Source organism: Sceloporus occidentalis, unplaced genomic scaffold, assembly GCF_023333645.1.
Source record: "Sceloporus occidentalis isolate IW3139 unplaced genomic scaffold, rSceOcc1.0.p SCAF_8, whole genome shotgun sequence".
NCBI lineage: Eukaryota > Metazoa > Chordata > Lepidosauria > Squamata > Phrynosomatidae > Sceloporus > Sceloporus occidentalis.
The window spans coordinates 40,559,278-40,681,173 of NW_028316988.1; the positions used below are offsets into that span (position 1 = coordinate 40,559,278).

The 121,896-nt window shown below is 50.0% G+C and overlaps 5 protein-coding genes across 13 annotated transcripts; 1 reads left to right on the forward strand and 4 right to left on the reverse strand.

Annotated features, from left to right (window-relative positions):
- Positions 1-52,098: 52,098 nt before the first annotated feature.
- On the reverse strand, positions 52,099-70,704 carry LOC149308726 (arrestin-C-like). 3 transcript variants are annotated; one of them, XM_089536366.1, is made up of 16 exons: positions 70,607-70,704; positions 68,523-68,607; positions 68,069-68,099; positions 67,444-67,504; positions 66,335-66,379; positions 64,996-65,195; positions 63,206-63,265; positions 61,304-61,371; positions 60,443-60,578; positions 60,031-60,115; positions 58,481-58,553; positions 57,959-58,096; positions 57,788-57,871; positions 56,758-56,781; positions 56,247-56,299; positions 52,099-52,322 (listed from the first exon to the last, which is right to left on the reverse strand). In XM_089536366.1, the coding sequence occupies exons 2-16, from the start codon at positions 68,537-68,539 to the stop codon at positions 52,198-52,200; spliced, it is 1,200 nt and encodes a 399-aa protein (XP_089392492.1). In that variant the 5' UTR covers positions 68,540-68,607; positions 70,607-70,704; the 3' UTR covers positions 52,099-52,197. The 3 variants fall into 3 exon arrangements, with proteins under 3 accessions (XP_089392492.1, XP_089392490.1, XP_089392491.1); XM_089536364.1 differs by having other exon boundaries at positions 52,254-54,333; XM_089536365.1 differs by lacking the exon at positions 52,099-52,322 and having other exon boundaries at positions 56,239-56,299.
- Positions 70,705-74,811: 4,107 nt separating this feature from the next.
- On the forward strand, positions 74,812-78,333 carry LOC149308727 (P2Y purinoceptor 4-like). Its single transcript, XM_089536362.1, has 2 exons — positions 74,812-75,130; positions 75,486-78,333. Exon 2 carries the CDS (start codon positions 75,581-75,583, stop codon positions 76,721-76,723), a length of 1,143 nt encoding a protein of 380 aa, XP_089392488.1. The 5' UTR covers positions 74,812-75,130; positions 75,486-75,580; the 3' UTR covers positions 76,724-78,333.
- Positions 78,328-84,294, reverse strand: LOC149308728 (diacylglycerol O-acyltransferase 2-like). Its single transcript, XM_089536363.1, has 8 exons — positions 84,231-84,294; positions 82,731-82,865; positions 81,843-81,950; positions 79,682-79,752; positions 79,392-79,596; positions 79,082-79,256; positions 78,701-78,903; positions 78,328-78,482 (listed from the first exon to the last, which is right to left on the reverse strand). Exons 1-8 carry the CDS (start codon positions 84,271-84,273, stop codon positions 78,328-78,330), a joined length of 1,095 nt encoding a protein of 364 aa, XP_089392489.1. The 5' UTR covers positions 84,274-84,294.
- Positions 84,295-85,171: 877 nt separating this feature from the next.
- Positions 85,172-88,254, reverse strand: LOC149308729 (immunoglobulin-binding protein 1-like). 2 transcript variants are annotated; one of them, XM_089536368.1, is made up of 6 exons: positions 88,038-88,254; positions 87,569-87,925; positions 87,267-87,462; positions 86,497-86,579; positions 86,185-86,297; positions 85,172-85,592 (listed from the first exon to the last, which is right to left on the reverse strand). In XM_089536368.1, exons 1-6 carry the CDS (start codon positions 88,229-88,231, stop codon positions 85,453-85,455), a joined length of 1,083 nt encoding a protein of 360 aa, XP_089392494.1. In that variant the 5' UTR covers positions 88,232-88,254; the 3' UTR covers positions 85,172-85,452. The 2 variants fall into 2 exon arrangements, with proteins under 2 accessions (XP_089392494.1, XP_089392493.1); XM_089536367.1 differs by having other exon boundaries at positions 87,569-88,254.
- Positions 88,255-88,383: 129 nt separating this feature from the next.
- Positions 88,384-119,802, reverse strand: LOC149308730 (ectodysplasin-A-like). Of its 6 annotated transcripts, none has more exons than XM_089536371.1 (8): positions 119,071-119,802; positions 107,215-107,320; positions 94,580-94,606; positions 93,420-93,590; positions 92,848-92,882; positions 92,518-92,569; positions 89,011-89,369; positions 88,384-88,951 (listed from the first exon to the last, which is right to left on the reverse strand). In XM_089536371.1, the coding sequence occupies exons 1-8, from the start codon at positions 119,605-119,607 to the stop codon at positions 88,478-88,480; spliced, it is 1,761 nt and encodes a 586-aa protein (XP_089392497.1). In that variant the 5' UTR covers positions 119,608-119,802; the 3' UTR covers positions 88,384-88,477. The 6 variants fall into 6 exon arrangements, with proteins under 6 accessions (XP_089392497.1, XP_089392496.1, XP_089392501.1 ...); XM_089536375.1 differs by lacking the exon at positions 88,384-88,951 and adding an exon at positions 90,515-90,630 and having other exon boundaries at positions 89,032-89,369; XM_089536374.1 differs by lacking the exon at positions 88,384-88,951 and adding an exon at positions 90,509-90,630 and having other exon boundaries at positions 89,032-89,369.
- Between the last annotated feature and the right edge of the window lie 2,094 nt (positions 119,803-121,896).

The window sequence follows — 121,896 nt, forward strand, 5'->3', positions numbered from 1 at the left end:
TTGCCCATAGGAAATAATGGAGATTGCTTGCCCATAGATTATCATTGGAGACTGCTTGCCCTTTGGGAAACATAGTATTTACCTGACCGTAGGGAAACATAACAAATTGCTTGCCCATAGGAAATAATGGTTATTTCTTGCCCATAGAGATTCATGGGAGATTGCTTGCCCTTTGGGAAACATAGTATTTACCTGCCCATAGAGCAAGATAAGAAATTGCTTCCCCATAGGAAATAATGTTGATTGCTTGCCCATAGAGAATCACTGGAGATTGCTTGCCCTTTGGGAAACATAGTATTCACCTGACCATAAGGAAAGGTACGAAATTGCTTGCCCATAGGAAATAATGGTGATTGCTTGCCCATAGAGAATCATTGGAGATTGCTTGCCCTTTGGGAAACATAGTATTCACCTGACCATAAGGAAAGGTACGAAATTGCTTGCCCATAGGAAATAATGGGGATTTCTTGCCCATAGAGATTCATGGGAGATTCGTTGCCATTTGGGAAACATAGTATTTACCTGAGCATAGTGAAAGAGAAGAAATTGCTTGCCCATAGGAAATAATGCGGATTGCTTGCCCATAGAGAATCAGTGGAGATTGCTTGCCCTTTGGGAAACATAGTATTTACCTGAACATAAGGAAAGATAAGAAATTGCTTGCCCATAGGAAATAATAGGGATTGCTTGCCCATAGAGAATCATTGGAGATTGCTTGCCCATAAGAAATAATGGAGATTGCTTGCCCATAGAGAATCATTGGAGATTGCTTGCCCATAGGAAATAATGGAGCTTGCTTGCCCATAGAGAATCATTGGAGATTGCTTGCCCATAGGAAATAATGATGATTCCTTGCCCTTAGAGAATCATTGGAGATTGCTTGACCATAGGAAATAATGGAGATTGCTTGCCCATAGAGATTCATTGGAGATTGCTTGCCCTTTGGGAAACAGAATATTTACCTGACCATAGGGAAACATAAGAAATTGCTTGCCCCTAGGAAATAATGGTTATTTCTTGCCCATAGAGATTCATGGGAGATTGCTTGCCCCTTGGGAAACATAGTATTTACCTGACCATAAGGAAAGATAAGAAATTGCTTGCCCATAGGAAATAATGCAGATGGATTGCCAGTAGAGAATCATTGGAGATTGCTTGCCCATAGGAAATAATGGAGATTGCTTGCCATTAGAGAATCATTGGAGATTGCTTCCCGTTTGGGAAACATAGTATTTACCGGACCTTAGGGAAACATAAGAAATTGCTTGCCCATAGGAAATCATGGTTATTTCTTGCCCATAGAGATTAATGGGAGATTGCTTGCTCTTTGGGAAACATAGTATTTACCTGCCCACAGGGAAAGATAAGAAATTGCTTCCCCATAGGAAATAATGCGGATTGATTGTCCATAGAGAATCATTGGAGATTGCTTGCCCATAGGAAATAATGATGATTGCTTGCCCATAGAGAATCATTGGAGATTGCTTGCCCATAGGAAATAATGGAGATTGCTTGCCCATAGAGAATCATTGGAGACTGCTTCCCCTTTGGGAAACATAGTATTTACCTGACCGTAGGGAAACATAACAAATTGCTTGCCGATAGGAAATAATGGTTATTTCTTGCCCATAGAGATTCATGGGAGATTGCTTGCCCTTTGGGAAACATAGTATTTACCTACCCATAGGGCAAGATAAGAAATTGCTTCCCCATAGGAAATAATGGTGATTGCTTGCCCATAGAGAATCATTGGAGATTGCTTGCCCTTTGGGAAACATAGTATTCAACTGACCATAAGGAAAGGTACGAAATTGCTTGCCCATAGGAAATAATGGGGATTTCTTGCCCATAGAGATTCATGGGAGATTCCTTGCCATTTCGGAAACATAGTATTTACCTGACCATAGTGAAAGAGAAGAAATTGCTTACCCATAGGAAATAATGCTGATTGCTTGCCCATAGAGAATCAGTGGAGATTGCTTGCCCTTTGGGAAACATAGTATTTACCTGAACCTAAGGAAAGATAAGAAATTGCTTGCCCATAGGAAATAATGGGGATTGCTTGCCCATAGAGAATCATTGGAGATTGCTTGCCCATAAGAAATAATGGACATTGCTTGCCCATAGAGAATCATTGGCGATTGCTTGCCCATAGGAAATAATGGAGATTACTTGCCCATAGAGAATCATTGGAGATTGCTTGCCCATAGGAAATAATGGAGATTGCAAACCCTAACCCTAATCCTAACCCTAGCCCTAACCCTAACCCCAAACCTCAAACCCTCACTCTAACCCATATCCCTGGCACTACACCTAAACTTAACCCTAACCCTAATCCGAACCCTAATCCTAATCCTAATCCTAATCCTAACCCTAATCCTAATACTTATCCTAACCTTAATCCTAAACCTAATCCTAATCCTAATCCTAACCCTAATCCTAACCCTAATCCTAATCCTAATACTGACCCTAACCCTAACCCCAAACCCTGACCCTAACCCTAACCCATAGGAAATAATGGAGATTACTTGCCCTTAGAGAATCATTGGAGATTGCTTGCCGAAAGGACATAATGGAGATTGCTTGCCCATAGAGAATCATTGGAGATTGCTTGCCCATAGGGAATAATGGAGATTGCTTGCCCTTAGAGAATCATTGGAGATTGCTTGCCCATAGGGAATAATGGAGATTGCTTGCCCATAGAGAATCATTGGAGATTGCTTGCCCATAGGGAATAATGGAGATTGCTTGCCCATAGAGACTCATTGGAGATTGCTTGCCCATAGAGAATCATTGGAGATTGCTTGCCCATAGGAAATAATGGAGATTGCTTGCCCATAGAGATTCATTGGAGATTGCTTGCCTATAGGAAATAATGGAGATTGCTAACCCTAACCCTAATCCTAACCCTAGCCCTAACCCTAACCCCAAACCTCAAACCCTCACACTAACCCCTATCCCTGGCACTAGACCTAAACTTAACCCTAACCCTAATCCGAACCCTAATCCTAATCCTAATCCTAATCCTACCCCTAATCCTAATACTTATCCTAACCTTAATCCTAACCCTAATCCTAATCCTAATCCTAACCCTAATCCTAACCCTAATCCTAATCCTAATATTGACCCCAACCCTAACCCCAAACCCTGACCCTAACCCTAACCCATAGGAAATAATGGAGATTACTTGCCCTTAGAGAATCATTGGAGATTGCTTGCCGAAAGGACATAATGGAGATTGCTTGCCCATAGAGAATCATTGGAGATTGCTTGCCCATAGGAAATAATGGAGATTACTTGCCCTTAGAGAATCATTGGAGATTGCTTGCCGAAAGGACATAATGGAGATTGCTTGACCTTAGAGAATCATTGGAGATTGCTTGCCCATAGGAAATAATGGAGATTGCTTGCCCATAGAGATTAATGGGAGATTGCTTGCCCTTTGGGAAACATAGTATTTACCTGCCCACAGGGAAAGATAAGAAATTGCTTGCCCATAGGAAATAATGGAGATTGCTTGCCCATAGAGAATCATTGTATATTACTTGCCCATAGGAAATAATGGAGATTGCTTGCCCATAGATTATCATTGGAGACTGCTTGCCCTTTGGGAAACATAGTATTTACCTGACCGTAGGGAAACATAACAAATTGCTTGCCCATAGGAAATAATGGTTATTTCTTGCCCATAGAGATTCATGGGAGATTGCTTGCCCTTTGGGAAACATAGTATTTACCTGCCCATAGGGCAAGATAAGAAATTGCTTCCCCATAGGAAATAATGTTGATTGCTTGCCCATAGAGAATCACTGGAGATTGCTTGCCCTTTGGGAAACATAGTATTCACCTGACCATAAGGAAAGGTACGAAATTGCTTGCCCATAGGAAATAATGGTGATTGCTTGCCCATAGAGAATCATTGGAGATTGCTTGCCCTTTGGGAAACATAGTATTCACCTGACCATAAGGAAAGGTACGAAATTGCTTGCCCATAGGAAATAATGGGGATTTCTTGCCCATAGAGATTCATGGGAGATTCCTTGCCATTTGGGAAACATAGTATTTACCTGAGCATAGTGAAAGAGAAGAAATTGCTTGCCCATAGGAAATAATGCGGATTGCTTGCCCATAGAGAATCAGTGGAGATTGCTTGCCCTTTGGGAAACATAGTATTTACCTGAACATAAGGAAAGATAAGAAATTGCTTGCCCATAGGAAATAATAGGGATTGCTTGCCCATAGAGAATCATTGGAGATTGCTTGCCCATAAGAAATAATGGAGATTGCTTGCCCATAGAGAATCATTGGAGATTGCTTGCCCATAGGAAATAATGGATATTGCTTGCCCATAGAGATTCATTGGAGATTGCTTGCCCTTTGGGAAACATAGTATTTACCTGACCATAGGGAAACATAAGAAATTGCTTGCCCCTAGGAAATAATGGTTATTTCTTGCCCATAGAGATTCATGGGAGATTGCTTGCCCCTTGGGAAACATAGTATTTACCTGACCATAAGGAAAGATAAGAAATTGCTTGCCCATAGGAAATAATGCAGATGGATTGCCAGTAGAGAATCATTGGAGATTGCTTGCCCATAGGAAATAATGGAGATTGCTTGCCATTAGAGAATCATTGGAGATTGCTTCCCGTTTGGGAAACATAGTATTTACCGGACCTTAGGGAAACATAAGAAATTGCTTGCCCATAGGAAATCATGGTTATTTCTTGCCCATAGAGATTAATGGGAGATTGCTTGCTCTTTGGGAAACATAGTATTTACCTGCCCACAGGGAAAGATAAGAAATTGCTTCCCCATAGGAAATAATGCGGATTGATTGTCCATAGAGAATCATTGGAGATTGCTTGCCCATAGGAAATAATGATGATTGCTTGCCCATAGAGAATCATTGGAGATTGCTTGCCCATAGGAAATAATGGAGATTGCTTGCCCATAGAGAATCATTGGAGACTGCTTCCCCTTTGGGAAACATAGTATTTACCTGACCGTAGGGAAACATAACAAATTGCTTGCCGATAGGAAATAATGGTTATTTCTTGCCCATAGAGATTCATGGGAGATTGCTTGCCCTTTGGGAAACATAGTATTTACCTACCCATAGGGCAAGATAAGAAATTGCTTCCCCATAGGAAATAATGGTGATTGCTTGCCCATAGAGAATCATTGGAGATTGCTTGCCCTTTGGGAAACATAGTATTCAACTGACCATAAGGAAAGGTACGAAATTGCTTGCCCATAGGAAATAATGGGGATTTCTTGCCCATAGAGATTCATGGGAGATTCCTTGCCATTTCGGAAACATAGTATTTACCTGACCATAGTGAAAGAGAAGAAATTGCTTACCCATAGGAAATAATGCTGATTGCTTGCCCATAGAGAATCAGTGGAGATTGCTTGCCCTTTGGGAAACATAGTATTTACCTGAACCTAAGGAAAGATAAGAAATTGCTTGCCCATAGGAAATAATTGGGATTGCTTGCCCATAGAGAATCATTGGAGATTGCTTGCCCATAAGAAATAATGGAGATTGCTTGCCCATAGAGAATCATTGGAGATTGCTTGCCCATAAGATATAATGGAGATTGCTTGCCCATAGAGAATCATTGGAGATTGCTTGCCCATAGGAAATAATGGAGATTACTTGCCCATAGAGAATCATTGGAGATTGCTTGCCCATAGAGAATCATTGGAGATTGCTTGCCCATAGGAAATAATAGAGATTGCTTGCCCATAGAGAATCATTGGAGATTGCTTGCCCATAGAGAATCATTGGAGATTGCTTGCCCATAAGAAATAATGGAGATTGCTTGCCCATAGAGAATCATTGGAGATTGCTTGCCCATAGAGAATCATTGTATATTACTTGCCCATAGGAAATAATGGAGATTGCTTGCCCATAGATTATCATTGGAGACTGCTTGCCCTTTGGGAAACATAGTATTTACCTGACCGTAGGGAAACATAACAAATTGCTTGCCCATACGAAATAATAGTTATTTCTTGCCCATAGAGATTCATGGGAGATTGCTTGCCCTTTGGGAAACATAGTATTTACCTGCCCATAGGGCAAGATAAGAAATTGCTTCCCCATAGGAAATAATGTTGATTGCTTGCCCTTAGAGAATCACTGGAGATTGCTTGCCCTTTGGGAAACATAGTATTCACCTGACCATAAGGAAAGGTACGAAATTGCTTGCCCATAGGAAATAATGGTGATTGCTTGCCCATAGAGAATCATTGGAGATTGCTTGCCCTTTGGGAAACATAGTATTCACCTGACCATAAGGAAAAGTACGAAATTGCTTGCCCATAGGAAATAATGGGGATTGCTTGCCCATAGAGAATCATTGGAGATTGCTTGCCCATAAGAAATAATGGAGATTGCTTGCCCATAGAGAATCACTGGAGATTGCTTGCCCATAGAGAATCATTGGAGATTGCTTGCCCATAGGAAATAATGGAGATTGCTTGCCCATAGAGAATCATTGGAGATTGCTTACCCATAGGAAATAATGGAGATTGCTTGCCCATAGAGAATCATTGGAGATTGCTTGCCCATAGGAAATAATGATGATTGCTTGCCCATAGAGAATCATTGGAGATTGCCTGACCATAGGAAATAATGGAGATTGCTTGCCCATAGAGAATCATTGGAGATTGCTTGCCCTTTGGGAAACATAGTATTTACCTGACCGCAGGGAAACATAAGAAATTGCTTGCCCATAGGAAATAATAGTTATTTCTTGCCCATAGAGATTCATGGGAGATTCCTTCCCTTTGGGAAACATAGTATTTACCTGCCCATAGGGGAAGATAAGAAATTGCTTGCCCATAGGAAATAATGGTGATTGCTTGCCCATAGAGAATCATTGGAGATTGCTTGCCCTTTGGGAAACATAGTATTCACCTGACCATAAGGAAAGGTACGAAATTGCTTGCCCATAGGAAATAATGGGGATTTCTTGCCCATAGAGATTCATGGGAGATTCCTTGCCATTTGGGAAACATAGTATTTACCTGAGCATAGTGAAAGAGAAGAAATTGCTTGCCCATAGGAAATAATGCGGATTGCTTGCCCATAGAGAATCAGTGGAGATTGCTTGCCCTTTGGGAAACATAGTATTTACCTGAACATAAGGAAAGATAAGAAATTGCTTGCCCATAGGAAATAATAGGGATTGCTTGCCCATAGAGAATCATTGGAGATTGCTTGCCCATAAGAAATAATGGAGATTGCTTGCCCATAGAGAATCATTGGAGATTGCTTGCCCATAGGAAATAATGGAGCTTGCTTGCCCATAGAGAATCATTGGAGATTGCTTGCCCATAGGAAATAATGATGATTCCTTGCCCTTAGAGAATCATTGGAGATTGCTTGCCCTTTGGGAAACATAGTATTTACCTGAACATAAGGAAAGATAAGAAATTGCTTGCCCATAGGAAATAATAGGGATTGCTTGCCCATAGAGAATCATTGGAGATTGCTTGCCCATAAGAAATAATGGAGATTGCTTGCCCATAGAGAATCATTGGAGATTGCTTGCCCATAGGAAATAATGGAGCTTGCTTGCCCATAGAGAATCATTGGAGATTGCTTGCCCATAGGAAATAATGATGATTCCTTGCCCTTAGAGAATCATTGGAGATTGCTTGACCATAGGAAATAATGGAGATTGCTTGCCCATAGAGATTCATTGGAGATTGCTTGCCCTTTGGGAAACAGAATATTTACCTACCCATAGGGCAAGATAAGAAATTGCTTCCCCATAGGAAATAATGGTGATTGCTTGCCCATAGAGAATCATTGGAGATTGCTTGCCCTTTGGGAAACATAGTATTCAACTGACCATAAGGAAAGGTACGAAATTGCTTGCCCATAGGAAATAATGGGGATTTCTTGCCCATAGAGATTCATGGGAGATTCCTTGCCATTTCGGAAACATAGTATTTACCTGACCATAGTGAAAGAGAAGAAATTGCTTACCCATAGGAAATAATGCTGATTGCTTGCCCATAGAGAATCAGTGGAGATTGCTTGCCCTTTGGGAAACATAGTATTTACCTGAACCTAAGGAAAGATAAGAAATTGCTTGCCCATAGGAAATAATGGGGATTGCTTGCCCATAGAGAATCATTGGAGATTGCTTGCCCATAAGAAATAATGGACATTGCTTGCCCATAGAGAATCATTGGCAATTGCTTGCCCATAGGAAATAATGGAGATTACTTGCCCATAGAGAATCATTGGAGATTGCTTGCCCATAGGAAATAATGGAGATTACTTGCCCTTAGAGAATCATTGGAGATTGCTTGCCGAAAGGACATAATGGAGATTGCTTGACCTTAGAGAATCATTGGAGATTGCTTGCCCATAGGAAATAATGGAGATTGCTTGCCCATAGACATTCCTTGGAGATTGCTTGCCCATAGGGAATAATGCAGATTGCTTGCCCATAGAGAATCATTGGAGATTGCTTGCCCATAGGAAATAATGGAGATTACTTGCCCATAGAGAATCATTGGAGATTGCTTGCCCATAGGAAATAATGGAGATTGCAAACCCTAACCCTAATCCTAACCCTAGCCCTAACCCTAACCCCAAACCTCAAACCCTCACTCTAACCCATATCCCTGGCACTACACCTAAACTTAACCCTAACCCTAATCCGAACCCTAATCCTAATCCTAATCCTAATCCTAACCCTAATCCTAATACTTATCCTAACCTTAATCCTAAACCTAATCCTAATCCTAATCCTAACCCTAATCCTAACCCTAATCCTAATCCTAATACTGACCCTAACCCTAACTCCAAACCCTGACCCTAACCCTAACCCATAGGAAATAATGGAGATTACTTGCCCTTAGAGAATCATTGGAGATTGCTTGCCGAAAGGACATAATGGAGATTGCTTGCCCATAGAGAATCATTGGAGATTGCTTGCCCATAGGGAATAATGGAGATTGCTTGCCCTTAGAGAATCATTGGAGATTGCTTGCCCATAGGGAATAATGGAGATTGCTTGCCCATAGAGAATCATTGGAGATTGCTTGCCCATAGGGAATAATGGAGATTGCTTGCCCATAGAGACTCATTGGAGATTGCTTGCCCATAGAGAATCATTGGAGATTGCTTGCCCATAGGAAATAATGGAGATTGCTTGCCCATAGAGATTCATTGGAGATTGCTTGCCTATAGGAAATAATGGAGATTGCTAACCCTAACCCTAATCCTAACCCTAGCCCTAACCCTAACCCCAAACCTCAAACCCTCACACTAACCCCTATCCCTGGCACTAGACCTAAACTTAACCCTAACCCTAATCCGAACCCTAATCCTAATCCTAATCCTAATCCTAACCCTAATCCTAATACTTATCCTAACCTTAATCCTAACCCTAATCCTAATCCTAATCCTAACCCTAATCCTAACCCTAATCCTAATCCTAATATTGACCCCAACCCTAACCCCAAACCCTGACCCTAACCCTAACCCATAGGAAATAATGGAGATTACTTGCCCTTAGAGAATCATTGGAGATTGCTTGCCGAAAGGACATAATGGAGATTGCTTGCCCATAGAGAATCATTGGAGATTGCTTGCCCATAGGAAATAATGGTGATTGCTTGCCCATAGAGAATCATTGGAGATTGCTTGCCCTTTGGGAAACATAGTATTCAACTGACCATAAGGAAAGGTACGAAATTGCTTGCCCATAGGAAATAATGGGGATTTCTTGCCCATAGAGATTCATGGGAGATTCCTTGCCATTTCGGAAACATAGTATTTACCTGACCATAGTGAAAGAGAAGAAATTGCTTACCCATAGGAAATAATGCTGATTGCTTGCCCATAGAGAATCAGTGGAGATTGCTTGCCCTTTGGGAAACATAGTATTTACCTGAACCTAAGGAAAGATAAGAAATTGCTTGCCCATAGGAAATAATTGGGATTGCTTGCCCATAGAGAATCATTGGAGATTGCTTGCCCATAAGAAATAATGGAGATTGCTTGCCCATAGAGAATCATTGGAGATTGCTTGCCCATAAGATATAATGGAGATTGCTTGCCCATAGAGAATCATTGGAGATTGCTTGCCCATAGGAAATAATGGAGATTACTTGCCCATAGAGAATCATTGGAGATTGCTTGCCCATAGAGAATCATTGGAGATTGCTTGCCCATAGGAAATAATAGAGATTGCTTGCCCATAGAGAATCATTGGAGATTGCTTGCCCATAGAGAATCATTGGAGATTGCTTGCCCATAAGAAATAATGGAGATTGCTTGCCCATAGAGAATCATTGGAGATTGCTTGCCCATAGAGAATCATTGTATATTACTTGCCCATAGGAAATAATGGAGATTGCTTGCCCATAGATTATCATTGGAGACTGCTTGCCCTTTGGGAAACATAGTATTTACCTGACCGTAGGGAAACATAACAAATTGCTTGCCCATACGAAATAATAGTTATTTCTTGCCCATAGAGATTCATGGGAGATTGCTTGCCCTTTGGGAAACATAGTATTTACCTGCCCATAGGGCAAGATAAGAAATTGCTTCCCCATAGGAAATAATGTTGATTGCTTGCCCTTAGAGAATCACTGGAGATTGCTTGCCCTTTGGGAAACATAGTATTCACCTGACCATAAGGAAAGGTACGAAATTGCTTGCCCATAGGAAATAATGGTGATTGCTTGCCCATAGAGAATCATTGGAGATTGCTTGCCCTTTGGGAAACATAGTATTCACCTGACCATAAGGAAAAGTACGAAATTGCTTGCCCATAGGAAATAATGGGGATTGCTTGCCCATAGAGAATCATTGGAGATTGCTTGCCCATAAGAAATAATGGAGATTGCTTGCCCATAGAGAATCACTGGAGATTGCTTGCCCATAGAGAATCATTGGAGATTGCTTGCCCATAGGAAATAATGGAGATTGCTTGCCCATAGAGAATCATTGGAGATTGCTTACCCATAGGAAATAATGGAGATTGCTTGCCCATAGAGAATCATTGGAGATTGCTTGCCCATAGGAAATAATGATGATTGCTTGCCCATAGAGAATCATTGGAGATTGCCTGACCATAGGAAATAATGGAGATTGCTTGCCCATAGAGAATCATTGGAGATTGCTTGCCCTTTGGGAAACATAGTATTTACCTGACCGCAGGGAAACATAAGAAATTGCTTGCCCATAGGAAATAATAGTTATTTCTTGCCCATAGAGATTCATGGGAGATTCCTTCCCTTTGGGAAACATAGTATTTACCTGCCCATAGGGGAAGATAAGAAATTGCTTGCCCATAGGAAATAATGGTGATTGCTTGCCCATAGAGAATCATTGGAGATTGCTTGCCCTTTGGGAAACATAGTATTCACCTGACCATAAGGAAAGGTACGAAATTGCTTGCCCATAGGAAATAATGGGGATTTCTTGCCCATAGAGATTCATGGGAGATTCCTTGCCATTTGGGAAACATAGTATTTACCTGAGCATAGTGAAAGAGAAGAAATTGCTTGCCCATAGGAAATAATGCGGATTGCTTGCCCATAGAGAATCAGTGGAGATTGCTTGCCCTTTGGGAAACATAGTATTTACCTGAACATAAGGAAAGATAAGAAATTGCTTGCCCATAGGAAATAATAGGGATTGCTTGCCCATAGAGAATCATTGGAGATTGCTTGCCCATAAGAAATAATGGAGATTGCTTGCCCATAGAGAATCATTGGAGATTGCTTGCCCATAGGAAATAATGGAGCTTGCTTGCCCATAGAGAATCATTGGAGATTGCTTGCCCATAGGAAATAATGATGATTCCTTGCCCTTAGAGAATCATTGGAGATTGCTTGACCATAGGAAATAATGGAGATTGCTTGCCCATAGAGATTCATTGGAGATTGCTTGCCCTTTGGGAAACAGAATATTTACCTGACCATAGGGAAACATAAGAAATTGCTTGCCCCTAGGAAATAATGGTTATTTCTTGCCCATAGAGATTCATGGGAGATTGCTTGCCCCTTGGGAAACATAGTATTTACCTGACCATAAGGAAAGATAAGAAATTGCTTGCCCATAGGAAATAATGCAGATGGATTGCCAGTAGAGAATCATTGGAGATTGCTTGCCCATAGGAAATAATGGAGATTGCTTGCCATTAGAGAATCATTGGAGATTGCTTCCCGTTTGGGAAACATAGTATTTACCGGACCTTAGGGAAACATAAGAAATTGCTTGCCCATAGGAAATCATGGTTATTTCTTGCCCATAGAGATTAATGGGAGATTGCTTGCTCTTTGGGAAACATAGTATTTACCTGCCCACAGGGAAAGATAAGAAATTGCTTCCCCATAGGAAATAATGCGGATTGATTGTCCATAGAGAATCATTGGAGATTGCTTGCCCATAGGAAATAATGATGATTGCTTGCCCATAGAGAATCATTGGAGATTGCTTGCCCATAGGAAATAATGGAGATTGCTTGCCCATAGAGAATCATTGGAGACTGCTTCCCCTTTGGGAAACATAGTATTTACCTGACCGTAGGGAAACATAACAAATTGCTTGCCGATAGGAAATAATGGTTATTTCTTGCCCATAGAGATTCATGGGAGATTGCTTGCCCTTTGGGAAACATAGTATTTACCTACCCATAGGGCAAGATAAGAAATTGCTTCCCCATAGGAAATAATGGTGATTGCTTGCCCATAGAGAATCATTGGAGATTGCTTGCCCTTTGGGAAACATAGTATTCAACTGACCATAAGGAAAGGTACGAAATTGCTTGCCCATAGGAAATAATGGGGATTTCTTGCCCATAGAGATTCATGGGAGATTCCTTGCCATTTCGGAAACATAGTATTTACCTGACCATAGTGAAAGAGAAGAAATTGCTTACCCATAGGAAATAATGCTGATTGCTTGCCCATAGAGAATCAGTGGAGATTGCTTGCCCTTTGGGAAACATAGTATTTACCTGAACCTAAGGAAAGATAAGAAATTGCTTGCCCATAGGAAATAATGGGGATTGCTTGCCCATAGAGAATCATTGGAGATTGCTTGCCCATAAGAAATAATGGACATTGCTTGCCCATAGAGAATCATTGGCAATTGCTTGCCCATAGGAAATAATGGAGATTACTTGCCCATAGAGAATCATTGGAGATTGCTTGCCCATAGGAAATAATGGAGATTACTTGCCCTTAGAGAATCATTGGAGATTGCTTGCCGAAAGGACATAATGGAGATTGCTTGACCTTAGAGAATCATTGGAGATTGCTTGCCCATAGGAAATAATGGAGATTGCTTGCCCATAGACATTCCTTGGAGATTGCTTGCCCATAGGGAATAATGCAGATTGCTTGCCCATAGAGAATCATTGGAGATTGCTTGCCCATAGGAAATAATGGAGATTACTTGCCCATAGAGAATCATTGGAGATTGCTTGCCCATAGGAAATAATGGAGATTGCAAACCCTAACCCTAATCCTAACCCTAGCCCTAACCCTAACCCCAAACCTCAAACCCTCACTCTAACCCATATCCCTGGCACTACACCTAAACTTAACCCTAACCCTAATCCGAACCCTAATCCTAATCCTAATCCTAATCCTAACCCTAATCCTAATACTTATCCTAACCTTAATCCTAAACCTAATCCTAATCCTAATCCTAACCCTAATCCTAACCCTAATCCTAATCCTAATACTGACCCTAACCCTAACTCCAAACCCTGACCCTAACCCTAACCCATAGGAAATAATGGAGATTACTTGCCCTTAGAGAATCATTGGAGATTGCTTGCCGAAAGGACATAATGGAGATTGCTTGCCCATAGAGAATCATTGGAGATTGCTTGCCCATAGGGAATAATGGAGATTGCTTGCCCTTAGAGAATCATTGGAGATTGCTTGCCCATAGGGAATAATGGAGATTGCTTGCCCATAGAGAATCATTGGAGATTGCTTGCCCATAGGGAATAATGGAGATTGCTTGCCCATAGAGACTCATTGGAGATTGCTTGCCCATAGAGAATCATTGGAGATTGCTTGCCCATAGGAAATAATGGAGATTGCTTGCCCATAGAGATTCATTGGAGATTGCTTGCCTATAGGAAATAATGGAGATTGCTAACCCTAACCCTAATCCTAACCCTAGCCCTAACCCTAACCCCAAACCTCAAACCCTCACACTAACCCCTATCCCTGGCACTAGACCTAAACTTAACCCTAACCCTAATCCGAACCCTAATCCTAATCCTAATCCTAATCCTAACCCTAATCCTAATACTTATCCTAACCTTAATCCTAACCCTAATCCTAATCCTAATCCTAACCCTAATCCTAACCCTAATCCTAATCCTAATATTGACCCCAACCCTAACCCCAAACCCTGACCCTAACCCTAACCCATAGGAAATAATGGAGATTACTTGCCCTTAGAGAATCATTGGAGATTGCTTGCCGAAAGGACATAATGGAGATTGCTTGCCCATAGAGAATCATTGGAGATTGCTTGCCCATAGGAAATAATGGAGATTACTTGCCCTTAGAGAATCATTGGAGATTGCTTGCCCATAGGAAATAATGGAGATTGCTTGCCCATAGAGAATCATTGGAGATTGCTTGCCCATAGGAAATAATGGAGATTGCTTGACCTTAGAGAATCATTGGAGATTGCTTGCCCATAGGAAATAATGGAGATTGCTTGCCCATAGACATTCCTTGGAGATTGCTTGCCCATAGGGAATAATGCAGATTGCTTGCCCATAGAGAATCATTGGAGATTGCTTGCCCATAGGAAATAATGGAGATTGCTTGCCCATAGAGATTAATGGGAGATTGCTTGCCCTTTGGGAAACATAGTATTTACCTGCCCACAGGGAAAGATAAGAAATTGCTTGCCCATAGGAAATAATGGAGATTGCTTGCCCATAGAGAATCATTGTATATTACTTGCCCATAGGAAATAATGGAGATTGCTTGCCCATAGATTATCATTGGAGACTGCTTGCCCTTTGGGAAACATAGTATTTACCTGACCGTAGGGAAACATAACAAATTGCTTGCCCATAGGAAATAATGGTTATTTCTTGCCCATAGAGATTCATGGGAGATTGCTTGCCCTTTGGGAAACATAGTATTTACCTGCCCATAGGGCAAGATAAGAAATTGCTTCCCCATAGGAAATAATGTTGATTGCTTGCCCATAGAGAATCACTGGAGATTGCTTGCCCTTTGGGAAACATAGTATTCACCTGACCATAAGGAAAGGTACGAAATTGCTTGCCCATAGGAAATAATGGTGATTGCTTGCCCATAGAGAATCATTGGAGATTGCTTGCCCTTTGGGAAACATAGTATTCACCTGACCATAAGGAAAGGTACGAAATTGCTTGCCCATAGGAAATAATGGGGATTTCTTGCCCATAGAGATTCATGGGAGATTCCTTGCCATTTGGGAAACATAGTATTTACCTGAGCATAGTGAAAGAGAAGAAATTGCTTGCCCATAGGAAATAATGCGGATTGCTTGCCCATAGAGAATCATTGGAGATTGCTTACCCATAGGAAATAATGGAGATTGCTTGCCCATAGAGAATCATTGGAGATTGCTTGCCCATAGGAAATAATGATGATTGCTTGCCCATAGAGAATCATTGGAGATTGCCTGACCATAGGAAATAATGGAGATTGCTTGCCCATAGAGAATCATTGGAGATTGCTTGCCCTTTGGGAAACATAGTATTTACCTGACCGCAGGGAAACATAAGAAATTGCTTGCCCATAGGAAATAATAGTTATTTCTTGCCCATAGAGATTCATGGGAGATTCCTTCCCTTTGGGAAACATAGTATTTACCTGCCCATAGGGGAAGATAAGAAATTGCTTGCCCATAGGAAATAATGGTGATTGCTTGCCCATAGAGAATCATTGGAGATTGCTTGCCCTTTGGGAAACATAGTATTCACCTGACCATAAGGAAAGGTACGAAATTGCTTGGCCATAGGAAATAATGGGGATTTCTTGCCCATAGAGATTCATGGGAGATTCCTTGCCATTTGGGAAACATAGTATTTACCTGAGCATAGTGAAAGAGAAGAAATTGCTTGCCCATAGGAAATAATGCGGATTGCTTGCCCATAGAGAATCAGTGGAGATTGCTTGCCCTTTGGGAAACATAGTATTTACCTGAACATAAGGAAAGATAAGAAATTGCTTGCCCATAGGAAATAATAGGGATTGCTTGCCCATAGAGAATCATTGGAGATTGCTTGCCCATAAGAAATAATGGAGATTGCTTGCCCATAGAGAATCATTGGAGATTGCTTGCCCATAGGAAATAATGGAGCTTGCTTGCCCATAGAGAATCATTGGAGATTGCTTGCCCATAGGAAATAATGATGATTCCTTGCCCTTAGAGAATCATTGGAGATTGCTTGACCATAGGAAATAATGGAGATTGCTTGCCCTTTGGGAAACAGAATATTTACCTGACCATAGGGAAACATAAGAAATTGCTTGCCCCTAGGAAATAATGGTTATTTCTTGCCCATAGAGATTCATGGGAGATTGCTTGCCCCTTGGGAAACATAGTATTTACCTGACCATAAGGAAAGATAAGAAATTGCTTGCCCATAGGAAATAATGCAGATGGATTGCCAGTAGAGAATCATTGGAGATTGCTTGCCCATAGGAAATAATGGAGATTGCTTGCCATTAGAGAATCATTGGAGATTGCTTCCCGTTTGGGAAACATAGTATTTACCGGACCTTAGGGAAACATAAGAAATTGCTTGCCCATAGGAAATCATGGTTATTTCTTGCCCATAGAGATTAATGGGAGATTGCTTGCTCTTTGGGAAACATAGTATTTACCTGCCCACAGGGAAAGATAAGAAATTGCTTCCCCATAGGAAATAATGATGATTGCTTGCCCATAGAGAATCATTGGAGATTGCTTGCCCATAGGAAATAATGGAGATTGCTTGCCCATAGAGAATCATTGGAGACTGCTTCCCCTTTGGGAAACATAGTATTTACCTGACCGTAGGGAAACATAACAAATTGCTTGCCGATAGGAAATAATGGTTATTTCTTGCCCATAGAGATTCATGGGAGATTGCTTGCCCTTTGGGAAACATAGTATTTACCTACTCATAGGGCAAGATAAGAAATTGCTTCCCCATAGGAAATAATGGTGATTGCTTGCCCATAGAGAATCATTGGAGATTGCTTGCCCTTTGGGAAACATAGTATTCAACTGACCATAAGGAAAGGTACGAAATTGCTTGCCCATAGGAAATAATGGGGATTTCTTGCCCATAGAGATTCATGGGAGATTCCTTGCCATTTCGGAAACATAGTATTTACCTGACCATAGTGAAAGAGAAGAAATTGCTTACCCATAGGAAATAATGCTGATTGCTTGCCCATAGAGAATCAGTGGAGATTGCTTGCCCTTTGGGAAACATAGTATTTACCTGAACCTAAGGAAAGATAAGAAATTGCTTGCCCATAGGAAATAATGGGGATTGCTTGCCCATAGAGAATCATTGGAGATTGCTTGCCCATAAGAAATAATGGACATTGCTTGCCCATAGAGAATCATTGGCGATTGCTTGCCCATAGGAAATAATGGAGATTACTTGCCCATAGAGAATCATTGGAGATTGCTTGCCCATAGGAAATAATGGAGATTGCAAACCCTAACCCTAATCCTAACCCTAGCCCTAACCCTAACCCCAAACCTCAAACCCTCACTCTAACCCATATCCCTGGCACTACACCTAAACTTAACCCTAACCCTAATCCGAACCCTAATCCTAATCCTAATCCTAATCCTAACCCTAATCCTAATACTTATCCTAACCTTAATCCTAAACCTAATCCTAATCCTAATCCTAACCCTAATCCTAACCCTAATCCTAATCCTAATACTGACCTTAACCCTAACCCCAAACCCTGACCCTAACCCTAACCCATAGGAAATAATGGAGATTACTTGCCCTTAGAGAATCATTGGAGATTGCTTGCCGAAAGGACATAATGGAGATTGCTTGCCCATAGAGAATCATTGGAGATTGCTTGCCCATAGGGAATAATGGAGATTGCTTGCCCTTAGAGAATCATTGGAGATTGCTTGCCCATAGGGAATAATGGAGATTGCTTGCCCATAGAGAATCATTGGAGATTGCTTGCCCATAGGGAATAATGGAGATTGCTTGCCCATAGAGACTCATTGGAGATTGCTTGCCCATAGAGATTCATTGGAGATTGCTTGCCTATAGGAAATAATGGAGATTGCTAACCCTAACCCTAATCCTAACCCTAGCCCTAACCCTAACCCCAAACCTCAAACCCTCACACTAACCCCTATCCCTGGCACTAGACCTAAACTTAACCCTAACCCTAATCCGAACCCTAATCCTAATCCTAATCCTAATCCTAACCCTAATCCTAATACTTATCCTAACCTTAATCCTAACCCTAATCCTAATCCTAATCCTAACCCTAATCCTAACCCTAATCCTAATCCTAATATTGACCCCAACCCTAACCCCAAACCCTGACCCTAACCCTAACCCATAGGAAATAATGGAGATTACTTGCCCTTAGAGAATCATTGGAGATTGCTTGCCGAAAGGACATAATGGAGATTGCTTGCCCATAGAGAATCATTGGAGATTGCTTGCCCATAGGAAATAATGGAGATTACTTGCCCTTAGAGAATCATTGGAGATTGCTTGCAGAAAGGACATAATGGAGATTGCTTGACCTTAGAGAATCATTGGAGATTGCTTGCCCATAGGAAATAATGGAGATTGCTTGCCCATAGACATTCCTTGGAGATTGCTTGCCCATAGGGAATAATGCAGATTGCTTGCCCATAGAGAATCATTGGAGATTGCTTGCCCATAGGAAATAATGGAGATTGCTTGCCCATAGAGATTAATGGGAGATTGCTTGCCCTTTGGGAAACATAGTATTTACCTGCCCACAGGGAAAGATAAGAAATTGCTTGCCCATAGGAAATAATGGAGATTGCTTGCCCATAGAGAATCATTGTATATTACTTGCCCATAGGAAATAATGGAGATTGCTTGCCCATAGATTATCATTGGAGACTGCTTGCCCTTTGGGAAACATAGTATTTACCTGACCGTAGGGAAACATAACAAATTGCTTGCCCATAGGAAATAATGGTTATTTCTTGCCCATAGAGATTCATGGGAGATTGCTTGCCCTTTGGGAAACATAGTATTTACCTGCCCATAGGGCAAGATAAGAAATTGCTTCCCCATAGGAAATAATGTTGATTGCTTGCCCATAGAGAATCACTGGAGATTGCTTGCCCTTTGGGAAACATAGTATTCACCTGACCATAAGGAAAGGTACGAAATTGCTTGCCCATAGGAAATAATGGTGATTGCTTGCCCATAGAGAATCATTGGAGATTGCTTGCCCTTTGGGAAACATAGTATTCACCTGACCATAAGGAAAGGTACGAAATTGCTTGCCCATAGGAAATAATGGGGATTTCTTGCCCATAGAGATTCATGGGAGATTCCTTGCCATTTGGGAAACATAGTATTTACCTGAGCATAGTGAAAGAGAAGAAATTGCTTGCCCATAGGAAATAATGCGGATTGCTTGCCCATAGAGAATCAGTGGAGATTGTTTGCCCTTTGGGAAACATAGTATTTACCTGAACATAAGGAAAGATAAGAAATTGCTTGCCCATAGGAAATAATAGGGATTGCTTGCCCATAGAGAATCATTGGAGATTGCTTGCCCATAAGAAATAATGGAGATTGCTTGCCCATAGAGAATCATTGGAGATTGCTTGCCCATAGGAAATAATGGATATTGCTTGCCCATAGAGATTCATTGGAGATTGCTTGCCCTTTGGGAAACATAATATTTACCTGACCATAGGGAAACATAAGAAATTGCTTGCCCCTAGGAAATATTGGTTATTTCTTGCCCATAGAGATTCATGGGAGATTGCTTGCCCCTTGGGAAACATAGTATTTACCTGACCATAAGGAAAGATAAGAAATTGCTTGCCCATAGGAAATAATGCAGATGGATTGCCAGTAGAGAATCATTGGAGATTGCTTGCCCATAGGAAATAATGGAGATTGCTTGCCATTAGAGAATCATTGGAGATTGCTTCCCGTTTGGGAAACATAGTATTTACCGGACCTTAGGGAAACATAAGAAATTGCTTGCCCATAGGAAATCATGGTTATTTCTTGCCCATAGAGATTAATGGGAGATTGCTTGCTCTTTGGGAAACATAGTATTTACCTGCCCACAGGGAAAGATAAGAAATTGCTTCCCCATAGGAAATAATGCGGATTGATTGTCCATAGAGAATCATTGGAGATTGCTTGCCCATAGGAAATAATGATGATTGCTTGCCCATAGAGAATCATTGGAGATTGCTTGCCCATAGGAAATAATGGAGATTGCTTGCCCATAGAGAATCATTGGAGACTGCTTCCCCTTTGGGAAACATAGTATTTACCTGACCGTAGGGAAACATAACAAATTGCTTGCCGATAGGAAATAATGGTTATTTCTTGCCCATAGAGATTCATGGGAGATTGCTTGCCCTTTGGGAAACATAGTATTTACCTACCCATAGGGCAAGATAAGAAATTGCTTCCCCATAGGAAATAATGGTGATTGCTTGCCCATAGAGAATCATTGGAGATTGCTTGCCCTTTGGGAAACATAGTATTCAACTGACCATAAGGAAAGGTACGAAATTGCTTGCCCATAGGAAATAATGGGGATTTCTTGCCCATAGAGATTCATGGGAGATTCCTTGCCATTTGGGAAACATAGTATTTACCTGAGCATAGTGAAAGAGAAGAAATTGCTTGCCCATAGGAAATAATGCGGATTGCTTGCCCATAGAGAATCAGTGGAGATTGCTTGCCCTTTGGGAAACATAGTATTTACCTGAACATAAGGAAAGATAAGAAATTGCTTGCCCATAGGAAATAATAGGGATTGCTTGCCCATAGAGAATCATTGGAGATTGCTTGCCCATAAGAAATAATGGAGATTGCTTGCCCATAGAGAATCATTGGAGATTGCTTGCCCATAGGAAATAATGGAGCTTGCTTGCCCATAGATTATCATTGGAGACTGCTTGCCCTTTGGGAAACATAGTATTTACCTGACCGTAGGGAAACATAACAAATTGCTTGCCCATAGGAAATAATGGTTATTTCTTGCCCATAGAGATTCATGGGAGATTGCTTGCCCTTTGGGAAACATAGTATTTACCTGCCCATAGGGCAAGATAAGAAATTGCTTCCCCATAGGAAATAATGTTGATTGCTTGCCCATAGAGAATCACTGGAGATTGCTTGCCCTTTGGGAAACATAGTATTCACCTGACCATAAGGAAAGGTACGAAATTGCTTGCCCATAGGAAATAATGGTGATTGCTTGCCCATAGAGAATCATTGGAGATTGCTTGCCCTTTGGGAAACATAGTATTCACCTGACCATAAGGAAAGGTACGAAATTGCTTGCCCATAGGAAATAATGGGGATTTCTTGCCCATAGAGATTCATGGGAGATTCCTTGCCATTTGGGAAACATAGTATTTACCTGAGCATAGTGAAAGAGAAGAAATTGCTTGCCCATAGGAAATAATGCGGATTGCTTGCCCATAGAGAATCAGTGGAGATTGTTTGCCCTTTGGGAAACATAGTATTTACCTGAACATAAGGAAAGATAAGAAATTGCTTGCCCATAGGAAATAATAGGGATTGCTTGCCCATAGAGAATCATTGGAGATTGCTTGCCCATAAGAAATAATGGAGATTGCTTGCCCATAGAGAATCATTGGAGATTGCTTGCCCATAGGAAATGATGGATATTGCTTGCCCATAGAGATTCATTGGAGATTGCTTGCCCTTTGGGAAACATAATATTTACCTGACCATAGGGAAACATAAGAAATTGCTTGCCCCTAGGAAATAATGGTTATTTCTTGCCCATAGAGATTCATGGGAGATTGCTTGCCCCTTGGGAAACATAGTATTTACCTGACCATAAGGAAAGATAAGAAATTGCTTGCCCATAGGAAATAATGCAGATGGATTGCCAGTAGAGAATCATTGGAGATTGCTTGCCCATAGGAAATAATGGAGATTGCTTGCCATTAGAGAATCATTGGAGATTGCTTCCCGTTTGGGAAACATAGTATTTACCGGACCTTAGGGAAACATAAGAAATTGCTTGCCCATAGGAAATCATGGTTATTTCTTGCCCATAGAGATTAATGGGAGATTGCTTGCTCTTTGGGAAACATAGTATTTACCTGCCCACAGGGAAAGATAAGAAATTGCTTCCCCATAGGAAATAATGCGGATTGATTGTCCATAGAGAATCATTGGAGATTGCTTGCCCATAGGAAATAATGATGATTGCTTGCCCATAGAGAATCATTGGAGATTGCTTGCCCATAGGAAATAATGGAGATTGCTTGCCCATAGAGAATCATTGGAGACTGCTTCCCCTTTAGGAAACATAGTATTTACCTGACCGTAGGGAAACATAACAAATTGCTTGCCGATAGGAAATAATGGTTATTTCTTGCCCATAGAGATTCATGGGAGATTGCTTGCCCTTTGGGAAACATAGTATTTACCTACCCATAGGGCAAGATAAGAAATTGCTTCCCCATAGGAAATAATGGTGATTGCTTGCCCATAGAGAATCATTGGAGATTGCTTGCCCTTTGGGAAACATAGTATTCAACTGACCATAAGGAAAGGTACGAAATTGCTTGCCCATAGGAAATAATGGGGATTTCTTGCCCATAGAGATTCATGGGAGATTCCTTGCCATTTCGGAAACATAGTATTTACCTGACCATAGTGAAAGAGAAGAAATTGCTTACCCATAGGAAATAATGCTGATTGCTTGCCCATAGAGAATCAGTGGAGATTGCTTGCCCTTTGGGAAACATAGTATTTACCTGAACCTAAGGAAAGATAAGAAATTGCTTGCCCATAGGAAATAATTGGGATTGCTTGCCCATAGAGAATCATTGGAGATTGCTTGCCCATAAGAAATAATGGAGATTGCTTGCCCATAGAGAATCATTGGAGATTGCTTGCCCATAAGATATAATGGAGATTGCTTGCCCATAGAGAATCATTGGAGATTGCTTGCCCATAGGAAATAATGGAGATTACTTGCCCATAGAGAATCATTGGAGATTGCTTGCCCATAGGAAATAATGGGGATTGCTTGCCCTTAGAGAATCATTGGAGCTTGCTTGCCCATAGAGAATCATTGGAGATTGCTTGCCCATAGGAAATAATGGAGATTGCTTGCCCATAGAGAATCATTGGAGATTGCTTGCCCATAGAGAATCATTGGAGATTGCTTGCCCATAAGAAATAATGGAGATTGCTTGCCCATAGAGAATCATTGGAGATTGCTTGCCCATAGAGAATCATTGTATATTACTTGCCCATAGGAAATAATGGAGATTGCTTGCCCATAGATTATCATTGGAGACTGCTTGCCCTTTGGGAAACATAGTATTTACCTGACCGTAGGGAAACATAACAAATTGCTTGCCCATAGGAAATAATGGTTATTTCTTGCCCATAGAGATTCATGGGAGATTGCTTGCCCTTTGGGAAACATAGTATTTACCTGCCCATAGGGCAAGATAAGAAATTGCTTCCCCATAGGAAATAATGTTGATTGCTTGCCCTTAGAGAATCACTGGAGATTGCTTGCCCTTTGGGAAACATAGTATTCACCTGACCATAAGGAAAGGTACGAAATTGCTTGCCCATAGGAAATAATGGTGATTGCTTGCCCATAGAGAATCATTGGAGATTGCTTGCCCTTTGGGAAACATAGTATTCACCTGACCATAAGGAAAAGTACGAAATTGCTTGCCCATAGGAAATAATGGGGATTGCTTGCCCATAGAGAATCATTGGAGATTGCTTGCCCATAAGAAATAATGGAGATTGCTTGCCCATAGAGAATCACTGGAGATTGCTTGCCCATAGAGAATCATTGGAGATTGCTTGCCCATAGGAAATAATGGAGATTGCTTGCCCATAGAGAATCATTGGAGATTGCTTACCCATAGGAAATAATGGAGATTGCTTGCCCATAGAGAATCATTGGAGATTGCTTGCCCATAGGAAATAATGATGATTGCTTGCCCATAGAGAATCATTGGAGATTGCCTGACCATAGGAAATAATGGAGATTGCTTGCCCATAGAGAATCATTGGAGATTGCTTGCCCTTTGGGAAACATAGTATTTACCTGACCGCAGGGAAACATAAGAAATTGCTTGCCTATAGGAAATAATAGTTATTTCTTGCCCATAGAGATTCATGGGAGATTCCTTCCCTTTGGGAAACATAGTATTTACCTGCCCATAGGGGAAGATAAGAAATTGCTTGCCCATAGGAAATAATGGTGATTGCTTGCCCATAGAGAATCATTGGAGATTGCTTGCCCTTTGGGAAACATAGTATTCACCTGACCATAAGTAAAGGTACGAAATTGCTTGCCCATAGGAAATAATGGTTATTTCTTGCCCATAGAGATTCATGGGAGATTCCTTGCCATTTGGGAAACATAGTATTTACCTCAGCATAGTGAAAGAGAAGAAATTGCTTGCCCATAGGAAATAATGCGGATTGCTTGCCCATAGAGAATCATTGGAGATTGCTTGCCCTTTGGGAAACATAGTATTTACCTGAACATAAGGAAAGATAAGAAATTGCTTGCCCATAGGAAATAATAGGGATTGCTTGCCCATAGAGAATCATTGGAGATTGCTTGCCCATAAGAAATAATGGAGATTGCTTGCCCATAGAGAATCTTTGGAGATTGCTTGCCCATAGGAAATAATGGAGATTGCTTGCCCATAGAGATTCATTGGAGATTGCTTGCCCTTTGGGAAACATAGTATTTACCTGACCATAGGGAAACATAAGAAATTGCTTGACCCTAGGAAATAATGGTTATTTCTTGCCCATAGAGATTCATGGCAGATTGCTTGACCCTTGGGAAACATAGTATTTACCTGATCATAAGGATAGATAAGAAATTGCTTGCCCATAGGAAATAATGCAGATGGCTTGCCAGTAGAGAATCATTGGAGATTGCTTGCCCATAGGAAATAATGGAGATTGCTTGCCATTAGAGAATCATTGGAGATTGCTTCCCGTTTGGGAAACATAGTATTTACCGGACCTTAGGGAAACATAAGAAATTGCTTGCCCATAGGAAATAATGGTTATTTCTTGCCCATAGAGATTAATGGGAGATTGCTTGCTCTTTGGGAAACATAGTATTTACCTGCCCACAGGGAAAGATAAAAAATTGCTTGCCCATAGGAAATAATGATGATTGCTTGCCCATAGAGAATCATTGGAGATTGCTTGCCCATAGGAAATAATGGAGATTGCTTGCCCATAGAGATTCATTGGAGATTGCTTGCCCTTTGGGAAACATAGTATTTACCTGACCATAGGGAAACATAACAAATTGCTTGCCCATAGGAAATAACGGTTATTTCTTGCCCATAGAGATTCATGGGAGATTGCTTGCCCCTTGGGAAACATAGTATTTACCTGACCATAAGGAAAGATAAGAAATTGCTTGCCCGTAGAAAATAATGGGGATTGCTTGCCCATAGAGAATCATTGGAGATTGCTTGCCCTTACGAAATAATGGAGATTGCTTGCCCATAGAGAATCATTGGATATTATTTGCCCATAGCAAATAATGGAGATTACTTGCCCATAGAGAATCATTGTAGATAGCTTGCCCCTAGGGAGTAATGGAGATTGCTTGACCATAGAGAATCATTGGAGATTGCTTGCCCATAGGAAATAATGGAGATTGCTTGCCCATAGAGAATCATTGGATATTACTTGCCCATAGGAAATAATGGAGATTGCTTGCCCATAGAGAATCATTGGAGACTGCTTGCCCTTTGGGAAACATAGTATTTACCTGACCGTAGGGAAACATAACAAATTGCTTGCGCATAGGAAATAATGGTTATTTCTTGCCCATAGAGATTCATGGGAGATTGCTTGCCCTTTGGGAAACATAGTATTTACCTGCCCATAGGGCAAGATAAGAAATTGCTTCCCCATAGGAAATAATGTTGATTGCTTGCCCATAGAGAATCACTGGAGATTGCTTGCCCTTTGGGAAACATAGTATTCACCTGACCATAAGGAAAGGTACGAAATTGCTTGCCCATAGGAAATAATGGGGATTTCTTGCCCATAGAGATTCATGGGAGATTCCTTGCCATTTGGGAAACATAGTATTTACCTGACCATTGTGAAAGAGAAGAAATTGCTTACCCATAGGAAATAATGCGGATTGCTTGCCCATAGAGAATCAGTGGAGATTGCTTGCCCTTTGGGAAACATAGTATTTACCTGAACCTAAGGAAAGATAAGAAATTGCTTGCCCATAGGAAATAATTGGGATTGCTTGCCCATAGAGAATCATTGGAGATTGCTTGCCCTTAGAGAATCATTGGAGATTGCTTGCCCATAAGAAATAATGGAGATTGCTTGCCCATAGAGAATCATTGGAGATTGCTTGCCCTTAGGAAATAATGGAGATTACTTGCCCATAGAGAATCATTGGAGATTGCTTGCCCATAGAGAATCATTGGAGATTGCTTGCCCATAGGAAATAATGGAGATTGCTTGCCCATAGAGAATCATTGGAGATTGCTTGCCCATAGGAAATAATGGAGATTGCTTGCCCATAGAGAATCATTGGAGATTGCTTGCCTATAGGAAATAATGGGGATTGCTTGCCCATAGAGAATCATTGGAGATTGCTTGCCCATAGGAAATAATGGGGATTGCTTGCCCATAGAGAATCATTGGAGATTGCTTGCCCGTAGGAAATAATGGGGATTTCTTGCCCATAGAGAATCATTGGAGATTGCTTGCCCATAGGAAATAATGGAGATTGCTTGCCCATAGAGAATCATTGGAGATTGCTTGCCCATAGGAAATAATGATGATTGCTTGCCCATAGAGAATCATTGGAGATTGCCTGACCATAGGAAATAATGGAGATTGCTTGCCCATAGAGAATCATTGGAGATTGCCTGCCCATAGGAAATAATGGAGATTGCTTGCCCATAGAGATTCATTGGAGATTGCTTGCCCTTGGGGAAACATAGTATTTACCTGACCATAGGGAAACATAAGAAATTGCTTGCCCCTAGGAAATAATGGTTATTTCTTGCCCATAGAGATTCATGGGAGATTGCTTGTCCCTTGGGAAACATAGTATTTACCTGACCATAAGGAAAGATAAGAAATTGCTTGCCCTTAGGAAATAATGCAGATGGATTGCCAGTAGAGAATCATTGGAGATTGCTTGCCCATAGGAAATAATGGAGATTGCTTGCCATTAGAGAAGCATTGGAGATTGCTTCCCGTTTGGGAAACATAGTATTTACCGGACCTTAGGGAAACATAAGAAATTGCTTGCCCATAGGAAATAATGGTTATTTCTTGCCCATAGAGATTAATGGGAGATTGCTTGCTCTTTGGGAAACATAGTATTTACCTGCCCACAGGGAAAGATAAGAAATTGCTTGCCCATAGGAAATAATGATGATTGCTTGCCCATAGAGAATCATTGGAGATTGCTTGCCCATAGGAAATAATGGAGATTGCTTGCCCATAGAGATTCATTGGAGATTGCTTGCCCTTTGGGAAACATAGTATTTACCTGACCATAGGGAAACATAACAAATTGCTTGCCCATAGAAAATAATGGTTATTTCTTGCCCATAGAGATTCATGGGAGATTGCTTGCCCCTTGGGAAACATAGTATTCACCTGACCATAAGGAAAGGTACGAAATTGCTTGCCCATAGGAAATAATGGTGATTGCTTGCCCATAGAGAATCATTGGAGATTGCTTGCCTTTGGGAAACATAGTATTCACCTGACCATAAGGAAAGGTACGAAATTGCTTGCCCATAGGAAATAATGGGGATTTCTTGCCCATAGAGATTCATGGGAGATTCCTTGCCATTTGGGAAACATAGTATTTACCTGACCATTGTGAAAGAGAAGAAATTGCTTACCCATAGGAAATAATGCGGATTGCTTGCCCATAGAGATTCATGGGAGATTGCTTGCCCCTTGGGAAACATAGTATTTACCTGACCATAAGGAAAGATAAGAATTTGCTTGCCCATAGGAAATAATGCAGATGGATTGCCAGTAGAGAATCATTGGAGATTGCTTGCCCATAGGAAATAATGGAGATTGCTTGCCAATCGAGAATCATTGGAGATTGCTTCCCGTTTGGGAAACATAGTATTTACCGGACCTTAGGGAAACATAAGAAATTGCTTGCCCATACGAAATAATGGTTATTTCTTGCCCATAGAGATTAATGGGAGATTGCTTGCTCTTTGGGAAACATAGTATTTACCTGCCCACAGGGAAAGATAAGAAATTGCTTGCCCGTAGAAAATAATGGGGATTGCTTGCCCGTAGAGAATCATTGGAGATTGCTTGCCCATAGAGAATCATTGGAGATTGCTTGCCCATAGGAAATAATGATGATTGCTTGCCCATAGAGAATCATTGGAGATTGCCTGCCCATAGGAAATAATGGAGATTGCTTGCCCATAGAGATTCATTGGAGATTGCTTGCCCTCTGGGAAACATAGTATTTACCTGACCATAAGGAAAGATAAGAAATTGCTTGCCCATAGGAAATAATGGTTATTTCTTGCCCATAGAGATTAATGGGAGATTGCTTGCCCCTTGGGAAACATAGTATTTACCTGACCATAAGGAAAGATAAGAAATTGCTTGCCCATAGGAAATAATGCGGATGGATTGCCCATAGAGAATCATTGGAGATTGCTTGCCCATGGGAAATAATGGAGATTGCTTGCCCATAGAGAATCATTGGAGATTGCCTGCCCATAGGAAATAATGGAGATTGCTTGCCCATAGAGATTCATTGGAGATTGCTTGCCCTTTGGGAAACATAGTATTTACCTGACCATAGCGAAACATAAGAAATTGCTTGCCCATAGGAAATAATGGTTATTTCTTGCCCATAGAGATTCATGGGAGATTGCTTGCCCCTTGGGAAACATAGTATTTACCTGACCATAAGGAAAGATAAGAAATTGCTTGCCCATAAGAAATAATGCGGATGGATTGCCCATAGAGAATCATTGGAGATTGCTTGCCCATAGGAAATAATGGAGATTGCTTGCCAATAGAGAATCATTGGAGATTGCTTCCCATTTGGGAAACATAGTATTTACCTGACCTTAGGGAAACATAAGAAATTCCTTGCCCATAGGAAATAATGGTTATTTCTTGCCCATAGAGATTAATGGGAGATTGCTTGCCCTTTGGGAAACATAGTATTTACCTGCCCACAGGGAAAGATAAGAAACTGCTTGCCCATAGAAAATAATGGGGATTGCTTGCCCATAGAGAATCATTGGAGATTGCTTGCCTATAGGAAATAATGGAGATTGCTTGCCCATAGAGAATCATTGGAGATTGCTTGCCCTTAGGAAATAATGGAGATTGCTTGCCCATAGAGAATCATTGGAGATTGCTTGCCCTTTGGGAAACATAGGATTTAACTGACCATAGGGAAACATAAGAAATTGCTTGCCCATAGGAAATAATGGTTATTTCTTACCCATAGAGAATCAGTGGAGATTGCTTGCCCTTTGGGAAACATAGTATTTACCTGAACATAAGGAAAGATAAGAAATTGCTTGCCCATAGGAAATAATGCGGATTGATTGCCCATAGAGAATCATTGGAGATTGCTTGCCCATAGGAAATAATGATGATTGCTTGCCCATAGAGAATCATTGGAGATTTCTTGCCCATAGGAAATAATGGAGATTGCTTGCCCATAGAGATTCATTGGAGATTGCTTGCCCATAGGAAATAATGATGATTGCTTGCCCATAGAGAATCATTGGAGATTGCCTGACCATAGGAAATAATGGAGATTGCTTGCCCATAGAGAATCATTGGAGATTGCCTGCCCATAGGAAATAATCGAGATTGCTTGCCCATAGAGATTCATTGGAGATTGCTTGCCCTTTGGGAAACATAGTATTTACCTGACCGCAGGGAAACATAAGAAATTGCTTGCCCATAGGAAATAATAGTTATTTCTTGCCCATAGAGATTCATGGGAGATTCCTTCCCTTTGGGAAACATAGTATTTACCTGCCCATAGGGGAAGATAAGAAATTGCTTGCCCATAGGAAATAAAGGGGATTGCTTGCCCATAGAGAATCATTGGAGAATGCTTGCCCTTAAGAAATAATGGAGATTGCTTGCCCATAGAGAATCATTGGAGATTGCTTGCCCATAAGAAATAATGGACATTGCTTGCCCATAGAGATTCATTGGAGATTGCTTGCCCTTTCGGACACATAGTATTTACCTGAACATAAGGAAAGATAAGAAATTGCTTGCCCATAGGAAATAATAGGGATTGCTTGCCCATAGAGAATCATTGGATATTACTTGCCCATAGGAAATAATGGAGATTGCTTGCCCATAGAGAATCATTGGAGACTGCTTGCCCTTTGGGAAACATAGTATTTACCTGACCATAGGGAAACATAAGAAATTCCTTGCCCATAGGAAATAATGGTTATTTCTTGCCCATAGAGATTCATGGGAGATTGCTTGCCCCTTGGGAAACATAGTATTTACCTGACCATAAGGAAAGATAAGAAATTGCTTGCCCATAGGAAATAATGCGGATGGATTGCCCATAGAGAATCATTGGAGATTGCTTGCCCATAGGAAATAATGGAGATTGCTTGCCCATAGAGTATTATTGGAGATTGCTTGCCCTTTGGGAAACATAGTATTTACCTAACCATAGGGAAACATAACATATTGCTTGCCCATATGAAATAATGGTTATTTTTTGCCCATAGAGATTAATGGGAGATTGCTTGCTCTTTGGGAAACATAGTATTTACCTGCCCACAGGGAAAGATAAGAAATTGCTTGCTCATAGAAAAAAATGGGGATTGCTTGCCCATAGAGATTCATTGGAGATTGCTTGCCCATAGGAAATAATGGAGATTGCTTGCCCATAGAGAATCATTAGATATTACTTGCCCATAGGAAATAATGGAGATTGCTTGCCCATAGAGAATCATTGGAGATTGCTTGCCCATAGGGAGTAATGGAGTTTGCTTGCCCATAGAGAATCATTGGAGATTGCTTGTCCATAGGAAATAATGGAGATTGCTTGCCCATAGAGAATCATTGGATATTACTTGCCCATAGGAAATAATGGTGATTGCTTGCCCATAGAGATTCATTGGAGATTGCTTGCCCTTAGGAAATAATGGAGATTGCTTGCCCATAGAGAATCATTGGAGATTGCTTGCCCATAAGAAATAATGGAGATTGCTTGCCCATAGAGAATCATTGGAGATTGCCTGCCCATAGGAAATAATGGAGATTGCTGGCCCATAGAGATTCATTGGAGATTGCTTGCCCTTTGGGAAACATAGTATTTACCTGACCATAGCGAAACATAAGAAATTGCTTGCCCATAGGAAATAATGGTTATTTCTTGCCCATAGAGATTCATGGGAGATTGCTTGCCCCTTGGGAAACATAGTATTTACCTGACCCTAAGGAAAGATAAGAAATTGCTTGCCCATAGGAAATAATGCGGATGGATTGCCCATAGAGAATCATTGGAAATTGCTTGCCCATAGGAAATAATGGAGATTGCTTGCCCATAGAGAATCATTGGAGATTGCCTGCCCATAGGAAATAATGGAGATTGCTTGCCCATAGAGATTCATTGGAGATTGCTTGCCCTTTGGGAAACATAGTATTTACCTGACCATAGCGAAACATAAGAAATTGCTTGCCCATAGGAAATAATGGTTATTTCTTGCCCATAGAGATTCATGGGAGATTGCTTGCCCCTTGGGAAACATAGTATTTACCTGACCATAAGGAAAGATAAGAAATTGCTTGCCCATAGGAAATAATGCGGATGGATTGCCCATAGAGAATCATTGGAGATTGCTTGCCCATAGGAAATAAAGGAGATTGCTTGCCCATAGAGAATCATTGGAGATTGCTTCCCCTTTGGGAAACATAGTATTTACCTGACCTAAGGGAAACATAAGAAATTCCTTGCCCATAGAAAATAATGGTTATTTCTTGCCCATAGAGATTAATGGGAGATTGCTTACCCTTTGGGAAACATAGTATTTACCTGCCCACAGGGAAAGATAAGAAATTGCTTGCCCATAGAAAATAATGGGGATTGCTTGCCCATAGAGAATCATTGGAGATTGCTTGCCCATAGGAAATAATGGAGATTGCTTGCCCATAGAGAATCATTGGAGATTGCTTGCCCATAGGAAATAATGGAGATTGCTTGCCCATAGAGAATCATTGGAGATTGCTTGCCCTTAGGAAATAATGGAGATTGCTTGCCCATAGAGAATCATTGGAGATTGCTTGCCCTTAAGAAATAATGGAGATTGCTTGCCCTTAGAGAATCATTGGAGATTGCTTGCCCATAAGAAATAATGGACATTGCTTGCCCATAGAGAATCATTGGCGATTGCTTGCCCATAGGAAATAATGGAGATTACTTGCCCATAGAGAATCATTGGAGATTGCTTGCCCATAGGAAATAATGGAGATTGCTTGCCCTTAGAGATTCATTGGAGATTGCTTGCCTATAGGAAATAATGGAGATTGCTAACCCTAACCCTAATCCTAACCCTAGCCCTAACCCTAACCCCAAACCTCAAACCCTCACACTAACCCCTATCCCTGGCACTAGACCTAAACTTAACCCTAACCCTAATCCGAACCCTAATCCTAATCCTAATCCTAACCCTAATCCTAATACTTATCCTAACCTTAATCCTAACCCTAATCCTAATCCTAATCCTAACCCTAATCCTAACCCTAATCCTAATCCTAATACTGACCCTAATCCTAACCCCAAACCCTGACCCTAACCCTAACCCATAGGAAATAATGGAGATTGCTTGCCCATAGAGAATCATTGGAGATTGCTTGCCCATAGGAAATAATGGAGATTGCTTGCCCATAGAGTATTATTGGAGATTGCTTGCCCTTTGGGAAACATAGTATTTACCTAACCATAGGGAAACATAACATATTGCTTGCCCATATGAAATAATGGTTATTTTTTGCCCATAGAGATTAATGGGAGATTGCTTGCCCTTTGGGAAACATAGTATTTACCTGCCCACAGGGAAAGATAAGAAATTGCTTGCTCATAGAAAAAAATGGGGATTGCTTGCCCATAGAGATTCATTGGAGATTGCTTGCCCATAGGAAATAATGGAGATTGCTTGCCCATAGAGAATCATTAGATATTACTTGCCCATAGGAAATAATGGAGATTGCTTGCCCATAGAGAATCATTGGAGATTGCTTGTCCATAGGGAGTAATGGAGATTGCTTGCCCATAGAGAATCATTGGAGATTGCCTGCCCATAGGAAATAATGGAGATTGCTGGCCCATAGAGATTCATTGGAGATTGCTTGCCCTTTGGGAAACATAGTATTTACCTGACCATAGCGAAACATAAGAAATTGCTTGCCCATAGGAAATAATGGTTATTTCTTGCCCATAGAGATTCATGGGAGATTGCTTGCCCCTTGGGAAACATAGTATTTACCTGACCCTAAGGAAAGATAAGAAATTGCTTGCCCATAGGAAATAATGCGGATGGATTGCCAATAGAGAATCATTGGAAATTGCTTGCCCATAGGAAATAATGGAGATTGCTTGCCCATAGAGAATCATTGGAGATTGCCTGCCCATAGGAAATAATGGAGATTGCTGGCCCATAGAGATTAATTGGAGATTGCTTGCCCTTTGGGAAACATAGTATTTACCTGACCATAGTGAAACATAAGAAATTGCTTGCCCATAGGAAATAATGGTTATTTCTTGCCCATAGAGATTCATGGGAGATTGCTTGCCCCTTGGGAAACATAGTATTTACCTGACCCTAAGGAAAGATAAGAAATTGCTTGCCCATAGGAAATAATGCGGATGGATTGCCCATAGAGAATCTTCGGAAATTGCTTGCCCATAGGAAATAAAGGAGATTGCTTGCCAATAGAGAATCATTGGAGATTGCTTCCCCTTTGGGAAACATAGTATTTACCTGACCTAAGGGAAACATAAGAAATTCCTTGCCCATAGAAAATAATGGTTATTTCTTGCCCATAGAGATTAATGGGAGATTGCTTACCCTTTGGGAAACATAGTATTTACCTGCCCACAGGGAAAGATAAGAAATTGCTTGCCCATAGAAAATAATGGGGATTGCTTGCCCATAGAGAATCATTGGAGATTGCTTGCCCATAGGAAATAATGGAGATTGCTTGCCCATAGAGAATCATTGGAGATTGCTTGCCCTTAGGAAATAATGGAGATTGCTTGCCCATAGAGAATCATTGGAGATTGCTTGCCCTTTGGGAAACATAGTATTCACCTGACCATAAGGAAAGGTACGAAATTGCTTGCCCATAGGAAATAATGGGGATTGCTTGCCCATAGAGAATCATTGGAGATTGCTTGCCCTTAAGAAATAATGGAGATTGCTTGCCCTTAGAGAATCATTGGAGATTGCTTGCCCATAAGAAATAATGGACATTGCTTGCCCATAGAGAATCATTGGCGATTGCTTGCCCATAGGAAATAATGGAGATTACTTGCCCATAGAGAATCATTGGAGATTGCTTGCCCATAGGAAATAATGGAGATTGCTTGCCCTTAGAGATTCATTGGAGATTGCTTGCCTATAGGAAATAATGGAGATTGCTAACCCTAACCCTAATCCTAACCCTAGCCCTAACCCTAACCCCAAACCTCAAACCCTCACACTAACCCCTATCCCTGGCACTAGACCTAAACTTAACCCTAACCCTAATCCGAACCCTAATCCTAATCCTAATCCTAACCCTAATCCTAATACTTATCCTAACCTTAATCCTAACCCTAATCCTAATCCTAATCCTAACCCTAATCCTAACCCTAATCCTAATCCTAATACTGACCCTAACCCTAACCCCAAACCCTGACCCTAACCCTAACCCATTGGAAATAATGGAGATTGCTTGCCCATAGAGAATCATTGGAGATTGCTTGCCCATAGGAAATAATGGAGATTGCTTGCCCATAGAGTATTATTGGAGATTGCTTGCCCTTTGGGAAACATAGTATTTACCTAACCATAGGGAAACATAACATATTGCTTGCCCATATGAAATAATGGTTATTTTTTGCCCATAGAGATTAATGGGAGATTGCTTGCCCTTTGGGAAACATAGTATTTACCTGCCCACAGGGAAAGATAAGAAATTGCTTGCTCATAGAAAAAAATGGGGATTGCTTGCCCATAGAGATTCATTGGAGATTGCTTGCCCATAGGAAATAATGGAGATTGCTTGCCCATAGAGAATCATTAGATATTACTTGCCCATAGGAAATAATGGAGATTGCTTGCCCATAGAGAATCATTGGAGATTGCTTGCCCATAGGGAGTAATGGAGATTGCTTGCCCATAGAGAATCATTGGAGATTGCCTGCCCATAGGAAATAATGGAGATTGCTGGCCCATAGAGATTCATTGGAGATTGCTTGCCCTTTGGGAAACATAGTATTTACCTGACCATAGCGAAACATAAGAAATTGCTTGCCCATAGGAAATAATGGTTATTTCTTGCCCATAGAGATTCATGGGAGATTGCTTGCCCCTTGGGAAACATAGTATTTACCTGACCCTAAGGAAAGATAAGAAATTGCTTGCCCATAGGAAATAATGCGGATGGATTGCCAATAGAGAATCATTGGAAATTGCTTGCCCATAGGAAATAATGGAGATTGCTTGCCCATAGAGAATCATTGGAGATTGCCTGCCCATAGGAAATAATGGAGATTGCTGGCCCATAGAGATTAATTGGAGATTGCTTGCCCTTTGGGAAACATAGTATTTACCTGACCATAGTGAAACATAAGAAATTGCTTGCCCATAGGAAATAATGGTTATTTCTTGCCCATAGAGATTCATGGGAGATTGCTTGCCCCTTGGGAAACATAGTATTTACCTGACCCTAAGGAAAGATAAGAAATTGCTTGCCCATAGGAAATAATGCGGATGGATTGCCCATAGAGAATCTTCGGAAATTGCTTGCCCATAGGAAATAAAGGAGATTGCTTGCCAATAGAGAATCATTGGAGATTGCTTCCCCTTTGGGAAACATAGTATTTACCTGACCTAAGGGAAACATAAGAAATTCCTTGCCCATAGAAAATAATGGTTATTTCTTGCCCATAGAGATTAATGGGAGATTGCTTACCCTTTGGGAAACATAGTATTTACCTGCCCACAGGGAAAGATAAGAAATTGCTTGCCCATAGAAAATAATGGGGATTGCTTGCCCATAGAGAATCATTGGAGATTGCTTGCCCATAGGAAATAATGGAGATTGCTTGCCCATAGAGAATCATTGGAGATTGCTTGCCCTTAGGAAATAATGGAGATTGCTTGCCCATAGAGAATCATTGGAGATTGCTTGCCCTTTGGGAAACATAGTATTCACCTGACCATAAGGAAAGGTACGAAATTGCTTGCCCATAGGAAATAATGGGGATTGCTTGCCCATAGAGAATCATTGGAGATTGCTTGCCCTTAAGAAATAATGGAGATTGCTTGCCCTTAGAGAATCATTGGAGATTGCTTGCCCATAAGAAATAATGGACATTGCTTGCCCATAGAGAATCATTGGCGATTGCTTGCCCATAGGAAATAATGGAGATTACTTGCCCATAGAGAATCATTGGAGATTGCTTGCCCATAGGAAATAATGGAGATTGCTTGCCCTTAGAGATTCATTGGAGATTGCTTGCCTATAGGAAATAATGGAGATTGCTAACCCTAACCCTAATCCTAACCCTAGCCCTAACCCTAACCCCAAACCTCAAACCCTCACACTAACCCCTATCCCTGGCACTAGACCTAAACTTAACCCTAACCCTAATCCGAACCCTAATCCTAATCCTAATCCTAACCCTAATCCTAATACTTATCCTAACCTTAATCCTAACCCTAATCCTAATCCTAATCCTAACCCTAATCCTAACCCTAATCCTAATCCTAATACTGACCCTAACCCTAACCCCAAACCCTGACCCTAACCCTAACCCATTGGAAATAATGGAGATTGCTTGCCCATAGAGAATCATTGGAGATTGCTTGCCCATAGGAAATAATGGAGATTGCTTGCCCATAGAGTATTATTGGAGATTGCTTGCCCTTTGGGAAACATAGTATTTACCTAACCATAGGGAAACATAACATATTGCTTGCCCATATGAAATAATGGTTATTTTTTGCCCATAGAGATTAATGGGAGATTGCTTGCCCTTTGGGAAACATAGTATTTACCTGCCCACAGGGAAAGATAAGAAATTGCTTGCTCATAGAAAAAAATGGGGATTGCTTGCCCATAGAGATTCATTGGAGATTGCTTGCCCATAGGAAATAATGGAGATTGCTTGCCCATAGAGAATCATTAGATATTACTTGCCCATAGGAAATAATGGAGATTGCTTGCCCATAGAGAATCATTGGAGATTGCTTGCCCATAGGGAGTAATGGAGATTGCTTGCCCATAGAGAATCATTGGAGATTGCCTGCCCATAGGAAATAATGGAGATTGCTGGCCCATAGAGATTCATTGGAGATTGCTTGCCCTTTGGGAAACATAGTATTTACCTGACCATAGCGAAACATAAGAAATTGCTTGCCCATAGGAAATAATGGTTATTTCTTGCCCATAGAGATTCATGGGAGATTGCTTGCCCCTTGGGAAACATAGTATTTACCTGACCCTAAGGAAAGATAAGAAATTGCTTGCCCATAGGAAATAATGCGGATGGATTGCCAATAGAGAATCATTGGAAATTGCTTGCCCATAGGAAATAATGGAGATTGCTTGCCCATAGAGATTCATTGGAGATTGCTTGCCCTTTGGGAAACATAGTATTTACCTGACCATAGCGAAACATAAGAAATTGCTTGCCCATAGGAAATAATGGTTATTTCTTGCCCATAGAGATTCATGGGAGATTGCTTGCCCCTTGGGAAACATAGTATTTACCTGACCATAAGGAAAGATAAGAAATTGCTTGCCCATAGGAAATAATGCGGATGGATTGCCCATAGAGAATCATTGGAGATTGCTTGCCCATAGGAAATAAAGGAGATTGCTTGCCAATAGAGAATCATTGGAGATTGCTTCCCCTTTGGGAAACATAGTATTTACCTGACCTAAGGGAAACATAAGAAATTCCTTGCCCATAGAAAATAATGGTTATTTCTTGCCCATAGAGATTAATGGGAGATTGCTTACCCTTTGGGAAACATAGTATTTACCTGCCCACAGGGAAAGATAAGAAATTGCTTGCCCATAGAAAATAATGGGGATTGCTTGCCCATAGAGAATCATTGGAGATTGCTTGCCCATAGGAAATAATGGAGATTGCTTGCCCATAGAGAATCATTGGAGATTGCTTGCCCTTAGGAAATAATGGAGATTGCTTGCCCATAGAGAATCATTGGAGATTGCTTGCCCTTTGGGAAACATAGTATTCACCTGACCATAAGGAAAGGTACGAAATTGCTTGCCCATAGGAAATAATGGGGATTGCTTGCCCATAGAGAATCATTGGAGATTGCTTGCCCTTAAGAAATAATGGAGATTGCTTGCCCTTAGAGAATCATTGGAGATTGCTTGCCCATAAGAAATAATGGACATTGCTTGCCCATAGAGAATCATTGGCGATTGCTTGCCCATAGGAAATGATGGAGATTACTTGCCCATAGAGAATCATTGGAGATTGCTTGCCCATAGGAAATAATGGAGATTGCTAACCCTAACCCTAATCCTAACCCTAGCCCTAACCCTAACCCCAAACCTCAAACCCTCACACTAACCCCTATCCCTGGCACTAGACCTAAACTTAACCCTAACCCTAATCCGAAACCTAATCCTAATCCTAATCCTAACCCTAATCCTAATACTTATCCTAACCTTAATCCTAACCCTAATCCTAATCCTAACCCTAATCCTAATCCTAATACTGACCCTAACCGTAACCCCAAACCCTGACCCTAACCCTAACCCATAGGAAATAATGGAGATTGCTTGCCCATAGAGAATCATTGGAGATTGCTTGCCCATAGGAAATAATGGAGATTGCTTGCCCATAGAGAATCATTGGAGATTGCTTGCCCATAGGAAATAATGGAGATTGCTTGCCCATAGAGATTCCTTGGAGATTGCTTGCCCATAGGGAATAATGGAGATTGCTTGCCCATAGAGAATCATTGGAGATTGATTGCCCATAGGAAATAATGGAGATTGCTTGCCCATAGAGAATCATTGGAGATTGATTGCCCATACGAAATAATGGAGATTGCTTGCCCATAGAGATTCCTTGGAGATTGCTTGCCCATAGGGAATAATGGAGATTGCTTGCCCATAGAGAATCATTGGAGATTGATTGCCCATAGGAAATAATGGAGATTGCTTGCCCATAGAGATTAATGGGAGATTGCTTGCCCTTTGGGAAACATAGTATTTACCTGCCCACAGGGAAAGATAAGAAATTGCTTCCCCATAGGAAATAATGTTGATTGCTTGCCCATAGAGAATCACTCGAGATTGCTTGCCCTTTGGGAAACATAGTATTCACCTGACCATAAGGAAAGGTACGAAATTGCTTGCCCATAGGAAATAATGGTGATTGCTGGCCCATAGAGAATCACTCGAGATTGCTTGCCCTTTGGGAAACATAGTATTCACCTGACCATAAGGAAAGGTACGAAATTGCTTGCCCTTAGGAAATAATGGGGATTTCTTGCCCATAGAGATTCATGGGAGATTCCTTGCCATTTGGGAAACATAGTATTTACCTGAGCATAGTGAAAGAGAAGAAATTGCTTGCCCATAGGAAATAATGCGGATTGCTTGGCCATAGAGAATCAGTGGAGATTGCTTGCCCTTTGGGAAACATAGTATTTACCTGAACATAAGGAAAGATAAGAAATTGCTTGCCCATAGGAAATAATAGGGATTGCTTGCCCATAGAGAATCATTGGAGATTGCTTGCCCATAAGAAATAATGGAGATTGCTTGCCCATAGAGAATCATTGGAGATTGCTTGCCCATAGGAAATAATGGAGATTGCTTGCCCATAGAGAATCATTGGAGATTGCTTGCCCATAGGAAATAATGATGATTGCTTGCCCATAGAGAATCAGTGGAGATTGCTTGCCCATAAGAAATAATGGAGATTGCTTGCCCATAGAGATTCATTGGATATTACTTGCCCATAGGAAATAATGGAGGTTGCTTGCCCATAGAGAATCATTGGCGATTGCTTGCCCTTTGGGAAACATAGGATTTACCTGACCGTAGGGAAACATAAGAAATTGCTTGCCCATAGGAAATAATGGTTATTTCTTGCCCATAGAGATTAATGGGAGATTCCTTGCTCTCTGGGAAACATAGTATTTACCTGCCCACAGGGAAAGATAAGAAATTGCTTGCCCATAGAAAATAATGGGGATTGCTTGCCCATATAGAATCATTGGAGATTGCTTGCCCTTAGGAAATAATGGAGATTGCTTGCCCATAGAGAATCATTGGATATTACTTGCCCATTGGAAATAATGGAGATTGCTTGCCCATAGAGAATCATTGGAGATTGCTTGCCCATAGGGAGGAATGGAGATTGCTTGCCCATAGAGAATCATTGGAGATTGCTTGCCCATAAGAAATAATGGAGATTGCTTGCCCTTAGAGAATCATTGGAGATTGCTTGCCCATAGGAAATAATGGAGATTGCTTGCCCATAGAGAATCATTGGAGATTGCTTGCCCATAGAGAATCATTGGAGATTGCTTGCCCATAGGAAATAATGGAGATTGCTTGGCCATAAAGAATCATTGGAGATTGCTTGCCCATAGGAAATAATGATGATTGATTGCCCATAGAGAATCATTGGAGATTGCCTGCCCATAGGAAATAATGGAGATTGCTTGCCCATAGAGAATCATTGGAGATTGCCTGCCCATAGGAAATAATGGAGATTGCTTGCCCATAGAGATTCATTGGAGATTGCTTGCCCTTTGGGAAACATAGTATTTACCTGACCATAGGGAAACATAAGAAATTGCTTGCCCCTAGGAAATAATGGTTATTTCTTGCCCATAGAGATTCATGGGAGATTGCTTGCCCCTTGGGAAACATATTATTTACCTGACCATAAGGAAAGATAAGAAATTGCTTGCCCATAGGAAATAATGCAGATGGATTGCCAATAGAGAATCATTGGAGATTGCTTCCCGTTTGGGAAACATAGTATTTACCGGACCTTAGGGAAACATAAGAAATTGCTTGCCCATAGGAAATAATGGTTATTTCTTGCCCATAGAGATTAATGGGAGATTGCTTGCTCTCTGGGAAACATAGTATTTACCTGCCCACAGGGAAAGATAAGAAATTGCTTGCCCATAGAAAATAATGGGGATTGCTTGCCCATAGAGAATCATTGGAGATTGCTTGCCCTTTGGGAAACATAGTATTTACCTGACCGCAGGGAAACATAAGAAATTGCTTGCCCATAGGAAATAATAGTTATTTCTTGCCCATAGAGATAAATGGGAGATTCCTTCCCTTTGGGAAACATAGTATTTACCTGCCCATAGGGCAAGATAAGAAATTGCTTGCCCATAGGAAATAATGGTGATTGCTTGCCCATAGAGAATCATTGGAGATTGCTTGCCCTTTGGGAAACATAGTATTCACCTGACCATAAGGAAAGGTACGATATTGCTTGCCCATACGAAATAATAGGGATTTCTTGCCCATAGAGATTCATGGGAGATTCCTTGCCATTTGGGAAACATAGTATTTACCTGAGCATAGTGAAAGAGAAGAAATTGCTTGCCCATAGGAAATAAAGCGGATTGCTTGCCCATAGAGAATCAGTGGAGATTGCTTGCCCTTTGGGAAACATAGTATTTACCTGAACATAAGGAAAGATAAGAAATTTCTTGCCCATAGGAAATAATAGGGATTGCTTGCCCATAGAGAATCATTGGAGATTGCTTGCCCATAGGAAATAATGGAGATTGCTTGCCCATAGAGAATCATTGGAGATTGCTTGCCCATAAGAAATAATGGAGATTGCTTGCCCATAGAGAATCATTGGAGATTGCTTGCCCTTAGGAAATAATGATGATTGCTTGCCCATAGAGAATCATTGGAGATTGCTTGCCTATAGGAAATAATGCGGATTGCTTGCCCATAGAGAATCAGTGGAGATTGCTTGCCCTTTGGGAAACATAGTATTTACCTGAACATAAGGAAAGATAAGAAATTGCTTGCCCATAGGAAATAATGCAGATGGATTGCCAGTAGAGAATCATTGGAGATTGCTTGCCCATAGGAAATAATGGAGATTGCTTGCCATTAGAGGATCATTGGAGATTGCTTCCCGTTTGGGAAACATAGTATTTACCGGACCTTAGGGAAACATAAGAAATTGCTTGCCCATAGAAAATAATGGTTATTTCTTGCCCATAGAGATTAATGGGAGATTGCTTGCTCTTTGGGAAACATAGTATTTACCTACCCACAGGGAAAGATAAGAAATTGCTTGCCCATAGAAAATAATGGGGATTGCTTGCCCATAGAGAATCATTGGAGATTGCTTGCCCATAGGAAATAATGATGATTGCTTGCCCATAGAGAATCATTGGAGATTGCTTGCCCATAGGAAATAATGCGGATTGCTTGCCCATAGAGAATCAGTGGAGATTGCTTGCCCTTTGGGAAACATAGTATTTACCTGAACATAAGGAAAGATAAGAAATTGCTTGCCCATAGGAAATAATAGGGATTGCTTGCCCATAGAGAATCATTGGAGATTGCTTGCCCATAGGAAATAATGGAGATTGCTTGCCCATAGAGAATCATTGGAGATTGCTTGCCCCTAGGAAATAATGGTTATTTCTTGCCCATAGAGATTCATGGGAGATTGCTTGCCCCTTGGGAAACATAGTATTTACCTGACCATAAGGAAAGATAAGAAATTGCTTGCCCATAGGAAATAATGCAGATGGATTGCCCATAGAGAATCATTGGAGATTGCTTGCCCATAGGACATAATGATGATTGCTTGCCCATAGAGAATCATTGGAGATTGCTTGCCCCTAGGAAATAATGGTTATTTCTTGCCCATAGAGATTCATGGGAGATTGCTTGCCCCTTGGGAAACATAGTATTTACCTGACCATAAGGAAAGATAAGAAATTGCTTGCCCATAGGAAATAATGCAGATGGATTGCCCATAGAGAATCATTGGAGATTGCTTGCCCATAGGAAATAATGGAGATTGCTTCCCCATAGAGAATCATTGGAGATTGCTTGCCGATAGGAAATAATGATGTTTGATTGCCCATAGAGAATCATTGGAGATTGCCTGCCCATAGGAAATAATGGAGATTGCTTGCCCATAGAGAATCATTGGAGATTGCCTGCCCATAGGAAATAATGGAGATTGCTTGCCCTTAGAGAATCATTGGAGATTGCTTGCCCTTTGGGAAACATAGTATTTACCTGACCATAGGGAAACATAAGAAATTGCTTGCCCATAGGAAATAATGGTTATTTCTTGCCCATAGAGATTCATGGGAGATTGCTTGCCCCTTGGGAAACATAGTATTTACCTGACCATAAGGAAAGATAAGAAATTGCTTCCCCTTAGGAAATAATGCGGATGGATTGCCCATAGAGAATCATTGGAGATTGCTTGCCCATAAGAAATAATGGAGATTGCTTGCCCATAGAGAATCATTGGATATTACTTGCCCATAGGAAATAATGGAGATTGCTTGCCAATAGAGAATCATTGGAGATTGCTTCCCGTTTGGGAAACATAGTATTTACCGGACCTTAGGGAAACATAAGAAATTGCTTGCCCATAGGAAATAATGGTTATTTCTTGCCCATAGAGATTAATGGGAGATTGCTTGCTCTTTGGGAAACATAGTATTTACCTGCCCACAGGGAAAGATAAGAAATTGCTTGCCCATAGAAAATAATGGGGATTGCTTGCCCATAGAGATTCATTGGAGATTGCTTGCCCTTTGGGAAACATAGTATTTACCTGACCATAGGGAAACATAAGAAATTGCTTGCCCATAGGAAATAATGCGGATGGATTGCCGATAGAGAATCATTGGAGATTGCTTGCCCCTAGGAAATAATGGAGATTGCTTGCCCATAGAGATTCATTGGAGATTGCCTGCCCATAGGAAATAATGGAGATTGCTTGCCCATAGAGATTCATTGGAGATTGCTTGCCCTTTGGGAAACATAGTATTTACCTGACCATAGGGAAACATAAGAAATTGCTTGCCCATAGGAAATAATGGTTATTTCTTGCCCATAGAGATTCATGGGAGATTGCTTGCCCCTTGGGAAACATAGTATTTACCTGACCATAACGAAAGATAAGAAATTGCTTGCCCATAGGAAATAATGCAGATGGATTGCCAGTAGAGAAACATTGGAGATTGCTTGCTCATAGGAAATAATGGAGATTACTTGCCCATAGAGAATCATTGGAGATTGCTTGCCCATAGAAAATAATGGGGATTGCTTGCCCATAGAGAATCATTGGAGATTGCTTGCCCATAGGAAATAATGGAGATTGCTTGCCCATAGAGAATCATTGGAGATTGCTTGCCCATAGCAAATAATGGAGATTACTTGCCCATAGAGAATCATTGGAGATTGCTTGCCCATAGAGAATCATTGGAGATTGCTTGCCCATAGGAAATAATGGAGATTGCTTGCCCATAGAGAATCATTGGATATTACTTGCCCATAGGAAATAATGGTTATTTCTTGCCCATAGAGATTCATGGGAGATTGCTTGCCCTTTGGGAAACATAGTATTTACCTGCCCACAGGGAAAGATAAGAAATTGCTTGCCCATAGGAAATAATGGAGATTGCTTGCCCATAGAGATTCATTGGAGATTGCATGCCTATAGGAAATAATGGAGATTGCTAACCCTAACCCTAGCCCTAACCCTAACCCCAAACCTCAAACCCTCACACTAACCCCTAGCCCTGGCCCTAGAACTAAACCTAACCCTAACCCTAATCCGAACCCTAATCCTAATCCTAATCGTAACCCTAATCCTAATATTTATCCTAACCCTAATCCTAACCCTAATCCTAATCCTAACCGTAATCCTAACCCTAATCCTAACCCTAATCCTAATCCTAATACTCACCCTAACCCTAACCCCAAACCCTAACCCTAACCCATAGGAAATAATGGAGATTGCTTGCCCATAGAGAATCATTGGAGATTGCTTGCCTAAAGGACATAATGGAGATTGCTTGGCCATAGAGAATCATTGGAGATTGGTTGCCCATAGGACATAATGGAGATTGCTTGGCCATAGAGAATCATTGGAGATTGCTTGCCCATAGAGAATCATTGGAGATTGCTTGCCCATAGGAAATAATGGAGATTGCTTGCCCATAGAGATTCATTGGAGATTGCTTGCCTTTAGGAAATAATGGAGATTGCTAACCCTAACCCTAGCCCTAACCCTAGCCCTAACCCTAACCCCAAACCTCAAACCCACACACTAACCGCTATCCCTGGCCCTAGACCTAAACCTAACCCTAACCCTAATCCGAACCCTAATCCTAATCCTAATCCTAACCCTAATCCTAACCCTTATCCTAATACTGACCCTAACCCTAAGACCAAATCCTAACCCTAACCCTAACCCATAGGAAATAATGGAGATTGTTTGCCCCTAGAGATTCCTTGGAGATTGCTTGCCCATAGGGAGTAATGTAGATTGCTTGCCCATAGAGAATCATTGGAGATTCCTTGCCCATAGGAAATAATGGAGATTGCTTGCCCAAAGATAATCATTAGATATTGCTTGCCTAAAGGAAATAATGGAGATTGCTTGCCTATAGGAAATAATGGAGATTGCTAACCCTAACCCTAACCCTAACCCTAGCCCTAACGCTAACCCCAAACCTCAAACCCCCACACTAACCCCTAGCCCTGGCCCTAGACCTAAACCTAACCCTAACCCTAATCCGAACCCTAATCCTAATCGTAATCCTAACCCTAATCCTAATACTTATCCTAACCCTAATCCTAATCCTAACCCTAATCCTAATCCTAACCGTAATCCTAACCCTAACCCTAACCCTAATCCTAATCCTAATACTGACCCTAAACCTAACCCCAAACCCTAACCCTAACCCATAGGAAATAATGGAGATTGCTTGCCCATAGAGAATCATTGTAGATTGCTTGCCTAAAGGACATAATGGAGATTGCTTGCCCATAGAGAATCATTGGAGATTGCTTGCCCATAGGGAATAATGGACATTGCTTGCCCATAGAGAATCATTGGAGATTGCTTGCCCATAGGGAGTAATGGAGATTGCTTGCCCATAGAGAATCATTGGAGATTGTTTGCCCATAGGAAATAATGGAGATTGCTTGCCCATAGAGAATCATTGGAGATTGCTTGCCCATAGAGAATCATTGGAGATTGCTTGCCCATAGGGAATAATGGAGATTGCTTGCCTATAGACATTCATTGGAGATTGCTTGCCCTTAGGGAGTAATGGAGATTGCTTGCCCATAGAAATTCATTGGAGATTGCTTGCCTAAAGGAAATAATGGAGATTGCTTGGCCATAGAGAATCATTGGAGATTGCTTGCCTAAAGGAAATAATGGAGATTGCTTGCCGATAGACATCATTGAAGATTGTTTGCCCATAGGGAATAATGGAGATTGCTTGCCCATAGGGCTTCATTGGAGATTGCTTGCCCATAGGAAATAATGGAGATTGCTAACCCCATCCCTAACCCTAACCCTAGCCCTAACCCTAACCCTAACCCCTAGACCTAACCGTAGCCCTAACCCTAACCCTAACCCTAATCCGACCCTAACCCTAACCCTAACCCTAACCCCAATCCTAACCCCAACCCCAACCCCTACCCGTAACCCTAACCCTAACCCTAACCCAACGGAAATAATGGAGATTGTTTGCCCATAGAGAATCATTGGAGATTGCTTGCCCATAGGGAGTAATGGAGATTGCTTGCCCATAGAGAATCATTGGAGATTGCTTGCCAATAGGAAATAATGGAGATTGCTAAGCCTAAATCTAACCCTAACCCCAAACGTCTAACCCTAGCCCTGGCCCTAGCCCTAACCCTAACCCTAATCCGAACCCTAATCCTTATTCTAATCCTTATCCAAACCCTAATCCTAACCCTAACCCTAATCCTAACCCTAATCTTTACCCTAATCCTAATCCTAATACTAACCCTAACCCTAACCCCAAACCCTAACCCTAAGCCATAGGAAATAATGGAGATTGCTTGCCCATAGAGAATCCTTGGAGATTGATTGCCCATAGGAAATAATGGAGATTGTTAACCCTAACCCTAACCCCAACCCTAACCCTAATCCTAACCCTAATTCATAGGATAATCCTAACCCTAATCCTAACCCTAATCCTAACCCTAATCGTAACCCTAACCCTAACCTTACCCTAACCCCAAGCCCAAACCCTAACCCAGGGGTAGGCAACCTTTTTGAGCCGGGGGCCGGGTTGCTGTCCCTCAGACAACTGGGGGGCTGAAACCAAAAAATAAAGAAGTAAATATTTTTTTAAAATTATATAAATTAATAAACAGGGACAAATGTAGGACAAAATTTTCAAATAGTGGACACTTTTTTAAAAAAGGTGGAGGACATGTGAAAAAATTTGCTAATTTTAATTTTTTTTTAATATAAATGCATGTTTCTGAGGCTTCTATAGACAATTGCCCCCTGAGCGCAAGAGGCCAAAGGCCCCAGCAGCAATCGGTGGCAGCACCGGGCTGGGGCCGGTCCCAAGGCCTCACCGGGCCGCATCCGGCCCGCGGGCCACAGGTTGCCTACCCCTGCTCTACGCACAAGCAATTTCTAATGAATCTCTATGGGCAAGCAATCTATTATTTCCTATGGGCAAGCAATCTCCATTATTTCCTATGGGCAAGAAATCAATTATTCCCTATGGGCAAGCAATCTGCAATGATTCTCTATGGGCAACCAATCTCCATTATTTCCGATGGGCAAGCAACCTCCAATGATTCTCTATGGGCAAGCAATCTCCATTATTCCCTATGGGCAAGCAATCTCCAATGAATCCCTATGGGCAAGTATGCTTTCCCTATAGGCAAGTACTGTCCTTTGTTTTAGTAGGACTGGAGAAAATGTACCAAGGGCTGACTCACACAGACAAGGATGAATTGGTGGCCCCTGTGACAGAGAAAGAGGTCCAGGAGGTCATAGTCCAGGGAAGGGGCAAATCAGCTCCAGGACCAGATGGACTCAGATGGACCTTTTACAAAGCCTTTGCAAAGTGGCTGGTTCCCCCTCTCACCCGGGTCATCAACGAACTCTTGTCTAGAGAAAGCCTGACAGATAGTAAAATGTCAATTAAAATCTTTAAAATTTCAATACAACTTCTCTAAAAACGAAAAATATAGTAAAATACAAATGAAATAAGTTCTCTCTCAAGAGAAGAAGGAAATACACTTCCGTCGTCATGAAGAGGCCAAACGCCACGCGGCCGCCATTCCCGCCTTCCTTTGAAAATAGCATCTCTTTGTTTCGCTTCGGGGTGTCATTCTTCACAGTGAACACAAGAGGGCGCCGGGGAGCTCCGAGGACTGAAAAGGCCGGCCCTCCGAGTGCATACGGCTAGAGCGTCTCCATGGCGACGATCTAGGAGTTCGTCTCAGAGGGCCTAACACAGAGTCGCGCACGGCTAGAGCGTCTCCATGGCGACGATCTAGGAGGTCGTCTCAGAGGGCCTAATACAGAGTCGGTAAAGGAAACGAGGCCAAACCCCTCAGAAATAGGCAGCCAATCAGAGCTAAGGAAAGGCCAGGTAAAGGGAATAGGGTCAAACCCCTCACAAATAGCTAACCAATCAGACCGAAGGAAGGGCCAGGTAAAGGAAACGAGGTCAAACCCCTCAGAAATAGGCAGCCAATCAGAGCGCTGCTTTCCTCCTCGCTGCCCTTGCTCGCCCTCTCGTGGCCGCAGCAGGGCATGGCAGCCTCTTCTGCCTTTTCTGCTCATTGAGTCCTGCGCTGGGGAAGGCGGCTGCGAGGGTCCTTTGGCCGAAGGTCCTCCTCTGCCTCCCTTTGGGCGACAGCGAGAGAGAAGGGAAGGTACAGCGGAAGACAAGGCACCCAATCAAGGAAAAATAAAAGCAGAGACAGAACGGAATGGAATGCACAAAAGCAATACAGTGGTGCCTCGGGTTACGAATTTAATTCGTTCCGCGGCGCCGTTCGTAACCCGATACATTTCGCAACCCGAAAAGCCGCTGGAAAGCCGCTAGCCGCTAGCCGCGCTTTGAATTTCGCGCCGAAAAGATTTTCGTAACCCGAAAAATCCTTCGTAACCCGGAACAGTTTTTTTAAATCTAACTTTTTCGTACCCCGGAAATTTCGTAACGCGGTGAATTCGTATCCCGGGGTACCACTGTATAATTAATTGCAAAAGAAATACAAATGCAAGGAGAGATCCCTGCCTCTCTTCCAGGGTTTTTTTGTTTTTGTTTTTTTTATTTATATACCGCTATTCCAAAGATCATAGCGGTGAACAGCAAGTAAACTAATTAGCAAGTAAGCTAATTTGCCCCCAACAGTCTGGGCACTCATTTTACCTCCCTCCTTGGAAGGATGCAAGCCTGAGTCGAGCTTGGGCCCTTTTGCTGGTCTTGAACTCGCAACCTTGTGGTTTCAAGTGAATGGCTGCAGTACAGGCATTTAACCACTGCGCCACCAGGGCTCCATAGTACTTTGGCATCCCCTCCCTCCCTCGCCCTAAGGCCACTGTCCCCTGGCAGCTCTGCCAACGTGGCCAGGCCAGGAGTGGACACTGCCTCTGCTCAGCCTCCCTGCAGGCATCTTCTTTGGTGGCCAACAATGGGACGACAAGAAATGCCCCTCCTTCAACCTCCTGGAGCAGTCTTCCTCTCTTTCTCCAGAGTCACACGCGGCACCATCCCACTCAAGGCTGCTCTGCTTCCTGGAATAGTATTCTCACCTCCGCCGCTGCCATGCATGCCCTCTGCCCACTAGGCCCACTTCACGGCCCCCTCTGTGGGGAGAGGATCCACACCAAGAGAGCCACAACCACAAGGAAGGGCAGCTGGCTCTTGCCCCTCTGCTTGGGGCAAAGGGAAGGCCGCCTGCCATGGCTGTGCCCTGCAAGCTCTCACAGCAGGGAGCACGCGGGGAGGCTCTTTGTCTGCCCTCCTTCAAACCACCATCTTCAGGGGGAGAGAGGCAGGCCAGCAACGACAGGCCTCGCCTGGAAGAAGAAAAGAGCCCTCCTTCCGACCACCATCTTCAGGGGGAGAGAGGATTTTTGTTTAATTGTATGAGATCGCTGATGTCACTGTTGATGTATTGTATTGCTTTGTGACATGTAGCTTGTATGTTGTGAACCGCTTTGATCTGGAGGAAAAGCGGTATACAAATAAATAATTTTTTATTATTATTATTATTATTATTATTATTAATAATAATAATACATGGGGACCCATGTATGTGAATGGAGCTATGTAAATATATCTGTACACATATTCTCAGGCAAATAATGTTTCAATTTTTTATTGTGCACTTGTCAGAAACTTTTAATGGAAGAAGACCATAGAGATGTTCTAAACCAACAGCAGAACGGCAGGCTGAATGCTGAGCCTCCCTCCCTCCAGGAAGCAGGAAGGGAAAGGCAGAGACCAAAGGTACCAAAAATCCTAAGGAAGAGTCAAGACGTGCATCAAGACACTGAGAATGCACTGCTTTCCCCGAATGAGAGGCATTTTATGGGCCTCTAAACATTTCCTCATATTTGCCCCCATGACAAGTGAGCGAGGGAGAAAGTTGCGCCTCGGGAGCCAAGCACAACAGCCAGTGATGACTGCTGCAGGGATTTCATGCAAATGGATTTATGAACACTGAATCTCAATTGAGAGAGCTGTATTAATCTTATAAACTGAGTTGGCCAGTTTGGAAAGAAACGATGGTTTGGGCATCCTGCTGTTACAAATAATGCCACCTGTAATTAACCATGACCAATGAGCATCACAGAGCACTGGGGGGGAAGTCATTTGGAACGACTGAGTCGCAAGGAGCCTTGGAAATCAGGGGCCCACTCTTCAGGCTCCGCCACACAGGGCTCTTCTGAGGCTGCCTGGCATCACACTTGTCTCTGGGCTGGATTGTCCCAATGGACTTCTGGTACATATTGTCAAGGTTCTTCCAAACTCTGGCCATTTCTCGATAGTGTTTTCTTTAAAATGTATCACTAACATCCAACGTTCAAAAAACATAACAGTAAGAAAACACTGTATAAAATTTAAAAGCACTGTCTGTCACTTCTCCTTACACACTATAACCTTGTAGAGTGAGCCGGAGATGCAAGGAGTGAGAACTGGGCCAAGTACATTCATATTTCCAAACACCAGAGTGACAGGCAGCAGCTCTGATAGACTCAGCTGAGCGGAGCAACGCAACTGGCCATCTCCACATCCCTGTAGCAGTCATACGGACAGCTTCCCAAAAGGCATTTTGCAAGGTCTTGAGCAGCAAGTGTATATACATATGCTATCATCTACAGGTCATTTTGGTGTTTACAACTAGGACTGAGCTTGGTGCTTTAGTTTTCCTTTGGAAAGTGGTAGGATTTACCACAACAATCAAAACATTATTATCATACCACAAATACAATACTAACATATCAGAGTACATGTATTGAACATAGTGCACATGGCAATGCCTGGAAAGCCCTCCCTGCACCCAGGACCTGGGTAGGTTAAGGTTTGGGATGATCCCGGTTTCACTGCACTGCCGAAGGACATTAGCTCTCTGCTTTGTCCTCTTCTTCCTTCTCTTCATCGTCATCCTTCTCTCCTTTGAGCTTCTGACGAGCAAATTCCTCAATCACGATGTCCTCCGCACTGAAAATAATTAAGCAATTAGGGGCTGAGGCTTCCCAACAGGCAAACATCCCCTTTCCCCGCTTGCCTTGGACAACAGACAGGGTCCAGAGAGAGTGAGGTGACCAGGGCCAGAGGCAGGGCCTGGCATCTTTTATTATCTCCATAGGCCATTAACATGCCAGCAGATTCACCTTCATTCTTTAATCTACTCTCACCACAATGTCACTCCACAGCCTTGGAGAAGGACCCTTGCTCCCTTCCTCTCCCAAGGAACGGCTTCTGATGGCCACCTCTCTGCTCGCGTTTGGGAGGATCGGGGCCAGGAAAACGTGGGCAGGCAACACACAAGGAGGGACCATTTACATCAGCCATGGAAGTCAAGGGCTTGAAGACTGTGGCACAGCACAGCCTGGGCATTAATGTGTCAGGTAGTAAGGCTCTGAGGCTCTTTCCCTTGGCTGCCTTTGGAAGAGCAATGGAGCTGCCTCCCCCGGAGAAGCTTCCTCGGAGAAGGATGGGACTGGGGGGGGGGGGCTTCGTTCGTGGCATCCGTAGCATCTTTGGTCTTCCCAGGAGTCTGGGCTGAGCCCCAGGGAGTGGGTGGTAGAAGGCTTTTTGGGTTTGTTTTAAAGAGACCATTAGTGATAGGGAAAACAAAAACCAATAAAGAATTTCTTGACATCTTAGGTATCCTTTGACATAGTTCTAAATATAAATGCATCCAGACCACAATCAGCAAATACTTAGGAAGCATTATAAGACACAGAGAAATTTATGATTGTTTGCAACAAGGAACAGAAAAGGATTTTTTTTCCAATTCTACAACTTTCTGCATAAACCACATCTAAAACTAAAATGCATATAAAGAAGCTTAGTTACCTCCTTACAGGAGAAAATGGCAAAGGAACACCAAGACACAGGAAAAGCCATGGGAGGGAGAGGAGATAAAAGAATGGGGGGGGGGAGAGAACTGTAAGCAAAACGGTCCATGTTCCTTGTATTTGGCACACCAGAACCGGCGGTGCTTCAACACACTGCAAGGGCAACCCTGTAACCCTCTGGAGGCCTCAGGGGCTGGGGCTGGGGTTCAGGGCCAGTTGCAGTGAAGAGGAAGAGGAGGAGGAGAGAGACACACTCCGCTCCTCCCTTCTGCACACTCCTAGGCACCGGTTTTTCCTCGGCTCTGGAAATGATCCATTTCCACACTGCGTATGAATACATTCATTCCAGGATCCACTTTTGGGGTGGGGTAAAGGTGCTTCTTAAGTACTGGGCCAGGTAAGGTTCAGAATAGTACATGCTCCCTGTATAACAAAAATTATTTAACCCTGGAAATCGCAGAAGCCCTCTGAGACAGAATGGAAGGATGGTCCAGAAACCCAGTTTGCCGGCTATGTGTGGCTAGCAGGGCCTGAGAGCACAATCCGCACGACTTCCATGGAAAGCGCATTCGGATACCCATTTGGGGCCAAGCATCATTCCAGAAAAGAGCCTAGACGGAAGGCGAAGTGCTACATCTGGTTGGCCAAACCTAACTGGTATCCCACCAACACCCAGCGAGATAGAAGCTGCAGCAAAGTAAGATGCTGGGAGGCTGGTTGCAATTTGGAGAAGCACTTTTGCCCTGGAGCAGGTGCCAGGATGGGGGCCTTGGGGGCTTTTGTGGCCAGCTGCCTTGCCACCTTCTGCTGATGCGCCGGGGGACTTGGATTGCTTCAGGCGGCGGCTCTCTGGGCCCTTCTATCCCGCTGCAGGTGGTTTCTGGGCTTTCATGGCCAATTAAGATCATAGTATTTTAAGTATTCATGTTCAGTATTTCCTACATTTTATTTCTAAATCTGCAACTGTATTTAAGAATGTCATGAAAATGCAATTTAGATTATGAGTTCAAACTTTGCCCAAGGAAATTGAGTGTTTGCTGGAGCCACTTCCTTAAGTGTTTATCTCTGGTCAAAAGCGCCGCCAGAAGTCAAGGTGCCTCAGCTCTATTGAAGAGACCCAGGAAGGTTTGGAAGTTTCAGCCCCCCCCCCCGGCCCCCTTTACCTTGGTGTCGCTGTTATTAGTGAATACATCCCGAGGAGCAGAGGAAGGAAGGAGGAAATATATGCTGGTTAATTGAATTAATAATTATTGCTGAAAGATAATCTCATCTACAGATGGAGAATCTAGAAGAGTTTCTTAGGGGGCTAGTAAAAGGGGCAGGGAGAGCCCCACAGCTACACTGGCCACTTAATCTGGGGCCACTCTGGAGCATTATTCCCTGGACTGGCCACAATGGTGAGCACATGCACCAAGCTGAATCCACATCAGCCCCACTGACCTGTCCCCTGTATTTGGAGCTGCTGCGGTGACTTCTTCATGAACAGGAGCTCCCTGTAAAGTCTGGCTGGCATGCAGCCCCTTCTGCTGGTGCCAGAACAGCCGCCTGGACATGCGGTCAACAGAACTCTGGAGAGCCATTGCTGACCTCAGCAAAAGCAGCAGCAGCAGCAGCAGCACATCAGGCAGGTTTTACATGGAGCTGCTGTTCTGAGGCCCATGATGAGAAAGTGGCACAAAAACAGTCCGGCCCTTTCCCTGCAATGCTCTGCAGAGGAGGATAGGACAGCCCTTGGCATGTAGGCAACTGGGTCAGGCTGAATCAGGGGAGGTCAAATTGGCCTGATCCTCCCGTCTACACACCAAAGGAACCCGAGGTCACCCCAGAGTCCCCAGGAAACCCCAGGATCCCCCCAACTGTGCTTAGTTTGGAGCAAAGTGGGGTTAAGAGCAGAAAAACACAGATCCTGCCCAGAAGTAGCCATGCACCATCAGGGCTGCCAGCCCCAGGTTCTCTGTTGTTGTTGTTGTTATTATTAGTTTATTTCTATAGTGCTGTAAATGTACACATTCTCTGGGGTGTGTATGCTGTTTCCCAGCACTCCTTGGAAGGGAAACTGGAGAGAGAAAGAAGTGTGTGCTGTGGTTCTGCAAACTGGAGAGCCAACCTGCAAAACGCTCCTAAGGCAGTCTCTCAGGCCAGGAAACTAGTCTGCCAACTTAACGAAATCGCCAGAAAATATGTGAGTTTGAGTGACACACAACTGAGAGAGTTCTTAACAACTCAGGTGTCAAATGTGAACTCAGAGGCTTTCACGGCCAACGTCCATACTTGTTTGTGGGTGTTTCAGGCTATGTAGCCGTGTTCTGGAAGAGTTTATTCCTAGCATTTCTCTGACGATGCCAGCCACAGAACATCAGGAATCAATGCGCCCAGAAAATGGCCACATCGCCCGGAAGACCCACAAAAACCTATCAAATGTGAAACCTTATGTCTTCTAATAGAAATGTGCAAGTTGTTTGTAAAGCTGACCTCTGTAACAAAGGACATGACAATATCCAACTGCACTCTAGTGTGATGGAAAGGAATCATGGGCTCCACATAATCATGGACTACTTCTTTAAATGCCTCCTTTACAGGAACTACTCAGTTGTGTGTGTGTGTGTGGGGGGGAAATCCAGGTGGTCCATTCAGTCAAGCGCATGGCCTCCACCTGGCACCAGTCGTGGGGACTACCTGTGCAAGTGGCCGGCTGATGTGTCTGGCTCAGGGAGCCTCGTCTCATGCACCCTTTGACCCCCCAGTCTTCCCGCCACAGAGACCCACGTCTGATACTTCGAAGGGCAGAGATTCACCTGAGTGTCAGGAATCTCTTCCTGGGAGCAAGAGCTGCTTGACAGTGGGACAGATTCCCCAAGAAAGTGGTGGCATCTCCATCTTTGGAAGCTCTCAAGAGAGGCCACCTGCTAGGCTGCTTGGACTGTGTCCTCCTGCATGGCAGGGGCTGGAGAGGACGGCCCTTCAGGCCTCTTCCAACTACGTGACTCTATGAGTAGGACAACGCTCCCCTGGCCTCCATATCATGCAGGTGGCTGGCCTGGCTGCTCTCCCACAAACCCGTTTTCTATGCAAAAGCCTTTACTCACTGTCGGCAGGTTTTGGATGCATCAGGATAACAGCCATCTCCACGCCGACATCACTGAAAGAGTAACCAGAGTAAGTGAGGAGGATCCAAAGGAGGCTGGTTGGGGGGGAACTGGGAGCACACAGGGCTGGATCTTTCCTCCTAACTATAGTAGACGCAGAGAACCTATTGACAAATAATGAACTAGCACATGTTTAAGCCACACTGATTCCATGGGTTTCTTCTAGTTGGGGCAGAAGTTGGGTTCAAAGTCCCTCAGAGTCTCAGCGCTGCTCAGGAGGAGGACAATTCTTCATAAAGGGACAATGGGACTTTCGTTCATACAATGTAAGACCTACACAGGCCATTCCCAGACACATCACAAAATGCTCCTCCAGACAGTATCCTCTCTCCAACTGTGAGAATGCATCCCATCTAACCGAGGTGCATCCCTCAATTCCCTCATCCACAAATTGCAGGATAGTAAAATAAGACACCATTACAATGCTTGACAGCAATAAATTGTTCCTTACCTTGATGTGAGATCTCCCAAGATCCTGGAGAAAAAGAAAAACAATGCACACATTTACACTGATGAACAATACCAAGGAATGCGATGGCTTATATCTGGCTGATGCACCTCCATGCTGACTTACCTTTCAACCATTGATGCATTGGGTTTACTCTAGGTAGAGCCAACTAACAGGGTTCCTGCCTCTGTTCTCCAAATCAGAAGTAGCTGATGCTGATAAAAGTTGTTGTTGTTTGAGATAAAAAAATGTCTGGCCTCTACAGTCCAATCTGCACTGCAGAATTAATGCAGTTTGACACTACTTGAATTGCCACATCTCAGTGCAATGGGATTCTGAGGTCTATAGTTCTGTTAGATACTTAGCCTTCTTTGCCAGAGAGCTCTGGTGCCACTACAAGCCCTAGGATCCCATAGCATTGAACCACAGCAGTTAAACTGGTGTCAAACTATATCAGTCTTGCAGCGCCAAACAGACCTGCACCTCCTGGTCTAACTCACAATTGCATGATGGTGCCAACACGATGGAGCCACAGTCCTTATTCTTTGGGCTCCAGCTCTCCATTACTTTCATCCTTTATGTGCTTAAGAAGCCAAAGGCAACTGTTCCATTCATGATATGCCTGGAATTGTACACGCCAGTGCCCCCTTCTGTCACAGCAAGCAGTGTGAATGCTCTACATTCGTCCCTCCTGATTTGCGGGGCATCCATTCTGCCCCCCCTCCCCCCGAATAAAAAATATCGCAGATATTCAAGCTCCATTGGTTATAATGGCGCCGCACTCCTGTGCGTGCTGCTACGCATGTGCCATGGGCAGGTGCACCATTTTGTCCCTCCTTGTTTGCCATCTGCAAAGGACCAGACAGTGGACTCCAAGTCTGTGAATGGGGCGGGATGAGTGTACATGACTGCATCCAAGAACAGCTCAATTGGGGGGGAGGGTCTTCATCCAGACCAGACTTTTGCAGGGGAGACTCACAGAAGCTCTGTGAGCTGGTTTCCCATCCTCCTTTCTCACAGAACCAATGCTCACCCTCCTCTGGATACCATCAGGTTGACTTTCACTTTGTAGGAAACCAAGATCCCGAGAACTTCCTTGTCCATCCCAGGTCTCAGGCTAAGGAGAGAAAAGAGAGGGGGGATAAAATGCGCTGAGAGCCAGAGGCAGCGAAGGCGGAAGGTGGGTGCGGAAAGGCTTCCTTACACAGTGGTGGAGGCCAGGTTGGTGTCCTCGTGCTTCAGCTTGCCATCCAGGGCCAGGCCACGCTTCTCGCGGTTGTTGGAGAGGGTGGGGGTCACTGTGTAGCTCTTGGAGAAGGTGGAGTTGGCTGCCACATTCTCACTGCAAAAGGCAAGGAGAACAAGCCCTGAAAGCATCCATCCGCTCCTGACAGGACTGTGGGGGCCATGTGCAAAACCAGCACATGGGACTGACGAAAGGGGAAGGCTACCATTGCCAAGGATGATTTACAACTGGGCAGCATTTCTGGAATGAGGGGCATGAGAGTCATCCCCCCCCACACACATACACACACCAGGCATTGGTTTGAATCCAGTTGCGTATCCCAAACACCAGCAGACCTAGTGAATGGTGGCCTCCCACTGACTTGCCATTCAGCAACTTATTCAGTTGAGTCTGATTTGACTTTTCTCTTCACCAACAAGCCGAGATCTTTCCCAACCCTCCCAGTTCTTTCTTGCTCCGTGTCAACCAGATGCCACTTACACAAATTCCTCTGAGCATACAATCTTGGTGTATTTGTCCAGTGAATAGAGAACCACGTCTGTGATTTGCTCAACTAGAGAGAGAACAAGAGAGGAGGAGGAGAAACATTGCACTCAGTCACACTGTCCAGGGGGGAAGTCAGCATTTGCTTTATAGACTATACTAGCAAAGTCTCTGACTGAGAACTTAAGATCAGATCTTATGGTCCTGAGCAGTAATCTGTACTTAGGACAAAAGGCAACTGTCAGAGCAGAATATGGAGACACAGAATGGTTCCCAAAGGGCAAGGCTGCCTGTTATCACCCTGCTCTCCCTGGGTCCAGTATAACATTATTGGTTATTGGTGAGCAATCTCAAGCCAGAGCTGCTCTTATTGAGCAGCATTTTCATCTTTGGCTGCATCTGTACTGCAAAATTCATGCCGCTTGGCGCTGCTCTAACTGCCATGGCTGGAGGCTATGGAATCCTGGGATTTGTAGTTTTGCGAGCTTTCTCTGTCAGACGGCTCTAGTGCCACAACAAATTACAAATCCCAGGATTCTATAAGATGGAGCCATGGCAGTTAAAGATGTGTCAAACCGCATGGCTTTTGCAGTGTGGCAGAAGCACTTGACTTCTTAAAGGCTTCCTGTCCCCACTCAGCTCTTCTTTTGCAGTTTCTGAATAAAGCCTAGCAGTCCCTCTCTTATCACAGCTGCAGAGAGGCCATGGTTGCAGCTGCTGCTGTTGTTTTAGCCTGAGGAGGAGGAGGAGGAGGATGCATCTGGCCAGAGAAGCAGCTGGGGTCCTAGTGGCCCAGCCTTGCCCAGCCCTGTGAGGCCCTTGGGGTTATTCAGATGGTGGAAAAAGGCAAGGAGAATCTGAACTGAATCTTTGTTGTTAATAAGCATTTTGAATTCATCCTATGAGGCGGGGGGGGGGGGGGGGGAAGGGGGGCTGACAAAAAACCCACACTGAATCTGGGATAATTGGTGCTGGGGGTTTTCTGAGTTTCCAAACAGAGTTGGATTCTCAGATGGGTGACTAACTGATGTCAACAAACCAGGGACAAGCTAGGATAAAATTCTGCATGTCTTGAACAAGGTTTGAATACATTCATATCCTCAACTCCATCTTTATTCTAGTCCTGGCGCATGTGAGCAATAGAACTCTCAGAGATGCACAGAAATGTACTTCCATGATGTGAACAACAAACCCAAGAGGCATGAGTGAGATTATTCATGTACTCAGACTAAAATGGGTGAATGGCTCTAGGCGCTCTACTGATTGCACACTAAGTAATATCAGTGTGTGATTTCAATAGGATTTGTTCGTTTGCCTGCATGCTGCCACAGAACCCATTCCTAGTGCAGCTGGAGCTCCAGAGCGCATGAATCTGGGTGCGGTCGCATAAGGGAGGATACAGAGCACTTCCAGAACAAGGGAGGATAGATGCACACAGATGGAGAAATAAGCATGGAAGCCAGAATGTGGAGTGGTCCTTGGCCACACAGCCTGTGTGAACATGAGCTACAGCCCTGGTTTTGTATCCCCTCACCCCGGTTCATTACCTGATATTTTGATCTTCTTCACAATCTTGTTAGTAGTATTGTTAATGTTGACATTGACTCCAATTGGATCGCCATGATAATAAATCTGAAATGACATTAATCGTAACGTCAGATGGCGAAACATGTCTGTGTCCACCTGGCCTGTAGCATCATTGGGTTGTGTATTTCTGGCATTACTTCATCTTCTGGGTCTCCGTTCTTCTACCTCTGTAATGAAGCGTCTTAATTCTAGCATTTTGAGGTTAGAAGAAAAGAGAAGACAGTGACCATAGAGAGAAGGAGGCTCCAGGAGGAAAATGTCTCACATAAAGCAAAGCACATTCAGGAGCAAAGCAAAACAAGGGCGTTTTCTCTGGAGGCAGAACAAAGACTCTAGACAGAGGCTACAAGAGAAAAGGCCGCGGAGACGAACCTCCTTGTCCAGCGAGGCCTCCAAGTGCAAGGGCTTGTCGGACATCATGAACTGCCGCGTGGTCTCTGACTTCGGCGCTGGGCCTGTGTTGACTGGCGCAAACTGGATCTTACGGATCACCAGCCGCACAGAGTTCCTGCAGGCGAACGAAGGGGAGAAGCGCACCAGGACTGTGAAAGCCTGAAAGCCACCGGCCCAGAGACCCAGCTAGACCACCTTCTTATGAGTGCCAGGTCTGCGACAGACAGAAGCCTTGTGCATTGGGAAGGGGACCTAGGGCAGATGTATTCATGAATGATTTAAAGTTTCCCTGTTACTGAGCGGTTCCTTCCTATCCTAAAAAGGAAGGAAGGAAGGAAGGAAGGAAGGAAGGAAGGAAGGAAGCTCCCCTTCTTCCACTCTCACCTGGAGCACTTGAAGGGAGAGGACATGGCAGGGCAGCCAGAATAGCAAAGGACAAGAGGGTGCCAATGGGGCTGGGGTGCCAGAGTGGCATAGCAGCACTATGCGGAGACTGGCGTCTTGCCCAGGGAGCAGCCTCCATCTCTCCTGAGAGGTGTTCAAGGGGCATCCTCTCCCAACGTCTCCCTGCACTATCTCCATCTCTCTCTCCTAGGAGCATAGCGGGTGCATTGCAGTGCTTGAAGCATTACACCCATGGGTTGCCCTTGCGTTTAAGGACAGCTTGCTTGGCTTGGTCTGAGTTCATCATCTTCCTTCTCTCTCCTTTTTCCTTTGACATCATGCCTTTTGGCCGGTCATCCTGAGGATCTGAGCTGACTTGTTTTTAGGGGTCACTCATAGAAAGGGTTTAAATTTTTTTCCAGTATGGAAATAGTTTTTTAAAAATTCCAGCCTTACCTCTTGTGAATTTTCTCCTCCAAGTTCTCAGCACAAAATCCTTTTACTTCAAAGTCTACACCGCAAGACTGATGGAAAAATAGAAGAGCAAAGGCTTACAGGCAAATAGTTTCCTCATCTTCCATTTACAACTCCTGAGCAGAAGATAGTTTTTTTGGGAGGTGAGGAGACACCGGATTGAAGTGAAAATGTCAGAGTCCAATGGTCCTTTGGAGACAGCCTGTTTATTCTGGCATAACATTCTGTGGACTACAGTCAGCTTCCTCACATGTCTCTGCAGAATGGCTTATGCGCATCAAAAGGCCACATTGCATTTCTTTACGCTCTTCCAGCAGGCCTTTCCTGAATCGATACCCAGCCACCAAAGGCTACAGTGATACGATCCACTGTTTGTATTGTTATTGATCACTTGAAGTTATATTTTTAAAAGCATTAACTGTTTAATTGTATTTTAAGGGGATGGGTGTGGGAGGTATGGAATGTATATTTCAATGTTGCAAGCCGCCCCGGTTGCGTTGTGTTGCGTTGCGCAGAGGGGTGGGATAAAAATAAATGTGATGATGATGATGATGATGATGATGAGACAGTTTAAGGTCTCTAGAACGTTCCCTGTTTCCTGTGGGTACAGAGCACTGCACCCTCTGCCCGCGATGTGGGACCTGGCCCATAATCTAGAATAGATTAGCAAAACCATCAGGATGGCATACAAGAAAGATTAGAGAAAACCAGCATAAAACTCTCTCTCTCTCTCTTCCTCTAAATATGTAACCATGAAGCAGAAAACCAAGCAACAATTTCAGTAAAGAGTTCAAGAACCTGGCAGAGTGAACAAAATAACCTGCAAAATGACTGGGGTCACCCTCACCCCTTTGTCTTTGCTTGGCAACAAAATGGCCCCAGCATTGGCCCAAACACGGTCCCCTGCCTCACTCTCTGCCCGGCTGCCCACTTGCTTCCTGCCAAGGGGCAGGAAAAGGACCTAACGGGCACACACTGCCCACTTCTTCTAGTGCCTTGGCTTCCTCTTCATGGAGAGAACCAGGGCAGTGGAGGAGAGGGGGGTGGGCACATGGCCAGTGCATATGCACCCTGCAGCCGGAGGAGGGCCTGGCCAGGTAGCGCCTTTCCTCTGGGATGCCTCCTGGTGTGGTCTGCACCACTGCATTTGTCAGGCCCAGCCTGGCTGAGGAGGGCTCTGAAGCTGAGCCTGAGCCTGAGCCTGAGCCAGGCCCTAGCTCTGCCCTGAGACTCCAGCAGAAGCTGTGGCTTCACAAGGCAACCAGTAGCCAAGCCTCCTGGCAGCAGGGCTTTCTAGGACTGTAGACACAGAGGAGGATCACATGCCTACCTACAGCCAGAGGAGATCAGAAAGGCATGCCTCCGGTCCCTGAGGAGGCTTTATGAAAAACACCAGCGCATTAAAACCACCTGCACTAATGAGAGTCATGATAAAAAGCCTGGGAAGGACGCCAGAGCATTTGTCAGAAGTTCTCTGAGTTCTCTGGAAAAAACACCTTGCTTCCTGACTCGGTTCTGATTTCTCAGCTTGACCCTTTGGACTACGGACTGCCCTGGCCACTCTGTTCTTCTGGAACCTTTGCCCTGGACTGCCTGACTTCACTCTTAGCTTGACCCTTTGGCTTACACTCAGATTGGTTCCTGACTTTGTCTGCCTTTGCCTGTAAGAATGATCTTGCTCCATAAATTCTGTGTGGAGTTTTTCTGTGTTTGTTTGGATTTGTTGTCAGGTGTTGGCTGCTTTCCCAGAGAGCACTCACTTAGTGATGCCACTTGCCTTAATATGCGCTTTGTAAAATTTGTTTTCCCCCCATGTGCCAAAGATCTTGTGATGGCAAAATGACGCAGAATAAAAGAGACCAAGGCAGAGTCCTTCCTACCCACCTTCCCTGCGTCATCTGGTCCTGGCTGCAGTGTGACGGAGCAGGGCAGGTTGGTCGCCATCTGCAAGAAGGGAGAGGGGAGAGGGGCTCAGAGGTCAGGCAGAGGAGCTTGTGAGGGGGGAGGTCATTGGCTTCCAGTGGCAAAACCAGAAGAGGAAGGGATGAAGGAAGCGCTCCCGCCGGGACTGCCCCCTCTCCATCCCGCCACCTGTGCCTTAGAAGCGGCAGGAGAGATCATGCGCCCGTGATGTGGGTGCAGAGCCAGCACCTTCCTCCTCTGACTTGGCAGAGGAAAGCGATGTTCACAAGTTGTAGGGCCCCACCTTTATTTCTAAATGTCTTTGGTTTGTGTGATCCACACAAATAGAGCCCTTCCAAACGAAGGAAAATACACAGATACTTTATATTAAGAACCAAAGTATTTTTTTATCTTCACTATTTTAAAAAACCCAAAGGGCAGACTAGGGACTCTGCTGGGCGACCGCCAGCTGCTTCCTCCAGGAAGCCCTCAGGCACCAGATGTTTCCAAGGTGAACAAGACACTTTTTGCCTGGCACCTGAAGGACCGAAAGGGAGCTGGCAAGTCGGTGGGATGTGTGTTTCTGTGTGCGCCTGTATGTCTACAGAGGCGCTGGGGGGCAACAGCCGCCTTGATATGGCTCTTCCTTGCAGACTGGGGGGTATTTCTGTCCCCAAATAAAGCCAGTTGGCACCTTCTGACTTTTCTGAGGGCTTCAGATGGAATTTGGACTGAGCTGACTGACTCAGGCTGCTTAGAGGTTTCTACCTCCAACAAAGGCCAAACTTCTGGGGGAGGAGGGCTGCTTGGACTATAATGAGCTGAACTCTACTGGTGTGCCATCATGTCTTCCCTGACTTGTGGTGACCCTATCAAAGGGTTTTCTTAGCAGGCTTCTTCAGAGGGGGGTTGCCATTGCCTTCCTCTGGGGCTGAGAGAGGCTTTCCCAAGGGCACCTGTGCCAAGACAGGATTTTGCCTATAAACACCTAAAGTTTTTTCCAGATGTAGCAGTACAGAGTCTTCTTGGGAAATGCACTGGTCTCTGCCTAATAAAGGGGTCTGTGGCTTCGCAAGGGACAGCGGCACCCTGGGTCCCAGGAGCAGTTTGCTGCTGATGGCCCTCATCTCAGTCCCCACACGGTCAAGAAGATGAGAGGCAAAGCATCCAACTGCTTCCACAGCCAGACTGGGCTCTACAGGCAAGATGGAAGTGGCACAGGGGCAAGGGGCAATGGCGGCTGCCTTCCTTCCCCTCCACCTCGGAGGGAGGGGCTGCTGGAACTACCCCTTGATCCTTTTGGGGGTGAGCTGGGCCACTGGGGGCCAGCCTCCTTCTCCCAGACTTGTCTGCATGTCTGCAGAGCCACAGGCCTCGGTCCAGCCTCTTGGAACACAATCAGGCTGTCTTATGGGCCTTTGTAAGGGGACTGAGACTTCACGGTCTCTCTCTCACACACAGAAACACAAACACACACACACACACATGCAATCTAAGAAGGGTGTGTGGGTTGAAGCTTCCTTTGGGGGCAATGGCCAGCGCCAAGGGTCTCCCCAAATGCTCTGCGACATGCAGACAAGTCCCTCATCTCTAGCAAAAGGGAGCAGGACTCCTCCAGCCTCCATACTGCTGGACTTCCTCCTGTCCAGACAGGCTCAGCGGCCCTAAGCAGGAAAACTCACATCTTACAGTGTTTAAAGGAAAGCACAAACCCCAGAGCAACTGCAAGCCCCCTCCCCTTGAAAAAGAGCCCAGAAGGACCTGGGGCCTACCTCAAAAGTGAAGGGATAGGCGTTCTCCCCCAGTTTCTTCATGAGTTTGTCCTGCAGCGGAGTGAGGGTCTTGGGGGCTTGGTCTGGCACAGGTGGGAAGATCTGCGTGGTGAGGACATAGAGGTCCTTCCTGAAGGTCAAGCCGATGACATCCAGGTCATCTCGGCCATAGCGGAACGCACAGGTGAGGGTCACATACACTGGTCACCCAGAAAGCGAAAGGAGGGAAGTGGGGAGGAAAGAGAGCCATGGGGCAGAGGGGCAAAGAGAGGCCATGGGAAGAGATGGGGAGAAACAGTCTTGTTAGTCCCGTTGCTTGAAGCATTTCTGAAGTCAGAGAGCAAAGGAGGTCTTCTGCGTTTACAGCTGAAGCCAGGGAGTGACTAAAGGTGGGAAGACAGGCGGGAACTCACCCCCCTTCAGTCCCAGCTCTTTTTGGGAGGAGGGTGGTCTGGAAAGCAAGTGCATATTGCTGAGACACCCCCCCCCACCCACCCACAAGGGCACTGCTCTAAACTCCCAGGCTTTCCTTCCAAGAACCAGGGCCTTAACTGCAGACCAAGGGAGGATTAGGACTCAAGGCTGGTGGCGCCAATCCCTCCGGCCCTGAGACTGGATTCACTGGATTCAAGGAGGACCGGGCCAGTCCTGCCCACTTCTGAAAGTCCAGGGCAGTGGCTGCACATGCCCACAGCAATGGCACCATGCCACTTTGGGTCCCATTTGGGGGTAAGTGGGATTTAAACCAACCAATCAATAGATGCATGGCTAAATATTTCTGCCAGGTCCATCCACTGCCCATCCTCACTGGGAAGACAGTCCCTGTCCTGCCTGGCCACTTCGCCATGGGGCTTCTGGCCCTCTCCTCCGGGAGACAGGGTCCTTGGTGAGGCAGCCCTTTGGGGTCAGGGTTTCCCTATAGTAATTGATGTCACTAACTAACCTATCAGCAAATGTCAGGGGAGTCTTTGTCAGCTGGAAACGTAGCTTATTTAACCATTTCCCTAACCTCCTACATCTAGAATCTGGACATAAAAATACTATAGTTCCCAAAATAAGTGTATCTATTTTAAGACATAAGGCTACAAGTTTTATTGTATTCAAAAATAAAAAGCAGGCCTTTCTCTGAAGTCCTTATGTAGCCCTTGGAAGCAAAGCAGGAAGAGTAGCGAGGAGCTGACCAAGGGCTGGACCCAGCTCTCCGCGGATGCTGCCCCTTTGACTGACTCTTCATGGGCTTGAGACCCCTCCGTCGTTGCCTAGTTCCCTCTCAGCCGCCCACCGTCGCAAGGCAAGGTCTGGTTTGTGAACGCCTACACAAACGTGCAGAGAGCCCTACCTTTCCTGTCCTTCAGGTACTCCGGGTCGATCAGGATCACCCCGTCTGCGAGCCAAGAGAAGAGAAGAGGCCGGTCAAGCAAAGGCCTTTCGTGGGCCCTCTGAGGGGCCCTGATCCCCCACGACACTCGGGTAAACCCACTGGCTCCCTTCAGCCGGAGCAGGAAGAGGCGCTCCTCTGAGCATCTCGGCATCTCTGCGCTTCGGGGGACTTGGACATGTTTACTGGGAGCCAAGCGCTGGCGAGTCGGGGGTTTACTTCTCAGAAAGTGCCTGAAGGGCTGCAGCCTAAAGGTCTCGCCCCGGACTTGAGGTTGCAACAGCGAGGGGCACAAAACAAGCGCTTCCCACAAGAGGAGGGCAGTGGCTCTCTTGCCGCATGTTTCTAAGCCAGTGGAAAGAGGGGCTTGAGCTCTTAGGAGCAGGGCCCTGAAACGTGACCCAGCGGCGACCAGAAGGGCACTTGGGAGCGGAGCGGGGCTCAGTTCACGGGCCTCTTCCTGCCACCGGCTCTCGGCCCTTCACCCGTCCAGCAGCGTCTGGCCAGCGCTGGAGCTGGGCCCAGGGCAGAGGCAGGGGAGCCGGGGCTGGAGCTGGGCCCAGGGCAGAGGCAGGGGAGCCGGGGCTGGAGCTGGGCCCAGGGCAGAGGCAGGGGAGCCGGGGCTGGAGCTGGGCCCAGGGCAGAGGCAGGGGAGCCGGGGCTGGAGCTGGGCCCAGGGCAGAGGCAGGGGAGCCGGGGCTGGAGCTGGGCCCAGGGCAGAGGCAGGGGAGCCGGGGCTGGAGCTGGGCCCAGGGCAGAGGCAGGGGAGCCGGGGCTGGAGCTGGGGGCACCGTCCATGGGGCTGGCCTTCCACGGAGGGTGGCGCCACCTGCGTCTGCCCAGGGGTCCAGCACAGCGGACCCTTTGCCACTGGGTCAGGCATGGTTTTAGTTTGTAAAATGGGGTCTCCCACCAGCAGCTTGTCTTCTTAGGCCTGGCTTATTCGGCTGAGCCCCCACAGAGCCGTCACGCGAAGGGCCCTGTGCCCCGCCCACTTCGCTTGCTGCTGCTGCTGCTGCGGATGAAGGCTGAGAGATGGGAGTTGAGAGAGCGGGAATGTATTCACTCACCCACAGGCTCCACCGACTCCACGTGGTCCACGAAGTCCCTCTTCCCCAGGTAGATGGACAGCTAGGTGGGCAGGAGAAGAGGGAGCTCACAAACTGCTGGCCGTGCCATTGGGCTCTGCTTCTTAGGCCCCTCCTTGGACGGGGGAGCATCGGCTGGGTTTCCCTGGCTTCCCTCCCCCACTCCCCACTCCCCACTGAAGGAGGGCAGGAAGGAAGGAGAACTCCCATCCTCCTGGCAAAAGGGCACAAATGGCCAGAAAGCATGAGGAGAAGGCTTTGGAGGACACGCACTGCTAGTTAATGTTGCCACATGGGTCCTGCATACCCAGATTCCTGGCAAAGCAAGGAAAATGGTTGCGTGGAGTGTCCCCTGATGATCTCTCGGGACAAAGGCGGGGAGAGTTTACAGCACAGAGAGACAGAGGAGGCAACTGGGAGTGTGTCTCACATTCAGTACCCAAACAGGTCCGGGGCCTAATGGACAAGGGGGCTTGCCACCGTGTAATTTATCTCCCCGACCCCCACTCCAGCCCTTTTTGGACAGAGAAGGCCTCTTCAGTAGAAGTCAATAACTGTCCTTCAGGCCTGAGTGGCATTTCTGGCCCCATTTCTGGCCTTGTCTTACCTTCCCATTGGGGCAGGTCTTCTTATACACTCTGCCAAGCGAGAAAAGAAAAGAAAGCAGAGGGGGAGACTTAGAGGAGGCATGTAGGTAACACTTGTCGGTAGCACACCTTATTTTGGGGGGGGGGGGCGCCTGGCAGAAATGCCAGCTGGGGACTGTTGGAGGAGGCAACCTGGCCAGACTGGGCTCCTATTTCTGCTCTGCCAGCACAGCAGGGGAAAGAGGGCCAAGGACAGGGAAGGAAGGGGTTTACACCAAATCCCGCCCGCCATGCCAGCCAGAGAACTGGGCAGCTCCACATAGGAGGGGAGGCAACAAGTGAGACACAATTCTGCCAGCGTGCCCAGTTCCATGCAGGCTGGGACAGTAGCAGAGCCCGGAAGAAATGTTGCCCAAGCCAAATAATTCCGCTTTTCCTGCTCCACGCATCTAGAAACGAAGCACCGAAACCTACTTGGATCCCTCGGCCATCCTTCCTTCCTTCCTTCCTTCCTTCCTTCCTTCCTTCCTCGGCGGCGGCGGCGGCGGCGGCGGGATTCCTGCAGGAGGAAGAGGAAGAGGAAGAAGGGAGGAAGGAAGGAAGGCGAGCCCTGCCGAGGAGCACCCCGTTTCCGAAAGCCCGCGGAGCCCTAGGCTGGGCGCTTCTTTGGCCCGGGGACCCCGGAGCCCTCCTCCAAGGCCTCATCCCATCCCAACGCCCGGTCCTCTCCTCCCCGCGGCTCTCCTCCTCCTCCTCCTCCTCCTCCTCCTCCTCGCAGCTGAGCGGCCTCGGGGCACCCCGGGGGCTTCGGCCAGAGAGTGCCGCCCAGCTTCGGTCCTGCGGGCAAGGAGCTCATGTGGGGCGAGGGAGCCCGTGCGATCCGGCCGCCCCTCTTTTTCTTTTCCTAAGAGGAGGGGGCCCGGCCCTTGCTCTAGTCCCCCTTTGCTGCCTCCAAAGCTGGGGGATGCTGGGTGGGGAGCCCCACAGGAGGACCCTCCCTCCCTCCTCTCCCCAAGGAAACGTTTCCCCAAAGCCCCTCAACGCCCCCTGCCTCCCCAGGCGCCTCCTCGGCGTTTAGCAGCCAGCCTTAGCCCCCCACCCCACCCCCTCGCGCTAATCGGCCGGTTTTCGGGCTGCTTAGCCGGGATGAGGCAGCTCAGGAGGAGCGCCTTAAAGGGAGGCTGCCGCCAGCCTTGACCTGAAGAGACCTGTCCAGGCCACGGGGGGGGGGAGGGGGGCGAAGGACCCTGGGAAGGCGGGGGCACCTCCAGGGCTCAGCCCCCACCCCCAAAGATCGGGCAAATTGGGACACCAAGGCTCTGCCTCGGGGTGGGGGGCTCTCCTTAGCAATGGTCAGCCAGAAGTGGACTAAATGGTCAAACCTGCCCAGAAAACCTTCGGGGTGCAGTGGGGCTGAGAGGAGCCAAGCCTTCCCCTGCGGACTCCTTCTGGCTCAGGGCGCTCGGGGGGAGGGGCTGGGGGCTTTTAGTGCCTGCTTTGCCTTGCCAGTCCCTCTGCCCTTAAGGAAGAAAGGGAGCGACCGTGGGGGGGAGTTGCCCTGGTTCTTCTGGATGTTTTCATCGGGGGGGGGGGGGCATTAAGTGTGGCCTCTCTCCACAGCTTTCCCCTTGAAAATACTGTCTGGGAGTGAGCGCCCCCCTTTGCTTTCAGTTAATACAACTAAGACATAGTTCCTCCTTTTTCCTGATGCATTAATTTTATTTTTAAACATTTACTCAATATGGTCGTGTTTCGTTTTCTGTGTTATTTTTTCATTGATTCCATGGCAGAGTGTTTCTTCTTCAGCCCCCCCGCCTCCCCCCCCCCAATTTATAAGGACGATTTCCCCAGGAGCCTTTCAGGCAGAAGCAGAGACACGCGCCGAGGGCTGCGCTCCTTCCTCCTCTCCTCCCGGGGTTTAGGGGCCGGGGCCGGGGCCGCCGAGGCCACTTAGGGCCAGGAGCCCCTCTTCTGGGTAAAAAGGCCCTTTAGGAAGGCGTTCCCTAAAAAGCATGTTCCTTGCTAGGCGGCGGGGTTTGGTGCTCAGGGGGCAGTTGGGCTCTCGGTTGCAATCAAACGAAGCGGCGCCGATGTTTCAAGCCAGCCGCAGCGGAGAGGCTGCCGGAGAGCGAGGGCCGGCGCTTCTGGGGCCCGTCGCCGGAGGCCCTCCTCCCGCGGCCAAGGCCTTGCAATGCGGACACCCAGGAGGCCTGGCGCCTTGAAGGGTGGCTGTGCCTCTGCTTCTGGGCCTCAGGGAATGATGGCCAAGGCGCAAGGCAAGAGTGTGGCCACATGCCCCGAGCCTTCGGAGAGACAGCTGTGGGGAGCAGGTGCCTGTCCTTTAGGGAAAGGAGGGCCTGGGCCCTAGAGGAGGAAAGGAGCCCCCAGCCCGGTCCTCGCAGAGTTTGCAGGCAAACGGGAGGGGCTGCCCCACTCGCTGCCGTGTCCCTAGGGCCCCCCAAAGCCTGCCCTGGGGCCCTTCCTCCTTCTCACTGGAGCTGCTCCATTGGCAGAATCCGTTCGCCCTCGCAGCCAGAAAGAGCTCAGCAATGGCTTACCTGCCAAGAGAAGGGAGTGAGCGCGGAGGCTGTGGGTCCCAAGTGCCGAGAGGCTCCCGACCCTCGTCCCTGGGCTTCTTATACCCCCGGAGGGGCTCCCCCTCCCTGCCTGCCTCTCTCCCTCCCTCGTTGTGTAAAGGGCCGGTGTGTTTGTTGATCTGTGCTTATGGCAGATAGAGTATTTTGAGGCCGAATCCTATTAGCCTCTTAGCTGGCCTGCTCCTCTGCTGCCGCTTGAGGAAGAGATGGGCCCTAAGCCTGGCCTTCTCCCGTGGCAGGCAGCCCGCCTGGAGAAAGAAAGAAAGAAGATTACCCAGATTGATAAAGCGGCTCAGGGGCAGGCGATTAGCCTCCGGCCCCACGGACTCCTCCGCGAGTGGGGCGCCTGGGGCCCTACGGGGCTCCGGAGGGAGGGCTGGCAAAGGGCCGGGGCGGCAGGTTGGAAGCGCTGGCACCGGAGGTCGCTGGCTTCCTCCGCCAATGTCAGTGCCCCTGCTAATAACAATGATAATGAGACTCTTCATTAGGTAATCTGTGTGCACCCACAGAGATAGATGATCCTCGTTCAGTAATTCTCTTTCAGTTACAAATAATTGACAAGGGGCCAAAAAGAAAGATTCATAAACAAGGCAAATGAGAGAGAAAGAGAGAGAGAGAGAGAGAGAGAGAGAGAGAGAGAGAGGCTAGAAGTTATTTTTTCATCCGGGGCTTCCTTCCTCCTGGAAGGAGACACGTGACCAGCGGAGTGCCATGGTTCTGTCCTGGGCCCAGGGCTATTCAGGATCAGTGACTTGGGTGGAAGAACGGGGGGGGGGGTGTTCACATTTGCAGGTGACAACAAATGAGGAGGAGTGGCTAATACTCCAGACAGGACCAAAGTTCAAAATGACCTGAATAGATTAGAAAGCTGGGCCAAAACTAATAAAATGAATGTCAATCGGGAGAACTGTAAGGTGCTTCGGGAGAAAAAGGAATGAGAGGCACAGATATTGGAGGAGGGACATCTGGCATGAGAAGACTCTGCGAGTGAAAGGGGCCTTGTCTGGAACCAGTATTACTTTGGTTTTTGGTTTCTTTGCGGGGAGAGGGAGAATGATGATGTTACTTACGACAAACAAACCCATGATGACTGCTAACATCATTAAATGTATTTATGTGCTATTCCAAAACTATCTTTTTGGAATAGAATTCAAGGACATCAACGTATTCGTCTGGAAAATCACTTTGTAAAGGGATGTTGTAGCACCTTTGAGACCAGCTGAAGGAAAGAAATCGGCAGCATGCTCGTTTGGAGATTTGAGCCGACATCTGCTGCATCTGAAGAAGTCGACTGAAGTCTAGGAACGCTCCAGTTCTGTCTTTCAGTCTCAAAGGTGCTGCAGGACCCCTTTGCAAATGTTCTGGGCAGTCCTTTCAGGGATCCCTGTTGTGTTTATAAGTGCTTCTTTCTTCTAAACATTGTTAAAAGGAACATGTTAGTCACAGTAGGAGGTGGGCAGTGATGCCACCGGCGTTAGCTTTTATGGCCACCGTCCTGCTGGCCATTCTGGCCCCGGGAGTCACGTGGCAGCGAAAGCCACCCCTTCCTCCGCCCCCGCCCCCTCCACACGCTCACGCTCACACTCACACTCACACAGGGAGCCCGGCCCGGAGGAAGCGAGCCCTACCCTCTCAGCCGGCGGCCCACGTTGACCAGGGCCAGGGCAACTCTTGATCCCTTAATTGCTCACGCCAGAGCAGCTTAGCGTGGCAAGATTAGCGGGGGCTATTTCTACCAAGGTCAAGGGAGCAAAGGACTTCACATTCACTTCGGGTTCTGAAAGGTCCAGCCAAGCAGCTCATTCGGACTCCGAAGAGGAGCCGGATAATAAATGACCAAATAAATAAATAAAGTAAACAAGCAAAAGGAAGAGATTTGAACAAAGTCCGGGCTGCTTAGCAGCACTGCCAGTGTATGGTAGGACCATCCTCTCAAAGTCCCCCTGAAGAGGTCCCGATCTTCCGTGGGGCCGCCGTGACTCAGAGGTCCCGATCCCGGTGGGACTGCCTCCCTTCTCGGGTGTAATCGCACGCACGCCCCGAGACTTTGGCAAGGAATGTCTGCCTGAACCCTCAGCATAGAAATATACAAGCCCACGAGGAGGAGCTGCCAGGACCCTCACTCTCCTCCTTCGCTGCAGCGGCGGACGGCCGAGGGGAAGCGGGTCAGGGTCCCCCTGAACTCGTGGTTCTTGGTGGAAAACTCGGAGCCTGCCCTTCCCACGCCCCCGCCCCACTAGGGGTCACTCGGGGCCAGGGGCCACCTCATCACCCCACCCCACCCCACTCCAGGGAATCCCCTTCGCCCGCCTCCCGCTCGCCTCCCCTTTATGAGAGAGAGTACCTGGATCGCTTTTGGGGAGGGGGGCTGCCGGCCAACGAGTGCAGCCTCTGCCCAGGACTGGAGCCACCTCAATGCCGACTGGGAGAGGGGTGTTTGGGGCAGGTGGGGTGGAGGCACTGCGAAGCACGGGTGCGGGACTCAAAGAGGGCTCCTCCTCAGTTGATCCCAGACGTCCTCCTTTCCAGGACATGACCTACATTTCAACTTTCTCTCCAGGAGGAATTCCAAAATGTCCTCCATTTTTAGCATGGCTAATAAGCGTGTATGTAATTTATATTAGTGTTTTCATTTTTTGTAATGTGCTACATTTGGGGTGCCTTGTCCTCCTTTGCGGGCATGATCTGGTCACCCTGTCGGGGAGGCCTCCGGGTACCATTTCAGGTTCTCCTCCAGTTCAGGCCAAAGCAAGGGCCTGCTTTTTGGCTCCGGTTCCGTTTGAGCAAAGCCCTCTGGCCTCCCCTCCGATGGGCCATCATCGCCATCCCCCGAGGAGGAGGAAGAGGAAGATGAGGAAGATGAGGAGGAGGAAGGGGGCGACAGATGGTGCCTGCCGCTCATCTGTAATTAATTGGACTGTTGACAATCATCTTAAGACGCCCCTAATTAGCTTTTCCCAAGAACTCTGGCTGCAGCCTTTTAGCGTCACATCCCCCTCCCCCCCCCCGAACCACTTTAGGTAATGGCTTCCTTTCTACAATCTGTTTGTTATCACAACAACAGGAGGAAGGAGAGCACCCCTCCCGCCCGGTCCCGTCTCCAGAGTCTGACCACCGGACCCCCAAGGAGAGGGTCTGGGCTCCCTGGCTTCGCCGCTGGCGTGGCCTGGAGCAGGGGTCAGTTCAAAAGGCTGCCCCGGGAGGAGGCCCGTGTTGCGAGCCAGGAAGCGCCGACCCTCCTCCCTCCTTCTCTGGGGCAGCCCCTGGCACTGTCCCCTCAGGATGGCGTGGCTTCCCAGGCCGCTTTCCCTCTAGACTCTGCTGGGCTTTGCAGCCTTTTGGCTGGCATGGCTCTCCCCTTCCCCCTCCAGGGCCCCGTCTTCCTCTCCTTCTGCGGCCCTCCAGCTTTCCTAGCGTTATTTTCTCCTCTCGTGATGCGGCCAAAATAGGACAACCGCGACTTAGTAATCTTGGATAAGCTTGCCTTTAATGGTCCTTGATGCTTTATCGATAAGAAACGGGGACCTGGGCACATCAGCGCCAACATTTGGGAGGCTGCGGGAGGGAGGCACCCTTAGGACCAGGGCCAGAGAGCACCTTGAAGGAAGAGGACGGAAGGGCGTTGGATGCCCCATACTCAGGATGCAACCGTTGCTGCCGCCAGCATGGAGCTCTGTGTCGGTGGACAAAGCAGAAGTGGCGCCGCCCGGCTCAGGGACGCCTGCGAAGGGCAAGATGGCGGCGGGGATTTGGCGTGCACCAAGAGCCAGGCGGCAACACCTGGGCTCAGCCATTCCCTCCAGCTTTCGCCATGGAGTCCTAGGAGCCAAGGATCCCGCCAGTGTTGCCCCGAGCCAGAGCCCTTGGCCCACCCGCCCTGGCACTGTGTCAGCCCTAAACAGCAGCCCGCCTGGAGGCCCCTGGCCTTCTTCACAGTGGTCTCCCACCCAAGGGCCAGCCATGCCTGGGCTTGCTTGGAGTCAGGGTGCATTTGGGGTGCTTATAGGGGACCCCTGCTCTCATAGGAAAGTCCAGTAGCCCCGATGAATGAAGCCCAGATTCTCAGGGCCATCGCATTTCAATGTGAGGGCTCAGCCGCAGATCCGGGACACAGAAAGCCGGTGAACCCAGGTCCTCCCTCCGTCTCCCTCCCAGCAGCTCCGACCTGGGGGACTTCTGCAGACGGAGGCGGAGAGGTCGCGTTCCCTGGCCTCCCCCCGCTGCCTTTGGTTGACACCAGTTAAGGCCAGGCCTTTCCAGGGGACCCAATCTGCAAAGGACAAAGCTCCCATTGTCCTCCCGTCAGGCTTTATCTGAGCAGCGGAGGGCAAACAAGGCTCTCATTCACGGCAGGCTTTTCCTTCGGATTCCGACGCTTTGGAAACCAGCGAGGACGGAGTTGCTGCCTCGGACGTATTGCACTGCTTTGCCTTGCATCTTCCGCCATCTCTCTGAAGCTGCCAGTCTGGACAAGTTAACTCCGAAGTAAGCCCAGGGGCATTCCACAGGGACCCACTCCCGGGGGAGCGGGGGCGGGCGGACGGGGGTCTGGCCCTCCTGCCTCCTCGGGGGGGGGGGGCGGCTGATGAAGGCGGACACGAAGGCAGGCAGTGGGGAGGGGGCTGCAGCCGGACCCTCAGCCGGACCCCGGACCCGTGTGAAGGCAGGCAGGCAGGCAGGCACGCGCACCCACACAGCCTGGCCAGCGGTGTCCCCGGGGTTCACCTTTCGACCGGGGCTCCTGCCCTCTTCCTCTGGGACCTGACGGGGGGAGGACGAGGGGACTCCTCTCTGCCAGGCGCCTCCAGCTGTTCTTGGGCCTCTTCTCTCCCTGTTTCAGCTCAGGCTGAGAGAGCGCTGCTGGGCCAAGGCGCCCCGACGTTTGCAGGTACAACTTGAGGAGGCCTTGCCTGGGGGGCGGCCAGCCGGACCGGCATGGCTCTCCCCATCTCCTCCTCCTCCTGCTTCTCCTCTCCTTCTCCCTCCGCCTCTCCGCCGCCTTCGTCCAGGACCCCTCCACCGCCGCCGCCGTGTGTCTTCGACGAGGAGTTCAAGTTCGTGCTGCTGCCGGTGTGCTACGGCACGGTGTGCGCGGTGGGCCTCTCGCTCAACGGCTACGCTCTGTGGGCCTTCCTCTGCCGCCGGGGCCGCCTTCGTCGCGGGTCCTCCTCCTGGAGCGCCGGCGCGACCTACCTGTTCCACCTGGCGCTCTCGGACTGCCTCTACCTGCTCTCCCTGCCCAGCCTGGTCTACTACTACGCGGCGCGGAACCACTGGCCCTTCGGCGCCGGGCTCTGCAAGGCCGTCCGCTTCCTCTTCTACGCCAACCTCTACGGCAGCATCCTCTTCCTCACCTGCATCAGCCTCCACCGCTACCGCGGCGTCTGCCACTCGGCCCGTCTCCTGCCCTGGGCCCGGCCCCGCCGCGCCCGCCTGGTCTGCCTTGGGGTCTGGCTGGCCGTGGCCGCCGCCCTGGCCCCGAGCCTGGCCTTCGTCACCACCAGCCCCCGCGGAGGAGGCCCCAACGGCACCGCCGGAGGGACCCTCTGCCATGACACCACCCGCCCGGCCGACTTCGCGCGCTTCGTGGGCTACAGCTCGGCCGTGATGGCGCTGCTCTTCGGGCTGCCGGCCCTGGTCATCGCCGCCTGCTACGGCCTGATGGCCCGGCGACTCTGGCGCTCCTCCTCCGGGGCGGGCCCCAGGCGCAGCCTCCCCGGCTACAAGCGGCGCTCCTTGCGGAGCATCGCCCTGGTGCTCCTGGTCTTCGCCCTCTGCTTCCTGCCCTTCCACGCCACGCGGAGCGCCTACTACGCGGCCCGGCTGCTGGGGGCCGATTGCGCCACCCTCAACCTGGTCAACGTGGCCTACAAGGCCACCCGGCCCCTGGCCAGCGCCAACAGCTGCCTCGACCCCCTCCTCTACTTCTTGGCCCGAGGCAGCGGGCGGCGGGGGCGGCGAGGGCAGCTCCCCAAGGGCCCCCCGGCCCCTGCCTTGGCCATGGCCCCCCGGCCCACAGGGAACCACTGCCCCCGGGAAGGAGGAGGAGGGCGAGGGGCAGGAACGGAGCCCCAGTAAGGCAGGCCTTTCCCACTCGGGACCAGAGAGGCTTTGGCTTCAAGTCCTGGCAAAACCACCAAAATCAGCAGAGAGCATCACGTATGGAAAAGCGTGGCAGGAAGCGAACAAGGGTCAGCATTCGACTTCTGACCTCCCCCCCCCCCGTTTCCGGCAGGAGGCCACGGGGGGGGGGAAGGTCAGAACAAACTGGAACAAAGTGCCGCGAAACTTTTATTATACCAAAATTTAAAGGCAAGTAAATAAACAATTCCATGAAAAGCACACAGCTAACACAAGTGAAAGCATAAATAATAGCTTGAAGCTCCCCTCGACCGCATGGCGAGGCCGATCTGATTCCTGTCTGGCAGCGTGTGGACGCACAGCCCGCATAGAAAGGCCGCGGGTGGGGGGCAATGGCCAGCGTGGCAAGAAGCCCGCGAGGGACCAGGAGGAGGCAGGCTGGAAAGGCAGGGCAGGGGGCAGAGACCCACCCGCCCCCTAGAGAGCAAAGCCCCCCACTCCTGGCGGGGCCTGTTGGGAGCCACGCTGGGGGCCCTGGGCCGGAGGAGACCCTGGAAGCCGAGGGCAAGGGCTGGAGGGGCAGAAAGGGCGGAGGGCAAGGCTGTGCTAGCACTCATGGGGGGCGGGGGCCGAAGGGGCAGGCGCAGGCCAGGAGCAGAGGGGCTTGTTTTCAGCGTTTGTAGGGCTCCGTGACTAGAGGCCCCCCATAAGGTGATCAGACGTCCTCCTTTTCCAGGACTTTCCCTCCAGAAGGAATTCCAAAGTGTCCTCCATTTTTAGCAGGACTAAGAAGCATGGATTTATATTTATATGTGTATTTTTAGCGCTTATTTTGCCACGTCCTACATTTTTGGTGCCTTGTCCTCCTTTAGGTCGGTCCCCAGGAGGAAGGAAAACAACCCCCCCTCCCAATTTATGGGTGTTTGCTGGGTCAGCTGTTTGTCTGGGGGCACCTGTGGGTCAGGCAGGTGTGCGAAGGGAGCCATTAAGACTGCCCCCACTTGGTCTTGCAGAGCTCTCAAGAGCAGAAGCAGGTCCTCAGCAGGGCTAAAGCTGGAAGAGAGCCACATCTGGGGGGAGGCCAAGGGCTCCGCTGGACTGTCCACCCCCTGCCCTGCCCTGCCCCCCACGAGGCCGAGCCGGGCTTCCTGAAAGCGTGGCCTCCTGGGCCAGGCAGCGAAGGCCTCCTTCCAGCACCGCCTTCGGCTGGCCAGTTGTGAAGGGCTCTCCTGTCACTCTTTCAGGAGACCATCTTTCGACGCTCACGAATATTTTGGTGATAGAAAAGTCAGGACTTTCTTCAGCACACTCATCTCCAGAAACTGCTGCCAGCCCCAAACATGGAGGAGCGTGGGAAGCGAAATGTAAAGGCCACCGCAGCATCTCGAGAGAGAGAGAGGGGGGGAGAGAGAGAGACTTGCTCCAACAGGGGGCCCAATCCACCAAGATATCCAGCTGTCCGGGTCCCTTGTCCATCTGGGCATCATCCAAGAGCCAGGAAGCTTGCCTTGCCAAGGGGTCACAGTCAGGCAGCCCAGGCCCACTGACCCCTTGCGGGGAGAGGAGGTGGCGGCCTGGTGTCCCTTCCAGCCGGTTCTCCGTCAAAGGATCTGCAGCGTGTCCGCTTCCGAAAGGCCGTACCTGGCCTTGTGTTCCTCGAAGAGCTTGCAAAGGGAGCGGACGTACATGGCGTGGTACAGATCCACCGTCTCGCGCGCTGGATGCTCGATCCTGGGCACAGTCAGGGGCTCTCCAACTGGAGGGGGGGGGGGACAGACCTGAGGTCGAGTGGCATCCTTTCCCCTCACCCGACGCAGGGGCCTCTGCGGGATCTTCCCAGTCCCCCCTGAGCCAGGTGGGGTTTTTCATTGGGGGGAGATGTTGCTAGAGGCTCAGCCCACTCTTCGTGACCCATGCCAAGCAATTTCCCAGGCAGGCCCCCCAACCCGTCCGGGGGCGGGAGGAAGGACTCACTGACGGTGGTGACCGGCCGCGGGAAAGGCAGGAAGCCCCGGGAGTGGGCCGAGGTGAGGCCCCTGCCGTAGAAGAAGCAGGGAGCGAAACCCAGCAGCCTCCGGAAGCCGTCCTGCAGCCACCTCATCCAGGTCCCTTCCTCGAAGAAGACCTGCTGGAAAAGGTCGTTCTCCCCGAAAGAGAAAGCCGGAACCAGGTGGGCCCTGCAGAGAGAAGGGAGATGGAGTCAGTCTTGCCGGAGGAGGAGGAAGCAGGGAGCCCAAAGCCCAGCCCCCAGGCCCCTTTCCCTGGAGGGGAGGGTCAGCAGCTTCCCTTGGGACCCTGGCGGCCCCCCTCTAGCCCCTAAGCGAAGACAGGGAAAGGGAAGGGAGGCACACGGACCCGTGCTGGAGGGCCATCCGGACGAAGCCCTTCCGGCGGCGGAGGATGAGGGCGGTCACTCCCGGGCGGCAGGCCAGCGACTCGGCGGCGCCCCCGACCACGATGGCCACGGCGTTCCCGGTGCCGCTCCGCGAGAGCAGGTGCTCGATGGCCCGGCGGCTGACCGGGAAGAGGCCTGGAGGGAAGGAGGGAGGGCGAGGCTGAGGGAGCAGGGCCAGGGGCTGAGCCCCACAACAGCCTCCCCGGGGCCCAAGGGTGGCAAGGGGCTCGGAGGGGAAGGCCTGGGGCTGCGGCCGAGGGGGCGACTCACCGCCGCTCATGAGGTACTCCCTGAAGCCCGGGAGGCGGAAGTTGCCCGCCAGGGTGCCCAGGAAGGGCCGGATGCCCGGGAACTTCTCCGCGAAGCCCGTGGAGCCCGTGACGAAGTTGCAGAAGGCGCCCACGCAGAGGATGCCGTGCGGGTGGACGCCCACCAGGTAGTTCCGCCCCGGAGGCAGCGGGTGGGTCTTCACCAGCTGCAGGGAGGTAGGTAGGCAAAAAGGAAGGGGCCAGCCTCGCCCCCGCCCCGCCCCGCCCCGCCGCAGCCCCCGCTGTGCTTACCTGCACCGGGAAGTAGTCTCGGAAGTGGTTCCAGAGGGGCCAGGCGCGGACCCAGGCCGAGCTCCTCCCGCCTAAAAGGAGACATCAGGGGAAGGGGGTCGGTCGGGGGTCGAAGCCACTGCCACCCTCCGCAACGACGGAGGGCCCCCGCCCCAAGGCGCCCCTCCCTGCCTCCTCCAAAAGGGAAGCGGGGGAGGGGCTTGGTTATTTATCAGGTGCATCTATTGCTTTTCTGTCCCCCAAAGCGATGAACAAGAAAATCAGAGCAGAAACAAAACATTGTTTTAAAATTGTCTTAAAACAGTCTTCGGAGGCCTGCCAACGCGGCGGGGGGGTCTCTGTGGCTGGATCGGGGGTCGTGGGTTGCTTGGTCGCCCCCTCTCGCCCCATCAGCCAAAGCAACGCAACTCCCGCGGGGCCCCAGCGCCCCCCCCCCCCCAGGAAAGCGAGCAGCTTGCCACCCGATGGCGCTTTGGCCTCCCACAAGAGCCCCCTCCCCCCGCAGAAAATCCCCGGAGGGAGCAGTGGGATCTCGGGCTGAACGGCAGGCAGCCGAGCTTCCTTCGCCAAAGGAACCAGGTGCCGACAACATGGACGGGACCCCCGCCCGCCCCCCATCCCTCCGAGGGAGCTCCCCGCCTCCTGCTCTCGGCCTTGGAGTGCATTCCGTCCATCCCTTAAGCCTCTCTCGATGATGCTGGATGGACTTTGGGACCAGGACGGAGGGAGCCGGGAAGGAGGGGATGAAGCCAAGGCAGAGAGGGAGAGAGACTGCTCTCATCTGGGCCGCTTGGTCTCTCTCTCTCTCTCGACCCCCACCCCACTTGAGGACCCCCCCCCCATGTGCTGACTGTGATTGTGCTTCCCTTGACCGAATAATCAACCGAGGAAGCCCCCCCTCATCCCCTCCAGCCGGACCCCCTCCTCGGCCTCTTGCCGCTCGGACTTCTGGGAACATGATGGCCGCGGCCAGACTCCTTTTCAGCCTGGTCCCTTTCTCTGGCTGCTTCGAGAGATTTCACGGCGTTCTGCAAATTTAGAGTGCTTTACAAATAAAGTTTAATAATAATTTTAATCTTTTAAGAAACTCACTGTTCTATTAATGTTAGAAGACTTTTACAGCCTTCTTCAAGCCACGAACGAAGAAGTGAAAGGGTCAACGTTTAGCTTACATTGCACACTTTTCATAGCTTGCAATAATTCCCAGAATTTGGGTATTTCCTCTGTTACCTTGACACACACCTTGAAAATACATATTTATTCACAAGTACATTTACACGTTAATACTTTGGGAGGGCATTCTCAAAACAGGGGTGCAAGGTCAACACTTTCCAAGGATGGACACTTTTTAAAAGCCCTTCCATTTGCGCTCAGAGGGCTGGCTGTCATGCTGCCCTTCCTATCCTCTATCCTGACCTCTTGGTCTGCACTTTATGTTTCCCAACATCATGTCTCTCTACACACACACACACACACACACACACACACTGCACTTGCGGGTGTTGCTCTGCTCTCGCCTCGCCCAAGTCCCAAGGAAGTCTTCTGCCCCTCCCAGGCCTTCCTCGGACTCCTTCCTTTCCCCAACTGGGATCCCGCTGCCCCTCTCTCCGTACTCTGCTCTTCTCCCAATCTGGAATCTGTTTCCTAACTGTAAGTTACACTCCAAGGTTACCAACTTCTTTCTTTCTCTCAGCCAGTCTCAAAGATGCTACTGTATGTTTTAAATTTGTTTGTATGTTTTGCATGTTAGTAACCCACCTTGAGTAATTTACCAAAGGCTCATTCAACTTTATTGAGCCATAGAGATCCCTAAAAGGAATAAAGAGACCCATCACTGCATCCAGGAGCAGGAGGGAAGCAGAGAGCAGAGGCAGTTGGAGCAGGCAGATTTCAAGGTTGGCCTTGAGCATCGTTTGCTTGGTTTTGGTTATTTTAAAAAGAAAAGGGGATTCTAAGATACCTTTTTCGTCCATCATTCCTGCCATCATGACTGCTATCCCGCTCCACCTTGGAGTCTCTGTGGGACTCTCTGGAGGGGATGGGGCCCCTGCCATCCAAACACGAGTCTCTTTCTCTATGCCTGGCAGGGAATACTTAGGATAGTGTCCCCGAAAACCAGACCCCCCCCGAAGCCCTTTCAAGGAGGGGGGGCTGGCCTTACCTCTCTCAGGGGTTTCCCAGTCGAAAATCAGCCAGGCCAGGTAGAGGGCGGAAATTGGCCAGAAGATGGTGAAGACCAGGTAGGTGAGGAGAAGCAGGACCGCCAAACCTGGGAAGAACAACCGCTGTCAGGGCGCCCCCCCCGCCTCCTCTTGCCCAGGATCAGGCCCCTCAAAACTCCCCCCCAAAAGGCCAGCCTGTCCCCGTCCACCGGCTGTCAGGGAGAACAGCACTGGGGCAGACCCGGCCCCGGGGAACCCCACTGGGCCCCGCAGTGTGCTGCCAGGAGCTTCTAACTGGGGCCCTTGGGGCCGATCCCTCAACGCCCAGCCTGGGAACAGAGGATAGTCCCCCCCCAGACCCCAGACGGCCAGGGATCCCTGGGGGGGGGGGCTTCTCAGGCGGGAGACCCACGAGGGCTCCTCCTCCTCCCCACAAGTCCGGGCCTCCTGTGCCTCCTGCCTCCCCCCCCCCGGGCAGCTCTTACGCGAACAGAAGCCTGCAGAGCCTTGTGCCTGGGCCAGGCTTGGCGAGACGGCGGACTGGGACTGCGAGCACACATAGCTGCACAGCCGCAGATAAGGTTACCGTCACCAGCAGGGCAGCCATGCCTCTTGGGGGACACGAAGGAGGCAGAAACGGACCCCGCTGGTCCTGCGAGGCGCTCGGCGTTGCTGGACTGCAGCTGCCATGCTGCCTCTGGGTAGCCTTGCCAAGGGCAGCGGGGGGCGCGGGAACCATCCTCAGCCCAACAGCATCGGCAGCCATGTGGTCCGCTGGGAGCCAGGGCCCCGTGCCTGAGCACGGCCCACTGGAAGCCGGACAGGGGCCCCTAGGGTCCTCCTCCAACCTGCCCTCCACAGGGGCATTTTCTGCCCCACTCACTCACCCATCAGGAGGAAGCTGAGGATCCATTGCAGAACCGACAGCAGCTGGAGGCAGGCCTGGACCTGCCCCTCCGAGGGCCACCGGGGACCGGCCACGAGGCGGCGGCGGAGAGCATCCCGGAGGCTGGCGTGGCTCCCTGTGGGCACAAAGAGGGCTGCCATGTGGCCTTCATCTCCTGGTCAGGTCGCCCTCGCCGTTGGCTCAGCTGGCACCCACCAGCTGCCGCCGCCGCCTCCTCCTGAAGGCCAATCCCAGAAATGCCCGCGGAGCCGAGCCTCCCACCCAGTTCCCCTTCCAGCCCAGAGACAGCCTGCGCCATGCCAGGGCCAGGGGGCAGGGCCTGTGCCCACCCTCTGCCTCAGGCCAGTCTCAAGGGCAGCTGCCCCGATTTTTCACCTCCCCCCCCCCCATGCCAAGCTAAGAGGCAGCGGGACTAGCGCCCAAGCAGCCCTGGGTCAGCGTCCTGGGCCCAAAGGAGACCGAGGAGTGGGGTGTCATGGGGCAGGACCCCTATCAGGCTTCAAATGCACAGCTGCTGGACCGAGTCTGCTGGCAAAGCAGGACGGCACTGTTTGCTTTGCCAGCACTTTCTCGGTAGGTCCCTCGCCCCCAGGGCTCCTCCTGGGAGGATAACGGAGAGACAGACTGACAGCTTCGGAAGGCCGCTGAGGCACAGTTTCTGACCAATGGCAACACTCCAACCATGGCTCTGGCTCCAAGGACGGAAGGCTGCACCGAGGGCGAGAGCGCCCTGGGAAACCTGCCCCGAGCTCTTCAGAGGAAGGCTGGCATACCAACATTTGGGACACGAAGCAGCGGAAGCCACCGCTTCCTAGCCCGCCCCAACGGCAGCTCTTCCGTGGCCACTTCTGCAACTCCTGCCCTCTTCGCCCCTCCGGCTCCGCCTTGGGCTCCTGCCCCGGCCTCCGCCTGGCCGGGGGCGACCGGTGGGAGTCCCTGCTCAGGCCAAGGTCCGGCGGCGGGGAACAGCAGCCTTGACCCCCGGCTGCCCTGCTCCGACTCCGCCGCGTGAATCATTAACCGGCGGACGGAGGGACGAGCTTTGGCCCTTCCGCAGAGGAGGGCGCAGCGGGGAGCTCAGCCCAAACCCCGGCTGTGGAGCCATGGCCAGAGGGCAGCGCTGCCTCGGAGGGGGCACCCCCGGCCTCGACCCCCCCCCCCCGGGAGCCGAAGGGGCAGAAGGGAGGCCCGGGCCCCAGCTCTCCCGCAGTCCTGCGCCCCCTCCTCGCCCCGTCCCTCCGTCCGGAGGCTCTCCAGGGTCCCGGGGGCTGGGCCGCCTCACTCCCAAACCCGCTCGGATTCATTTCTGCTCCACTCATCAACCCCCCCCCCGCCCCTTCTCTCTCTCTCTCTCTGTGTCTCTCTCTCTTTCTGGGGCACTCATAGGCCCCCAAAGTCCCGAAAATGGTTCTGAAAGTAGCACCGCTGGCGCTAAAGCCCCCCGAGCCGCCCCCGTCCTTCCCCCGGGTCCTTTCCTTACCGCTCCGGTTCTGGGAATAGGCGGCGATGAGGGTTTTCATCATGTCGGGCCCCCTGCCCTCTCTGCCAGGGCAGCCTTTGCTCGGCCTTCGCCCTCTCGGCCGCTTTTAAGCCCCGCCACGGAGAGGGAGGGAGGGAGGGATGGAGGGAGGGGAGGGCCAGGGACCCAGCCCGGCTTTCTGCTGGAGCCTCAGGGCTGGCAGTGTGCAGAAGAGGGGCTCCTCCAAGGGGCAGGGCCAGGCAGACGTTCCCTGGCTCTCTCTCTCTCTCTGACTGGGGGTATTTAGACAGAGAGAGAGAGAGAGAGAGGGAGGCGTGGGATGTGCCCCTCTGGCAAGGCGGGTTTGTCACAAGGGCAACACAGAGCGACCAAGAAGGAAAGGCAGAAGGGCTTCCTCAGAGAAAGCCCCACTGGTCTCTTTCAGCATAAAAGGCCCTTCAAGGGAAATGGGTTCGTTTTAGCTTGAGCGCCGGATGTGAGGATCCAGCTCCCCTGATACTCTTCTGCTGGGGATGAAGAACAGAAGGGCTCCACTGGCCCTCTGGGAACCAACTAGTGCCTCTCCAATGGACCATGGGATCCCCTCCCCACATTGCCTTCTTGAGGGGGGGGGAGAGGCAGTAGGCATAGCAGGGCTTCTGGGGGGGGGGGGGGCTGGAGGATACCTCTTCTGTGTGTGAAGAAATCCCCCACTCACTAAATGCCCTGAGAGGGATCACTCTGGCAGAAGGAAGAGCGGCTGGTGCTTCCCTTCCTCCACCAGAGCAGCCCTCAGGAAGAGGCAGGAAGGAAGCCCTGGGAGAGAAGCCCGCCCCATGTCTCTGCTGGACCCCATATAGGACCCCCCCAAAACAGCCAGGCAAAAGCGGCCTGGCTTCAGACCCTGCTTTGTGCGTTGCCCCAAAATGAGGCGACAACTGTCAAAAAAAGACAACAGTATCTGCAATGAACAGATCAAGGCATTTTACTTTGCTTGTTAAATAACAAAACAATAAGTTACATCAGCCAAAAGTGCTTCCAGAGGGAAAGGCATCCAGCTTATCAAGGAGCACATTAGGAGGAGGAGGAGATGCGGGAGACCTTGCCCTCTCTGCGCCTGGCACCTGCCCCTTCTGCCATGGAAGCCCACCCTGGCAGTGTCCCCCCCAGAGAGGGAGCCACGGAACGTGGGGCTCAGTCCTTTGCATGATGCTGGGCCGCCAGCTCATCTCCAGGGACCCCATCAGCCCATATTCTTCCGGTTGCCGTAGCCCCTCGGGTGCGAGTCCTTCCACTCGTCCCACTGGCGGGCTTTCTGCACGGCTTCATCTCCTCCCTCTTCTTTTTCCCCTTCTGCCTCTTCCTGTTGCTCTTCAGTAATGCCTGTAAGACAAAAGCAAGAGCAGGCCTGAATACACCAATAGGCTGAAGGCAAAATCCCGGCCAAACTCGGCCCAGGACCAAGACTGAAACGCAGGCATTTCCTGCAATGGAGCACTTCGTTTTTTTGAGTGTTGAGCTGAATGACACTAAAACCACTGCCACGCTCCGTCTGCTTGGCTGCGGAGGGGAGAAATCTGCAAATGGGCATATTCTGATGAGCAGAAGGGTAGAGAAATATAATTTGGTACCCACTTATTTGTCTCGTGGGTCACTCCATTTAGGATCAGGCCTACCCATGTCACTGATATGGGCACCAGCCTCAAATGTTCCCTGGTGCCTCACTCACCAAGTGGGGCCACCTGGACTTCAACACCATTTCGCTACCACCCATCAATGCCACGCGTGGGCCAGCAACTTTGTGGCATCTGGCCACAGGGCAGTGAGTAACCAATCAGACAAGAGGCTTTCTTTCTTTCTTTCTTTCTTTCTTTCTTTCTTTCTTTCTTTGGCTCCTTGTAAGCCCTTCTGCTTACTAGAAACCATACATCCCCACAAAAGTGTGTGCACATCTTGACCCCCTTCTCTCCCATACCTGAGGATCTTTGTGAAATCCCCTGATCTGGGAAGCCTCCGTGCTTTCGGTGTTGCTCATACCAGTCATCCACCGTCATAGTTGCCAAGCTGGGGTATCCGGCCCCAAACACCCTGCCAGGTGAAGAAGAAAGGTAAGTTGGCACCACAGCAGCGGACATGGAGAAACACAGGCAGGGACAGGGGCTGAGAACGGTCTTGAGAGCTAACAAAGTGCTAGTCAGGTCTCCTTCCCCTCATCCCACTTTGACTCCTGAGTAGCGCCCGGTTGTCCCTTCCCGGCCTCCCCAAACCAGACCCCACAGCCACGTACTTTGCCTGGGCAGCATCCCGGGTGAGGATGAAGGGCTTCATTGGAGGCCTGGGAGGCTGACTGGGGGATTCCGTGGCTGAACCCTGCAGGTGGGGGGGGGGGGTAAAAGAACAAAGGAGAGGCTCTGTCAGCGAAAAGATTGTGGGTCCCTTTCATGTGTTTCAGGTTAATTTCAATAGCGGAGGACTTTTTGAAGAATAACATTATAGTTCTGTTATTCAGGAAAACTGAGGTGAGTGCTGACTTTTTTGTTTATTCACTTGTTACTTTATCTTGGTTCATTGCGAGAAGCCCTGGGTCCCAAACTAGGAGAAAGTCCCCCAGATCTGGGCTGGCCTCCCTCTTGTCCAGTGCCAAGTCCTGGCAATGTCCAGACCGGACGTCCAGGGAGGCCCAGGTCCCGCTCAGGTTGGCCAGCAACGGCCCTGAGGGCCTCTGATGGAGAGGGCCACCAAGGGCCAGGGGGACCAATGACTCTGTCCAGTCCCCACGAGGAAGCTATCCACGTTTGGTGGCCAGCGCTGTGTCCGATGGCAATGAGCGCCAGGGTGAGACCCTGGGCTCCTTCACGACTGCCATGATAGGAACGGAGAAGAGCCTGCAGACAAGGGCCTTGTTGGTGGCCATTTTGGAGGCGCAGGGGCTGCTGAGGGCTCTGGGCCCGTCTGCGCCAGAGAGAGGGAGGCAGAGGGGGCCAAGGCGGCTATGCTTCCCCTGAGACCCGCAACCGCCCCTGCCCTCCCTCCCTCCCTCCCTCCTGCGTGAGGCACCTGCTTCAGGGCGTCCCTCCGGGCCAGGATGGCCCGCTCCCGGTCCAGGCTCTCCAGCTCCTCCAGGCTGATCCCGATCCACTTCTTGATCTGGAGCAGGTAGTACTCCCGCAGCTGCTCCTCCTCGGCCCGGCCGGCCTCCACCAGCGGTCTCAGGGCGGCCAGCCGGCTCTCCAGCTCCTTCTTCTGCTTGTACCTGCCAAGGGAGAAGGGAGAGGGAAGGGACGTGGCAGGGGTCGGGGCGGCCCAGAGGCTGGGCTCCCTCCAGCCACTGACCGGCTGCCCACCTGGCTGCCTCTCACCTCTCGATCTTGGCCCGCCTGGAGGCTGCCATGGCCAGGAAGGCGGCCTGGTCGGAGGCGGGCGGGCGGTGGCGGGCATTGCTGCGGCTGCTGCTGGCAGAGGGCTCCTGTGGGTCTTCTTCCTGGGGCTCCTCGGAGTCCTCCGAAGAGTCTCTCTCGGGGGGCATCTGTCCCTGGGGAAGGAGGCCGTAGTCCCGGCAGAGGCCGAGGAAGCGCAGGAAGAGGGCGCGGGCCCGGCGGAGGTGCTCCAGGCGCCGGGAAGGGCTGTCCTGCTTCAGCACCAGGGCGGCCAGCAGCGCCGGCACCGGCAGGAAGCGCAGGTCGGCCGACGGAAGCTCCTCCAGCTCCTCGTTCCCACTGAAGGAGAGAGAGAGAGAGGGAGGGGAGATGGCAAGGGAAGGGGCGCAGGGGGCTGGGGCCACAGGGACCCTGCCTCCTGAGCGTGTGCAGAGTGCCTCCGCCTCCCCACCTGAAGAGCTGGAGCTCGGCCACGGCGCGTGCGGTGCGCTCCAGGAGGGCGATCCCGCGCTGGACCTTCCGCTGGGCCTCCACCCCGCCGCCCTCGGCCTCGGCCTCCTCCAGCAGCCGCCACCCGGACTCCAGCAGCTCCGACAGACGCCCAGAGCCGCCATCGCCGCCGGGGGCCTCTTCCTCCTCCGCCATCTTTCCACCGGAAGCCGCGCCTGCGCCTGCGCGCGCCACCGGAAGCGCCGCCGCCGCCATCTTAGGGGCGGGCAGGGCCCTCCTCCTCCTCCCGTCCCTCCGTTGGTTCCCGCCCAGTCCCCCCCCGGCCTTCTTCCATCCCTCGGCGGCGGCGGCGGCGAGGCTCCCCCCGGGAGCAAGCAAGGAAGGAAGGAGGGAGGCCGAGGCCGGGTCAGGCGGGGCTTTATTTGCAAAGGGACAACCGCTTTATGTACACTTTATACAGAGACATTTATATATGTACAGCCGCGGGCTGGGCGGAAGTGCTGCTGCTGCTGCTGCTTCCGCTTCCGGGAGGCGGGGAGCCAGGGCCTCGCCCCGGGGACGCCGCGGGCGGGCCTTTGGGGCCAGGCAGGCAGGCAGGGCGGGGGCCTGGCCCAAGCAAGGTCCGCCGGGGGCTCCCCTTGGGACAGCCCTGCCCTGCCCTCCCTTCCCTCTCCCCATTTGGCGCTTCGCTGGGCCGTTTCTTCCGGAGGCGACCGACGCATCTGGCAGGGAGAGCTGCTCCGGAGCCCCCTTCGCTCCTTGCAAGGCCGGCCTTTCAGTCTGGCTCGTCTGCCCTTTGGGGGGGTCCTCCCCCAGGAGCCTGCCCAGCCCCCCCACAACCCCCCCCGAGGGGCTGCTCTTGCTGGCGATGCGGGGTCCTTCCTTGCCCTCCGCGACCCAAGGCCTCCTCCCGGCCTCCCTGCCTTGGCAGCAAGCCATGGATTGCGCCCGGGGCAGCCGCCCAGCCTCCTGGCCCCGGCTCTCCTATTTGGCGGCGGCGGCGGCGGCAGCAGCCCTGGGGCCGCTGGGTCCTCCGTGTCCTCCTGCTGCTGCTGCTGCCAGCTGTGGCCGCCTGAGTCCTTTAGGAGGTGGGCGCGTCTCCCAGCCGGATGGCTCCCAAGAAGGTGGTGTGCTTGCTCATGTTGATGGAGATGTCGGCGTGGACCATCTTCACGGCGATCTTCTGCCGCGCCCGGAGCAGGCAGACGCCGGCCGTGTAGCAGGTGTTGAAGTTGGTCTTGCCCGTCTCGATGCTGCGGGTGCACTGCAGGAAGGGCTTCTCGTCCACCACCACTTCGTAGCTGGCAAAGTCCGTGAAGTTGATGTAGTAGACCTGGGGAAGGCAGGACCACCGGCTGTCACTCCGAGGCAGGAGAAGGGGCAGAGGCCTGAGGGGCCCACGGCCAGCCCTCCCCTCAGCCCCACTGGCCCACTTCTTCCCCGGCAAGGGGCCCTTGAGCTCAGGAGACAGAGAAGGGGTTCCATTGCCTCCCCCTCACTTTGGGATTGGGGCCCAGCCAGTGTCCTAACCCCAGGTGAGAAGGGATGCCCAGAGGAGCACTGAAGGGCCTTCGGGGGGGGGGGGGTTGATTTGCCTCCAGCCGCCACTGAACCCCACTTTCTGGGGAGAACTGGTTTTGTCCTTCACAGAACAGCCACTGTTTCAAAACCCAGGGAAGAGCCTGCAGGGAAAGGGCAGCCATGTTGGCCCCATCCCGCCTTCCTATGCAGGAACTAGGTTAAAACTAAATACGGTCCTTGGAAGCAGCTGAGAGGGGCCTGGGGTGTCCCCGCTGGCCTAGTGCATTGGCCATTGGGGCAGGAGTGCCCCAGGGGTCTGGCCCTTCTTTCCCTGAGCCCTGCCTGTCCTGACCCCCAAGTGCCCCCTGCGCTCACAGGAGCCACGCTGCCTCTTGGAACAAAGGGGCCAAGGCTACTGAGAGGCCTCCAGGTGGAGCCCAGATTTTGCCCTACTTCAGACCTTGGTGGGCACCCTTTGAAACTATGAAAACATACCCCCCCCCCCATGGCAAACTACACTCCCAGGACATCCGCATGGCAATGGCAACGGCAGTGTGCCATTTAAATGCCTGTCCTTTTGCCTCTTTTAGGCAAGAAAATGCATTTTTAGTAACAGGAACAGAATGCTTTTTCTGGGATCAAACTACCCCAAACTTGGAGGGAATTACTTTTGAATGACAAAGTGTTCCCCAAGAACTTTGCCCCGGGCAGTTTGTCATTTGGGGGCAAGAGGTGAAGGAGGTGTGACTCTGGGGCCCAGCCATAGTCAAAGACATTGTGGTGGGTATGTGAGTGCCTTTGCTCCCCATGCCCAGCCCCTTATCCCCACTGTTCCCCACCAATGTGATGCCAAAGAGGGTCCCAGGGTGCCAGCCTTGCATTGCTCAGGGTCCCGAGCCGCTTGAATTTTGGTGACAGGAAAAGGAGCATTAGGCCTCAGACCGTACTCACTTCTACCTGACTATAGACGAAGTAGGTGCCGTCCACCAGTACCTCCAGTTCGCCACTGCGGGTGTGCAGCTTGAACACTCTGGGATTCATGGTGATGCGGGACCAGTCATTGAGGACTCCACCTGAAAGATCTCAGTATGAGAAAATGGCAGTCACTCAGTGATCGGCAGGAGGAGGAGGAGATCAAGAAGAGCAAGGAGCAGGAGGTCAGCAGCCGGCTGGGTTAGGTCAGCCCAGAGGCAGACCCTCAGTTAAGCCCCCCCCCCACTTCTGTTTCCCTGGCCACCTGGCAGGGATGGCACATGGAAAGATGTACTGCGAACCCCCAGGTCAGGGGGCAGAAACATGAGGCTCAGCTCTCCCTTCTCTGGGGGCCCAGAGTAGCACCAACCACAGACAGCAGGAAGCCCTGGGCGCCAGGCCATGTGGGGTGTTTGGGAAAGGGGGAGAACTGGAGGGTCTGAAGCAGAATCTCCCAAGGCCCCACATTGCCAGCACTTTGCTGCTGGGCTTTAGTTTGCTTTGTTTTTCCATCTGCAAATTCCTTTTAGGTTTCTCATCCAGAATAAATCTCTGAGGACCACTCCCTGCCCCCCAGAAGGACCCTTTCCCTCTAATAGCACCAGATCTGGTTGATCTCTGTTGGAAGGAAATCTGAGTCAGAGAGGCTGTGCTCCTCCAGATTATTTCTTTTTTGGGTCATTCAGCTGTTTGTGTTTGTGTGCGCCTTCAAGTTGCCTGTCAATTTAAGGTGACCCCATGCATTTCACAGGGTTTTCTTGGTCAAGGAATACAGTATTCAGAGGCAGTCTTGTCAGCTTCTTCCTCTGAAATAGAGCCTACAGCACCTGGTATTCCCTAGTGGTTTACCATCCAAGTACTAACCAGAGATGACCCTGCATAGTTTGTAGTATCAGACAGGATCTGGTGCCTTTTGGGTATTCAGGGCTCTCACATAGAAAGAAACAGAGGAACCCTGGAACACCTTTGGCTCCAAGTGGAAGAAATTTCTGTCCTAAGCATTCACGGATTCTAGCTGGAACACATGGAGTGGAGAGGAGTCCCAAGTGCTTAATCCAGAAGTGCCTTTTTTTCTCCTGAAGGTTGCAGGAGGATGGGTGTCCAGAGCGCAAGTGGCGCACAAGGTCAAGCGGAGAGGAGGAATAGGACACGGTCCCATTGCGGCCCATGAGCAAAGAGGGATTGGAACATGTGAGTGAAGCCAACTTGTGTATGTGGGAGCCGGCAGAAGTGGGGAGACTCCCTGCCCTCCTGTGACCCCCTAGAAGAGAAGGGCTAGCCTTTGGAGGAGGGGAGCTGGGAGAGCTGGCAGTGATGCCAGCTCATAGAGACCCACTGTTGGCTCCAGACTCTGCAGCTCATAGAGACCCACTGTTGGGGGCAGAAAAAGCCGTGTAAAAAAAGAAGGGAGGGGGCACAGCTGTGCTGGGTTTTAGAATATGGAGAGGGGGCGCCTTAGTAAATGAGGGTGGGGCAGCTGGGCCATTTAAATGCAGGCAGGACTCTCCCTCCCAAACTGGTGTGCATGCGTGTTGTTTTGTTCTTACTGGGATGCCAAGGGCAGAAGGCAGCCGGGGGGGGGGGGGGGAACGGTTCTGGTGGAAGAGGGACAATGGGCCCTTCAGATCCACTCCCCCCCCCCCCATTTCATGCTGAGAGTCTCCCCCCACATTCCCCTTGCCCACCCCCATTCGGCCACATGAACAAAGCCCCCTCCCCCTTTTAAAGTTTAGTGCTGTGGCTCTTTTGTGTGAAGGAACTGCTTTTGGGGTTGGTCAGTGGTGGGAAGCCGTGGCCAGGGAGGGGGCCAAAGGCCAGCCCTTGATGGGTTGCAGGCTAGAAAACTGCCTGGAGGGAGGGGAGCTGATGGGGCTCAAGGGGGGAGACTGCAGAGAGGGAAAACAATTCTGGGGTGCAGGCTGGGGCTGACCCACAGCTTCTGCCTTCTCCTGCCGCGATGGGAGGGGGAATCCGTGTGGGATTCTTACCATTCTTGACTTGAATGGCTGATCCTTGTCCCTGGAGGTGAACCACAGCAGGCTGCAAACAGAAGGCAACAGGGAAGGTAAAAGTGTGACCCCCAGCTCTGGGGCAAAACTGTCTCCATGGAGCCTCACTGTGCTGCAGGGAGAAACTGGGATCCATTCAGGCAGATCATTGGCTCAGGGAGATCAGCATGTGAGAAAGATGGCGGCTGAGTAAAAGGCAGAAAGTGTTGCTTCATCACCCCAAAAAGGAGCCCCACACTTAGCTGTGGCACAGAGCCACTGACAGCCCTCTTCCTCCTCCCCCCCCCCCGCCCCAACCAGCTGGCTCACCTGGGCATCTCTGGGTCCTGCTTTATCTGTGGCACCTGCAAAACAGGACATTCGTCATTGATTGGTCCACCAATCTTGACCCCCAAGCCCTGGCGCTGTGGGTGAGCTCTTGTAGGCTTGTGCCGGCTCTGGGTGAGGGATACATCTGGGAAACCAGCAGGACAGACATGCCCCCCCCCATTTCTGTCTTCTCCCCACCCACAATGTACGAAGTGCTTCTTGAACCACGTCTGACTTTCCTTTCTTCCTGCTTTCCAAGGTCTACTCAGTCCTAAATGATCTCAAACTGCCACGATAGTGCAGTGCTCTGCTCTGTGTCCAGGCCTGCCAGATAATGCTGAAAGCTGGCGCTGATGTATCCATGGTGCCAGTTTCTTAAGCAACCTTCTCCCCAGATTCCACATTGTACACTGCTTAGAGACTGCTTAATTTAGTATGAAGCAGCATACAAATGTAAATGCTATTGCTATTGCTGGAACTGGGGGATTTAGTTCTTTGCAGGACCTCCCCCAAATGTGTGGCACGTTGAGAGGCTGCCTATGACTCCCCCCTCCAGCCTTCCCAAGACTTACCTGTAGGGCCTTGCACCCCAGGGAGCCCCTGGGGGCCGGGGGGCCCAGGTGGGCCGGGGGGGCCCATCACTGTGGTGCCTGGTATGCCAGGGATCCCTGGGATTCCAGGAGGCCCTTGGGGTCCAGGGGGCCCTTGGGGCCCTTGGGGCCCTGGGGGTCCGGCTCGTTTCCCTGTGGAAAGAAGCAATCGTTAGAGTCTCCACATCAACATGACTTCCAAAGAGTGGCCAGGCAAAGACTTCCTTCAGCAGAGCGTCTAGGCAGGAACTCTGGCTCTCAGCAGCTATCCTTAAGCACAACGATGCTCACAACCTGAGTGGCCATCGTATTGGAATTGGGGGGAAGGACGGAGCTGCTGTGGCATGAACTGGTGGGTGGGGGTCAGATGGTAGCTCCATGCAGATCCTCTGCCAGCCGCTGCCCCCCTCCCCCTGTTGCCTACTTTGACAGCACATCTTGGCAGCCATGGAGGTCCTGCCCCTTTGGGACGATGCAGCCAGCCAACGAAGGGCCCAGTGTGAGGAATGCCCATGGCGTGCCCCCTGAGCATTTCAGGAGAAGTGCCACAGGAGTCCTACCCCCGCTTTAGCACGCAAGTAGGCAAAATATAGAACTGAAGAACAGGAATCCACAACCGTTCTCTGTGCCAATGAACTGTTGGTGTTTAACTCTAGACCTAGAACATTTATACCGGAGTTGGCAAAATTCATCTCAGTTCTGTACCATTAACTGGTTTATATCTGAAGCTGTGTCTGTTTGGTGACGTTGGATTATCATAGGACTGTTTGCCAGCATGCTGTTTTGTTGAAGAAGATGGTTTGCCCTCTTCATACATGGTCCTTTGAGGTACTATTCAGATCCTTGCATAGACTTTGTCTGCATTGTTAGTTATCTCTTGGATAATGCTTAATCTGAGGTGTCTGTCAGGTTATGCATTCAGTGCGGGGTTATTATACAAACAGTGAATGTCTGAGTGTGGGTCCTATGTATTTTTACACAGTATTGTCCTGTAATTCCCCAGACTTACTTCCAGAAAATGAATCCACAACCTTTCCTTATCCAAAGTGGATTTTGTCAAGCAAGAAGCAAACATGGTTCCAGAGCTGGGCCTTCCTGGATGAACAGAAACTGATGAAAAACTGCAGAAGCAAAATGCTCACCTTTTTTCTTTTTTGAGGAAGCTGTGCCTGCAAAAGAAAAAGGATATTTCAGCTCCCCTGGAATCAAGCCTTATGATTGCTAATTTCAAAGGAATGGAGCAGGAACAAGCTTTGTAGCCTAAGGCACTCAGGATTCCCTGGATACATTTATCCATAGAGGCTAACTGTAGAAGGAAGAAATGTCTGGAAGTCCTATATGGTTAAGCATTCTGTTTAGAAGGAACAATGATGAGAAACAACAACCAAGAGCCACATTATGGAGAAACAGTGGTACTTTATGTTTACAGAGTTACTGGCCATTGGTGCTATGCCATGTCATTACACAGTTATGACATGGCATAACCAAGTGTGCATTACCCATTGATGCGACATGCACAACTACACAATCAGTGCACAGAACTGTTTCCATGTGAAACAGAACCGCATGTAAAACCCCTTTCCTGGATGCAGCCACAGCCCATTGGTCAGTTATGTCTACCTCCTGGTGTAAGGGAACCCAAGTGTGCATAAGACATATCTAACAATTTTAAAGGAGTTTTAAGAACCCAAATATGACTGCACAGAGGATAAGCAGCACTTTTCTATCCCTCTGCATTTAGTACTTGAATAATCACCTCATTGTACATGTTTTCAGGGTGATAATCTTTATCCCGTGGTTTAGGAAACATTTTACGGTTCAAGAAAGTGCCAAGGGGCAGCTAAGTGCCAGGCCGTGGGGTGGGGTGGGTTTTCAGTTCTGCCATGTTGCTCCGACCCACACTGGATCGCTTGCCCCTGAAAGGCTGGCAGGCGGTGGGGTGCAGCTCAGTAGCCATTGCTGAACTCATGCATTGCAACAACCTGTGCACTTCTCTAAAGAAAAGTTAAAATACTTGTATTGAACATTATTTGCCATTAAAATTGCCCCACCAGATATACATGCTTCACTTCCCATTCTGTTTTTTGACTGGTGAACTACATTTGATGGAAGCCACCCTAAAATGTCACTGCTGTCAATGGGAAGGAATACACAGAATGCTGTGGCTTCTATCTCATGCTCAAGGGTGCTGCTGCTGCTGCTGCCAATTTTGTGGTGCTGTGAAGGGCCCTTTATTAAGCGCCATCCTTCCTCCATGCTCCCTGTGTTCCTTCAGGGGAGGAGAGACATGTACAGAAGTGGGACTTGGATGCACCGTTGCCAGGCAAGGTCCCATGGCTGAACATGCGGCTCCATAATCAGGCCGTTTTCTCAGCTGAACAAAACTGGGTTCAGTCATCACAGCAGAGAGGGAAGGAAATCGCTCCATGTGGATTCATTTGAGGCCTTTCATGTGTGCAACATCTGGCCTCCTGTCATCACAGTGTCATGTAAGGGACAGAGAAGGGGACCTCTGACTCACCCCCCCCCCCAGCGATTCACTGGGTTGATTCTTTCGGATTCCTTTCTGAAGAAGCTTGGAGGAGGAGGAGTGCGCCAATGTCTTCTGTCCTCCGGCCGCTTAGGGAGCCTCTCCCCCTGGAGCACCTGGCCTTTCTAGGTGGGGGGGATGTAGTGCTGGTTGCCCCCCTTTTGTGGAACAGGTCACAAAGCTTCTTTAAGGTTGTGTGATTAAAGGCTCATTCCGAGGGAGGCTGTGTCAAACCCTTCACCAAACGCCTGGCTAAAAGGTTCATTACTAGACCTGCTTCTCTTGCCAAAGGGAAACCAAAGCCAGGCCCTCTTCATGGGCTCTGGGGACCCCTTTCACCATATGGGAGCCATCCTCCCCCACCATTTCTCTTCTCTTAATTCGGATGCAGTTAGAAGCAGGGAGGGACTTTCAGCAGCACAACTTCTGAGCATGCAAAGATTGCCCCTCTTGAGGGAGGAGGACAGGTAGACAGAAGCAGTTGGGGGGTGGCAAGGCTGCCAGAAGATGGGCTTCCACCCCACAAAGGCCATCCAAGGCCTCCAGTGGCTGGCATGAGGTCTAAGTGCAAGGCCAACCTTATGAACTGGCAAGACGGCTGTGTGAGGGCTGGACTGTGACCAGCAAGAGTGGGCACTGGGGTTTGTGCGCCAGTCCTTGAGATCTTAACTTGGGGCTGGGGGCTGCCTGGGGGGGGGGGTTTCTCTCAGGGGCAGCCAAGAGTCAGAGACCGTCAAGCGTCTTTCTGAGAGCTGGAAAAGGCAGAAGCTTGGACTCAGTGGGGAGAGTTGCCATGGGCCTTTGGTCCTCTGGTTTAATATTCATAGGATTCCCTCCTCAAAACAGTCTCAGCCGTGGTCATGAGCCATAGACGCTGCTGCAGAAACAAACTGGCCCAAAAAGAAGAGGGGGTCGAGGCCGGGGTGCCTCCTCCTCCTCCTGGGACTGGGCTGTTCCCTCTCAGTCTAAACCCTTCAAAGTTGTGAGTTTATTTCATCTTAGGGATGACACGCCATTTGAATTACAAGCAGAGTGAAAGTACAAATGACTGTGGTGAGCCAAAAGCAGTTACGAGGAGGGAAGCAAATCCCTTCAAAGCCCAGCAAAGGAATGGGAGCCACATGAGAGAAGGTCTGTATTCACAGCCCCTCCAACACACGGGTTCAACTGTGCCAGGCAGAAACCCCAGGGCTCCTGGCGCACACTCCATGGAGCAGTTCTCATGTGGAAACGCATGTGGGCACGCAAACACCCTGGGAAACCCCTGCAGGCCCAGATCCTGACCCCCATGGAGACCTTTTTTGGGAGGGGCTTGCTGCTGCTGCTCACAGATGGCCCACTCCAGACTCCATGGTGGCTCACATGGCAGTCATGGCCATGCCTCTCCTCAAAGTGGCGCACTTTCTCTCTCAAAAGAAGAACCAGCTACTGGTTTTGTGAAAGACTGATGCCACCAGTGCACCTGTGAGATGCTCCTGATCTCTGGAGGGCTCTCAGCACAAGGAGTGCAGCCAGGAAGGGCCTCAGCCAGCCTATGGGCCTCTGCGACCACTACCCCTCTGCGCCAGGGCTTCTGCAGAGCAAGACTGGCAGCCTGGCGACCTTCCTCTGCCTTCAAAGTGGGTGCATTTCAGGTGGCACCAAACAGGGATTGTTGCCATTGCTGCAGAGGCACCAAGAAGGACATGGCTCATGATGCAATTGGTTTGGGATGACAAGGAAGGATAAGGCATCAAGGAAAGGTGTCTTGCTTTCATTTGCTCTGTTCATGCATATCTTGCCTTTCAGCAAGAATGCTGCTTAAGAAGCAAATATCTGAAAACATTGGCTTCCCTTGACAAAACCTCCCTAAAAAGAGATGTGTTTATAGTGGAAACAGGTGGGGGCTCCCCCTCTCTTGAACCCCAGGGGAGGCAGCCTTTCCAATGGCACAATCCACAGCCCACTGGAGGGGCACCTGGGGCAAAACCAGCAGCAGATGCTCAGTGGCTCCGGCCTGGGAGCGAGTTGGGGGGGTCCATGGAAGGGATTTTTGCAGCAGTCCCATTTCCAGCCTGCCTCCACTCAGAGGTCCACACAGGATCCTGGGCTGGCTGCAGTTACCACACGCCTTTCAATGGCAGCTCCATGCAGAATGTGTTTCTCAAGCCACAACTCTGAGCTCGTCACCATTACGACATCGTTTCCCATTAGCTGGAAACCAATTTGTTCCAATGAGGAAATGGTGTGCCTGGGGATCTGTGGAAAGGGGGCCAAGCCTTCTAGCGAATGTGGCTACATGACTCATTCCTTCGCACGCTCCCTCCTTCAACAGGCGCCTCCCCAGGTTCTCTGGAGGTGACTGTGGGGCTGGTGAGGAAAGGCGAGTCCATTGCAGCTGGAAGAAGAGGAGGAGGAGGTGGAGGAGTCTAATATCTCTGGTCCCAAGCAAAAGTCTTCATCTCTTCTTGAGAACCCCATCATCAGAAGAGAAGAGCCATTCCCAGTGTCATGGGAGTTGGAGAGCCAATGCCCAGCACCCGCCTGTCCTAGGATGCACCTCCCCACCCCAGTCCTCCTCCCTCTGGAGCCAGAGAGACCCTGAGGGAGGGGACCAAGGGGCCCAGAGATTGAGTCCAGTAAATGGACCCCGTCAGGGACAAGGCCCTCAGAGGCCAAAGCAGCAGGGAAGTGATTCATGTGCCCCCTTTGCTGCTCTGCAAATGCACAGCACTGTCACGAAAGGTCTCCCTTCTTCATTTTATGCTCCCATTCTGCTCCTCATGCTCAGGGGCTGGCATGGTCAGCTCTGCAGAGCGGCTGTTGGATGGAGTGGGGAGCTGGCCCTTTCCCCAACACCTGCCCACACCTGTCAGAGACGCCCATGGGGCAAATGGCACAAGCCAGCTGAGGAACCCAGGAGAGCCTCTGGGAGCCACTGCCCTCTGCCTCAGTGCCAGAAAGTGGATGGCGTGACAGACATTTGATTTGCCCTCGAGAGTTAAAAACGTACATTTTGAGGGACAATCAGGCTAACACTTTGAATACTGTCAAATTAAAAATGAAGTGGAGGAACACCCAGCCACTCAAGTGGACAGCATTGCAATTGCTCCAAGTTGAGTTGGCAACTTTGCCTCAACATCACTTGAAAGGAACACAAAGGGATCTATAGGAGAACAGGCCTCTTGTCTTCTGAGGGGACCATTGAGGGACAATGTTTCCTTTGGTGGGGAATGCCATCTAAGTTGCTTCTGGGGTGAACCAGGTCCTTGCATCTTCTGTGGATATTGTTCAGGTATCATGAACAGAAAGAAGAGTTTCACACCTCTAAGTTTATGGTTTTACAGAGATCTTTTCAGACAAGCCTCTAGTTTCTGGATGAAGGAGGTAGCCCTTTGAGATGGAAATACCTTGTCAGTAGTATATTTCTCAATGTTTCTGGTTCCTCCGGATGATTCCTACTCATTTACAAAGTTGGTCATTTTGATACAATTGTCTTGAAGTGTATCAGAATATCCACCCCCTTCTTTGTCCCCTTTAACCCCTTTGGGTCTCTTTCTTTGCTCTTTAGGAGAACAGATTTGGCAAGGAAGGGCAAGTGTGGGGGCCTTTCAATGAGAAAGAGGCATTAGCTTAAGAACATACCAGGCTTCTTCCAAGCACCAGGAGATCTTTGCATGAAGGCAACTCAAGGCAATAAAGCCAGAAGGCAGAAGAGACCTGCCCCATGGCTGTGTTTTTGTTGGGTAGGGCAGCCCCTGTGCAGTGCCAGAGGAGAAACATCCCTTCCTTTGGCACCCACATCCCTGAGACCAAGGTCTCACCTAAAGCTGAGTGATGCTCTTTTGGCAGACATCCCAAGTTGAAGGGGAGAAAGACAGCCGGCGTTGCAAAGGCAGAGATGATAGAGCTTGGCACCCTCTCATGGCAGAGAAGGCATCCCTCTGCAGCTCCTTCTAATTGCCCTTTCTCGATGATATATCTGTTAGGATCTAGTCCGTGAGCTGCTTTTTGCTGACGATGCTGCCCTCGTTGCCCATAGGGAAGCAGCTCTGCAGCGCCTAACATCTTGTTTTGCAACAGCTGCAGAGCTCTTTGGGCTGGAAGTCAGTCTGAAGAAAACGGAAGTTCTCTACCAGCCTCACCTCAGGAAGAAGACTACCATCCCCACATCACCGTAGGCACATGTGTGCTTAAGTCCGTCCAGCAGTTCACCTACCTGGGAAGCATCATCTCCTCAGATGCCAAGATTGATAAAGAGATCGATCACAGACTGGCAACGGCATATAGCGCATTCGGAAGGCTTCACAAAAGAGTTTGGAGTAACAAACACTTGAGGCGAAGCACAAAAATCAGAGTGTATAGAGCCATTGTACTGTCTATTCTCCTCTATGGGTCTGAAACATGGGTCACCTATCGCCAACACCTATGACTCCTTGAACGCTTTCATCAGTGCTGTTTACACACAATTCTAAACATACACTGGACTGACTATGTGACAAATGTTGCTGTCCTTGAGCAAGCAGGGATCACCAGCATTGAGGCCATGCTATTGAGGACACAGCTGCGCTGGGCAGGACACGTTTCTAGGATGAAGGACCATCGCCTCCTAAAAATAGTATTCTACGGTGAACTTGCCATGGGTCAAGAGCGTAAGAGGGGTGCCCCAAAGAAGAGATACAAGGACTCCCTGGAACAACACCTCAGGCTTGGCCAAATTGATCACCAACAATGGTCTGCCCTGGCCTTGCATCGGGAGGCATGGAGACGCACTATCCACGATGCTGCAGCCTTTTTCGAAAGCTCACGGCGAACGAGTCTCGAAGAGAAACGACAACACAGAAAGAACCACAACCGGAAACATTACCCAAGGAGACTTTCCGCTGTGCTTTCTGCAACCGGGGCTGTTTGTCCCGGATTGGCCTTTTTAGTCACCAACGTGCTGCTTCTAGAAAGTGCGGGATCATGAGTCCTTCCTGAATCTTTGTTCGCGAAGCAAAGCCAGAGAGAGAGAGAGAGATCTGTCAGGATTAACAAGGCAGCATTTTGAAACCTATACTCGCCATGAGACATCCTTCCCCAACGTGATGTCCTCCAGATGTTTTAGACTACAGAAGACATGACTGCTAGCCATGCTGCCTGCCGCTGATGGGAGCTGCAGTCTGGAGCACGGAGGACACCATTGGAGAGGCCTGATCCACCGCATGAGCACCTCAGGGATGGAGAGCAGCACGGCTGGTTTGTTTACACACAGCAGTGCCTATATCAAAGCAAGGTAGCCAGAGTATATGGGCACCTCTGGCTGAGTCTGTGGGCCAGGTATCCCCTCCTCCTCACTGGGAGAGGCACATCAGGCGCGTCTCCTGTAGTCCACATGCAAGTGGCCAATGCCAGGAGAGGTGAAATGGTTCCCCTCGGCCACCAGGAGAGGCACAGGTGGCAGGAAGGCTGGCCAGCAGAGGGCTGCAAACTGGGCTTGGACCATGGTCTCAAGTCATGGCCAGGGGCATGGGCTCCCCCAAGAGCAAAGAGAGGCCCAGCGTGGAGTGTGCCATGCCCTCCGCCACATGTGCAGGAACACAGAGACATCCCTTCTGCCCACCTGCCTTTCCTTGGGGTCCAGCTGGTTCCTCCCGTCCAGAGCTGCTGTCGTGGTGGTGTCTGGAGATGCCCAGGGAGAGTCCGTCGGGCTCCCCACAGGACATGGACCTGATGAAGAATCTAAAAACTCTTGGTCTGAGTGCCAAGGCAGCGTCCAGACTGAGCATCCCAGCCCCAGGCAGATGGATCAGCAGAGCCGGGGTGGTGTGTGTCTGAGTGGGCTCCCTTCCTCCAGCGCTACAACAGGAGATATTGGGAGCTGTGTGGTATGGTCCCCTCATCCCCAATGATGGTGCCAGCACTGGGAAGTCTCATCATGGGCCCCCCACTTCCAAATTGCCAAAGCCCAGCAGGAAAGAGTCGCTTCGCAGCCTGAGGAGGGGAGGACTCTGTAGTCAGAGAGCATGGCAGCCTGGCAGGCATTTTGCAATGCATAGGGGGGAGGGAGGGGCAAGGCCTCTTGGGGGAAGGGGCCCAGAGAGAACACCCCCCTCGCCTTCCATTGTAATGTGACTAAAACAACTTCTGCAATTTGGTTCCAAAACATTACGAAGTGACAACTGGGGGAAAACACACGAGGAAAAACTCAGACATGCAATTAATTACAAAATTACTCAAATACTTATCCAACTTGGTCTGAACTTGTCTGAGGGGGAAAAGACACTTTGGCAAATGACGGCAGTTGAGCAACCCCTTTCTTTGGAGGAGTTCAGGTGAAGGAACGAGAGGCAGAGGAGGGAGCACCGCCAGGCCCAGAAGAAAAGTGCCTCTCAGCACCCCTCTGGGCGCCTGTGTCCATCTGTCCGTCTGGAAAGGGATGGACCCTAGGGCAGAGCCTCCCCAAGAAAAGAAGGGGGAGGAGGAGGAGGAGAAGGAGGTACCACCAAGGGCCTGCTCAGCCCTTTGGGCCGGCCTATAGTTTGGCCCTAACCTCAGAGGGCCCGAAGGTAGGTCAGCATCAGCACCCCTCCCCAGGGGGTCCCTTCAGGCCCACTGCACTGGGCCTATGGGTTAATTTTCTCCCCAGGGACAGTCCGTGGCCACAAAAGGTACCAAAAAGCCCCCCCCCCCAGAAGTGGCCAGACGTCCACATTTGGCTCCCCAAAGTGGACATTTTTCAGAAGTTAAACAGTGCGCATTTGGGGCAGTATGTGTGCAAGACAATTGAAAGGCAAATTGCCCCTCCTGGAGGAGAATGACTCCTGTCCCGGCTTGAGTATGAAAAGGGCCAGTCTGAGGGGGCCACAAGGCCAGCCTTGGGGGATGTGAGTGTGGCCATCCTCCCCCCCCCCCCCCTTGGCCTGCTCCTGCTCAGGGACCAGGGACCAGAAGCCCAGCTGGACAGTGCCTCTGGCAGGACAGGGATCTGGCCCTCTGACCCTGCTGCTGGGGGAGAAGCAGGGCCTGCCTGAGCGAGGGGCCGGTCAGTCCCCTCCACCTGGCCTGCGCTGTGCCCCTTCTGCCTACAGCTCCGGCCATTTCTGGGAAGAGGACTTCTGCCTCTCAGTTGCAGGAGGTAGCCGCTTCGCTCGGCAGCCCCTCGGCTCAGTGTGACTAGAGACTCCCCAGAGCCGCATCTACGGTTCCTTGCAGCAGGTTACAGCTTGCAAGTGTTAAGGCTGATTTCTCTCAGCAGTTACTCCAGTTCTTTCTTCACCTGTGAGTTACAAGCAAAATATGAAGCAAAAAGCTGCTGACAGAAGCGTTAGTCACTGGAGCTGGTGCAAAGATTTGTTTGTTAAGAGCCCAAAGTGGCAAGAATTACAGGAGTGGAAGAGGGGAACCATTGAAGGCATCGAAAGCCCCTCCAGTAAAAGTGCTTTCCCTACTGTGCTGAATTGAGGCCACACCACGCCATGCCACAGTCCTCCCTTGCCCTCTATTTCTTACTTCTCCCTCAATCGGTGTAGATGGAGGGGAGGAAACCCGGCGCACCATGCGGAGGGAGGGAGGGAGGGAGGGGGCTGCCACCCCCAAATCTACAAGAGATCCTCTGCTCTTGGCCTTCTCGGGAAGGGAGGCGAGGGCAGCGGCCATGTTATGGTTTACCTAAACTAGTTAGTAAATGTGTATAAAAAGCAGCATTGCGACAACATACAGGGCAGGTAGGTGGATGAGGACACAGACATGCTCACAACACGGAAATACAGGAGACGAACATGATGTACAGTATAATAAATAAAGCGGCCTGCCATAAACACACCATCTTCCCATAATTCAATACAGGAAGCATTCCATGGAAGACAAATCCCCCATCCATCCTTCAAGGATGGCCAGATCACAACCGGCAACCGCCTACAACAACCTTTTGGGAAACCAATAGCAGTAGCAAGTGCCTTTCTAGACCACTTCATAGTGAACTCAGCACTCCCTAAGTGGTTTACAATGTATAAGCCAATTGCCCCCAACAAACTGGGTATCCATTTTCTTGGCCAACGAAAGAAGGGAAGGCTGAGTCAACCTTGGAGCCCTACCTGGGATCGAACTTGCAACCTTGTGGCTGCAGGACTGGCACTCAGCCACTGCGCCACCAAGGCTCCCAAAGAAGTACGTTTGAGGAGAGGGAAGGGAGGACACCCCTCGCCACCCTCCTCTTCAACCAGGGCAGCCGGCACGGTGCCTCGCTCTGCAGAGGCTTAGTTTTTGGAGACCTGGTGCTTGTGTGTTGCCTCAGCCCCAAGTCCTCCTCAGGGCGCATGGGAGGTCTTCTCTGGTCATCCTGTTAGGTTTGCAATCCCAGCACTTTTGCAAGATGGAGGAGCATTCAAAGGGAAGCCATGCAACTCTCCCTGACTGGAGCCATCTCTTACTCTGAGAGCCCTCCCATCCACTTACCCACGGACCCCTGGCATCTTCCCGGCTGCCTTTGAAAGGCTCCTTTCTGGAGCCACTCAGAGCACCTTCCCACGTGTCCCTCTCCACTGCCATCTCTCCAAAGGCCTGGGGGATGGAGGGGGCTGGTCCGTTCTGGGGCCAGGGATCCCATGGCTGAGCCAGGGCTCCATCGGCAGCCATGGGGCTGGGAGGGGAGCTGAATGCATCTGCCTCAGGGCCCCTCCCAGAATGCTGGCCACATAAATGTAATTTGGCATGAGCCCGTTGGCCTGACTCCTCTTGCTTTTGACTTGTTGCTTTTGACATTGTTCTAGTTATGTCCCTAGAAACTGATCAGCTGCAGCTAGCTCCATCTGCAGACATGCACAGGCCTTTCTCCTCCCTGAAGCCTTTTCAGGCCACAAAGGCTGCCCTTGGAGGGACTTTTGCCTTGGTTTAGGTACAGCCCAGGAAGAAGAGACTGAAGGAGGCCCTGGCCATCAATGGGCCGGTGGGAACAGGGGCTTTGGCTGCCCCTTTGCCAGGCCTCTGCCTTCCTTCCCTGCGGAGTGAAGGGGGGATGATGGGGCGGAAGGACGGAGGGACAGACGGCGCGGCCTCCCTCCCCACCTTGCGCAGCCGTGCGTTTCTGCCCCCAAGCGCTGAGGAGGGAATCCAGAGTTCTGTTTCTTACAGAGCTGACAGACGTTGCCGCAGCTTTAACATATGCAGACTAATATGTTTAAATCAAATATCCAGAGGCATCTTGGCTGGAACTGCAGAGTTTATTTTTAAATAACAGAGCTCCCTATTACTCTCAAACATAAACACACACACATACACACATACACAGTTACTTTAATCTGCAGCTGCATTTCGACTTGGATTTATTCAGGTAAACAGAAAAGCATCCTTACTTTTTCAGCTGAATCTCACTTGGCGCAACAAAGCCAAGCCATGAACTCCAGGATGAAAGGCTTCCAAAGGGCCTGGCCAGGAAAAGGGGTGGCAGGACCAAGCCCCTCAGGGGTCAAAGTGACTTCCGAAAGAGAGGCAGTCTATCCCCGACCCCTTGGGTGCCACCTGGGGACCGGCTCCTTTCCTGTCCCTGTGTCACGCACCCACACATTCACACTCCTTTGGGGGAGGGGAGACCTGGGGGGGCTTTGGGGGGAGGAGGAAGTGGCAGCTGCACCTGGAAACCATGATCATCATCCAGGCTTCATGGTGCTTTGGACCCTTTGTGTCCAAGAGGCTGCCAGGGTTTCCTGAAGGTCTAGGCCGGTTTGCGCTGAGAACTTGGGGGGCAAGGGGGGCTCTGTGCCCTGGATGGTCCTAGCACCAGAGAGACTGGGTTTTTGGGCTGGCTATTTCTGCAACACGCCTCTGCAGCCAAACTTCTTATCTCTCCCGCTCACCTCCCCCAAACACTTAGAATTACATCACAGCTTTAGAAGGGATCCCTTGCCAAGAGAACCCCAGACTAAAAATATTTAGCAGCAAATGTTTTGTGGATCTGAATATTCTGGTGGCTGAAAAGGTTAGCTTCTGGGGTTTGGCAACAGCAAAACCACTTCAGCAAAATATTTCGGGTGAGAGAAAGGGGGAAAAACAAAACCAAAGTTGCAGCAGATGCTAAAACATCTCCCCCTCTCTCTCACCCTGGGTCCTTGGAAGATGCCCTCCCCACATGGTCCTGCAGCGTCCAAGCCCCAGCTGCCCACTCCGCAAGACCACTTGGCCAAGGTCACTCAGTGGGTTTCATGGCCAAACAGGAATTGAATCCTGGTCTCCAGAGCTGTAGTCCAATGCTCAAACCACGATGAGCTCGGTGGCCAGCTCAGACTCCCAATTACCCCTGGCTGCAATTGCAGACTGTGCTCCTTCTCCTGCCTGACAGGCAGCACTGAAAATCTCCTGTGAATCTGAAGGTCTCTGGAATTTCTGGTCCTCCCCCCCCCCCAAAAAAAAAGACTACAAGTCCAGCCTCCTCTGTCCTCTGCACACGATTTCCATGGTATTCTCTGGTCCCCAAAAGTCTTAAGCTGCAAGGGCAGCCCAGTGCCAGAGGTTCTCATCATGTCTGACAGGAGGAAATATTCAGATGGTAAGATGCTCGGAAGCTGCATCACTTTACACACCTGAAGCTACAGAACAGTTACAGCGCAACACCCCAATAAAAGCAAGGGAAGAGCCAGCATGGCAGAGTGGTTTGAGCGCTGGGCCACAACTCTGGAGAGCAAGGTTTGATTCCTGCTTGGTCATGAAACCCACTGAGCGCCCTTGAGCAAGTCACACTCTCTCAGCCTCAGGGAAGGTAATGGCAAGCCTCTTCTGAACAAATCTTGCCAAGAAAAACCCGTGATAGTTTATTTTAGACTCACCAGAAGTCAGAAACAACTTGAAGGCACACAGCAACAGCAGCATCGGACATTAGAGCCAGCATGGGCTGCAGTGGTTTGAGTGTAGGATTAGGACTCCTTTGGAGACCAGGGTTCAAATCTCTCCTTAGTAATGGAAACCCATTGAGTGACTTTGGACAAGTCACACTCTCTCAGCACCAAGAAACAATGTATCTCTCCAGGAAGAACCTAATTCTACCAGGAACAATTAACAATAGGAAGAACCCCAGCCAACACCCAACGCTATTAATGCTGACATCGAAACGAATGCAACCAGGAACCTGCCAATGGCAGTCGGCCATCAGCAAATCGGAAGTGCCCTTTGGAGACAAAGTGGGAAAAGCATTTTGAACATGGATGGGGAAGGAGACGTACCAGCCTGGGTCATGTAGCACTGCGCTTCATGCACCGACAAAGACAAAGAGGAAGAAGGAAGCGGTTGCAGACTCACCCTCAGACCCTTCGCTGGCTTTGCTCCTCTTGTTTCTGCGGACGCGGTGACTCTCTTCTTGCAAAGGATGCGAATCCCCCGGGGAGAGGAAACTCAACAAGGTTACCTGGAAAAGGATCACAGAGTGAGGCTGGGCAGCAGGAAGAGGCCATGGGCCCACAAGAAGCCACTGGCCTGATCACGTGTGTGTGCGTGTGTGTGTTTGTGTGGGTGGCATGCACCACAACTGCCCACCTGCCTCTCCCTGGTAGGGCATCCCCACTGAATCAAGGGCTGAGTGTAAGCCAACACCTGTGCAAATCCCACTGACTTAGTGGGTCTCCTTCAGTTAGCAGCAGCAGCTGGATTTAAGCCAAACAACAGAAATATGGAAGCAAAAAACAGTTGCTATCTGTAGGGGTGCAAAGGAAGAGCTAACCATTTATTGTAGTGATGGAGAGCTGGGGCGAGGGGCGGTTTGGGTGGTAGGCGGTGAACCTGGGAGATCTGAGTTCTGGTCCCCAAAAGGAGCCATGAAACTCCCTGAGTGATCTTGGGTCAATCACTCTCTCTCAGCCTGGCCTCCCTCACAGGATGGTTGTGAGGGTAAAACTGGGGAAGAGGAAAAGTACATATGCCGCTCTGAGGTCACTGGAGGAAAAGTGAAAAGGAAGTGCAGGAGCACAAGAGAGAATCAGACAGTCAGATCCTGAAATGCAGTGTGTCGCAGTCAAAACCCTTCAGACTAAGCAGTATGAACTGGCCAGTGGCCAGTCCAGCCTCGCAGCCCCAGGGGTCATGCATCGGCCAGGAACGAACCCTTCTCAACCCGCCATCCTCTGGGGAGCAAAGGACTGGGAGGAACATTCCCGTCAGAAACTGCGCAGCCCTGGTTTAACTGATGTAGCAGACAGAGGACGAGGATTTCTTGGCAGGCAGCTTTATTTGGGAGTGCTTGCATTACAACTTGGTGCATCGTGGTCTATAAACTCATGACACAGGTGCTGGAGCTAGTGTAAGGTTTCAAACGGTGCGGGATACCTCAGCACCGAGGAATGTGCGATCCCCCGAGGGAGGTCACTCCACCCCAGAGTTCACGTCTCCTCCGCCGCCACCTGCAGCTGAGACCGGCAACACCCAAAGAACGTGGGCCGGGAGCAGCCTCCAGAGCCCCACGTCTGCCTCTCCCTCAACAACCAGGGGCCTGTGCCAAGGCCTGCGTGTGTCCCCAGAGATGGTTACATGCCCCTGGCACCCTCCCCCACAAGCTGGGGCCTCTGCTTCTCCCCATCAATGGTGCACCACACTTATGGCCACAGCCACCATCTCGGGGAGGAAATTCCCCCAGAAGGGCAGGTAGGCACCGTCTGCCACCCCCGAGCCCCCAAGGACTCCTCACCAGCCCCAGAAGACCCAGCCCAGCCTCACATGGCAGGGAGGCGTCAGGGTCTGAGCTCAAGAGGGGCTTCCAGGTCCAAATGGACTCTCTCTCTCTCTCTCTCTCTCAAGAGATGCTGCTCTGTGTATGTGTGTGGCGGGGGGGGGGGGGGGGCTTGGCAATGCCCTGCAAGCTGAGGGCCAGGGAAGGAGGCTAGTGGCTGGCCTTTGGCAGCTCTTCCAGGCTCCTCTCTGAGTGACTGGCCTGGACAACATAGACTTCGCTGTAGAAACAAGCCAGAAGGCCCCAGGGGTCGGGGTCTCCTTCCCTGCCCATCACTCCCTGGTGCCAAACATTGTGACCAAGTGGGAGAGGGGTACTGCTGCCCCCCAACAAAAGTACCTGGGGCAAAAAGGTGCTGAAGAGTGGAGAGAAAGAAAGAAGGATCGGGCACTTGGGGGCCTAGAGGTTATTTTTAAGCAAGTAGAGCTGTCTCTCGTCTTCCTATTTGTGCCAGGAGGGGCCATGAGGAAGATGGACTGGCTGTATCCCACCATCCAAGTCAGCCATCCTCGTGTTGGACAAGATGTGGCACAGCAACCCGGGACGGCCTGAACTAGTTCCCATTTCAGAGCAGCCAGATGTCTTCTTCTCTACAGCCCAGCTGGGCCACAGCTGGCTCACAGCTGTCCTTGTTAAGGGGCAATTTTACATAACAAGCAATGGGGTGCCGGGGGGGGGGGGGCAGCAATTTCCAGTAAAACTCGGTTAGTGATAAAAATGAAAACCATTAGATATTGCTATTCCATGATGGCCTGAACTTTCTGCCATCGTTTTGGAAAACAGGTTCTTTCTGAAATCTCCTTGCTTCAGACAAGCCAGCCTGAATCTGTCTAGCAGTAGTCATGCCAAGCCAGAGATGAAGTCTCTGCATAATCCTGTGGCAGGTTTGCAAACTGGGAACAATTGGGGAGGGAAGACATGAGCGGATTGGGAGGGAGGGAGGGGGAAGCTGCCCACAAAGATGGCATCAGGCTGATGCCCCCCCTGCCCCCCCCCCCGACGAACCCGCTCTAAAGATTGTAGGAGCCGTTCACATGGACACGGAAGCCAGAAACCTGATATTAATCTGAACCTGCCATTATTGTGAGTCAAGTGTGTGTTTTGCTTCTAAGGAGGATGAAGGAGTATTTGGAAATCTAAAGAAAGTCTTTTAGATAAACCATTTAAGGGATTACAGGTCCATTGAATAGAAAATGTTTTATATATGAAAAAGCCAAGTCATAATAAAGAGACTTTGCAGCCAAGGGACAAGTTGCTGTAAACAGAACGTGCTCAACCCCAGCATTGAATGTTTTACTCAGGAGGAGACATATGCAACACATGAGCGCGCATACCCCAATGCCAGCCTGGGGCAGTGGCCAAAGAGTGGCTGTGCGCACCAGTTCCTGCCTCAGGGCTGAGAAGGTCCCAGTCCCACACACCGAGGCACAAAGCGCACCCAGCTGCACTGGCTCCCCACCGAGAAGCCCCTGGGCACCGACTGCTCCTGCTTGGCCCTGCCAGCAGCCCCTTCCTTCACACAGCCTTACAGACACAATTCTTCTTGAGATCCAAGCTGTCCTCGTAAGGCCAAGAAAAAGCCAGTCTTGTTTCAAAAGTGCATCAGGGCTGCAGGCACCAGATTTCTAAGACCCACTATGAGATGTGCTCTAGATCTGCCTCTCCCAACCCAGTGCCTTCTAGACTGGTTTGGGCCACATCTAGTTGGCCCCATAAGTCTTTGAACCAGCTTTTATCAGCATTCATTTTCATTTCTTTAAGTGGCCTTGAGTCCCAGTTTAAGGAAAAGGTTTGATCTTAATGAATTAATAATAACAATCCTATGGGATTTGGGTCTGAGCCAGAGTGAGCTCGTGGTCTGATTGTTGGACTAGGATTCCCAGAAACCAGGGTTTGAGTCCCAATTTTATAGCCTCAATGGCATGCAATGGTGTCCAGCTTCCTCATGAAACCATAGGAAAGGATAGCCACAAACAAGAGAGGTGACTTGGAGGCACATGAGAAGAGCATGGGGCCCAGAGGCATCTGTCCTCCTCAGCAGCCCCCAGAGCCCCATCCGAGGCAGGCCAGCTGCACCCCCTGAACTCTGGAAGCATGCTGTGGTTTTCAGCGGTTGGTGGAGGATTGCGGAGAAGCCATTCCTGGCTTTGCACAGACACGATACCCAGCAGCATGTCACAACAACGGCTGTTTCTCCAACACAACTTCAAGTGCCTTGTTGTTAAACACCTGAGTGTTGGCTGACACATTCCACCCGGCATTACTCACAGCATTGTGCAATGGGGCCAAACGCAGCCTTCACCGTCCCTGGAAGATCACTTTCATGTGCTTCTGATGATCAGGCATTTGTGCCAGGAAAGAAAACATAAGGAACCTGTGCTTGCACATGAAAGGCAGTGGAGAGGGCACTCCTGGGCTGAGATCTATCAGCAGATCCCGGCCAGAGGAGACCCCCTGAACCCTTTGCTGCACCAAGCTCCACAGAGTCTGGTGTCTCCTTTCATTGAGGCTGCAACCTGGTATCCCCTCAATGTAGCACAAACAAAGGCATAGGGAGATAATGCTGTGCCAGGACCGTGCAACAGCAACCCTGTGCAGTGTCTGTCAATGGGTATGTGCCATTGTACAGTATGCAGCAACAATGAATGCCTTGGAGGCTGGCGGCATCTCTCTGGGGTCTTCAGACAGAGGCTGGTTGAACTTGCCCTCTGCATCCAGGGAAAGACTGGAGGCAGCCCTGCCTTTTCAGACATTTTCCCTTTTGCCACCTGGAAGACCCCTACGCTTCCCTCTCCATCCCACCCCCCAGATCCTGAGAGGGGCCCATCTGCGTGGCAGCCCCTTACTCGGGGTCACAAGGAGATGCCCTCAGAGGTGGGCATCTAAGGTCCCCCCATTGCCTTGGAATGCCAGCTTGCCATCACACACATTGTGCCCTAACTGTCTCTGGGGTGCTGACTTCACTACTTCATGTCACCCACGCTTGGCACTTTCATCCAAGGTTTAATTTGGATTTGCAGATATTTTTAGACTCCAACCATCCCCCATAGTCCTTCCTGCAACTGTAGAACTATGAACTGTAGAATGATTTATTACTTAAAAGCAAGTTGCCGTTTTCCTAGTAACAGACTGAACAAATTTGTTCCACCTGTTCAGTTATGCACCCACTGGCTTTTTTGTGGTTACACTGAAGTTTTTCAACCAAACCTCAAAGAGTCTGAACTCAGCACTGAAAACAAAGTTTGCATCATTCCTGCCACTCATAATGAGAACCAGGGAGCCAGGCTGCTCCAAATTACTGCCAGGTCTCTTGACAAAGTGGAGGCAACAGCCAGCGAGATTACCAAGGTTAGCGGGTGGGAGCAAGGGCCAGGCGCTCCTGCCAGTATGTGCCCGGCCCGGCCCAGTCTCCCATGGCCACAGGCCACTGGAGCACCACGGTGGTGCCCCAATGCATCCCTGCGTGGCTTCAGGGGCAAACCTGCTGAAAAGACCAGGGCTGTGCTCTCAGTCCAGGGCACAAAGCGGGCTCAGGGGCACAACGGCAGAGCAACCCTGGCGGCAGAACGCTCTCAGTCCACCTTTCGCTCTGGTTGCGGGAAAGGCTTTCCAAGAACTGCAGGCCTCAAACTACGCAGGAACAGTGTGAAGATGCCCTTCCTGTGAACAGTCTGCCAATGTGGAGGGCAATGCCAGCCTGTGCGGAGTGTCTCTTGAGAGAAGCAGCAGGGCAGAAAGACAGAAGATGTGAGAGAGAAGCCGGTCTTTGGCATCGCTCTTCACTGAGCAGCAGAAAATGGTGGCTGCTGGGGTGGGTGAGAGCCCCACAGGTGGACGCAAATCTTATCAGGCACAAGGGTGCGGGGAGAAGAGAGTGAGAGACAGAGAGCGAGAGAGGCAGCTCCTGGCTTAAGCCCTCAGCGCCAAGGGCACAAAATGTCTGCTTTTTCAAAAGGTAATTCCTTTCAGCCACATTTAAATGCAGCAAGTTATTGGCAGGGGACGCAAATCCACAGGTGTGCAGAAGATCAGTCCAAGAAGTTTGGGGCTTGTGCGCAAGGAGCAGAGGCCACAGAAAGAGAAACGAAACATCTGATCAGAACAGAGCTCCTCCATGAGAAATTCAAGTCATTTGTTCAATGCAAGCAAGCCAGGAAGATGGCAAGATGAGGCCCATTGGTTGGGGCCCCACAACTTGGAAGGAGGCCTCAGGCGCAGCACATGCCTTCCAGAAGTCTTGTGTGTGGGACTTGGAGCCAAGGGTTCAGATTTCGCTCTCCTGCTGTGGAAAATTTGGAGGAGACACTGCTGAGATGGCCACTGCTCCCCCAAGTGCCACTCGCTCCAAAGTCTCAACAGCCTCTATGTCTCCTCTCTCACTGAACCCCCCCAACCATGAGATCCCCCCATGCAGGGTTCACATGGGATGAATGGGATGGATGGGGGGAAACGGTCACTCCCTGCAAGCCATCTATGGATGGTGGACACTAGCCTTCCCTCCAGGGTGGACCTACATGGACAGATGGGGAGATGCGCTGTGCGCTTTAGGGCACCAGGACCTGCAGCTCAACGGTGGAGGGAGGGGACTGTGGGTCACCATTCCTCCTGTTTGGGGATGGATGGGGGCTATTTTCCTGGCTTCCACCAGCCCCCCCTCCCCACTGCCAAAGGTTAATAACAGGGAATGTCTCTACAAGGGAAGTCCAGCACATGGGCTGCCTTCCCCAACACCAGAGACTCCATGGTCAGAGAAGGCACTCGCATTTGCTTCTCTGGCCAATGAAGGCTGGACCCAAGGCATCTCTTGTCGCCACAAGATGAACAGTTTGTAAAGAACAATATTGTTTTCCCCTTCTTTAAAAATACAGGCTGCTCTTGCCTCATCATCAGCCAAAAAGGGAAAAAAGAAAAAAAGGAAAAAGTGAAGAGTCTGAAAGACAGAGGAGACTGGAGGCTGTATGTAGAAACTGAGTAAATCAAACTGTCAAGCATAATTAATTTATTAAAATCTCTGTCTCCCTCGCACTCCCCCCCAGGTTTCTGAGAAAATGGGAGCAGAATGCAAAGTTTGGCACAGGCGCAGGAGAGCTGGGGGTCTCTTCTTGGGGCGTAAGGCTGAACCCCTTGCCCCTGTAGCCATTCCTCAAGGGCTCAGGCCCTCTTTCTGGGGAGGCCCTTGTCCTTCAACCCAGTCAGACAGAGAGAGAGGTGCAAGGGAATGCTGCCGCTGCCTGGAAGAGGCCTCCTTGGGATCCAGGCCATGCCCCCCTCCTCTTTCTCCTCCCAGGACCCCCACCCCAACCCCCATTTTGTGCCTCAGAGCCATTGAGCTTGCTTATCCCTTGGGGAGCTTGTTCCCCTCAAAGGCCTTTTCTCTTCTGCAAATTCCTGAGCGCCTTTCCTCTCAGCTGAGCTTTCTGCATACCCCTGTCACCCCTTGAGCTTCTCTGCACTGGATCAGCTTAACTGTAAGAGGCCCCCAATTAACATGTGAATTAATGTTTGCATGATGGATTGCTCCCCTTGCTGCACATGGTTAGGCACACCTTTCAGGCAGTGCAGCTGCCTCACCACAGTCCCTCTACACTCTTGGCTGATGGATGGAGAGGAGAAGAGGAGGCAGGCCTGGCCTTAAAGCAGAGCCCATGCTGAGTGGGAGACCCACGCCATAAAGCTCCTTGCTTCCTCCCCTTCTGCCTCAGGCAAAGGAGGCTGTGGGACCCCCGCCAGGCCTCTGATCAGCCCGGCTGCGGTTCACATCCCAGAATCCTTGGCAGGTGCAGAGGGAAGAGGACAGGGTGTCCCCAGATGTCAGGTGCAATCCAAACATTAAACAGACCCTGACCTAAAGCTGCCTGCAGGTTGCATCTATTTATGTCTGCGTTTTTTCTGCCAGGCACCATACTTGAAAACTCCACACCTGGAAGGGGGGATGCAACACTCTGTGGTTGCTAGAAGCCTGTGACGCTACTGCAAAATTAGGGGCTGCTGTTCCGGTTTACCTGGCCTTCTCAACAGCCAGCAGGAAATGGCTTTCTCCTATAGAGAATGCAACTGAACTGGAGCCCCAGCTGGAAGCAAGTGAAGGAGGGGCCTTCTTGGCTGCCGCCTGAGCCCCCAGGAGCCCCCAAAAGCCAGAGTATGGAGGACGCCCTGTGCTGCCCACCAGAAGGCCAGGCCCACATCGCGCGGCATCTGGCACCCATAATCCTGAGGCGCCCTGTGTCTTTCATGCTGAGCAGGCTGCCATCAGAAACACCCCAGGCAAGAAAAAATTGTTTTGCAATGGACCTGACAATACCAGGAGTCAAAGCAAACCTGAGTCACATCGGCTGAAAAAAACATACATGTGTCTCATAATGTCTTAGTCAGGCTCAACTAGAAGATATTTTCTATATAGTTTATAGGCTCTTTAGAAATAATAAGAGCTGGCAAGAATTCAGCAGAACCCTTGGAGTTTAAGACTGCTCTGATTCCAAAATGTATTTCCTGGACAGCTTCCATGCAGCCCAAAGGCAGAAAAGGGGTGCCAAGAAGCACATGAACTTTTATCCGTTCAGTACCTTCCTACATTCCACCTCTGGAGCACATTCTGTGGGAACATCCGCACCGGTGGTTCTCCCACAAGCGGATCATACTGGTCTCGCAAGGCAAATGGTCCCGCACCCGCTACTTGTCAGGGGAGGGTGAAACAGCTAAAATGGAGCAGATTCTTTCATGTCCTTGAATCAAGGCAAGTGTGGTGGATGGAGGCTGTAGTCACCGGTCAGACTCAGGACACTTATTTGCCAGCATTGGCTCTGAAAAGTAAATGGATGAATCCAAAGAGTGGCCAAGGAGGGGAAGGTGGACAGAGGCAGGGGAGGTTATTATTATTGTTGTTGTTGTTGTTGTTATTTTTTATTTATATAGCACTGTAAAGATGCAGACCCAGCCCCCCCTTGCAGATGCAAGTCAGCCCTGAATGCCCCCCTCCCTGCCTTGCAAGGGGCCCCAGGAGCCTCATTCAGAGAAGAGGCCCACCTTGGGGCTTCTTAATGGCTCAGCCCTTGCAAAGCAAACCTCCCTGATCTGCTCCAAGGCCATCCAGCTTTTCTTTCCCAACTCTTATGGGGAGGGGTGTAATTGAGGGGAGTGGGAAGGTGCCCCCACCTCCACCACAAGAAGTCACCCAGGAAGTAATGTAGGGCAACTATACTGTTCAGGGGTAGGCAACCATTTTGAGCTGGGGGCCAGGTTGCTGTCCCTCAGACAACTGGGGGGCCAAAGCCAAAAAATAAATAATTAAATATTTTTTAAAAAAATTTAAATAAATAAATAAACCGGGACAAATGTAGGACATTTTCAAATGGTGGATACTTTTTTAAAAAAAGTGGAGGACACGCAAAAAAAATTGCTGATTTAAAAAAAAAAGTTAATTTAAATGCATGTTTCTGAGGCGTCTACAGACAATTGCCCCCCCTGCCCCTGTGCGCGAGAGGCCAAAGGCCCCGGCGGCAATCAGCGGCAGGACTGGGCTGGGGCCGGTCCCAAGGCCTCGCCTGGCCGCATCCGGCCCACGGGCCGCAGGTTGCCTACCCCTGGTTTAAAAAGTGGCCAGGCCCTGCCTGATCTTGGAAGCAGAGAAGGGAGACAGCCATCCAAGGGCAGGCACTGGAGGCTCAGGCTCCATTTCAGGGGAAGGAACTGGCCAAACCACCTCTGAAGATCCCTTGCCTAAGAAAACTGGATGAAGTTCATGGGGTTGCCATAAGCTGAAGGTGTACACACACATGTCAAAAGGAAGAGGAAGAAGAAGGCTTGCTTCTCATTCTAGCTGCTCCACCTAGGAATTTGAACCTGCAGAAGGAGTAGCAGCTGGACAACCAGAGGGTCCTCCTCTGCCCCTCTTCATCCCAGCCCACCAAGCAATGGGGGGGGGGCTTTTCCAGAGGAATTCCTGCTGAAGGTGGGATGGGGGTCTATCCTTCCTCAGCCTGGGCTTCCTAGCCCCCCTCCCCTGCCAATTTGGAGCTATTGTGTTCCAGGGTTGTACCTTTATGGAGCACTGGGGTATTTAGCACTGGAGCTGAACAGGCAAGGAACAGCCGCCAAGAAGGGGTGGGGTGGGGGGCTGTGCTCCTGGCGCCCAGAGAGCTGCCCGCCTGGCATGAACCCAGGACTGGCTCTTTGCTGCCCAGACCAGACTGGAGGGCATCCATCTCAGGGACCTCCAGACCAGTCAGTGCTGGGGAGACTGAAAGAGGCTGCTCCCAGACTCAAGTGATGTGTGGGCTGTGGCCCAGGCCCACGAAGGGCTTACGTTTGAGGGGCAAGAGGTTAAAGCCCCCCTTTAGCACCAGGAGGGTGCCAGGGCTTCCCTTCTGGCATTTTCTCCTGCTTGCTCCCAAGACTCAGGGGCCCTTGCAAGGTTTTGTGAATAATACCCAGAAGCAGAGTAACTGATATCCTCTCTATGGAAACTGACAATCAGTGAACCTGCATCTTTCCCAGGCTCTCTTGTTGTTCTTGCTGTTCTTATTGTTGTGTTCCTTCAGGTCATTTTCACTTTATGTGCACACTAACATGAACCTATCACAGGATATTTTTTTTGGGGGGGGGGATTTCTCCATAGGAGGTGTGCCTTTGGTTTCTGCAGAGACTTGCCCGAAGTCAGCCGTGGGGCTCTGGGGCCAAGTGGGGTCCCAGCCCCATCTCCTGGTGTTTGAAGCCAACGCTCAGTCCAGGACACCAGGCTGGCTCTCTGTCCAAGCTTTATGCCTGGCTGCAAAAGAAATAAATGTGGGGAAGGGTCTCCTGGCCCCTTTCAGAGATCTCTTCTAGTCAAGGGGAGACCTTTGGGGGGATGGGGACAGTAAAGGATGCCCAGAGGCACCAAGGACGGACGGAGAGCCCTTGGCCTTTCCCTCTCTAGGCCCATGCCTTGCCTTCCCACTGGCTGTTTTTTCAAGGGCCCAAGTGTGGGGCTGGCGCTGGGTGCCATGGGGCAGGCATGCTTCGAGAGAGGCACTGCTGTGTGTCAAGAAACCAGCCACGCTGCTCTCCATCCCCGAGGGGCTCCTGCTCTCTCCTCCAGACCCTTCGGGCCTTTGGTCCTGGTGCCCCACTGATCCCTTCTCTCTGGCCCCTTCCTCCTGTGGCCACGAGGCAACCGCTGGCCAGAAGAACGGCAGCCGAGAAGGGCTGGAGGCCGGAGTGCAGGCATGCGCTCCCCACCAGCAGTGGGGCAGGGCCCTTTTCTGTTCGGGGAAGGAAGCCCCCCTCCGGCCTGATGCTGATGCTGCTTTTCTGAGCCCGGCCTCCTCCTGGCTGCCCTTCAGAGGAAGGAAGGAGGGAAGGAGGGAGGGAGGGAAGGAGGGAGGGAGGCGGCGGCTGCTGTTGCCCAGCTATGCGAAGCATTCCCAGGGCTGGCTCTTTGCACCCCTCCCTCTTATCACCACCGGCCTCCGGACCCTCTGGAATCCCAGGCCCACTCCCTGGTGTGTGTGTGTGTGTGTGTGTGTGTGTGTGTGTGTGCCCATGCCTCCCCTCTGGCACCCCAAACCCAAGGAGACCCTGCCAGGCCAAGGGGAGGGGAGGGGAGGGGAGGCGTGGGAACGGACTCCGGAGCCGGAGCTGTAGCCTTTCCAGGCCTCGCTGGGAGAGGGAGAGAGAGAGAGGGAGAGAGAGGCTAGTCCAGCCTGGCTCTCGGCTGGAGGGCTGCCACTGGCCGGCTGGGCAGCGCATCTCCCGAGAAAGAGGGAGGGGTGCAGCTCCTCTCCTGGGGCCCCGAGGAGGGCCAGCGGGGAGCGGAGGGGAGCCAAGGGCTTGGGCTGCTGCCCTGAGTGCTTCCAGGCCAAGGAGGCCTCCCGCGGCGCCATCGTTTGGCTGAAGGGCCCAGGAAGGGAGGAAGGAGGGAAGGAACGAAGGAAGGAGGGAAAGAAGGAAGGAAGGAGGGAGGCCTCTGCGGTTCAGGAACAAACTGTGCCAAGAGAGGAGAAGCTGGCCATGAGAGAGAGAGAAAGAAAGAGGGAGGGAGGGAGGGAGGGAGGGAGAGGGCCCCCATCCGCCAGGAAAGGACCTTCTGCTTCCAGGACAGAGCCCACCGGACCCCAAAAACTGCCCCACAGAGCCCCCTCCTCCCCCCCTCCGCCGGGGTCCCGGGAGGCGCCCTGTCCGCTGCTTGGCCTCTGGAGCTCTCTCCTGACTTTGCTCGGCTTTGTGCCGGGGCTCAGCGAGGCGGCAAAGGCGGAGGTCCCACAGGTGCAGCCGGTCGCCCCCTTCCCTTCGGCCGCGGCCCCCACCGGATCCTTTCCCTCAGGAGGAGGAGGAGGAGGCCCCGGCGGGGCTGCGCAGACGGGATAACAGACCGCTGGGGCCCCTCCCCGGGTCTCCCCCCCCCCCGATGGGGCCCTCGCCGCCCGGACCCCTTCCTTCCCTGCCTGCCTCCCTCTCACCTGGCGATGCTGCTGCTGCTGCTGCTGCTGCTGCTGGTGCCGTGGGGGCGGGCGGCCTGGCTGGGGCCTGGTCGGGGGCGGCGGAGGGGCCGTCGGCGGGGCGGGCGAGGCGGAGGGGGCCTCGGGGAGAGCGGCGCTGCTCCGGCGGAGGCGGCTGCTGCTGCTGCTGCTGCTGCCGGGGCTGGGGGCGTCGGGGGCGGCGTGGCTGGCTCGGCGGCTCCAGGCATGAGCGGGCGGCCCTCTCTCGCGTCGGAGCTCGGAGCGGAGCTCCAGGTAGCAGCCGAGGGTCAGGAGGTGGAGCGCCAGCGAGAGGGCGAAGAAGCCGCCTAGCACCCGCCACACCGAGCCCGAGCCCGACGGGCCCCGACCCAGCGCCCCCGGCTCGCTGCCACCTCCTCCTCCTCGGCGGCAGGCGCATCCCGCCCTGGTCAACCCCCGCGGGGCCCCGCCAGCCTCTTCTTCCTCTTCCTCCTCCTCCTCCTCCGCTTCCTCTTCCTCGGGGGCCGGCGGCGGCGGCGGGGGTGGCTCCGAGCCCATGGCGCGCCCCTACGACGAGCCCCGCATCCTCCGCCGCCTCGCCCGCCTCCCCTGCTCCGCCGCTGGCTGGCTGGCTGGCTGGCTGGCTGGCTGGCTGGCTGCGGGGCTGGCTTTCGGGGCGCGAGGGGCGCCCGCCTCCTCCTCCTTCTCTCCTTCCTTTCTTCTCGTCTTTCTGCGGCCGCCGCTGGAAGCTGCCCCGCTCCGGAAGGGAGAGGAGGAGGAGGAGGAGGAGGAGGGGGGCAGGTCGGGGGCGGGGCCACGGTAGGACCGCCCCTCCCATTCCATCGCCCCGCCTCCCAGAGCGAGGCCCAGGCGGGGGGCGGCGGAGGGGCTGCTGGCAGCCGGGGCCCCGGGAGGGGAGGGAAGGGGAGGACCCCGAGGTCGGCGTGGGCCGGAGGGGAGCCCAGGCAGGGGTCGGGGGCGGCAGTGGGTCCGGCCTGGGCTTTAGCCCGACCATCCAGGGAGGTGGCCCTGGTGCTGAAGCCCTTTGAGGCGGTGGGTCGGGCCTAGGGCCTCGGGCGACAGTAGAAGCCCCTGGACTTTGCCCTACTTTCTGCTCCCCCAAGCCCCAGGGCGCCCCCCAGCGGAGCCCCGCTTCCCTTCTCCTTCCCAGGAGAGGCCCCTGAACTCCCGGCTTCGCCCGAACTTTCCAAGGTCCTGAACCCAGGCCCCGGGAGCGCTGCAGGCCCCTGGCCGGGCAAGTCTGGGGCAGAGGCCCCATGGGTTCCCCAGATACACTGACAGGCCTCCCCTTTGCTTCTTCCCAAGGATTTCCAACCCACCTCTAAGCATCCCGATCCTTCCTGGGCCCCAGGCAGCGGGACCCCTTGGTTTGTCCTCCCCACATACGAGGAGGTTTGACCGGGGCCCGTAGCCGTCCCTTGTGGGGCTGCCCCCCGCCTCCTCCCCACTCTGGAGGGGCAGGCAAGCGGTGGCCAGCCGGGCAACAAGGGGCTCCTCCAGCCCCAAGGCTCAGTGGGGCTGGCTCTGGCACTGTGGCCCTCAAGGGGGAGGCTGCTTTGGGGGAGCACAGGGCAGCGCCACAGCCCCACTGAAGCCTGGGTCCAATGGACGGCTGGAACCCAGAATGACCCCCCCTCGCCTGGGTCGGTGGGTCGGGAAGAACGAGGGGATGGGGGGGGGACTCTGGCCAAGATGAAACAGGAGGTCCAGGCCTTCTGAGACATGTGGAAATCCTTCCAGGCCACGGCCCTTTCGCCGCCTCAGAAGAAGGGAGCCAAGGGAGCAGGATGCCCTGGGGGGCTTGCTCAAACCCCCCTCCCCGCCACAGACGTCCGTGCCAGGCCTCTGAAGCCCTTTTGTGTGTGGGGGGGGGGGCAGCCCTGCCTGCCTCTGGGCTTTCCTGCTGTCCTTTTGCTCACTCGCTGCCCCCTTTCCATGGGGGCACAACGGGGCATGCCGTCTTAAGGCCCTATGGGGGTCGGGGGAGGTAGAAGGCTGGGGAGGGAGGTCTTTCCCCCACTGAGGAGAGGTGTTCCCTTCAGTTGCACCCCACCTTTCTTCGGGTCAGCTGGCGCACACACACACACACACACACACACACACACACACACACACGTGTTCCGTCCAAAGCCACCTTCACTCGGGGGCTGGGAGACTCGAGGGAGATCTGGGCCGGATCCAGAGCCCATGACTCCAGAGGAAGGCCACAGGTCATGGCCGCGTGGGCCGGACCAAGCCCTGGGCTTTCCTTGCTCCAAGGCCTGCTTTGTGTGGCTCCTCCTCTTCCTTCTCAGGCCTAGAGTCCCCCGCAGTGAGCCAGCAAGATAGGCCTGGAAGCAGAGCCCATCGCCCCCAGGGCTCCGGAGACCACTGAGGCTGGAGGCCTGGCATCCGAAAGCCAAAAAAGGCGCCCCCTCCGAAGGGACCGGATGCGCGACACACTTCCGTCTCAAGCCCAGGGAAGTCTAATCCCAGGCAAGAAGGTTTCATAAAACCCCCAATTAGTCAGACTCCTTTCAGCACCTCATTAAAATGCAATTTGGCCCCGTGCCTCCTGCCAGCTCCAGGGCCCACGGCCTCCAGCTCTGCCCTGCCGCTGCTGCCAAGGAGCTCCAGTGTCAACACCTCTTGAGTCACGGGCGCGAGGCCTGCCAGCCCCACCAGCCCCACCAGCCCTCCTGCCCCAGCCTCCCACTCTGGCTCTTTTCCCAGAGGGGAGGGAGGGAGGGAGGGGGCACAGGGGCTGACCCACCCAGCCCCACATCCTGGTCCCCCGTCTCCAGGCCAGAAGGGAATGGCTCCCCTCTCCTGCCTCAGCCCCTGTGA

Coding starts and splice junctions, on each gene's coding strand:
- LOC149308726 (XM_089536366.1), bottom strand. Junction 67,505..68,068: donor AGACCTGCCCCAATGGGAAG/GTAAGACAAGGC, acceptor CTGCCCACCTAG/CTGTCCATCTACCTGGGGAA. Junction 60,579..61,303: donor GAGGAGAAAATTCACAAGAG/GTAAGGCTGGAA, acceptor GTTCGCCTGCAG/GAACTCTGTGCGGCTGGTGA.
- LOC149308727 (XM_089536362.1), top strand. CDS start 75,581: ATGGCTCTCCCCATCTCCTCCTCCTCCTGCTTCTCCTCTCCTTCTCCC.
- LOC149308728 (XM_089536363.1), bottom strand. CDS start 84,273: ATGATGAAAACCCTCATCGCCGCCTATTCCCAGAACCGGAGCG. Junction 79,753..81,842: donor CTGGGAAACCCCTGAGAGAG/GTAAGGCCAGCC, acceptor GTCTCCTTTTAG/GCGGGAGGAGCTCGGCCTGG. Junction 78,904..79,081: donor CGGATGGCCCTCCAGCACGG/GTCCGTGTGCCT, acceptor TTCTCTCTGCAG/GGCCCACCTGGTTCCGGCTT.
- LOC149308729 (XM_089536367.1), bottom strand. CDS start 88,200: ATGGCGGCTCTGGGCGTCTGTCGGAGCTGCTGGAGTCCGGGTGGCGGC. Junction 86,580..87,266: donor GGAGGGACGCCCTGAAGCAG/GTGCCTCACGCA, acceptor CCCCACCTGCAG/GGTTCAGCCACGGAATCCCC. Junction 86,298..86,496: donor CGGGATGCTGCCCAGGCAAA/GTACGTGGCTGT, acceptor TTCACCTGGCAG/GGTGTTTGGGGCCGGATACC.
- LOC149308730 (XM_089536370.1), bottom strand. CDS start 119,607: ATGGGCTCGGAGCCACCCCCGCCGCCGCCGCCGGCCCCCGAGGAAGAG. Junction 93,591..94,579: donor TTCCTCAAAAAAGAAAAAAG/GTGAGCATTTTG, acceptor TTCTTTCCACAG/GGAAACGAGCCGGACCCCCA. Junction 89,370..92,517: donor AGCCATTCAAGTCAAGAATG/GTAAGAATCCCA, acceptor TGCCTTCCCCAG/GTCTACTACATCAACTTCAC.